Source organism: Pleurodeles waltl, chromosome 5, assembly GCF_031143425.1.
Source record: "Pleurodeles waltl isolate 20211129_DDA chromosome 5, aPleWal1.hap1.20221129, whole genome shotgun sequence".
In the NCBI taxonomy this organism is placed as follows: Eukaryota; Metazoa; Chordata; class Amphibia; order Caudata; family Salamandridae; genus Pleurodeles; species Pleurodeles waltl.
Window position 1 is genome coordinate 1,828,104,641 of NC_090444.1, and position 142,834 is coordinate 1,828,247,474.

Here is a 142,834-nt window from a genome sequence, read left to right on the forward strand (position 1 = left end):
GGGCTCTCACCAGGTTCTGTTACCCAGAATCCTTTGCAAACCTCAAAATGTGGCTAAAAACACTGTTTCCTCACATTTCGGTGACAGAAAGTTCTGGAATCTGAGAGGAGCCACAAATTTCACCTTCCACCCAGCGTTCCCCCAAGTCTCCCGAAAAGAATGATACCTCACTTGTGTGGGTAGGCCTAGTGCCCGCGACAGGAAATGCCCCAAAACACAGCGTGGACACATCACATTTTTCCAAAGAAAACAGAGGTGTTTTTTGCAAAGTGCCTACCTGTGGATTTTAGCCTCTAGCTCAGCCGGCACCTAGGTAAAAACCTACCAAACCTGTGCATTTTTTAAAACTAGACACCTAGGGGAATCCATGATGGGGTGACTTGTGGGGCTCTCACCAGGTTCTGTTACCCAGAATCCTTTGCAAACCTCAAAATTTGGCTAAAAAACACTTTTTCCTCACATTTCGGTGACAGAAAGTTCTGGAATCTGAGAGGAGCCACAAATTTCCTTCCACCCAGTGTTCCCTCAAGTCTCCCAATAGAAATGATACCTCACTTGTGTGGGGAGGCCTATTGCCCGCGTCAGGAAATGCCCCAAAACACAACGTAGACACATCACATTTTTCCAAAGAAAACAGAGGTGTTTTTTGCAAAGTGCCTACCTGTGGATTTTGGCCTCTAGCTCAGCCGGCACCTAGGTAAAAACCTACCAAACCTGTGCATTTTTTAAAACTAGACACCTAGGGGAATCCATGATGGGGTGACTTGTGGGGCTCTCACCAGGTTCTGTTACCCAGAATCCTTTGCAAACCTCAAAATGTGGCTAAAAACACTGTTTCCTCACATTTCGGTGACAGAAAGTTCTGGAATCTGAGAGGAGCCACAACTTTCACCTTCCACCCAGCGTTCCCCCAAGTCTCCCAAAAAGAATGATACCTCACTTGTGTGGGTAGGCCTAGTGTCCGCGACAGGAAATGCCCCAAAACACAGCGTGGACACATCACATTTTCCCAAAGAAAACAGAGGTGTTTTTTGCAAAGTGCCTACCTGTGGATTTTAGCCTCTAGCTCAGCCGGCACCTACGTAAAAACCTACCAAACCTGTGCATTTTTTAAAACTAGACACCTAGGGGAATCCATGATGGGGTGACTTGTGGAGCTCTCACCAGGTTCTGTTACCCAGAATCCTTTGCAAACCTCAAAATTTGGCTAAAAAACCCTTTTTTCTCACATTTCGGTGACAGAAAGTTCTGGAATCTGAGAGGAGCCACAAATTTCCTTCCACCCAGCGTTCCCCCAAGTCTCCCGATAAAAATGATACCTCACTTGTGTGGGTAGACCTAGTGCCGCGACAGGAAATGCCCCAAAACACAACGTGGACACATCACATTTTTCCAAAGAAAACAGAGGTGTTTTTTGCAAAGTGCCTACCTGTGGATTTTGGCCTCTAGCTCAGCCGGCACCTAGGGAAACCAACCAAACCTGTGCATTTTTGAAAACTAGAGACCTAGGGGAATCACAGATGGGGTGACTTGTGGGGCTCTCACCAGGTTCTGTTACCCAGAATCCTTTGCAAACCTCAAAATGTGGCTAAAAAAACACTTTTTCCTCACATTTCGGTGACAGAAACTTCTGGAATCTGAGAGGAGCCACAAATTTCACCTTCCACCCAGCGTTCCCCCAAGTCTCCCGAAAAGAATGATACCTCACTTGTGTGGGTAGGCCTAGTGCCCGCGACAGGAAATGTCCCAAAACACAACGTGGACACATCACATTTTTCCAAAGAAAACAGGGGTGTTTTTTGCAAAGTGCTTACCTGTGGATTTTGGCCTCTAGCTCAACCGGCACCTAGGTAAAAACCTACCAAACCTGTGCATTTTTTAAAACTAGACACCTAGGGGAATCCATGATGGGGTGACTTGTGGGGCTCTCACCAGGTTCTGTTACCCAGAATCTTTTGCAAACCTCAAAATGTGGCTAAAAACACTGTTTCCTCACATTTCGGTGACAGAAAGTTCTGGAATCTGAGAGGAGCCACAAATTTCACCTTCCACCCAGCGTTCCCCCAAGTCTCCCGAAAAGAATGATACCTCACTTGTGTGGGTAGGCCTAGTGCCCGCGACAGGAAATGCCCCAAAACACAGCGTGGACACATCACATTTTTCCAAAGAAAACAGAGGTGTTTTTTGCAAAGTGCCTACCTGTGGATTTTAGCCTCGAGCTCAGCCGGCACCTAGGTAGAAACCTACCAAACCTGTGCATTTTTTAAAACTAGACACCTAGGGGAATCCATGCTGGGGTGACTTGTGGGGCTCTCACCAGGTTCTGTTACCCAGAATCCTTTGCAAACCTCAAAATTTGGCTAAAAAACACTTTTTCCTCACATTTCGGTGACAGAAAGTTCTGGAATCTGAGAGGAGCCACAAATTTCCTTCCACCCAGTGTTCCCTCAAGTCTCCCAATAGAAATGATACCTCACTTGTGTGGGGAGGCCTAGTGCCCGCGACAGGAAATGCCCCAAAACACAACGTGGACACATCACATTTTTCCAAAGAAAACAGAGGTGTTTTTTGCAAAGTGCCTACCTGTGGATTTTGGCCTCTAGCTCAGCTGGCACCTAGGTAAAAACCTACCAAACCTGTGCATTTTTTAAAACTAGACACCTAGGGGAATCCATGATGGGGTGACTTGTGGGGCTCTCACCAAGTTCTGTTACCCAGAATCCTTTGCAAACCTCAAAATGTGGCTAAAAACACTGTTTCCTCACATTTCGGTGACAGAAAGTTCTGGAATCTGAGAGGAGCCACAAATTTCCTTCCACCCAGTGTTCCCTCAAGTCTCCCAATAGAAATGATGCCTCACTTGTGTGGGGAGGCCTAGTGCCCGCGACAGGAAATGCCCCAAAACACAACGTGGACACATCACATTTTTCCAAAGAAAACAGAGGTGTTTTTTGCAAAGTGCCTACCTGTGGATTTTGGCCTCTAGCTCAGCCGGCACCTAGGTAAAAACCTACCAAACCTATGCATTTTTTAAAACTAGACACCTAGGGGAATCCATGATGGGGTGACTTGTGGGGCTCTCACCAAGTTCTGTTACCCAGAATCCTTTGCAAACCTCAAAATGTGGCTAAAAACACTGTTTCCTCACATTTCAGTGACAGAAAGTTCTGGAATCTGAGAGGAGCCACAAATTTCACCTTCCACCCAGCGTTCCCCCAAGTCTCCCGATAAAAATGATACCTCACTTGTGTGGGTAGACCTAGTGCCGCGACAGGAAATGCCCCAAAACACAACGTGGACACATCACATTTTTCCAAAGAAAACAGAGGTGTTTTTTGCAAAGTGCCTACCTGTGGATTTTGGCCTCTAGCTCAGCCGGCACCTAGGGAAACCAACCAAACCTGTGCATTTTTTAAAACTAGAGACCTAGGGGAATCACAGATGGGGTGACTTGTGGGGCTCTCACCAGGTTCTGTTACCCAGAATCCTTTGCAAACCTCAAAATGTGGCTAAAAAAACACTTTTTCCTCACATTTCGGTGACAGAAAGTTCTGGAATCTGAGAGGAGCCACAAATTTCACCTTCCACCCAGCGTTCCCCCAAGTCTCCCGAAAAGAATGATACCTCACTTGTGTGGGTAGGCCTAGTGCCCGCGACAGGAAATGCCCCAAAACACAACGTGGATACATCACATTTTTCCAAAGAAAACAGAGGTGTTTTTTGCAAAGTGCCTACCTGTGGATTTTAGCCTCTAGCTCAGCCGGCACCTAGGTAAAAACCTACCAAACCTGTGCATTTTTTAAAACTAGAGACCTAGGGAAATCACAGATGGGGTGACTTGTGGGGCTCTCACCAGGTTCTGTTACCCAGAATCCTTTGCAAACCTCAAAATGTGGCTAAAAAACACTTTTTCCTCACATTTCGGTGACAGAAAGTTCTGGAATCTGAGAGGAGCCACAAATTTCACCTTCCACCCAGCGTTCCCCCAAGTCTCCCGAAAAGAATGATACCTCACTTGTGTGGGTAGGCCTAGTGCCGGCGACAGGAAATGCCCCAAAACACAACGTGGACACATCACATTTTTCCAAAGAAAACAGGGGTGTTTTTTGCAAAGTGCCTACCTGTGGATTTTGGCCTCTAGCTCAGCCGGCACCTAGGTAAAAACCTACCAAACCTGTGCATTTTTTAAAACTAGACACCTAGGGGAATCCATGATGGGGTGACTTGTGGGGCTCTCACCAGGTTCTGTTACCCAGAATCCTTTGCAAACCTCAAAATGTGGCTAAAAACACTGTTTCCTCACATTTCGGTGACAGAAAGTTCTGGAATCTGAGAGGAGCCACAAATTTTACCTTCCACCCAGCGTTCCCCCAAGTCTCCCGAAAAGAATGATACCTCACTTGTGTGGGTAGGCCTAGTGCCCGCGACAGGAAATGCCCCAAAACACAGCGTGGACACATCACATTTTTCCAAAGAAAACAGAGGTGTTTTTTGCAAAGTGCCTACCTGTGGATTTTAGCCTCTAGCTCAGCCGGCACCTAGGTAAAAACCTACCAAACCTGTGCATTTTTTAAAACTAGACACCTAGGGGAATCCATGATGGGGTGACTTGTGGGGCTCTCACCAGGTTCTGTTACCCAGAATCCTTTGCAAACCTCAAAATTTGGCTAAAAAACACTTTTTCCTCACATTTCGGTGACAGAAAGTTCTGGAATCTGAGAGGAGCCACAAATTTCCTTCCACCCAGTGTTCCCTCAAGTCTCCCAATAGAAATGATACCTCACTTGTGTGGGGAGGCCTAGTGCCCGCGACAGGAAATGCCCCAAAACACAACGTGGACACATCACATTTTTCCAAAGAAAACAGAGGTGTTTTTTGCAAAGTGCCTACCTGTGGATTTTGGCCTCTAGCTCAGCCGGCACCAAGGTAAAAACCTACCAAACCTGTGCATTTTTTAAAACTAGACACCTAGGGGAATCCATGATGGGGTGACTTGTGGGGCTCTCACCAAGTTCTGTTACCCAGAATCCTTTGCAAACCTCAAAATGTGGCTAAAAACACTGTTTCCTCACATTTCGGTGACAGAAAGTTCTGGAATCTGAGAGGAGCCACAAATTTCACCTTCCACCCAGCGTTCCCCCAAGTCTCCCGAAAAGAATGATACCTCACTTGTGTGGGTAGGCCTAGTGCCCGCGACAGGAAATGCCCCAAAACACAGCGTGGACACATCACATTTTTCCAAAGAAAACAGAGGTGTTTTTTGCAAAGTGCCTACCTGTGGATTTTAGCCTCTAGCTCAGCCGGCACCTAGGTAAAAACCTACCAAACCTGTGCATTTTTTTAAACTAGACACCTAGGGGAATCCATGATGGGGTGACTTGTGGGGCTCTCACCAGGTTCTGTTACCCAGAATCCTTTGCAAACCTCAAAATTTGGCTAAAAAACACTTTTTCCTCACATTTCGGTGACAGAAAGTTCTGGAATCTGAGAGGAGCCACAAATTTCTTTCCACCCAGTGTTCCCTCAAGTCTCCCAATAGAAATGATACCTCACTTGTGTGGGGAGGCCTAGTGCCCGCGACAGGAAATGCCCCAAAACACAACGTGGACACATCACATTTTTCCAAAGAAAACAGAGGTGTTTTTTGCAAAGTGCCTACCTGTGGATTTTGGCCTCTAGCTCAGCCGGCACCTAGGTAAAAACCTACCAAACCTGTGCATTTTTTAAAACTAGACACCTAGGGGAATCCATGATGGGGTGACATGTGGGGCTCTCACCAGGTTCTGTTACCCAGAATCCTTTGCAAACCTCAAAATTTGGCTAAAAAACACTTTTTTCTCACATTTCGGTGACAGAAAGTTCTGGAATCTGAGAGGGGCCACAAATTTTCTTCCACCCAGTGTTCCCTCACGTCTCCCAATAGAAATGATACCTCACTTGTGTGGGAGGCCTAGTGCCCGTGACAGGAAATGCCCCAAAACACAGCGTGGACACATCACATTTTTCCAAAGAAAACAGAGGTGTTTTTTGCAAAGTGCCTACCTGTGGATTTTGGCCTCTAGCTCATCCGGCACCTAGGGAAACCTACCAAACCTGTGCATTTGGCTAAAAAAAACACTTTTTCCTCACACTTCGGTGACAGAAAGTTCTGGAATCTGAGAGGAGCCACAAATTTCCTCCCACCCAGCATTCCCCCAAGTCTCACGATAAAAATGATACCTCACTTGTGTGTGTGGGCCAGGTGCCTGCAACAGAAAAAGGCCAAAAACCTGTAGAGATTGAGGGGATAGCACAGAGAGTTGATAAGCACATATTTTTCTTTTATACATCTTTAGGCTGACTCTGCTTTGGGGACCCACACAAGTGAAGTGTTATTTTACTTGGGAAACTGAGGGGAACGCTGGGGAGTAGGAATTTGTTCCGGAGGGGTGATCCTACAAAGAAACGTCAGGAAAATATGCTTTTTTAAGCAAATTTTGAGGTTTGCAGAGGAGTCTGGGTAAGAAAATGTTGGGGATCCATGCAAGCCACACCTCCCTGGACTCCTTGGGGTGTCTAGTTTTAAAAAATGTCTGAGTTTGGTAGGTTTCCCTAGATGAAGGCCGCACCCAGGACCAAAAACGTAGGTGCCCCTTCCCCCCCAAACACAGGTAGTTTCGTAATATATAATTTTGATGTGTCCACGTATGTCTGTGATGTGCCAAACACTAACATTTTAAAAAGAAACGCACTTAGGTTATGTGAAAAAGACCCACCCAAGTTGGTGGCATGCTTCATCATTGGGGTCCCACCTGAGACACCTAGCGTGTCAAAAGTGTACTGCGACGCCTGATTACAGCCGAGCAGGTTTTGTCATTTTTACCACACATACTGGTTGGATTTGGCATGAGGGTGAGTGATGGTTCAGTAGATCAAAGTTTATTAAAAAGAGATTTCACAAAAGTGAAATGCACTGTTAATAACTGAAAGGCCAAAAAACTGAACCAATGACTCACAGCTCGTGAGCAGTAAAGCCGTGTCAAGGCACCAACCGTTTTACAGTCCATTCACACACCTTTCATACATGACATGCACAAGACCATTCACGCTGCCAGCCACGGGCCCACGGGCAACGGGCCCAGCACATTACAACACTCGCATCGACAGACAGCGCCACTCAAGGGCCCATCACTTACATACGCCCACATGCCTGATACAGCAATCACACTAGCTGATGGGAGTGTTTGGACTGACGTTTGATTGGCACCGCCAACCAAGCGCCACTCCACACACACCGCCAGCCAAGCGCCACCCCATGCACACAGCCAGCCAAGCGCCACCCCACGCACACCGCCAGCCAAGCGCCACCCCAAGCACACCGCCAGCCAAGTGCCACCCCACGCACACCGGCAGCCAAGCGCCACCCCACGCACACCGCCAGCCAAGCACCACCCAACGCACACCGCCATCACTTTTTTTGTTTATAAACAACAAAGAAACCACTAACTAATTATAAAATAAGTACAAAACTACAGACTCAAAAGCTCTAACTAAGTACATGACAGTTATGCCAACCGTGAAACTGAACATATGAAAATAAAAAATAGGCAGTTTACACTCACGGTATTTCCCCCAAAAATGTTTTGGTGTGGTAACTCCTGAAACAGCCGGCCACCACAGCCCAGGCTTTGAAGAGCAATCGGGGCAGTACATCCGGCTCTCCCTTCGGATATCTCTTCAGGCACATACTCTACATTTCTTAGTGAGCAAGTCTTTTTTGGGAGTGGGAAAAATGTGATCTGGAAAGTGGCGATCTTTCAATCTCGCCACATCCTCCACCACTGCTACTCTAGGAACTCTTGCCTGTTACACCACAATAATGCTCTCTATAACTGACTCCTGAAATTTAACAAATTTCATCCTTGACTCAGGTGAACATTCCTTGAACACAATAAAAGCATCAAAAGTTGCGAAATGAAATAAATGTAGGGCCAACTTTTTATACCACACGTAAGACTTATGAAGAGCAGTGTAAGGTTCCAGCCTCTGATCTACTCTATCAACACCACCCATGTGCCTATTGTAGTCCAAAATGCACGCAGGTTTGCGCACTTTGGCAACCTGACCCCAAACAGCCACAGGGGAAGTACTCTCATCATGGATGGTTGATAGCATGTACTCATCCCTCCTGTCTGAAAATTTCAGAGCCAGCAGCTCATTATTCCGCAAGGCACTGCTCTGTCCCCTCTCAAGTTTTTACAGACAAGCTCCCTTGTATAGCCTTTCCGGTTAGAACGGATTGTGCCACAAGCAACAGTGTCCACTCTAAACAACTCCTTGAACATCTGCACTCCAGTGTAGAAATTATCTACGTACAATTGGTGACCTTTGTTAAACAGTTGTCTACCAAGTTCCCACACAATTTTCTCGCTAACTCCAAAAGTGGGCGGACAACCAGGAGGGTCAATATTGGAATCCCTACCAGTGTAGACCTGGAAATTATACACGTATCCTGTACTACTTTCTGACAGCATATACAATTTAATTCCATACCATGCCCTCTTACTAGGAATGTACTGCTTAAAAACTAAACGCCCCTTGAAAAGAACCAAAGACACGTCCACACTTATCTTTTTGCCTGGAACATAGACCTCTGAAAACCGATCTACAAAGTGATCAAGGACAGGCCTAATCTTAAAAAGACGGTCACAATCAGGGTGATCTTGTGGTAAGGATAAAGCATTGTCTACAAAATGCATCATACAAAGAAGCAAATAGCGATTACGAGTCATAGTTGCAGGAAATATAGCCGTTGCCATCACGGGACTAGTAGACCAATAAGAAGCCAGTGACAGCTTCCTTATCAACCCCATCAAAAAAGTCAAACCTAAAAACGTTTTCATCTCTTCCAGATATATGGGAACTCACTGAGTAGCTCTAGACTGAGGCCTAAGTCTGGCAGCGTTGTCCCTCAAATATTGCTCTGCATGCAAATTAGTCTGCTCCACAATCTCTTCCAAAAATACATCGTCCATAAACAAGTGAAAGAAATTGACAGGCAAAAAGTTTTCCGTATTAACTCTACACCCTAGGAGACCAGTAAATGCAGGTAACTGTGGCTGCTCCATGTTTGGGGCAATCCAGGTGTCAGGTCTTCTAATGGGAAAACCTTTAGCCCCAGGCTGCTGCACTCTTGGCATATCAATGTCCTCCTCTAAAACAGGCCCTTCATCTGCACTGAGAGTGACTTCCTCATCAGAAGAATCCTCTCGGACAGAAAACTCACTGCCAGAATCTCTCACTTCCTCCTCTGCCTCAGATGCAGAGTCAGTCTCATAATCATGGTCAGAAGACGACTCAAAAAGCATGCCAACAACCTGCTGAGTGGTCACTCTGCGGCTAGCCATGATCCCTTCTAACAACAAATGGATTGCCAACAACCAGCACTAAAATAAGCGTAGCTTTATCACAAAGAGTTATGTACTAAAAAACTATACCACTCACTTGCCTGAAAAAGCTACTCACCAGCAACTACTCTGCATAGACACAGCAATTACCAATGATATCCCACTAAAAATAAAAAATAAAAAGCAAATTAGACATATGACAACACAAATATCATTGTGATCAAATCTAAGGACAATTTCACACACAATCCTGCATTTAGTACACCACCTAAAAACATGTCATTCATGCATGTCAACAATACTCCTTTGGAGTAAATTGCTTTTACTTACCTAAAACATGCAACTATGCAAACTGCAGGACAACTACTGCCAACACCGCAAGGATCCACAGCAAAGGAAGCAAAAGCTTTGAACTAAAACAAAAAGAAGAAATAAACTGTTATAATCACAAATACAAATACTTCACCAGTTGACAAACACCCCGCCACCAAGAACTTAGAAATTGTCCCTGGTGCTTAAGTGGCTTCTGCCCCCCTTGGGGGCAGATGGTCCTGAAACAAATAGGCAGATCTGCCCCCAATGGGAGCAGAAATGGCCATCAGTAATGTGCCCCCCTTTGGGGGGGCGACACTTGCCAAAGGGACCGCCCCCCCCACACCAAACACACACAAGATCCTTGGTGCCTAACTGGATTCTGCCTCCCTTGGGGCAGTTGGGCCTAAAAAAAAATAGGCCGATCTGCCCCCAACGGGCCAGAAATGTCCAACAGCTCTGTACCCTGTTTGGGAGGGCGAACTTGCCAAAGGGGGCGAAAGGGGGCACCCCCAGCACAAAACAAAAAAAGGGGGGAAAAAAAAAACTCCCTGGCGTATTGGTGGCTTACTAAAAGAAATAGGCCCAAATAATTTCCGCCCGTTGGGGGGGTGACTCTTGCCCAAGGGGTGCCCCCAAACACACAAAACACACACACACTACACAATCCCTGGGGCCTAGTGGGTTTCGACCCCCCCGGGGATGAGATCGGCCAAAAACGTGGCCGATCTAGCCCCAGTGGGTGCCGAAACATATAAAAAAATATTGCCCCTGGGGCAGCGATCCTTCCCTAAGGGGTCGCTGCCCAAATACTTCAATAATAAAAATCCCTGGTTGTCTAGTGGGTTTCGACGCCCCCTGGGGGCAGATCGGCCGAAAAAAACGGGCAATCTGCCCCCGGGGGGGCCGAAACAGGATTTATGATTGCCCCCCAGGGGAACAACCTTCGCCCAAGGGGTCGCTCCCCTAAATAAAATTCAAAGGAACTCCCTGGTGCCTAGTGGGGATTTCTGCACCACGATTGCAGGCCCCGTCCGCGATCGTGGAGCAGGAATCCATTGGAAACAGGCACAGGGGGAAAGGAAAAACTCATTTCTTTCCCCCTGTGTCTGTTTTCCCCCCCAAAACCTCCAAAAAGAGAGAGAGGGACTTACCTGTTGAAGTCCTCTCTTCTCGACACGCTGGAAGCAAATGGCTTCCAGCGCGTCCTCTGCAGCTTCTGATGACATTGGCGCGCTGTGAGCGCACTGACCTCATCAGATTACCTAGGAGAGCGTCGGGGGTGGAAGGGGAAGCGATTCCCCTTCCATCCCCTACTGGGGTGTGTGGGAGGGAGGCCCACGCAGGGAGCGCTTGCGCTCCCCCCATGGGCCGGGTGCAGGACGAGCTGGTCTCGTCCCAGGCACACGGCAACCGTGTGCCTGGACGAGACCAGCTCGTCCCAGGCATGGGAGGGGTTAAGGGACCTAATCTCATGAGTTGTATTACATGTGGTAGGGCGTCATTGAACCAATTTTGATGTTCTTGATGGGAAAGCGGTATTTCTAAATACCTGTAAGCTTGGTACTGGCTGTGGTACGTTCACTATTTTATATGTGTTCGGTCATCTTCCTCTAGAAAGGTGACCCAGGAAAAAAATGTTTCTGTTTGGTAAGCATCATCAGCTTCAACGATAAATGTGACATCCCCACCCTCATTTGTTAAGCCATGGTTTTCTAAGTGTTGTTTAAATGCTTGTCTGACATTTTCTGAAATGTCTATGGCGTTAGCCATGTTGAATAATGGGTACAGAGAAGGAACACTAAATTGGAAGAAGTCCTTTTAAGAGTTCAAGCTTGAATAACCTACAGCCTAGTTAGGTTCCCTATTCAGCTGAGGAGGATTGTCCCTAAGACCACGGACGTTTCTGTATAATGATACTTAGGGTGCCTGCGGTGTGTGAGACAGAGATACTCAGGATATCTGTAAATTAGTGCCAAAACACCATTGTTGGTGGCACCCTGTCGTAGTTAGACTCTCGCTCCTAGGTGAGACTGTTGGTTTAGGGATGAAAGCACTTTTGTTTGCAGGTGACTAAGCCACTCCTCCAACAAGTCGCAACTGTTGGCTCAACCCTCTTGACTCACAAGCAGTCCCTCAACAAAAACCCAAATAATAAAAGCTGATTTCTGGACTCTAGAGTGCAACATCTCACGGGAGTTGTGGTGGAACGGAAGTTACCCTTTTCTCACGTTAGTAATAAGTCTCAGCCACACACAGGCAATAAAGGAAATGCAGGAGAGTTTTCAATAGGTTTATTGAAAAGACTGCAATCTACGGTAAAATGCATGCGCTGCAATGATTAGAATAACGAACAATAACAGAAGCATAATTGTGAAGATGAGAGTTGTGAATACAAAGACCCCCACCAACTTGCAATAAACATGAGATATAAAATCCCTAGAATAGAGAACCTAATCCCTGACCTAATGAGAGCTAGGTATGATAAACCTAATCTGCCAGTACCATGTCCATGAAAGGTGCCCCCCAACCCTCATTACCTTGGAATGAGGTCTCGAGGTCAGACTCCGTGGTGACACGAAGGCTGAGGTATGCAGCGAGGTGACGTGCAGCATAGATGCCGTAGGAGGCATCTGGAAGGAATCCCTCCAATGACCTTGGCCATGTTAGATGTATTTATACAGATCATGTAGCACCCCTGATGCAGGTTTGTTCCCAAACAATTGCTAAGGAAGCAGACGTGTGGCAGCAATTAAGTAAACAATCCCCAACAAGTGTAAATAATGTTCCTGTCACACTTACATGAAAAAGGGGCGTGATGTGAATACCTACGTACATCACTTGATCATGACTCTGATACTGACGCCTTCACAAAGTGGCACTGATAACGCAAATCAAAACATTTCCATAACTATGAACAATGGCAGCCATCTTAAACAAAATAATAAAATAAAAGGACTAAAACAGAGCACGCTAAGTAGGTTAAAAGTCAGTAGTTGACAGGGGCACAGGCCTGCAATTCAAAGGGCTAAGCTGATCCCCCGAGTCCCAATAAAAACGAATATGGATTCACCACAGTATGTGGGCTTGAACATATTCCGCCACCTCAGTCGGGGGGGGGGCAGGGAACTGAAACCACACTAGAACACCTAACCTTTATGGTGGAAGTCTGGCACCTTAACCACTAGGCTACTGCTAACTCCACAATGCATCTCCACAGGGAAAGGAGACGCAGCACGCTAGAATACAGACGAGATCGTAAATAGTTATGTGATCAAAGTGGCATCACAAAGCAAGCGTGTACACATTAAGCATTACAATAAATCATGAATGGACAAATGTCACTTACCTGCCTGCGGAGCAGCAAAGAAAGAGGAGGCGTTATTCTGCTCACATGTGATGTAGGGCTGCGCTCTATGCTTGGTCATGTGATATTAACATGTTCATGTTCTACCTTTTGTACTGATCGGCATGATGTGAATCATAAAGCATGGAAAGAGAAGCACAATCTGAGCCTCCGGTCCTGACATAGAATAGTACGCATAGGGGCGGGCCCTGTAATACTTTGGCTAACCGCCACTCAGCATACTACTTGCGCCTCCAGCAGTGTACTGTGAAGAGATTGGCTGATGTACTTCAGACGACACTCTTAAAAATGACCACCTACCTACTTGCATGTGCAGTGATGGCAACACCCATGACACATGCGCAAATAGGTACAACAGGGCTGCATAGCAGTCGCAATGATGAAAGTGACCGTGGAGGAGAACGCGCCAGTGACTTAACATTAGCCCCCACAGCCCCAAGCACCAGGGGCCCCCCTCAACACATTACCCTCATGGGGTCTGGCCCATGGGTACGGGGGGAGCTCTTTGTACTTTGCAGGGGGGGCCCTCAAGTTTCGTTACACCACTGGATAGGAAAAGCTGCATATTTAATTAATTAATCAGAAATGCCGCCCGCAATAGCCTGCAATGATGTCATGACCCAAAATATATGTCCTGTCCCCAGTACCAATGGGGCCCACTGGCAATGGCACCCACAGGCACAAATAAAAAATGGGCTGAAGCTTGGGAAAGTGCACCAATGAGTCCCTCTTTTTAGGAGGTGTGTTTGAGGACGGGTGCAGTTCAAGAACAAGTATATTTTAACAGATCGCAACAGAACAGTTCAAATAAATATAAATTTCCCCCTGGGTTGCACATTGCTTTGCCCACCCCTTCCAGCCCTACTTTTTTATAAAACAAATGCAACCCTCACCGACACCCCAAAACCCTTCCGTTGTTCCGTTGCTCCCTTGAACCCCAACTCCTTTGTCGGGGTCCCCTCTCTGAGCTCACTCTTCTATTCCCACTGAATCTCTCCTCATCACGCTCTTTTTTAACTTTTTGGTTTTGAATGCCTGGACCATGCAATTTGTCACCAGGCTGCTCCTTTCTGAAATGCACATTCACACATTATTTTTTTATTTACCACTCCAAGTTCAGCGTCCCCCATCTTGAAATGGTAAATGAAAAAAAAGGTGGCAACTCAATGCCTTCTGTGTATGCATGCATGGTGATGCACGCATGCATATGTCATCACGCTTGTTCACCATATCATCATGATACACATGTATGCACGCATGATGATGCACATGTGTATACACATCAGCACAGTTTTTTACTTTTTGCCAGAGCTGGTCAGCATTCGCATGCAAGCATTTTTTTAAATTTTTTAAATGCGGAATACCATTTTCAAAAAGCACTTGCAAAGCCAAATGATATGGATTGGCAAAGCCAAAAAGGTGAGACCAACTGACTTTTTCAATGTGTTATTGGTTTCAGGAGATCAAACCGTATGTTCAAGGAATATATTACTATGGAAATAGTGTACCAATGCAGAGGAGTGGGCAAAGGTATACATCAGAAAAGGACAGTCACAAACAGGGCAAAAAGACAGGAACAGGATAGTGAAGGAAATGCAACCCTAATGAGTACAAACAGGGAAACACGCTGGGTTACTACTACTAGGGTTCTACAAAGGTAAGACTCATAACACTTCCCCAGCAATAGGGAAAGTCAACGTCTCTGTGCAGTTTGTTCTTACAAATAGTCTCCTTGCATACCCCATAAAACGGAGGCAGCAGAGCTGATTTTGTTTTCGGACCCTAGGCACAATAAAGGATTGTACTTACATACATAAGTGCCTACTGGTCCATCTGGAGAGACAGTGAAGATACCTAAGAAAACAGAAATGTCACACTGTCACAGTTAAGGCACTAAGGCCTTCATTATGACATTGGCGGTAAGTACCGCTTACCGCCAGGCTGACTGCCACCAACATACCGCCGCTGCAGCGGATTACCGCCACCCATATTATGACCCACACATAGCAATCCATCACTATACAGCCACACACACAAGACCGCCAGCCCAAAGTTCAGTGCTAAACTGGCGGTAGCAAAACCCACACTGTTACGCCAACAGAACTACGCCCACGGCATTATGACCCACGAATTACTGCAGCGGACATTCAATGGTGCTAAAACCATTGGCGGTACATACCGACACACTCAAAATACAGACACACTAACAAAACAACACCACATTGGACAATTCAAACTACACACACCTGACACACATACACACACCACACCCACACCACTATAAAACACACACCCACATTACCCACAACCCTTTACCAATACAAACAAGTGCCACAAGAGAGATAGCAAGACCACAGACAAGACCACAGACACACACCACCATCACCTGTACACCATCCACGCACCCTACACTACACACCCCAACACAGTACCCCACATACCCTCACCCACACCACTCACAATACACCCATGGCACTGCAACAACACCCCAGGTTCTCTGAAGAGGAGCTAAGGGTCATGGTGGAGGAAATCATCTGGGTAGAGCCACAGGTATTCGTATCACAGGTGCAGAAGACGTCCATTGCTAGGAAGATGGAGCTATGATGGAGAATCGTGGACAGGGTCAATGTCGTGGGACAGCACCCCAGAACAAGGGATGACATCAGGAAGAGGTGGAACGACCTACGGGTGAAGGTGCGTTCCACAGCAGCAAGACACCAAATAGCTGTACCAAGGACTGGCGATGGACCCCCACCCCCTCCCCCACAACTAACAACATGGGAGGAGCAAGTCTTGGCAATCATGCATCCTGAGGGTCTGGCAGGAGTAGGAGGAGGAGTGGACTCTGGTAAGTCAACTCTTTACTACTATCACCCCCCTACCTGCATGTCATCACATACCCCCACCCTTACCCTCACTCCCATCACTTCACCACCTCTTACATACCCCACCATCACAACCCACCCCTCCCAATACCAAGCCCTGCATGTAACACAAATGCATGGACACCCCTCACAGACCTGCATGGACACCCATCACTAAAGCATGCACATTAGAGAGAATCACCTAGCCCACAAAGTCACTACTCACACACGGCAAAGCTACCAGGGCAATAACAACCATACAGGGCAACACACCCATGCACAAGATGACACACACAGAAACAATAACACTGCATTTTCATCCCCACAGGTCCCTCACCCAACGTCACCGGAGAGGAGGTGCCAGCAACTTCCAGTCCACCCCCAGAAGAGGCCCACAGTGATGACAGCAGCTCTGGATGCCTGGATCTGGATGACCAACCTGGCCCATCAGGGATCTCCAGACAGTCGGTAACCCAGGCACAATCCCATACCACCACAGAGCCTCCCTCCTCAGGAACCAGCACAGTACCCACCCAGCGGGCCCATACTCTGTCCCCAGGACACGTCAATCAGCAGTGTGTCCACCACTACAGGGACCCCAGGCCACCCCACAAACACAGGAGGATAAGAGACCTGGGACCAGTGGCAGTGGGCACACGGTTCAGGGGACAGAGGCACAGGACAACAGGGAAGCTGGGAGGACTGCTGTGCGACAGGGGGAGGACAGGCCCAGGGAACCGACTCTCCAGGAGGCACTCACCAACATCCTGGGAGCACACCACCATTCCCAGGAGACGATAGGCCAGATACTGGACAAGTTGCAGGAGACCCAGCGGCTGCAGGAGGGACAGTACCTGGGGATCAGGGAGGACTTGAAGAACATCAACACCACCCTGGTCTCCATGCACGGGTGCTGGCAGACATGGCCAACACCATGAGGGAGGCAGTGGCACACCAGCGGGCCCCTGACTCTAGCCAAACAAATGAACAGCCTTCCACCTCCGCTGCCGCTAGTGGACAGGAGGCCCCACCACAGGAACAACAGGCCACCAGCACCCCACCCCCTGCAGAAGGAGAACCACCCCGCAAACGGTCCCTGCGATCCAGGCAGAAGCCAGAGAACATTACCAAGACCCCCGCCAGCAAATAAGACTCTCCTGAATGTCACCCTTGTGTCCCACTCTGTCACCCTGTCCACTTTGAACTGCCATTGCTCCCCTTCCTGTGCCCCATTGGACAATGCACCTGTGATATAAATAGACTGGACTCTATCCTGGACATTCCTCCATTATCACCCCAACCCATTGCACATCCCCCTCTAATCATTAGCACTCCCGAGCAACACTGACAGGGTTCCTGCACCAGGTGCATCAAGGAAGGGCAAGGAGGCACCACCAGCTGCAGGTGTGAAGGGCAAGGGGCAATCCTCGGCAGCTGACAGGAAGGGCAAGGGGCCTGCACCAGCAGGTAGGAAGAACAGGAGGCCTGGTGCTGGGACTCATTCTGAGCCCCCACCACCAACCATGGTGGTTCAGCCGTCCGAGGCTGCAGGGGATGGGCTGGAGCCTCCTCCCACCACTGGCAGCACTGCCACCAGCACCGCCACCAGCACCACTGCCAGCAGCAGCAGCAGCCCCAGTAGGCAGCCTCCGAGGCTGCAGGGGATGTGCTGGAGCCTCCCCCCAACACTGGCAGCACCACCACCAGCACCGCCACTGCCACCACTGAGCAGCCGTCACCGCCGGCGGACAGTGTGTAGTCCTGCCTCCATGGGCTGTTGTGTGTCCTGGCCCCTGCAAATCCTGTGGGTCTGACACCCAGGTGAGAGACTGTGTCCTTTCTCTCCCCAAAATCTGCATCACTGGGCACATTGCCCTCTCCAGAACCAGTGGAAGAAGTCATCCACTCACCCCATCCCTCCCAGGATGAAGGCCACTGGGCACAAGGCCCCCTCCAGAACCAGTGGAAGAAGCCATCCACTCACCCCATCGTTCCCAGGATGAAGCACACTGGTCACCAGGCCCCCCTCCAGAACCAGTGGAAGAAGCCATCTACTCACCCCATCTTTCCCAGGAGGAAGCACACTGGGCACATTGCCTATGTGTTGTGCCTGTGTGGCCCACAGACATTGAGGACTGGGCAGTGTCCCTCCATTTGTAAATATGTATATATATGTTTGTAATTTAATGCACTTCTTCATGTTCTTTAATCGTATCACACTCACTTTCTTCCAATCATTTTGTCCTTGCAATATGCCTGAGGGGTACGTGGTGGATATGTAATGTTACTGCATCTGGTTGTGTGTATGGTGTTAGGGGTGGGGGTGTTGCGTGTGTGTCACTCTCTTTTTCCTCCACCTCCCTTGTGTGCTAGGTGGCAGTACTCACCGTGGTCGTCTTCGCCGGCGTTGGTGTTCGTAATGCAGGAAAAGGTAGACGAGCATGGGAAATATGTGCAACTCGGACTCCAGGACATTGTGGTTGTTCTCTGAGTCTCCAGCAGTGAGTCCTTTGACTTCTGTGTTCTGTTTCCACCATGATTTTGATGTTGTTGGTACCGTCTCGGAAAAGCTGGCGGATAGGCTGGTCATAATGCAGTGGGCGGTACATTGTCTTCCCCCTGGCTGTTGGCGGTTACCGCTCTGGTGCTTGTTGCTACTGCTGTGGCGGTCGGTGTTTTAAAGTGGCTGGCTGTCTGAGCAGTTTCCCCTGTGGTCATAATTCAATTTTTGTTACCGCCGGCCTGTTGGCGGTATTACCACCGCTTTATCACCGACCGCCAGGGTTGTAATGAGGGCCTAAGAGTATGTGTAACACACAACAAAGGATGGGGCAGGAATTGCCACGTGGAAACCAGGAACCAACCCCTGTACAAAGAAATACACTTGTACACAGGTGAGGGAAAAAAGTACTCTTACTAGACACTGAGAACACAGCAAAGTAAAATTCAACCATCAGAGAGAAAATGGCAAAACTTTGATGCTACGAATCAAGGAAAACTGAAGACAGGACAAGCACACGAATTCTAGGAACCTTAGCAAGCAAGACACCGGAACTGCAAGGGAACTAGAGACTGGAAGAGAAACAGAGAAATGGCACATAAACTGAAAGCAAACTCTAGGAGACTGTAGAGAAAATACAAGAGCTATGACAAACAAAAGGAATAAAGAAAAGGAAATAATAGCTGAAACTAAACACAAACTAGGAATAATTTAAAAGGGAACAGCCCAAGGGGCTGTACTTTGTGGACAAAAGGTAGAAAAGGGATTAAGCAAAATGCAAGCGAAGTTAGGAGAAAATCTATAGCTGCATAGTAACAGGAAACATTGTCTGGCTGAAGCAGGCAGGACGTGGCTGGGAAAACATGCAAGAAGAGTACTGGTACATAAAGGTTCAACCTCCAATGCATAAACAAGGAGTTTCATGCAGCAGCAGTTTATAAGCAGCTCCTGGCAGCAGTAAACTCACGGCGGAGTCGTATGACTTAGCTTCACAAGAGTAGTCATTGGTGTGTGCAATTCCCAGCTCCTACAAGTGCCAGAGGAAAGAATCCAGTGCGGAGGAACAGCAGGACTACTTTAATGGAAGGCATAGCACAGTGGATGCCGGTCTCTGTGAATACTTGACAGTGCGCTCTTGGGATCTGTAGTCCATGGAAGCAAACATAGGTTTTTCAATCTGTCAAAGACTGGGATGCAGGCGGAAGCCTTTAGATGAGTATTAGTGGTGACTCTGAGGCTGCAGTTGGCCTATGTACAGCACCTCCCGGAGGCAGAACAAAGGACATTTAACACAATGCTTGTTTTATTTGTGCCATGTTTGTACATTTTAAGTGATTCCAGCTTGCATCTCAGAAACATAGCAAAATACTGACCTTGGATCAAAGTGTTTATTTGATATTTCTCCCACTCCAATGGCTTTTGAGGTAATGCTCTCTGCTGGGCTCTCAGCTGGGTCTGGCTAAGAGCAACACTCTTTATAAACAAATGTATAATAAATTAGATTTCATGCAGCCTAATTCAATAACCAGGATTTCTACAAAAGCCCACAGAATTAATCTCTTTGACAGTGAAAGCTTGCTTGAAGTGCTAAGAAGCCCCAGAGGCATCATTCAGAGGGATTCAAAATGAGCTGAACTAACTTTTGGTGACTGCAGGAATCTGGCCCGAACAGTCCCACAGATTGACACAATCAATAAAAGTGCACGTGAAAGTACTGCAACCTTCCACACAAACCTGTTGTACGTTGGAATGTTAGACAGCTCTGGTTGACACCACAGCCCTCACATCTTTAAAAGTGTGCTGCACTCAGTAGTGTTGGAACAATTTTCAGGATGGGGGTGCTACAATTAATGTTACATCACTGAAGTCATATGGATTTTGAAAAATCCAAGCATCACACAAAGAACAAGTGTAGCAAATGAGCCACACCCATTCAGCAGGAGAGTGGTAAGACTGTAGTACGTGGCTGGTAATGCATTGTCTTGCACACTGCCACAAATGTATTACTAAAGCATGGCGTGGTAGTGCACGGTCATCTACAGAGAGCCAATTTTCCATTTAATTGGCCACAACATTTGCATTGATGTGCAATTTTACTGATAAAACTATATAGCACACAAATGATAATATGTGGAAATTGAGTTCTAGCAAATATTTATCTTTTGCACATCACAAAGTAAATGGTCTTGGTCTGTTTTGATCCTAAAAAAATATTTTTTTCCATCACACTTCAGAATTACAAAACAACATACTTAATTTGTGCTTTTGTACTTTCCCAAATGTGGATTTTGTAATAGGGTTCTTCTGATTAAAGTAGGACTGTGTATTTGGTCAATATAAACATCAGGGTATTGGGTCTCAGTCTCCTTAAACCTTTGAAAAATGTTGACACAATTCCTAGCTAGCTCTCAGTGCCCAGTCTGAACCACTAAACACACCAGGGTACCAGATGGGTTCCACAACTTTGAACATGACTACTAAAAATCCCCAAGGAAATTGTGGAAACAGATCTGCCCTTTTGTTGTCACTTAGAATACCCAAGATTAGACACGAACGAATATGAAACTGTTGTTTAGAACATTTTTTGCAACAAACTTATTCTTGCATAAAAAGGCCTGAGCTGCAATTATTAGGTAAACAAGACAGAGCATGGCAACCAGCATTACAAAGATGGTGAAAAAGAAAAACTTTGTAACCATGGTTTTGTGATTGTGTTGGTACATTCCTATCTGTAACTACATACACTGTTGAAAGCATACTGAGTGCACTCTCTGCCAAATCTATTGGGAACACCCGATCCCCCCCCCATACCTGGGTAAAATGTACCAGGACACCAAGAAGCTGGTATGGTGTAGTGCAGGCTATTGGTCTGCTCGGTCAGTGGGCAGAAACCTGAGTTAAGGGTTAAGGCTGGATTCAGAATTAGCATCAGAGTCAGCCAAGACGCATCTCAGGCACTGTGCGCCATGTTCCAGGATAAGTCCAGCAGAAGTGCTCCTCTACAGCATATGGCACAGAGTCAGTTTTTGTAATATAAGCACCATCCGTGTCACACTTGGCATGGGCAGTGCAGGGGCCCCCTGGCCAGCACCATCGCAGTGTTCACTGTCTGCTTTGCTGGTGCACCCTGAAGGCTGCAGCATTGCCATCGGCTCGATTACAAGCTAGAGACAATGCTGTAGCCTGTTTCCTGCTAGTCCAGCGGACAGAAACTCAGATTTTCGCCCGCTGACCTAGCAGGAAACTCCTAATGGGGCCGGCGGGGAGGTAGCCTGTGTGGCGGCAACCTCCCCGTCAGAAGTTCTGTAGACGGTAAAGACCGTCTGCCGAACTCATAATGACCCCCTGTATGAGGATAACTGTTTTTTTTTTTTCACCCCAACCCGGATGGCACGATTAAGCAGTCACTAGCCTAACCTAGGGTTAATCTCAGAGCTATTCAGAGCTATTGCAAACTCTGCAGCATTTCAAAATCATTGGCAAGCTTGAAGAGTTGAATTGTTTGGGCTCTCTAGCATTTAAGGGTGTCAGTCTCAGGTGGTAGAGAAGACGGGAATTCCAACATATGGATCTCTGTACATGGTGGTGCAGCCCTGGATCTCTTGTAGCATATAGAGGGAAGGTTCAAGATCGGTACCCATAGGGGACTGGATGGCTGGTTTCTATGAAACACCTTTAAGAGTTAGAATGGTGAGCAGCAATGCAGCAATTGTGTGGCAGAGGCAGAGAGTCTTGAAGCTGGATCAAATTTAAAACTCACGTAAGGCCTTTGCTGCTCTGCTGAGTTATGGCATCTAAATATTGCCTCAAAAATATTGCCTGACAATTATTATCAGGGTCATAATATCACGTGGACAGAAACACTTAATCTAAATATATCTATTTTACTGTTTTGCAATAAAAATACATTTTTAAATATTGTGCAACATCTTGTTTTATTAATCTGTTTTATTGCATGGTGATATGTTTTTATGTCACTACATAAGTTTGTGAAATTTGTTTGTAGTTATTTTTACAATTATTATAGTAATGTATATTGTTTTTTGGATTGGCTATATTGGGGTTTTGGGAGAGTAATGAATTTTAATATTGTATATGAATTAAGTTTACATGACTGAGTTAATTATTTAGTCTTTTTTAATTGTTATTTATTTTCCTGTTTAATATTTTTCCTTAATATATTTATGGGTTTTGATGGGGAAATGGATGGGTAGTGTATGATAACAAATATCAATAAATTGCTAATAATTGATGCATTCATTTTGCATTTTCTCAATTAGAAACAATTGTTATGTGTTTAATTAATATTAAAATGTAGAACTGCATATTTCTAGTACAATATATGCTTTTTACTGGGTGTGGGGTGTGCTGCAATTTAGGTGGGTGGTGTTATTATCAAAGTGTGTATTAATTACTGCTAATTGTTTACTATTTTAATTTTGTAATGTTTAATATTGTTATTTTTGTTTGCATGCTATAATTTTACAATTATTTATTTTAGTTTTTGGGGATTTCAGTTTTATTGCTGATTGTGTGGGTAATCTTTAAATAGCAATATTTATTAATGTATAATATTTAATGTAGCTTTAAATTGTTTTTTTCAGTGAAACATTTTTATTTAACTTAACTTTAACTTAATGAAGTATTTGACTGCATGACAAACTTCAATCATATTACTTAGTGTATTTTCATTATAGGTTGTAAGGTATATTGGGGGAATGGGTGGGTTGAGATTTTTAAAAGAGATTATTACATTAGAATTATTTAAAAGTTAAATATATAGAAATTTAATATTGTAAACTCATTTTTGATTTTTACATTTATTTCTTATTATCATGGGACTTTTTGGGGTTTGTATTTCTATGTGAGAGTTTTAGGAATATTGCTTATTGTAACAATTCTGATACTTCTGTGAAGTTTTAAATGTTATTTTAACATTTTTAAATGATATATTATTTTGATTTGAAATTCTGATTTGTTTAACCTTTCTAATTTTTTAAAGTGTGCATATGTTATTTGAAAGATTTGATTCTGACCCTTCCGATGTATGCGATTTCCCCAATCTTTACTGGATTTCAGTTAGAATAGTCATTCTGAACCCCCCATCCCCAAATATATGGATTTTCCCCAGTGTTTGTTAGACTAGATTTAAAATAGTAAATCTGACCCTCCTCCCCCCATGTATGCACTTACTTCAGTATGTGTTAGACTAGAATTAGAATAGTAAGTCTTCCCCCTCCTCTAATGTATACACTTCCTCCACGGTTTGTTAGTCTAGAGATAGAATATTAAATATCAATCCTCCCACACCCGCCCCCAATGTATGCTCTTTCCCCAGATAGAATAATGTATTTGAATGTATTTGTCTAGTTCATTTTTTAAAGGTTAAAGGAGTTAGGTTAATTACTGGAATTTTCTTGAAACTATTTAGAGGAGCTTATTAAATCTAAAAGTATAATTTATTTTATTTATTTTTACATGTTTTTAAAATAATAGTTTATAAATTTAGTTTTGTCTTAGCATGTTAAAAAATTACATTGTGTTACCTATTTAGAAAATATTTATATAGAGTTAATGATATTACAATATATTTATATTTTTTAATTTATAATAATTATAATTTATAGTGTGATTTACTATTTAATGTATAGTAATAGTAATATTTTATGAATACAATCTATTTTATTTGTACATCTACTCTACTGTATAATTGAATACTAATTTATATTAATTTATAAAATTATTTCAAAGTTGTATGTAATTTAAAGAATTTTGATGTCTATTATTCAATGCATAAAGCTTTAAAAAAAAAATATAGCCTTTATTGTACATAGCAATAATGTTTATTACAAATAAATACATTACCATAAGGATGGCAATACTTTGGACCACAATATTTTGGTAGTCAATATTTTTGTACTTTCTATTATATGTTTGTAAAGTCAATAATTGGGTTGTCAATATTTTGGCAATGATATTTCTTGCCACAACAGTTTTGTAGTAGATATTGTATCATACAACTAGGCGGTGATCTTGCTGTCTAATGCCAAGTAAGACTCAGAGGGCATAATTGGAATTTTAATATTTTTTTCTTGCAGGATGGAGAAAAAAGCACCATGTGAGCACAAACAAGGAAAAAGACAAGAGAGACAACGAGGATTTACCTAGGTCCTACAGGGGGTCTCTCTCTCCTCTTTTCCTCCTCAGCGGGCTGATGCTCTGCCTCCCTCTGCCCCCTGCTTCCAGGCCCAGCCTGGGCAGCGGAGGAAGCCCTGGTGAATCGGAGCTGATGCCGGCAGCAGCTCCATGCTGCTGTGCCAACGTCAGTCGGACCAAGAGTGCACACTGCAGCCCAGTTATGGACTGCACAGCGCAAGCACAAACTGTCTGCGCCCGCGCTGTGTAGCCCATAACTGGGCTGCAGTGCGCAGTGGGTGAGCTCTGCCCCGCTGGTGGGGCTAGCGGAGATTTTGGACGAACTCTGCGCTCCAAGCGGAGCTCGGAGTGCCAAAAACTCCGTTAGCTCCGCCAGCGGAGCAGAGCTCCCCGCCCACCCCTAGTTTTGACACAGTCCCAGATTTACAAAGGTCTGTAAAACTAGGAATGCACCAAAATGGTGCACCTCCCAATGCAGGCACGCTTGCACCATGGCGCAAGGGTACCTACGTTGGTGCTAGGCAGCCATAAGTGGGCAAGTACTAGGAGACAGAAGAAATGTATCATATCTTAGTAGATATGACACATTTCTGCTTTCTCCCTTTAATGCAATGCAGATCAGCAAGTTTTCTTCCTGTACTGTGCTGCACTGTATTGTGTTGATTAAAATAATGTTAAATCTGCTCTTCACTGTGTGTTGAAGAGATGGGTGAGTGCAGCTCTGTTTGAGATATAGGGCAGGCTAGTGATTAGCCTACTATTTGCTAAGTTTTCAGCAGCATGGTATCTTTGTGAGAGCTGAATGATGATATGTTTTCAGAGATGGGAAAAGGCTTATAGAGGGTTGTTATGAGAATGGCCTGAAAAGAGTGGGGCTGGTGTGTTTGTTTTAGCTCTTCAGTAATAACTGGCATGGTTGCTTGTACTTGAATCAAGTGCCTTTCTCCATTCCCACGTTTACCTTCATAACATAAGATCATGCTTTCTTCACCTTGGAAGACTTGAGGGTTGGTTTAGGGAGACTGGCCAAACACATTTGTGGCTGTGAGCGGTATACTCTTATTCTCCATTTTAGATCCAAAGGTGCTGAATGTATGGACAACCTGCTTTCCCAGTTTTTCTTGTGCATGCGATGCAATCTCTCTGTTAGATGAGGTGTGCTCTTGTATGATTCTGGTTAAAGCTAGGTCGTCTAAGCCTTCACTTGTATATGCATATTTGCCTTTGTTGTTCCTATTTATGTTTTTGGACTACTGAGTACTTTACCTCAGAGAGTAAAGTGTTGAGTCTGTCACTGCGCCAAGGGCTGGGCGTGAATATCTTCATGATAGCTTGCATCTTGCGTCTCCAAGGTCTGGGAAAATCCTCCCAGTAGACACCTTTATCCCACTCTACTGGAAATGAAGTCACCAGATGCTCCCAGAAAGGATGCACTGTCTTCTGGAGAAAAAGCTTGAAGCTGAAAAACCTGGACTGATGCTGCCTGAAGGACTTGCTCAAGATGACAAGGATCAGGGATCAAAGGAAGGACCAATATTCAAGTGAAAATATGGAGCTGGAGCAGCAAAGTATAGGCAAAAAAACTCCTATTGCAAAGACGATCATTGATCAGCTCCTGAAATACCTATCAAAGTGGCCCACAGTAACAGGAAAACTTTGAGACCCTGATGCTTTGGGAAACAGACAGAGAGAACAGATGAATAACAGCCATCGGATTGTGGAAAATCACAGGAATTTATACTAAGATGCAGCTTCTGTCACGTTTCTAGAATGTTCTTAGATCTGCCATTAAAACGGTTATCGGTTTTCTGGCAAAGTTCTTCAGTTCAAATTTTGCAGAGACACCCTGCTGAGGAAGAGTTCTACAGCCTCAGTGGCAAAAAGACCTGCATATTCAGAATAGCCATGCTCTGCAGCCCCTGCTGCCTCATCACAGGGCGGAATGTGCATCCTGATTGGCTAGAGAAAGAGAGCCTAGGGCGAGGAATGCACAGGGCTCAGTTCAAACCTCAACACAATGCTGTCACAGGACCTCAGGTATGCCCTGGTGAAGGTGTAACAGTAGACCCCCACCTCGATGAGCCAGGTTTGTCCGGATGTGCAAGCTCGAAACTCCGAGTCAAAACTGGATTATGCACAGAATGAACTGGAGCCCATGCTCTTTCACTGATAGGGAAACATTCCAATGAACCTGTGTGCTGAAGCTGGTTTCTCCAAAAACGTGAATCACAGATGTCAATGATCTCAATTTCTGGATTTCCATCTACCTAGGCGGTGAGGCAGTGGCACAGTAAAAACGATCCAGAACAGGAGGTTTAAATATGATACATGAAATGTTGGGTCTATCATTCAAGAAGATAGATCCCACAACCTTTTACTTTAGGGTACTATCTCTTTGAAGATAATGAAGAATCTGAGAAATCTTGGTCCAAAACGCTTTGACGATTGACAGATTGGAAGATAGCCAGACCTTGTTTCCGATGCTGAACTTTGGGGTTGGGTTGTGATGGTGATTTATCTTTCTGTAATTGTCTTGAATTATTGAATGTTTTTGAAAATTATTTGTCTTTGTTGTCCTAGACCATAAGATCTACCTAGAAGCAGAAGTGGAGGTGTCTGAAACAGAGGTAGCAATTCGTGACTTGTAGACCAGAAAAAGCCATAGTAACCAACGGGCTCCTAGTGGAGCTATAGAGAGCCATGGCCTCAAAATAGTCCCACATCTGCTGGGTATTGAAAGCAAAGCGGTTCCCTCCCACTGGATCGACTAACCACTATTGTGGTGATACGGAAAGAAGGGAGATCCCCTGATGACTGTGCCTCTCACAGGCCTATCTTTTTACTGAATATAGAGATTAAGATACTCGCAAAGATATGAGCAACACGTTTGGAAAGAGTGATCTGTTCCCAGTACACTCAGACCAATCAGGCTTTATGCCTAACCACAGTACTGGACTTAGGGTCTGATTTAGAGTTTGGTGGAGGGGTTACTCCATCACAAAAGTGATGGATATCCCATCCGCCGTATTACGATTCCATTGGATATAATGGTATTGTAATACGGTGGATGGGATATTCATCATGTTTGTGATGGAGTAACCCCATCCACCAAACTCTAAATCAGGCCCTTCATCTTAGGTGCTTATTTGTTGTACTGAGAGAAGTGGAAACCTTATGTGAATATGCTGTGGTTCTGTCCCTTATTGCTAATGGGTCCGACTCCTCTATGTAAGAACGCTTCTGAGGGTCTAGGTCAATGGGGACTACTCCCCTGCATTGGAGCTCCAGGTCTTCTCCCTGGGATTAGAGCCACTGGCTGCCTGGATCAGTCAAGATCTGTTGGTCAGTGGACTAGAATGGGGCATTGCGTAGGAGGACCTGTTATCCTGATAACTCTATATGCGGCCAACCCTGAAATGTCAATATACAGACTCCTGAAATGATTACATAGTTTGGTAAATACCCTGGCTGTGTCATTAACTGGCACAAGTCCCTACTATACCCCTTAAGAGGTGAGGTGCTGAGGCTGGCACGTGACTGCCAAATACAGGTCACGGATACCTTAGTATTTATGTAACTACAGATGCAAAACTATTTTACACACATAATGGAACCCTCTTCTAGAAAGCTTAAGAGGTGACAACATTGGATTTTCTGGTTATCTCCACACTTGTAGGCATATGGAATGGGGGATGTAGTGCCCCTGACAGACCTTGGTAAGGAATACGACCTGGTAATTACAGAGACATCCAAGAGGTATGACACTAGAGGAATCCACTTCTGTGGAGAACAGACTACTGGAAGACCTCATGTTCAAGAATACTACATTCTGACATATAAAGATTTAAGGGAGCCGAGGCCAATATCATAGCACTGTTCCTGCTGCGCAGCCCGGTGGGAACGCATATTACAATGCTCCCGCTGGTCATCCCAGTGAGAGCATTGTAATATGCTGGGGGGGTGATGGTGGCGTCCTACCCATGGCTTTGGCGGTCCCGTGGTGGGACTGCCAAAGTCGTAATCAGGAACTAAATGGGAAGAGGACATAGGGAACCTTGATGACGGATGGGCAGAGGCACTTAAAGGCCCAAAGAAAGCAGCAATAAAATCTGGTTTCGGACTAGTGCAGCTCCGAATACTACACCGCAGCTACAATACTATAACAACTCTAAGAAAAATGTGTAGGGCCTCATCCAGCCAAGAGGGTACATTCTTTTATATACTATGAGCCTGCCCAATAATCCAGGTGTTCTGGGCGGAACTTAGGGACCAGATGAAACAAGTGGGAGAGACATGCTTGACTAATGAAGTGAAACAGTACACCTTGGATACGTGGGGAGACTCGGAGTCCCCATAATACCAGAAACTATGGACAGTTCTTGGCCTGAGCGTAGCAAAAAGGAATATTGCTGGATTGTGGGGGTGGCAAAAATCTATAAACTTGTGTATGCTAGCTGCAAAAGTGGTATAAGTAGTCTTCTGATCTGGTTGTTAGGGACCACCTAACGGCAGCACACTCTGCTCCTAATCATTGTAGTTCCTTATCTTGTTGCTGAATTAAAGTTGCCATGTTAGTGTTCTGAACGCATTGCTGGATATTTAGTGGCAAATCTATAGTACAGAATGCCCAAAAACATGAGAGAAAATCGGGTGCTGATGGGATGCCCTTTAAAATATTGCCATGTATATTGGGGATCCACTATACCGAGCTGGAGCTGTTGTCAATGCCCCAGAGGTGGAAAGAAAAGAAGGTCAGGGGTGAAGGGAGGAGGGTCAAGATCAGTGGGTTTACCGCCAAAGGGACAACAAAGTTTATGGCAGAATGATTATGATGAAGATGAGGCGTGAGTAACCTAATTTATATATAAATTATGGCCCTGATTTAGATCCCGGCAGACAGGTTACACCATCACAATGATGGCGGATCTCCCTTCCGCCAAAATCTAAATTCCATTATTTCCTAGGGGATTTCGATTTCGGCAGACAGCATAGCTGTCACCATTGCGATGGAGTAACTTGTTCGCCGAGTTCTGAATCAGGCCCTATGGTGGTCATTCTGACCTCGGCGGTAAAAGGCGCCTACCGCCGGTCAGAAATCCTCCATAATCCCGCCGCGGTCGCGGAAACCCGCCACGGTCATTCTGACCTGCAGAAGGCAAACCTCCGAAAATCCGACCGCCACAACAGACCGCCAGACCAGCGGTCGGCGGAAAGGTGGAGGTGACAAAACCTCCACCGTCACGCCAACAGAAATACGCCCATGCCATTACGACCCACGAATCCACGCGGCGGTCATTCAAACGCGGTATTCCATTGGCGGGACACACCGCCGCGGTCAGAATACACACAAACGAACAAAACTCAGCCACATTGGACGATTTGAATCCCACACACCTGATACACATACACACACCACTCCCACACACACAATACAATATAAAACACCCACCCACATTACCCACAAACCCCTACGCTAAAAAATTCGTAAAGAAGGCAAGAGCGAGACACCAGCATCCAAAAAATAACAGCCACAGCCACTCAACACCATCACCCACACACTATCCACACACAAAACAACACACACCACCACACTCAACTCACTTAAATACACATACTCCACCCCACACATCATACACACCACCCCATGGCACCCCAAAGACAACCCCGCTTCACAGACGAAGAACTCAGGGTCATGGTGGAGGAAATCGTTCGGGTAGAGCCCCAGCTGTTCGGCACACAGATACAATACACCAGCATTGCCCGGAGGACGGAGCTATGGCAGAGGATTGTCGACAGGGTCAACGCAGTGGGACAGCACCCCAGAAATCGGGAAGACATCAGGAAGCGATGGAACGACCTACGGGGGAAGGTGCGTTCCATGGTATCCAGGCACAACATCGCCGTGCAGAAGACTGGCGGAGGACCCCCACCTCAACCCCCACAATTCACATCATGGGAGGAGGAAGTCTTGAACATCCTGCATCCTGACGGCCTCGCAGGAGTCGGCGGAGGAATGGATACTGGTAAGTTGAAGCTTCAATACTGCTTCCCCCCCACCTGCATGCCAAATCAGACCCCAACCCTCACCCCCATCCTCGAACACCACCCTCACCCCCACCCCCATCCTCAACCCCACCCTCACCCCCACCACCATCCTCACCCCCACCACCATCCTCACCCCCACCACCATCCTCACCCCCACCCCCAGCACACCTATTCCCGCCAATGTCTCACCATCACAACCCACACATCCCAAAACCTAGGCCTGCATGCGTCCACTAAGCATGGACACCCATCACCAAAGCATGCCCAATGCATATACACATCCCCCCCACAAGCCACCCTCACCAAAGCCCCCACACACGAATGCCAGCACTTGGGGACACGAGAACCCACAGATACACCCATATGCCACACATTGAAACTATAACCATACCTCTATACCCCTGCAGGACCCAACCGTCAACACACCGCGGCGGAGGGGCCAGAATTCTCCACACCCCCCACCCAAGAGGCCGTCAGCGATGACAGCAGCTCTGTCGACCTGGACACCGATGACCAGCCCGGACCATCGGGGACCTCTGGACAGTCGGTTCCCCTCACACAGGCCCAGGCCACTACAGACCCAAACCCCTCTGGGAACACCAGCACAGCTCCCACCCAGCGGGCCCATGCCTCTGTCTCCAGGGCGCGTCAATCTGCGGTGTGTCTACCACTACAGGGCACCCAGGATAACCCACCACCCCAACAACAACAGGGACCTGGGGGCAGTGGTAGTGGGCACACCGGCCAGGGGGCAGAGGCCCAGGGAAACAGGGGAACTCGGAGGGCAGCTGTGCGACAGGGGGGGGAGGAGAGGCCCAGGGAACCCACTCTCCACGAGGTCCTCACCACCATCATGGGAGCATACAACCGCTCCCAGGAGACGATGGCGACGGTACTGGCCCGGTTCCAGGAGATCCAGGTGCTGCAGGAGGAACACTATCGGGGGTACAGGGAGGACATCAGAGCCATCAACACCACCCTGGTTACCATGGTAGGGCTGCTGCAGGACCTCGTCAACAACAGGGCGGACACTGAACAACACCCAAGGGCCCCTGCCACTAGCCTGGACCAAGAACAGCCAACCACCTCCGCCGGCGCTAGTGGACAGGAGGCCCCCGCACAGCAGCAGCCCACCAGACCCCTACCTCCTGCAGGAGAAGAACCACCCCGCAAGAGGGCCCTGAGATCTCGCAAGAAGACAGAGTAGGATGTCAAGACCCCCGCCAGCAATGGATACCACCTGATGTCATCCCACTGTCCCACATTGTCACCCTGTCCATCCTTGAACTGCCCATGCTCCATCTCTCCACAGGCCTCTGGACAATGCACCTGTGTGACTGTTACTCTGGACTCTGCCATGGACATTCCTTCACCATAGCCCCCACCCACTTGAAACCACCCATCCCATTTTGAGCACTTAAATAAACACCTATTTTGCACCAAAATATCTGGAGTCTGGCTGTGATTTCAATAGATTGTAATTGACATGACAGTGCAAATATGTCCTTGTACATGGTGAAGTCAACAAACAGCTGCCACAAAGCTGTAGTCCATGGGGAAACGAAGCACAGGACTCGTAGTGGGGACCCCAGATCTGAAATAGGGAGGGAAAAGCCAAAACTCAGTCATCATACACTGGGGCAAATAGACAGGCAGCAGAGATGCTGGAGAGTAGTTAACTTTTACTAAATTATCTTTGAAATGTTACCTGTGTCCTATTGGAAGTACTGTTCAATGATTCTGTCCCTGTTGTCTGTTTCAGCCCCGTCGTCTTCCTCCTCGTCACTCTCCTCAGGTTCCACCGCTGCCACAACACCACCGTCTCGACCATCCTCCTGCAGGAAAGGCACCTGGCGGCGCAAAGCCAGGTTGTGAAGCATGCAGCAGGCCACGATGATGTGACACACCTTCTTAGGTGAGTACATTAGGGATCCACCTGTCATATGCAGGCACCTAAACCTGGCCTTTAGGAGGCCAAAGGTGCGTTCGATCACCCTCCTAGTACGCCCATGGGCCTCATTGTACCGTTCCTCTGCCCTGGTCCGGGGATTCCTTACTGGGGTCAGTAGCCACGACAGGTTGGGGTACCCAGAGTCCCCCACTAGCCATACACGGTGTCTCTGTAGCTGTTCCATCACGTAAGGGATGCTGCTATTCCTGAGGATGTAGGCGTCATGCACTGACCCTGGGAATTTGGCATTTACATGCGAGATGTACTGGTCAGCCAAACACACCACCTGGATGTTCATTGAATGGTAATTTTTTCTGTTCCTGTACACCTGCTCCCTGTCTCTTGGGGGAACCAAAGCCACATGGGTCCCATCAATGGCACCAATTACGTTGGGAATATGTCCAAGGGCGTAGAAATCACCCTTCACTGTAGCCAATTCGCCCACCTCAGGGAAAATGATGTAGTTCCTCACGGATTTCATCAGGGCAGACAACACTCTGGATAACACCTTCGAAAACATGGGCTGAGACATCCCAGAAGCAATTCCCACGGTTGTCTGAAATGACCAACTTGCCAAGAAATGTAGTACTGACATGACCTGCACCAGAGGGGGAATCCCTGTGGGTTGGCGGATGGGGGACATCAGGTCGGGCTCCAGCTGGGCACACAGTTCATGGATAGTGGCACGGTTAAGACGGTAGGTCAGGATAATGTGGCGTTCTTCCATTGTCGACAGGTCCACCAGCGGTCGGTACACGGGAGGATTCATCCGTCTCCTCGCCCAACTCAGCGGACGGTGCCTAGGAAGGACAACATGGAGCACACAGTCAAGCAACCCACAGGTACGTACTCACAGCTAGCACAGTATACGATTCTCTATGCAGTGAATGGCGTGTCTGAGTGGCTATGCAAGGCCTAGGCCTGTGTGACGCAGTTGAAATTGAGCCATGTGGGCCCTGGAAATGGCGGCTGCCTGACCTGTGAAGTGTGACAATGGGATGTGAGGTCAATGCGCTGGCGTGGCACACCGCGGCGGGCGGCGGGCGAAGACCGCGGCGCGAAGCCGCATTGGTTAACATTGAAGCCTATGGGTTTCAGGAGCCAATGGCGAAGGGCGCCGGCGGTGGCGGGACGCACCGCCGCGGTACGCACCGCCGCGGACGTGACCGCCATTTTCTATCTACTTATCCACTTGCGACTTGAACTTTCACAGGAGAGGACCTATACTGCAAGTGTTGCTGTGACCTCGGTCTGGAAGGGACAATGGCTGCTGCACCTGGGGAAAGGGCCCCTGCCTTCACTGGAGAGGAGTTGGAGAAACTTGTGGATGGGGTCCTCCCCCAGTATGCGCTACTCTACGGTCCTCCAGACCAACAAGTGAGTTTAATTCTATCTGGATTTGGGGCCACTGGCTGGCTTGGGGGCATGGCGGGGGGCCTGGCGGGGATGGGGGGCATGTTGGGCCTGGCGGGGGGCATGGCGGGGGGCCTGGCGGGGGGCCTGGTGGGGATGGGGGGCATGTTGGGCCTGGCGGGGGGCATGGCGGGGGGCCTGGCGGGGATGGGGGGCATGTTGGGCCTGGCGGGGGGCATGGCGGGGGGCCTGGCGGGGATGGGGGGCATGTTGGGACTGGCGGGGGGCATGGCGGGGGGCCTGGCGGGGATGGGGGGCATGTTGGGCCTGGCGGGGGGCATGGCGGGGGGCCTGGCGGGGATGGGGGGCATGTTGGGCCTGGCAGGGGGCATGGCGGGGGGCCTGGCGGGGATGGGGGGCATGTTGGGCCTGGCGGGGGGCCTGGCGGGGATGGGGGGCATGTTGGGCCACTGGCAAGGAAAATGCTGACAAACTTGAACGTGGTATTTCTCCCTCCCTGTACGTGTCACATAGGTCCGCGCCCATGAGAAGATCGGGATTTGGCGTGCCATCGCCAAGGAAGTCCGGACCCTGGGGGTCCACCATCGACGGGGCACCCACTGCCGCAAGAGGTGGGAGGACATCCGCCGCGGGACCAAGAAGACCGCCGAGTCTCTGCTGGGGATGGCCTCCCAACGTAGGCGGGGTGCCTGCCGTCAACTGAGCCCCCTGATGTTCCGGATCCTGGCGGTGGCCTACCCTGATTTGGATGGGCGCGTGAGGGCAGCACAGCAGACACAAGGGGGTGAGTACAAGCATTATCTACTCTGTTGTCGCGCAGTGGAGGTGTCTGGTTGGGGGAGGAGGGCTGGGGGTCCCCCTAGGCCAGGGCGATATCTGTAGGCTGGGCACCCCCGTAAGCCCCTGTGTCCCCAGCCACCACCCTCAGTAGTTTGTCAGTACAGCCATCCCTGGGCCGTGTCATCCATGGGTGCAGTTGTCAACTCTAGGCGTGTAGGGCATGTTCCACGGAATGCGTAGCGGACCCCAAGTGCGCAACTTAGTGCAGGGGGCATCTGTGTCTGTCATGTCCGCTAACTGTACCGGAGATCCATGTAATCAATATCCCTTTATTTCTCTCTCCCCCCCCCTTTTTGTTTGTCTTTCTGTGCTTGTGTGCATCAGCATCATCAGGCGGAGGAGAAGTGGCATCGGGGCAGGAGGGAGCTGCATCTCACATGGCCCAGGAGGGCCATGCCACAGAGTCAGACTGGACCAGTGAGACGGAGGGCGAGGGGAGCTCCACGACGGGGACGACTGGACCCTGCAGCGACACGGACACGTCCTCGGAAGGGGGCTCCCTTGCGGGGGTGGCACCATCCGTGCCCCCCGCCATTACAGGTACAGCCGCCACCCAGCGCACCATCACCGCCCTCCCAGCAGCCCCTCAGCGTTCGCCCCGTGCCCGCTCTGCCAGGAAGCCGGGCATCTCCTTCGCCCCAGGCACCTCAGGCCCTGCCCCTATTACCCCCGCTGCCCTCAGTGAGGAGGTCATTGACCTCCTCCGAACGCTCATTGTTGGGCAGACTACCCTTTTGAATGCCATCCAGGGGGTGGAGAGGGAGGTTCATCGCAGCAATGCGTACCTGGAGGGCATTCATTCGGGTCAGGCTGCCCATCAGCGATCGTTCCAGGCTCTGGCCTCAGCACTGACGGCAGCCATTGTCCCTGTCTCCTGCCTGCCTCTACTAACTCCCTCCTCCCAGTCTCCTGTTCCTCTGCCTGTCCCACCCACACCATCAGACCAGCCTGCACACATCTCAACACCCAAGAGAAGCTCATCCAAACATAAGCACCACAGATCACGCAGACATTCACACACGCAACATTCCGATGCAGACATGCCAACAGTCACTACCACCTCTGTGACCCCCACCTCCTCGTCTCCCTCCTCCCTCCCTGTGACGTCTACACTCACACCTCCATTCACCTCACCATCAGCCAGTGTTTCCATCACCAGCACACCCTCCACTCCAGTCCGCACACGTGCAGTCACCACCCCCACTGCCATTTACACGTCCCCTGTGTCCTCTCCCACTGTGTCTGTCACCCCCTCTTCCACACCACACAAACGCAGCCACCCACCCACCCAACAGCCATCCACCTCACGACAGCCTATCCCTCCTGCACCTGCACCCAAAGACAGCAAACGTGACTCACCTACAACCACATCCTCTCCCTCCACTCCCATTCCCACTGTACCTACCACTCTCCATTGTCCCAAGAAGCTCTTCCTCGCCACTACCAACTTCTTTCCTGACCCTGAGCCCCCCCCTCCTTCTCGTCGGGGTAAGAAGAGCACCTCAGCCACCACCAGCCCTGCAGCCCCCTTGACAAGGGTGCAGGGGTATTGGAGCCCGCCAGCCCGCATGTCTGGATCTTCGCCCAGCAGCAAGGGGACAGCCAGCCCACCCCCTGGGAAGAGGAGCAGAAGGCGGAAGGGGCGCCGCAGGAGCCCGCCTTCTACATCCCCCCCGGACACCACCCAGAGACAGTCACCAGCCACAGCTCCAAAGGGAGGCAAGGGCCACAGGCCCACGACTAAGGAGGGCAAGGGCAGCAAGTCGGAGAGGTCAGGCAGCAGGCCTGCTGCCCAGGAGGAGCCCACAACCCCCATAGCCGCTGCCCCGGGAGGAACCGGCACAGCTGCCCCGGGAGAGCCCACCACCCCCATAGCCGCTGCCCAGGGAGGACCCAGCCCAGCTGGCCAGGAGGGCCCCACCACCCACAGCCCAGGTGGGCAGTGAAGGAGCACCATCCCCGCTGCCCAGGAGGGCACCACCAGGCAATTAGCAGTTGGCCATAGACCGTCCGCCGTCTCAAGAACCGCTGAACTGGGCCCCGCCGTCTCAAGCACCGCTCCGCTGGGCCCCGCCGTCTCAAGCACCGCTGAACTGGGCCCTTCAAGGCAAGGAGCGCTGAACTGGGCCCGCCGTCTCAAGAACCGCTGAACTGGGCCCCGCCGTCTCAAGCACCGCTGAACTGGGCCCTTCAAGGCAAGGAGCGCTGAACTGGGCCCCGCCGTCTCAAGCACCGCTGAACTGGGCCCTTCAAGGCAAGGAGCGCTGAACTGGGCCCCGCCGTCTCAAGAACCGCTGAACTGGGCCCCGCCGTCTCAAGCACCGCTGAACTGGGCCCTTCAAGGCAAGGAGCGCTGAACTGGGCCCCGCCGTCTCAAGAACCGCTGAACTGGGCCCCGCCGTCTCAAGCACCGCTCCGCTGGGCCCCGCCGTCTCAAGCACCGCTGAACTGGGCCCTTCAAGGCAAGGAGCGCTGAACTGGGCCCCGCCGTCTCAAGAACCGCTGAACTGGGCCCCGCCGTCTCAAGCACCGCTGAACTGGGCCCTTCAAGGCAAGGAGCGCTGAACTGGGCCCCGCCGTCTCAAGAACCGCTGAACTGGGCCCCGCCGTCTCAAGCACCGCTCCGCTGGGCCCCGCCGTCTCAAGAACCGCTGAACTGGGCCCCGCCGTCTCAAGCACCGCTCCGCTGGGCCCCGCCGTCTCAAGCACCGCTGAACTGGGCCCTTCAAGGCAAGGAGCGCTGAACTGGGCCCCGCCGTCTCAAGAACTGCTGAACTGGGCCCCGCCGTCTCAAGCACCGCTGAACTGGGCCCTTCAAGGCAAGGAGCGCTGAACTGGGCCCCGCCGTCTCAAGAACCGCTGAACTGGGCCCCGCCGTCTCAAGCACCGCTCCGCTGGGCCCCGCCGTCTCAAGAACCGCTGAACTGGGCCCTTCAGGGCAAGGACCGCTGAACTGGGCCCCGCCGTCTCAGGAACCGCTGAACTGGGCCCTTCAAGGCAAGAACCGCTGGCCCTTTGGCAGACGTGGCAGGGCAGGATCTATCTCGGGCAGGGCTGCAGGATGTCCTCTGGCCAACTTGCCTCCTCCAGTGGCAGTGGGGTCTGTTATGGACTGTTTGGACTGTGGCTTTGCTCTCCCCAGGATGGCCCAGTGGGCAGGCCACCCACTGTATGGACTGTATGGACTGTGGCTTTGCTCTCCCCAGGATGGCCCAGTGGGCAGGCCACCCACTGTATGGACTGTATGGACTGTGGCTTTGCTCTCCCCAGGATGGCCCAGTGGGCAGGCCACCCACTGTATGGACTGTTTGGACTGTGGCTTTGCTCTCCCCAGGATGGGCCAGTGGGCAGGCCACCCACTGTATGGACTGTTTGGACTGTGGCTTTGCTCTCCCCAGGATGGGCCAGTGGTCATGGAGTCCCCTCGTGGATCTGGCGTCGTGTACTCAAGTGGCTGAGGTGCCCCCCCTTCCCTTCCCCCTGAGGTGCCTGTCCTATTTTCTTTCTGATGCCCCTGCAGTGTTCTCTCCGTGGAGTTCTTGTCGTGGGACTGGGCCTTGCCCCTTTGCACAGGACCCCTGTGATCCACGGACAGTGGTTGGACTACATTTAGTAGCTGTATATATTTTGTACATAGTTTATTTATTTATTGGGATTACTGGTGTCCATATTTCAATATATCTGGCCGTTTATGATCTCTTCTTTTGGTCTTTGCATTATTTCGGAGGGGGGTGGTTTGTGGGTTGTGACAGTGATCTGTGGGAATGCATTGATGTGTGTGTTGTAGTGGGTGTGGGTGGGTGGGTGTGTGCCGGTAATCTTTTCCCTCCCCTGTGTCGTAGGTGCAGTACTCACCGATGTCTTCCGCGCCGCCGGGCGTGCTCCTGGTATATGAGCAGGAATAGGAGTGCGGGGATGACCTGCAACTCTGGTTCCATACTGCCGGAATCTCGCGTGGAGTGCGTAGAGGTGAGCGTTTTCCCGTTCGTAGTCTGTTTCCGCCGTGTTCTTATCGGCGGTGCTCCCGCCCCGGAAAAGGTGGCAGATTGGTGGGTCGTAATAGGGTGGGCGGTACATTGTCTGCCGCCTGGCTGTTGGCGGGAACCGCCGCGCTGTTTGTTTGTACCGCTGTGGCGGTCGGAGTGTTAAGTTGGCGGGTTGTGTTGGCGGTTCCCGCCAGGGTCAGAATTGCATATTTTAGACCGCCGGCCTGTTGGCGGCTTGGCCGCCGCTTTATCACCGACCGCCAGGGTCAGAATGAGGGCCTATGTCTTTCCAACCGAGGAATTCTCAAAACAAAACCATAATTTGGAGACACAATCAAATCAAAAGATGCAGTTTCTTTATGGGATCAGAAGGCAACCAAAAGAGATATTGGTATTTCTCTCACTGGTCTGGAAGAATTTGGAGAACCACCAACCAAATCTGTTTAAGATATTTTTTTGGTTGTGGCCGAATTTGATTCTACTTGGCCCGCCCCACTCCCTATCCCTATGTAAAGCATACTAAGGCAGAAACATCAATAGTTATTTCTGATTTAGTAGTTAAGAATATTGCAATCAAGAGATCTTAGGAATTTCTGAGTTTTCTAGATAAGAGTTGCTTAATACCCATCCTTCTCTCCCTCACATAGAGGACAGGCTTAAGCACTTCCCAAAACTCCAGGTGGGATCATAGAACTGCCTTGGCCCACTGACCCGGAGCAGCATAATAAAGACACAATCAGGACTTGTGTCTTCTCTCTTCTGATTCAGACAATGGATCTTGAACACATAGATTCTACAGAAGAAGGAGATGAGGATGAATGGATGAACTGACTTCAGGCCTACAAGAACAAGAAACATAAGTCATTTGCGTGCATCCAGAAATCTGAATCTTTCGTCCTTGCCTGCCTTTAGGGGATGTTCAGTTCTATTAATTTTGTCAATGATTCTGGATGTTGAGATCTCATCAATTCAACTTTTGTTTCTTCCCTTTGTCCCAGGTGGGACAGGGTCATCTGAGCTCATTTCCACCCAGACTGTCTCAGTTGCCAATTGACAAAATCGAACTATGTATGACAGAACATTTAAATGTTTACCGCCGGATATTGCAGAGGGCCTCTTTTTCCAGGGAACATCTTTTTGAATGTCTCAAAAATCCCTGAGTAGCAATTCAGACAAATATCTTTACCAAGTGCCATAGGTTTCTTCCAGACCAAGGAAGCACCGGAAAACGATACATTCACATAACTCACCTTGGCTCTATCAGTGGAAAACTGACCTGGCCTGAGGGGAGTTGTGTAATGAGGGCATCAGGGATTCCTTACGTTTAGACATATTGCCAAAGGAACAGAGGGATCCTTAAGGAATCAGTAATTCTTCCCATCTGGGTGCTAGGGACCACGTAAGGGCAGCGCACTCTGCTCCTATTCATTGTAGTTCCTTTTTTTTTTTTTATAAAGAACTTTATTGATTTTGAAGACAGGTGAAGGAAAATAACACACATAAAAAGATAAACAATAAGAGGCATTAAATTGAAGCATTAGAGACGAATATTCTTCCAGATTCAAACAAGCTCTGCGGGCAATAGTAACAATTTACAGTTAAAGTTCCACTTGCAGCTTTGTAAAACATTGTAGACAAAAATTTGTATAAGAGTTATATAAGTTTATATATTCATATACTAGGCTCCTAGTAAGCGGCACCCCCGGAGTACGGGACACCCTCAGATCTGGTAGATTCGACAGGGTGCTCACTTCTCAAGAATATCCTGCGGCCTCCCACTTCCCCCATATCTTATAATATTTCTTTGGGCAACCTCTGGCTTCGTATACAAGGTTTTCACGTCGGGCACACCAGTCCATTCCTTGTCGCCATTTGGCCAGTGCTGGTGCCTCAGCTGCCTTCCAGTGTGTCATTATGTCTCTCTTAGCCACTAGGCATGCCAGGCCCAGGAAGATTCGGTCTGCCCTCCTGAGCCCCACATCTTCCAATGCCCCCAGTAGGAGTGTTATCGGAGCCAGTTCGATATCACTACCCAGGATCTTCAAAACCTCTCCCACCACAGCCCTCCAATAAGATGCTACAGATGGACAGGACCACACCATGTGGAAGAAGTCTGCTGCCGGGCCAAAGCAGTGAGGACAATCGGCCTGAGGCCGGAGGCCCGCTTTGTGTAGCCTGAGTGGTGTGAGGTAGGCTGTGTGGAGAAAATAGGACTGCAGCAGTCTGAAACGGGATCTCATTGTAAGGTTCCGCGGGGCTATGAGTGCCTCCCTCCATTCCTCCTCCCCCACTGGACCCACCCAACCCTCCCACCTGCGGTGGGGGCCCTCCAGGGGCAACGCAGTATTTGTCATCAAGGAGCGGTATATCTGCGAAACCCCCCCCTTCCCCAGGCTTCCCATCAGCACCTTCGCCTCCATAGGACTATGTTCCGGTATGGTTTCACCGCCCTGGATATGCACTGACAGCGCATGGCGGAGTTGTAAGTATCTGTGAAACTGAGTTCTATTTAAAGAGAAGAGTCGTTGGAGCTCCTCGAAGGAGCGTATCCGTGACCCCTCCCAAACATCTCCGAGTAGGGAGATACCGATGGTGTCCCAACTGTGAAATCCCTCCAGCGCCGACGTTTCTGTCAACATTTTGCCTCGCCAGAGTGGGGTTTGCTGAGTGAGACGGTTCCACCAACCAGATTTCTTTTGGGCCTCCCGCCATCCCAGTAGGACCACCCTAGTTATCTCAGGCATCGCCTGGGGAATTGGACACCCATATAGCATATCAAGGATCTGATTGTAGCCCAATGTTTGGAGTTCCAGTCGGTAGGCTGGATCCGACCAGCCCCCACCCATCCAGTCATTGATCACTAGTAGGTGCATGGCGAGATAGTAGTAATACACATTTGACATTCCCAGACCTCCTTCATAAACGTCCCTTTGGCAGGTGGTGAGAGCCAGCCTTGGGCGGGCACTGCCCCAAAGGAAGAGGCGCGCCATCGTGTCGATCTCTCCGAACCATTTCCGAGGGATAGGGTATGGGTAGTTTTGCAGAAGATAGAGGAGCCTGGGGAGAACCATCATCTTATAGAGTGCTATTCAACCGAGTAGGTTAAGGGGTAAGGTCTGCCATCGCTGGAGGTCCTCTTTAATTCTTTGGGACATCGGAGCAACATTTCGCGCCCATGCCATCTCAGGCAGCAAGGACACCTGCACTCCCAGGTATTTAAAGCTATTGTGCTTGATTGGGATCTGCTGCTGCCACTCGATGCATTCCCGTGAGGGATGCAGAGGAACCAGCAAGGATTTACTGGGGTTCAGTGTCAGACCAGAGGCTTCAGAAAATAGGTTCAAGAGTTGCAGGATTCGAGGGCCACACCTGGCGGGGTTTGATAGGTATATGAGCACGTCATCCGCGTATAAGGCCACACGATCCTCAGGTCCCGCAGGCCATGCCCACCCCTCAACCAGGGGGTCCTCTCTCAGCAGTTTTGCCAAGGGTTCTATTGCGAGTGCGAAGAGCACGGGGGACAGCGGGCATCCCTGACGGGTACCCCGGCGAATGGGAAATTGGTCTGATATCACACCATTTACCAAGACACGAGCCGTCGGATTGGATTACAGGAGCCTCACGAGGCCGCGGAACTTGGGCCCGAACCCATTGCCCAGCAGGACTCATTCCAAATAGGACCAGTCCACGGTGTCAAAGGCCTTCTCAAAATCTAGTAAGAGAAGGGCCAGGGGTGACTGTGTCAGGTCCCTCCGGTGGGCTAATGCTACGTGCAGACGCCTTATGCAGTGTCTTGTGCTGCGGGTGGGCATAAACCCACATTGGTCAGGGTGTATCAGTGAAAGAAGCACTTGTTTCAGTCTGGTGGCGAGAATCGTGGAAAGCACCTTGATCTCAGTGTTTAGAAGTGAGATGAGGCGATACGCCGAGCAGTGCCGCGACGGAGGCTGTGTCTTCGGGATCACGACAATTGTATTTGGTCAATCGCCGGGGGAAGCTATTAGTTATTTGGGTTTCTTCATACATGCTCAGCAGGTGTGGGCCTAGAATGTCTCCACACCTGCTGTACAGCTCCACCGGGAACCCGTCTGGGCCAGGTGTTTTTCCTGACGCTAGTTTGGTTATAGCATTTTTAAACTCCTCGAGAGTTAAAGCGGCGTCTAGATTTCCTCTGGTTGTACGTGAGATTTTAGGGAGAGTAATGTCTTCTAAGTGGGGGGACTCTTGTTCAGCTTTAGGTCGGGGCGGTCTGTGTAGAGACGGGCATAATAGACAGCAAAGCACTTCGCAATCTCGCCTGGTGACGTGACCAGAGTTCCAGAGTCATCCATTATTTCAGCAATAACTCTGTTGGCCAGCGGCCGAGAGGCCAGCCAGTGCATGAGTTTTCCGTTTTTATCCCCCCAACCATAGACCCGGGCCGCGGAGGCTCACCAGAGATGTTTCGCCGTCTCCAGCAATAAGTCTTCAATCTCCTCTCTAAGTGCAGTGAGTTTTCTTTGAGCAGTGGGTGAAGGAGAGGCCGTGTGCCGGCGCTCAAGTCGCAGCGCTTGTGCTTCGAGTTCTGTTACTCGCGCATTGCGTGCCCGTTCGCGTATACGGAGGAGATGCCTAGCGTGTCCCCGCAGCGTAGCCTTGCACGCAGCCCACACCACGCCTGGGGAGTTTACAGACCCAACATTTTATTCAAAATATTGGGTGAGATGGTCCTGCACATCCTGGGTTTAGTCATTGTCCTGAAGGTGCCATGCGTTTAGACGCCATATCGGGCGTTGTGTTGGATCTGCACCTCCCAGGCAAATCTGTAGTGGTGCGTGGTCAGAGTCTCCACGAGGCAATATTTCTGCCCCGGTGACCAGTGTTACCTCCAACGCTGGCATGAACATCAGGTCTATCCTGGCATGTGTTTGATGTGCCGCTGAGGTGTGTGTGTACTGTCTCAGTCTGGGGTGCCAGATTCTCCAGACTTCGCAAAGGCCGAGGCTCTCTGCCAATCCATTTAGATTTGTCGCGCGGGAAGAGCGCCTGGTGGATACAGAACCTGACACGTCTATTGTAGGGTCAAGAACCGAATTGAAGTCTCCACCTATTAGGGTTGTCCCTTGGGGGAGTCCTGATAGTACTCCCCGAAGTGAGTGTAAGAAGTTTTCAAATACAGCTGGGGGGGTGTATACACTTACGAGGTTAACTGTTGTTCCTTGCAGGGAGCCAGTCACAGCCACGAACCGTCCCTGTGGATCTGAGTGGGTGGCGGTGACCACCATGGGAAGGGTATGATGTAGCAAGATAGCAGATCCCCTAAAGCCCCATGAGAACCCCGAGTGGTAAACCCTGTCCTACCCTCCCTGCACTAGCATAGGGCACCTGGTGCTGAGTAGGTGAGTCTCTTGTAGGAAAGCCACTGAGGGGGCGTACCTGCGGAGCGTGGCGAACACCGCTGATCTTTTAATTTTGTCTAGGAGTCCATTTACATTCCATGATGGACTTTTATCAGTCTGGGGGCTGCATGGAGAGTGGTAATGTGGAAGAGTGCCGAGGGCCTGCAATTTGGCCTAGTGTCAGCCGCCTCAAGTAAATGAACAATATAAAGGAACCAAACGGAGACCAAATGTAACTAGAGTCATTTGACCCTGTAGTGAACTTCCCCCCCCAACAACCCCCACCCCATACTTCAAACCCCAAAGCATCTGTCGCCCAATATCCCAAATACGGTAACACAGCCAGGTGGGCTGCTGATGGTGTGGAGTGGTGGACCCCTCCTTTGATACGGATCAATTGCAATTAGTAGTTAGTAGAGCATGGCTAGTGCCCTTTAGGTGATAATGTACCTCAGTTCGAGAGTCGGAAGTGACGAGCGCGGGTCCCCGATCCGGGGCCCCACACGGATGGTTTCACTGGTTACCCCACTCTACTAATGTGGTCACGAGGGGGCTGCATTTCACTTTCACCCAATTGTGGGGGTTTGGCACAAGCGGTCGTTCTCTTCTGCACGGGTCGAGTCTCTGGTCCCAGCGTTTTCTGCAAGTTCTTGGGCTTCGTGCTGGTCGGGATTCTGTGTTTCAGGTCCGTTACGTGGGCCGCTGGAGTCCCCCCGCCTACCCTGTCGAGACCTGGTGCGTCTTCGCCCTCTTCGGGTGTCCTTCCAGGGCAAAGGGCCCCGTCCCGGGGAACCCCCCGTGAGGCCAGGGGGTCCCCTCCGGGACCCGACCCCCCCCCCCCTCCATCAGCCAATCCCAGGCCTCCTCCGGCGTTTCAAAAAAATATGCTTTCTCGCCCATCAGGACCTTCAGGCGCGCCGGGAAGAGGAGCATGTATGAGAGCTGCATCGCTTTGAGTTTTTGCTTTACGTGTTCGTACGAACGGTGTCGGGTCTGAACCTCTCTGGTGTAATCTGGGAATATCATGATTTTTTGGTTGTTCCAGTGGAGGTCAGCACAGCGCCTGGCTTTCCTGAGGATGCTATCGCGATCTTTAAAGTTCAAGAAGCGGGCGATCATCGGCCTCCTGGGTCCGCCCGGAGGGGGCCGTGGGGTCAGAGCTCTGTGTGCTCGCTCGATGGCGAACCAGGGTGAGAGGGAGGGTTCTGGTATCCACGATTTGATCCATTGTTCTAGGAATTCGGAGGGTTTGCCTTCTTCTGCTCCCTCCGGGAACCCGACCAAACTCAGATTGTTACGTCTAGAGCGGTTCTCCGCGTCCTCAGCATGGCGGTGTAGTTCGCCCGTTCGAGTTTGCAGCTGGGCCACCTTGTTCTTTAGTTCCGTTAGGTCGTCTTCCATTTGGGACACCCGGGTCTCCACCTCCGTGATTCGGCCCACTGCATTTTGTAGATCTTGACTTATTAGTCCCAAGTCCTCGCGCACTTCTCCGATCTTAGTCTATATGACCAGCTGGAGGTTTGGATGGCTTGAAGGATTGCAAGTACCCCAACCGGGGGGGGGGGGAGTCCCGGGGTCTGTGTCTCCTCCAGTCCGGGAGACTGTTGGTGCGGTGAACTGGTCAATCCTCTGCTGGGAGGCCGGTGGTTGCTTGGTGGATCTGTCTTTCATTGTAGTTCCTTATCTTGTTGCTCAATTATAGTTGTCATGTTAGTATTCTGAACGGATCACTAGATATTTACTGGCAAACCCATTCCTTCTACCAAAAGTGATTGTGATTTTGAAATTGTTTGTGTTGCAACCCTTTGAGAGACTAGATGTGACATCTTCCTGATAATTTGGAACTTGCACTTTGTGATACAGGCCATGCCCTTCTGTAGCCAACTCTAATTCCACTGCACTACATGTGGAAGGAGCAAAGCTCTCAGAGAGGATATGCTAGGGTCTGGAGGAAAAGGCAGAAAAAGCTCCACTGGTAATTACTGGGCTGAGGCTGGCAGAAGAATTTGCTGAAGATGACCAGGAACGTGGACCAAAGGCAGGATCAGTATTTTAGCAAAGCTCTGGAGCAGGGGCATTGAAGTAAAAGCAAAGAAATTCTACTACCATTACAATGCAAAGTTGGCGATTGTGCAGCTTCTTAAATATCTATAAACAAGAAATGACCCACAGGAATGGGGAAACTAAGACAGACTTGATGGATTCGGAAGGAGATGGCCAAAGGTAAGGAAGCATGCGGTAATGACTAAGAGGGAGAAGTAAAGCACAACAATCAAAAAGAAAAGCCTTGCTAGCCATTGTATACATGCAAATTAGTCCTTATGATGAGCTACAGATTATGAACAAAGAATATAATATGTGGATACACTTCATCATCTACAAAAACTTCATCTCACCATACTTTTCCATGAAAATTATACATTTATTATAAAAACAAAGACCATGAAACCTTTTCAACCAAAATTGATTTAAATGTAATTGTTACAACTGCCCGATACAACCAATAGGTTTAAGGGAGTCTACAGTCTCCTTTAGCCAGCTATATTACTATGTGGTCAAAACGTCACTAACTCCTCTAAAATCCATCAACATATATTTGGGTGTTTGTGACTCTATTTCCACCACCTTCATCGGGAATATATGGTCATCAAGCACAAAATTACACATGTGGAGAAGTCAGGGGAAAATCTACAAAAACAAATATATATACATATACATTGCTATTTTTAAACCGCTTTAAAGTCATTGCAATATTTTCCTGTGCTCATAGGACCCATAGGCCAAGATTTCTGAGGTCATTATGTAAAGGATTAATTTACACAACTGATTATTTGAATAAGATTTTTTTCAATAACCCACTTCAAAAACCCAAACTTAGGCTTTTTGTGTGTGATGTAAGGCTGCAAACACCACAATTACCACTAGGATAGTGGCCCACTGTCTTTGGGAGTCCCCAACGATTAACAGCCTCATTACGAGGCCGGCGGTCTGACCGCCACATTACGAGTTAGGCAGGAGGACCTGCCTAAAGACCACCGTCCCTGGCAGGATCACAGACCCCAACATGGTGACGGCGGTCTTGGTTGTAATCAGCCAGGGCGGCACTGAACTCAGCACCACCCTGCTGATTGCAACCTTGTTCTTCGCCAGACTTTTCATGGCGGTTCCCCCACCATGAAAAGACCGTTGGACAACAAGTGCAGGCGGCTACAGGGGGGCCCCTGCACTACCCATGCCCATAGCATGGGCAGTGCAGGCCCCCTCCCCACCCGGCACCCTCGGAATGCGCACTGCCTGCATTCCAGACAGTGAGCTTTCCAAGGGTGCTGGTCGGCCCCCTTTGTGTTACAAGATAGCACTCGGCTCCTTTATGGAAGCCGAGCGCTGTCTCATAGCACTGTTCCCGCCGGTCTGACTAGCAGGAATGCTCTAATTCAAGGTTTCAACTGGTCAGCCAGGTCAGGCTGGTGGAAATCTTGTAATAGGGTGGGGGGGATGCCACCACCATGGTGGTGGCGCCCTCCCCACGGGTTTGGCGGCCCCGCGTTGGGACCGCAAAACTCGTATTGAGCCCCTAAGTGTTGTTTCTTTTGGTTGACAAGATCTTATGTGAACAAGGGTGTCTTTTAGAGGGTGCAGTATAAAAGACACCCTTGTTCACATAAGACCTTGTCAACCAAAAGAAATGGGTTTGGGTTTAGATACTCTGTGGCAGATAAAGAAGCATACAAAATGCAATTCAGAAAGAGTGATTTACATAATTATATGTCCCTGCCATTTAAGATATATTGGAATGAAATACAGAAAGGTAAAAACTTGTATACGTGAACTCAGAAGCAACCTGAAATGTAAAGAAAATACCACACCAAAACATCCAATCATTATATCACATACGGCTATTCAACATCATATCTGAGATGGGATATAATTAAACAAATGGAGAATCTGGGTTCTAATACTGAACGCATCCTGTTTGAGAGGGAATAGCATTGGGTCTACAGATTGGCCACATACATGAAAGGTTTAAATGATGATATCCCTTAGAACCCTGTCCTTAGAAAATAATAAACAAATCACATGTCCGATGTCTCTTTAATAACATTTCCTCTTGTCTGCAATTGTGAAAGTTCTTTTCATCATAAGCATGTCGAAGTACTGCAAACTATGTGCACTTCACCTTTGCACTCAACACATACACACGACTTAAAAATGATAAATTGTTTTGATGTCTTTAAAACCAGTGAAGAAACGCTTTGATCCCCTCTTGACGGGGAAGTAGTTGTTGTTAGTTCTCTTGAATGTAACGTGGTTGAGCATTCTAGCCTTTATTTCCCTACCCAATGTTGAGCGCGTCATGACGTTACTCGCAACGTTGTGGACACACAGTCACGTGATACGTCGACATGGAGACTACTAAAATGAGTAGGCTGCAGGCACAAGTAATATCTGGAGCTTTGGGTGACCATTTTAGGTAGTGTGAAGGCGAAATCCCTTGATGGAGGAAGTCTTTTGTGCATTTTGGACTGAGTGAGCTGACTTACTATACTGTTAAATGTTGACAGACAACAATTCTTGTTTTTCTATCTGCAGTGTGTGATAACAGGGTTCACCCAGCTCTAAGATTCAATGCTGCCTAATTTAAGAAACCACACAAGTAGGTTGTAAGACTGGAATGGTTTTTAAAAAGGGCATGTTGGAGTGAATTACTATTAACACAATGATATAGACACAATCTTTGACTTTCATTTTTAGCTGAATGGTTGTGTCTACCGTATATTTTACATATCACATTTGTGTGTATTGAATACACCTCTGTGCAGGGTTCACTGAATGTTCACAAAGTTTGGGTTGTGTACTGTGTTAGGAAGCAACATGAGTCAACAAGTATGATGTTTAATGATTGTTTATCTGTCAATCCACAGATTTATATATATGAAGAACTGCCTCATATGGGTTTGCATGAAGTGTATGCCCTCTTTCTAACTGTTTAATGCAAGCAGGAATTTGCCTAGTAATAAGAGGGCAGCAACATTTTTGCACACAAGAGTCTTTCCTTGCTCATCAGAGCTTAGGGTCATTTGTCCTGATGAAAGCCATCTGGCTCTGTGAGAGCACTAGAATATAGCAGAAAAATGTAGACGTCTTTAGATGCTGTGGTTTTACTAACTATTCCACAAGCATTCTCTGTTTTGTTTTTAATCTTGCCACAGGATATCATAACAATGAGTTTTTGGCTAATGCTTGTAGGCAATTTTACCTTATTACGTTACCCTACCCTCTCCATAACAAAAGAGATCCTTGCGGTTCAAGGTTGAGCCCACCCAGAGACGGTAATACTCAAGGAAGCATAGCACTGGAATTTCCAGTGGGTGAGAGTCCTGTTTTTTAAATTAAAAAAACCCTAAAGGTACATTGTGAATGAGGGTGTATCATAGCCACAATAGTTTGTTCTCTCTTTTAAGGTTTAGGGTATATTGTGACAGTCTTCCGAATATTAGTAAAAAATGTCTATGTTGCTGCAGCACCTTCAGCAGCAAATCTTTTAAGGCCTATCGGCCCTAGTTCAAGTCTTTCATGCTCCTGCAGCACAGAAGCATTCAGCTTTACAGCAGATGCCCTCAATGTGGGTACCTGTGACATCAGATCCTGCTTGGAGAATCCAGGTAGTTTGCGGGACACGTGGTAGGGTCTGGTAGACACAGGCTCACTCTCCAGAGTGGTGTGGCTGGCTCTCCTTAGCGATCAGAGCAACTTCCCACTTGGTTGATATATGGTAAGTCAAGTTCCTCCTAAGGGGTAAATTCAATCCTCAGTCTCCCAACTGGAGTCCCTCAAGACCACGTCATCCTTCTCACATCCTCCTGGTCCTTGGCGGTCATTCAGGGAAGATGTCTTGGTGTCGCTAGACCCACTGGTCGCAGCCTCACTCCAGTCCTAGGGGAAGGCTCAAAGTCTTTGAAGATTTGGTCCTGGCAGCCCCTCCTGACACACAGGATTGCCATGGCACCTTCTGGACACATTGTAGACTCCTCAGGTGCAGTCACCCAGACCACTGCTGTCCCTCCTGGCGTACAGGGTTGCCCCGCAACATTTACCAGTCCTGCCACGCTGGTCACACAACTACTTCAACAGTGGCCCACTCTGGCACATAAGGTCATCGCAACAACGTTGTGAGGTCTTGGCACCTTCTGCACAGCACTCAATACATGGCTTTGTCTAGGTGGCCTTCTCCTGGCAAACAAGGGTCACCAAAAACAGTCCTTCACATGGACTACTGCTCGATTGTGGCTCAGCTGAATCCTCATGCCTCATACAGACATTCCTCATGAAAGGGCTCTGTACTCAACCTTGTTCTCTTCAACACTCTCCTCTTCCCCCGCAGGGCACACTGGTCCTGGCAAGTAGGCAGGTGCTGGTGCTCCAGCCTCCAGGGCAGGTGGTCTTGGTTTCCCTGGGTGATAGTCCCTAGCCCAGCAGGGACCCATTCCTGCTCAGAGGCAGAAGCTTCCCCTTCTTTTTTTTGGTGACTCAATCTCCCCTTCTTATAGTCCTTTTCCAGATACCAAAGGTGATTTAGAGTCTGATTCTTTGACGTTTTCTGTTAGTGGTCTGCTTCTTTTGAAGTGGACACTTCTCCCTTCCTTTTTTCCCCATGAAAGATGTCTGTCATAGCAGGCAAGACTCTGAAACATTTTGTCCCACAACAGCGCTCATGGGAAAGACCAGAGTTCACACCTAGATGTCAGCCACAGCAATATGTGCATTAAAAGATTAATCCAGACCACTAGCTCTACTCCTTATGATTCCCTTATCAGCCCCATCTCTCTTCTTAAGATGTGTCAAGGCTCCATCCTTGTGATCTATCACAAATCATAAAACAGTATTTTGAAGTGTGAAGGGAGTCTCTTCCTTTTCCCTCTAGTGTGTGTTCCTCTCAGCTCACAGGAATGCAGCAATACACAAATCTGTCCGAGGGGATTCCTGTCCTCATGTCTTCACCAGACTGGCCTGGGCTTCTCCAAATGAAACCCAGGATCCTCTATCTAATGTATCATTGAAGGCACACTTACTTAGTGTATTTTTACAGCACACTTAAAGCCTCATTTGCGAGGCGCTAGCGGCACACTGTGCCCCTGGAGCGTTATTCTTAGGTTGAGCTTGGCAGCGTGCAAGCGCTTCTTTGCTGCCATGTTGTTATGTATCTGGGCTTTTAACCACGCCCACCTCACGCCCATCACTACCACTCATTCGTGGGCTTGCCCTTTAAAAACCCTTTGATGACATTGGTAAAAGCTTCACGTTTGTCTGTCCTTGGCTAATTGCACTTTTGCTGATACGTTTGACTGCAAGCAAACTTTTTTTTTCTCGGCTCGCTTATGTGAAACTGTTTTACTTTTCATTTTCAATTTAAGTGGCAAGACAAATCTGGTTAGGATTTGATAACACTAATAGCTCTAACTCGAACAAATGCGAGACCTATTGCATTGCAAATGCTTGTTTTATACTCTGGTGGCTTATGTTTTATATGTTATGCTGTCATCATTTCTTATTGATATGTTGTGTTCTGATGTATGTTTATTGATCCATTTTGATTCATTTTTTATAAAATGAAATGAACATAATTAGAATTATATAGGTCTGTGTTCCCCTTGTTCTGTTTATATTGATATTAATTGAGTATGCCATATTATATGTGTGTAACATGAACTATTCAGGCCACACTTAAAAAAAATATTCTTAGCCTGCACCTATCCTGTCACACTTTCCCAGGGTAGGTCAGATGCCCACCAGACCTCATAGAAACAAGCTGACACAGAGGTACCGGAATCTCTGGTCCAGCGAAGCATCACCACACAAGGTTTTTTCCTCCAAGGCTTATTACACATGAATATTGCCAGGACTTCCACACCAGTGTATTTAGACTCATCATACTTTCACATATGTTTCCTACAGGAATCAAGACTGATGTAGTGGGAGGTACCAGTTATTAGCTTTTGCTCTAAACCTGTTGACTTTCACTAAGTAAGTTCTACACATGCCTTTGGTTGTAAATATGCGTCTGGTAGTGGATAAATAAGAAGGGGGCACCATTGATGACGCTTTTTAATCTCACAAAACTGTCCAGCACATTGACAACCATGGAAGTCACAGATACTTCAGGTTGAGATGTACCCGAAGGACCACACAACGAGCAACAAAACCAAGTACAGAGGGGTCTTTAGGGGTGGGTGGTAACTGTAGACAGTTACAATAATGGTAGTGATGACAAGCAAACACCATGCACTTGATTCACCACCTCCTGTTATTGATCAAAAGGAACACACCAATGACGAGAAGCCTGGAACACTCTAAAGGACACATTAGTGTCCCCACTGGTAGCTCCTGTGAAGTATTTCCTTTCATTTTCTAAGAGTGCCAACATAGGCACAACAGGTCCCAGCAAAGTAGCAGAGACAACACCACATATATCTCCAGAGTGGAAGCACAAACAACAAAGATGTATTTTCTCTGCAGAAAATTTACTAGGTATGGTCAAAGGACACAATTGGACAAAAAAAGGTATGCTAAAGTAGGGTGTAAGAGTTTAACATGTTGGGTGGGGAGTACCTCATTAATTATCTCTCTTTACTCCCACTAAATAGAAGATGTAACCGCGCAGAACTAAGAACTTTGAACACACACAACCCCAAAGAAGAGATAATGTATCCCGCAGCCTACAGTAGGCAATGCTTACGTGTATACAATAAATGTGGATGGCATATTATACTACAACAGATATATATCAGTAAAAGCATGCAAACAGATATGGCCAATCACTGACCCCAAATGCAATTGGAACTAAGTAACCGGAGTCAAGGAGGCCCAGGGCAGCATGGTAGCCTTTTTCCTCACTTGCTCTTCGAGAGATGGGCAATTGAGATGCAGGGCACATCACCACCAATGTGCTATCCTACTGACAAGAGTCTGATAGCATTGCATGAGTGGTAGAGCAATGGAACACATTTCTTGCCCTCTTTGTGTGCAAAATGAATATTCACCTTTGTTTTAATTGGTTGTAGAGGGGCTTTTCTGACCACTGTATGACATATTATCTAATACAAAAATATTGACCCGCTCAAATTATGACCAAGGTAAGCATGGACAGGGGAGAGTACATTTACTTTTCTAAGTGCACAACTACCTACTTTAATGATGCTGTGCATGTCTGTATCCTACAGCTGATACTGTTGCAAATGGATATTTCAGAGTTGATATTACGGTACAGCACCTTTTTAGGTCGAGTGTAAGCTTTCGACCTTGAGTATACTTTCAGTATACTTCTTATGGCTTAAACTGATTTCATTTGTTGGTTGCAGTGTCCTTTAAAAATGTGTGCTCGCAACTTCATTTGTCGTCGGCGCTTGAAAGAAACAGCGGTTTGCAGTTATTTCCCTGTCTAAACTGAACTTTTTCTACATTACCTGCTTGCTTCCACTCCTGCCTTCGTCGCACTGAATACTGCCCTTTTCTCCGCCACTAGGCGGAGCCAAGTTGGTCTTTCCTCCGGTTGAGGAAACTTTAACCCCTTATTGCCCGTTTTCCTCATAATTCCAGTTTTATTTATATATAATGGAAATGGAGGGCTCCCCATTGAGAAAGAATGTCTCTGAAGAGGATGAGCAAATGAATGAATAACTGAGTGATTTTATTCAATGTTCTGTAGAGCAGGCTGTTTCAGCCTCTATCAATAAATTAACAAAAAAAAAAAGAAAATTCTATTCTTAGGTTGGTTTCCAAGACGATTTTGGCCCAGTCTGAGGAGGAAAGCAAAAAATGCCTTATCTCAAAAAAAATTCCTAAAACGGCGTTAGTTAGTGAGGTTTCCTTACAAAAGGCAGAGGACATGGCTCCTCACAAGGCTCCTTTAAAGGAGGGTTCTTCAAATATAAAATCTAAATCGTCTCTCAAATGCTCTAGAAAATCCAAGCATATTACTGCGCCTATTGTGGTTTCCAGTATCCTGGATACTGATGATGATGGTCCGGATTCTGTCTCTGATGCAGACAAATCTGATGATGCAGACTCTGAGTTTCCTCCTCCTCCAAAGAAAGTGAAGTTTACGGCGCAAGAGGCTGGTCAACCTCTGGTAATATCTGATGCGGAAGGGTTTCCTATGTTTAACCCAAATGATATTCACCACCCTAACTCTACAGAATGGTTTCCTGCGGATCACATGGGGGATTATGTGGCATCCAGACTACGCATGTCTTTGGACAAGCAATCCAGGGCTAAACTCCGTTCTGAATGCCCTCGACCTTTACCTTCCAACGTTACACCTACCCCAGCCATTGACCCTTCACTTATTACTTTCTTTACCAAGTTTGGCAAAGACCCACGTAAGGGCGTGGACAAAGCCTGGTCAACATGTCAGGACAAGCTTTTGGATGTAGTGGGTCCTCTCACCCACATATTCGACTTGGCCGAAGCTGCTCGTCTAGACAATTGTCCCATTGATCCAGTAGACTTGTCGTTATGGGTTCAGATATCCTTTTGTTTGCTAGGCAATGCCAATGCTGCAATCACCCATGAACGAAGGAAAGGCCTTCTTCTTAAACTGGATCCTAAACTAGTCAATCTGGCAGTATCAGACCCAGGCATCAAGGCAGAGGGGCTCCTTTTTAGGGATTCCTTCATCAAGGAGTTAAGTGAATATGTGTCAACCTTTGCCTCATTGGACAAGGCCCAACAGTCCCTCAAAAAGATGTTTAACAGTCGGTTTTTGCCAGGGCCAGCAGAGGCCGTTCCTATAACAACCAGGGTTCCCGTGGTGCCTTCAATGTCTCCTATCAGGAATACAGACCGCAATTTTATCCACAAAGGGGACGCGGTTTCCGCAACAAAGGCAACCGAGCTTCCAGACTTGCATCCCAAACCGGTAAGTCCTTTTTCTGGCCTTCCTATCATAGGGGGCTTTTTTTTCCAAAATGGCAGTCGATAAAATCAGATCCATGGGTTAAAGACCGTTCAAGGTTACACTATCGAGCTCTACTCAGAGCCTATTCAGCTTAATTTTCCTCAGCCTCCCAAATTCTCTCAAGGGAAAATCCAGGCTCTACTTCAGAAACACGCCATTGCTCCTTGCCAGTTAAACCCCACAGGTTTAATCAGTTCAGTTTTTCTGGTTCAAAAGAAAAACAAAAAGATGCGCCCAGTCATCAGCTTGAAACATTTCAACCAATTTGTCGTTTATCGTCACTTCCAAATGGAGGCTATTTTCCATCTCAGAGATTCTCTTCTTTAGGGCGATTGGATGGTTCGTTTGGTAGGCGTCCTGCCTATCTGTCAGTTCCTATGCATCCAGATTCCAGGAAATTCCTGCAGTTCGAATGGGCAAACCAATCTTTTTCCCTTTCTACCTTTCGGTCTCTTTTCAGCTCCCTGGTGTGTCACAAAACTCATGAGGCCGGTCATAGCTTTCCTCAGAGCACAAGGTGTCAGACTAATCATTTATCTAGACGATATCCTTATCATGAATCAGAACCGTTCTTTACTTCAGTCTCATCTCCTCTTGACTTGCACTCTTCTCACCGATCTAGGCTTCCTCATAAACAACAAAAAGTCTTCTCTAGTTCCAGTCCAACACATAGAGTTTTTTTAGGTTTTCTCATGGATTCTGTCTCAGGTACACTTCATCTTCCTCCCGCAAAAGTAAAATCCATAAAGTCTGATATTCTTCAAACCTTACGCAAGTCCCTTATATCCCTTAGATCTTTAGCAAGGATTGTAGGCCCTCTTTCCTCTTCCATTCAGGCCATTTTTCCAGGTCCTCTTCATTACAGAGCCCTTCAAAGACTCAAAATACATCATCTTCAAAAGGGTCTGGCTTATACAGACAACGTCGTCTTAGATCACGATTCTCACGCAGAACTCCAATGGTGGATAGAAAATTTAGACGCCTGGAATGGCAGGACTATATTTGCATCAGCCCCAGATCTAGTATTAGAATCCGATGCAAGCCTCTCCAGTTGGAGAGCCCGGTGTGGTACAATCTCGACTGGAGGCACATGGTCTCTTCAGGAGTCACAGTTGCACATCAATTGTTTAGAGATGCTTGCCGACTCCTTTGCGGTCAAAAGCCTGGCAAGAGACCGGGTTTGTTGTTCAGTTCTTCTCAGGATGGACAACATATCAGCGGTCAGATATATCAACCGTCTGGGAGGCACAAGATCCAAACCTTAAGGGGAATTAGCGAAAGGGTTTTGGGAGTTTTGTCTTCAAAGAAGGATTTCGGTCCAGGCAGAATACATCCCAGGCAATCTCAATACGGTAGCCAACTGGCATTCTCGTTAGCTTCAAGATTCCAGCGACTGGAAACTTCATCCCGCAATTTTCCAGGCTACTTCTCGCAAATGGGGTCCATTCCAGGTAGACCTTTTTGCGTCACGTCTCAATACTCAGGTACCCAGGTATCCAAATTCTTCAGCTGGCATCCAGATCCGTTAACTCTAGCCTTCGATGCTTTCTCTCAGAATTGGTCAGCATCTCTGAACTATGCCTTTCCTCCTTTCATCATGATGAAGAGGCTCTTAACGCACATAAGACGTCAGCGAGCAGTAGTAGTCCTCATAACTCCCTTTTGGCAATCCCAAGTGTGGTTCCCTTCTCTTCTAGAGTTGGCAATAGATTCCCCTTTTCTCCTTCCCTCCTGTCCAGACCTTCTCACCAATCCCCTCAGTCTCCTCACAATTTGATTCTAGACAACCTTCTCTCCCTTTCAGCATGGAAATTGTCGAGGATTCCCAAACAGTTCCTGCTCTTTCAGCAGAAGCTTCAAACTTCATCGAACATTCCTGGGCAACAGGCACAAAAAAAGTCCTATAGCTCGGCATAGCTGGTGCGTGGGAAAAAGTATCAATCCCCTTTCAGCAGATGTAACTTTTATAGTTAATTTCCTTGCAGCTGAAGCTAGTAAAGGTAAGTCATATCATACTATTAATCTTTACAGGTCGGCAATTTCTTCTTATCACCCTTACATTAACGGTAAGCCTGTTGGGGAACATCCTCTGGTTTGTCGTCTGTTGAAGGGAGTAAAGTTTTTCAATCTTCCTTTACCTAAATACAGTTCGTTGTGGAATGTCAATGTTGTTTTTAATCTATTTTTATCTTGGCCTGATAACGTCATGCTTTCATTGAAAAAATGTCCACGAAGTTAGCTATGTTACTATGCCTAGTCTCATTTAAACGTCTTTCTGATTTTAGAGCTCTCGATATCACTGCCCGTCATGTTACCCCTTCCGGGGTTTTATTTAATATCCATAGACGTACCGAAACTAATTTGACAACAGTGTTTTACCCCTACTTTCCTGACCACCCTAAACTTTGTGTAGGTCAATGTTTAAAGATATATGAACAACAAACAGCCGATTTGAGATCTTACTCAGCATCCCAACTCCTCATTTCCTTCAAAAAAACTTTCAAACCTGTTTCCTCCCGAACTCTAGCCTGTTGGGTTAAATGGGTTACGTCCTTAGCGGGTCTCAACACTTCCTCTTTTGGTGCCCATTCTGCTAGAGGTGCCATGGCTTCCAAAGCTTTTTGGGCTGGCTCTCATTTGGAGGACATTCTCAAATCGGCTGACTGGTCCAATGATAATGTGTTTAAAGTGTTTTATTGCAAACCAGTACAACATGCTGCTCCAGACGTTATTAATTCGCTTTAAACTAGCATAATATGAGCCTCCGGTCTTGCCATAAAATGTAGATTTTCCTAGTAATTTAAGAAGGAAAGTCTTAATTTTATTAAAGACACGGAGGCGAGTATTATCCCGCCTCAACAAATAATTGTATGATTGTTTCCCTCCCTTTCAGTATCATCTACTCCTTCACAGGCTTCGTCATGAACATCATCCTTCAGCGGATCATCACTGCTCATCTCCGTTTGCTTCGCTTCTTCAGCATCACCGTCTCCATCCAGATGTCCTTCTTTCCTCTTCCAAGATCCGGTTATTGAACTTTTGTCAAGACTTATTGGTTTTTGTTATGGCCTTTTGCATCATTTGTTCTATTTTACCTTTATTTCATACTGTTTGACCCTCGCACAAGAAAAGAGGGCTGTTCACAGTCAAGATAGGTATTTAGAGGTTTAATGCCCTGTGATTGGTGATACTACTGACTACTGTTTGTCTCCCATTGGCCTGTTTGTGTTTGGCCTTCTGGGAGTTGTTGTTTTTCTTGACTGCTGCTATTTAATAAACAAGAAAAGAAAATGCATAATACACGCCTCTGTGTCTTTAATAAAATTAAGACTTTCCTTCATAAATTACTAGGAAAATCTACATTACCTTCTGTAGGCTAAGGTCAACAACAAACTCACTAGCATCAAATCACATTCTTGCTCACACTTAAATCCACTCACTCACACTTATTCCCTCATTCACAGTCACTCTCACTCACTCATTGTCACTCACACTCTGTTACATCCCCTTACACCCCCTTACCCACATTCTTATTTATTTTCACTCACTCACTAACAAACACTCTTAATCTCACTCCTTCTCACTCAGACATACTGACACTCGGGCGCAGGTTTAATAATGCTTTGCACCAGATGTGCGTTGGTTTTGTGCCGCAAACCTGCACAAAGTGTTAGGGTGGTATTTAATATATAACACAAATCAGGATTGGAATAGTATCCCAAAGTAACACATCTGCTATGCACAGCTTTGAGTTATTTTGGATCGGCGGGGGGTTCCATGGATGGTGCATGGGTGTTCCCAAACAACCACCCCTGGGTTTTGAAGCAAATCCTTATCTACAAACATTGGTAGACAGGAATTTGTGCCACAATCTTACACCTTCTCGAGGCTGGCGTAACAAGGAGACATTTTTTTCTTTCTTCTTGTTTTCCGGACTTGGCATGTGTCCTCTCCTGCATTGTAGACCCACATGCTAAGTTAGAAGAGCCTTAGGGACACCTACCATAACAAAAACTATGAGTCAGAGAATGCTTACTCTCTTGCACTATGGCACAAGGGTGTGTGTGTTAGCGCATGGCTGCCAGAAGTGCACCGGCACACAGGGAGAGCAAAAATGCACTGTATCCTAGGAGATATGGCACATTTTTTGTTCTCTCCTTTTGATACAAGGCAGCGCAGTAACTTTGGTGAGCGTTGCCTGGCATAAAAAAAAAGTAAATCTAGACCTCAATGCCACACAGTCTCACTCGTTCCCTGTCACTAACTCTCCCTCACTACCATACACACACACATGCTTACACATACAGACACACTTGCTCTCACAAATACATGCTCTCTCTCTCACTTAAATACACTCTCACAGTCAAGATAGGTATTTAGGAGTTTAATGCCTTGTGATTGGTGGATTTAAACCATTTGTTCGTGCCACAGATGCCACCAATGCTCCCACTCTAGCTAAGGGCCTGAGTTTGGTGGATCGGGTTACTCCGTCACAAACATGACGAATATCCCGTCTGATGTATTACGATCCCATCATATCCTATGGGGATCGTAAGACGGTGGACAGGATATCCATCACGTTTGTGACGGAGTAACCCATCTATCAAACTCTGAATCCGGCCCTAAGTTTGCTGTATTTTTTATTACATCCATAGTGAATAGTAATTTAATATTATTCATTAAAAGTAAAATGAAAAACGGGCAGAAAATAAGGAATGCAGATCCGTTCTTGTATTTCTGGTGGAAATCAATAATCTCAAAGTCCGAACTAGAATCAGTTAGAGTCTCCTTGTTACCCACAGTACCAGGTGTCAACTGAGATGTTTCCATGTTACTGTCACCTACAAGAGCTGAAAAAGAAGAGTATTGAGATTTATCCATATAAACATTCCTAATATCCCCTGAACACAAATCCATAGAAGAACTTGCATCATGTTTTTCAGTATTTGTTGTGATTTTAGCAACTCTGCTTAAACTGCACCATGAACCATTATTCAACTCGACTGAGGTTTTTCCTTTACATACAACTTTGAATGCTTTGGAAAACTTTGACTCACCCTTTCTTACATGGTAAGGAAGTTTGATCTTGACATAGGGGGTCATTCTGACCCTGGCGGTCATGGACCGCCAGGGCCAACGACCGCGGGAGCACCGCCAACAGGCTGGCGGTGCTCCCATGGGCATTCTGACCGCGGCGGTACAGCCGCGGTCAGAAACGGAAAACCGGCGGTGTCCCGCCGGTTTCCCGCTGCCCTGGGGAATCCTCCATGGCGGCGCTGCAGGCAGCGCCGCCATGGGGATTCCGACCCCCTTACCGCCAGCCTGGCTCTGGTGGTTTTGACTGCCAGAACCTGGCTGGCGGTAATGGGTGTCGCGGGGCCCCCTAACAGGGCCCCACCAAGATTTTCAGTGTCTGCCAAGCAGACACTGAAAATCGCGACGGGTGCAACTGCACCCATCGCACTCCTTCCACTCCGCCGGCTCCATTCGGAGCCGGCATCCTCATGGAAGGGGGTTTCCCGCTGGGCTGGCGGGCGGCCTTCTGGCGGTCGCCCGCCAGCCCAGCAGGAAACTCAGAATAACCGCGGCGGTCTTTTGACCGCGCAGCGGTATTCTGGCGGTTCCCGCTTGGCGGGCGGCTCCCGCCGCCCGTCAAGCTCAGAATGACCCCCATAATCTCCAATTTTCACCTCAGTTTTATCAATGTTATTTTTGTATAGTTCTCCCTTATTTTTTTCCTTGTCAACTTTTGTTTTGGCCTCAGCATGCATTCTTTAAGGTCAATAATGGATCATTCTTTCCTCCACCATGCAGGGGATAATGTGGTGCGTGGAACACGCCCTTTGAGAATGGAAAATGGTGAAAACCCAGTTGTTAAATTGGGGGATGAATGATATGCCGAAATTTTCTCTTCAACAAATTCTTTCACATCAGTCTTATTGGTTACTGCTGACTGTACCGCCCCCACAATAACCCTGTTAAATCTCTCAATAAGGCCATTCATGTTTGGAGCATAAAGCAGAGTTTTTAAGTGCAAAATATTATTAACTTTCATGAATTTCAGAAATTTAAAGGATGTGAACTGTTTACCATTGTCTGTGACTATGCTACATGTTAACCCTTCCTTTAAAAAACTTTACAACACTGTCAGCGGTGGGTTGTGCAACCATTTGACTTCTGCTCATTTAGAAAAGTAATCAATAAGTACAAATACATGCATCTTGCACCTAGCTAGATTTTCATACGGTCCCAAAATGTCCAATGCTACTTTGTTCCATGGTCTTGTGGGAAGCTCATATTTACCTAGTACAACTTTACTGGTGACAAGAGACTTGTCATAATTAGAGCAAGTGACACAATGTTTGACAAATCCAGATCTGTGGGTATCCATATAGGGCCACCAAAACATTTCTTTGATTTTATTTTTAGTTAAAGTTTCCCCTAAGTGTCCTGCATGGGCCAAGTTAATAATATTGGGGGGAATCACTTTCGGGGGAATCACGCAATCATCATTTATGATTAAATCCCCTGATACAGAAATTGAATTTCTGACCTTCCAAAATACCTCCATAGATGGTGACAATAACTTTTCACAAGGACATTCTTTGTGACAAAACTTTTGAATGTTTTGTAATTCTTCGTCCTCACTACAACTCTTTCTCCAGGCATCCGTGGAAAACTCATCTTTACATAAGGGAGGTATATGATCTATAGCAGCAACCACACATTCTTCTAATGCCTTAGGAATAATCTTAACAGAATTGTCAGGTAGTCTAGACAGACAGTCAGCCACACAATTGAGAACTCCTTGAATATGTACTGCTTTAAAATTATACTCATAACTTTTTCACAAAATCCAGACTAGACAAAAAGATGCTCTACCTGTCCCATTACTGTTTAGTAAAGGTAATAGAGGTTTGTGATCCATTTTAATGGTAAATTCTCTGCCGCATAAATATGTTTTGAAATATTCCACTGCCCATGTGCATGGTAATGCCTCTCTCTCAATAGTTGAATATTTAGACTCAGAATTTGGAGAGGTCTTGATGCAAAAGCCACAGTATTTTCTGTGACGTGATTTTTCTGAGTAAGTATTGCCCCTGACCCCTCAGAGCTGGCATCCACATATACACAGCAGCGTAAAATTTGATTGAGCTGAGACAACAGTGAGGCCTCAATAATGCTTTTTTTTAAGCTTATCATACGCCTCCTGATGTTCACTCAACCATGTAAACCTTACTCCTTTTTTAAGTAAATTTCTTAAAGGCAACGCTATTTGGGAAATTGATATACAAACCTGGAGTGAAATTGACACAAACCCAGGTAAGATCTTAACTGATTCTCAGAAAAGTCCCCAGCAAGGGAGAAGCTGGCTGACAGCTACAAACAGAACAAATCAACTGTCACACTTATTCAAATAATACATTCTAAATAGAATACAAGAGCTTGCTCCCACGCGCAGATGCACGCACGAGAGGCTGTAAACACTCGTGCACAAGTAAATAAAAGTACTTTTTGCTGCTGTAATCATGAACTGCTATAAAATACCTACGCTGTTAACTACTACACACATGTACCAAACTATTTACTACAGAATACATTTTTAAGGGGGGTGTAACACCCAAACCCCTCCCTGCGCCCCGTCCACCTGCAGCTACGCCCCCGGAAACTCCCGCTGAATTGCTCATCACAAGGCCCACTCTACGCATCCCCAGTGAAACAAACCAAGTTTATAAAGATGTTTTAAAAAAACATTCTTTGTTACCTCTAAGTGGGTCAAGCTGAGCAATCAACAAGAACCGACTTGACCCCGGGGTCAAGGACTCCTTTTTCTTCCTGTAATTTCCTGTAAGTTCTTTCTTTGTGCAGTATCAGTGGCGGGGGAGAAATACTTTAATCTTTGTGTGGGGGACGAGGAGACATGATTGCAGCTTTTTTGCACAGAGCAGCATCATTAGGTGCCGGGAGAAGCTTTGATCTTTTATTTTAACAAAAGGTGTCGGAAAGATGCTCGGAATCAGGGATGCCAGAGCGGCCATGATGCAGGTATTGATAATAATTGCAGCACTTATTTTTAATAGGGCCCATCCCTATAGCCTTGGTTGTACAGCTGACAGGCTTTTCACACACTGAGGATGCAGTCGGAGCCCTTATTAAAACAAAACTCATACAACAGCACCCCATAAATCCTGGTGTGTGGTAATACATAACTGTAGAAACCAAGATCTGGTAACTACACAAGAGAACACAGTTCAACGTATGAGATCAGCCATGCCACTTTGAAATATTGCATGAATGCATCCTAAAGGCCCAAAAAGACATACAGGTGCCCATACATGTGAATGCACCTATGTACACAAACATACAGCCATTCATGCACACTGACCAATAGATAAACATCCTGCTGTGGACCTATGCACAAAGACACCACACATACATACACACATATAGCATGACATGAGTGGGTGATGGAGTGGCCCTGTTGCAGGATGAATGAGAGAATGAATGCTTGGTGATAGGGGTTGAGAGCGCCTGTTGGTACCCTGTTGTGAATCTCCCAGTTTGGGGTTGGGGGCACCTGGTTAGATCTCCTAAGCATCAGTGGCTGGAAAAGGACAATAGCTACTTGTCCCCCCGCCCACCCCGTGTTAATTTCCATAGGAAAGTTTGCTCTCCAAATCAGAATAAAATGGATGAACAGAACAAAACTAAATATGGCTGAAAGTTAAATCTTTACAGAGAAAACATGCTTTTTGAGAGTTGGTGTGCATTTGTCCAATTGTTTTAAGGAAATTTGCATTTAAGGAGGTGCTCAGCCTGGGCTTGGCCTGGTTAAAAGGTTAGGTACATCTGTTCCAGCTGGAATATCGCGACACCGAAAAATTAAAAAATAGGGTCCCTCTGATTGGATGAGGGAGCTCGTTCTCCCATCATCCATTTTGGTACCATGGGACTGGTACAAGTTCTGCGGTACCAAGCAATCTGATTGATTGGCTGCAACTCAAAAGAAAATGTTGCAGTGCCCGTTATAGGTCCCTAAAATATATTTTGAAACATGGTATAAGAGAGCAGGGTAAGGATCCCCTGACCCCCAGTACTTGTGTGGGAGACCAAGAGGGACTCCCCCCAAACCTAAATAAAAAAAAAACATTTTGTACCATGGGTACTGTGGTACTCTGCAGGACCAAGTATAGTCCTCTCATACAGTGCCGCAAAACTCCCAGGGGAGCTGCCGCTCTTGTTTTACTTCCATTGTACCAGAGTACTATGCAGACTTCCCCTGAAGAACTTTGCATGCTTTGTAGTACCATGGAGGTGAAGCTTGCCTGATAGGCACCACAGGACTACCACAGTGCCGGACAAAATGTAGCTAAATATTTAAAAAAAAAAAAAAAATTGACTATGTGGGTTGGGCACCCTGTGGAATTTGACCCAAGCGTTGCATAGTGGGGGCTTGCCCAGTCATAGTGGGTTTGGATGTACACTGGTGGTTGGGTGCTGTTATGGTCCCCTGGGAATACTGTGGAGCCCAATATTTCAACAGTAACAAATAGAGAAAAGAACAGATATGGGTTGGGGTCCTCCAGAGATTGGCAGGCCTTGGACCGGAGTGGGTGCAGTACCTGCAGGGAACCCGCATGGTGCACTGCTAAAGGCCGTGCACAGCTTGGGGTTGCATGCCCATTTGCGGTTGGGTGTGGTCGGCCAAGCCCCAGCTGCTCATGGTGAAAGGGGGTTGGGCAGCTGTGGCATGAATACGCATGGGGCTTGGCCAGAGTCCAGGCCTTGCAGCCAACCTCTCACTGTGCACGGGTAAAGGCTGTGTGCAGCAGGGTATTGGCTGGCCATGGTGGGAGTTTTCCAGCCAATCTGTTAAGTGCACTGCCAAGGCTCGTGCATAGTAGGGAGTTGGGCAACTGCAGGCAGTTGTGCGGAGGCCTGGCAAGCAGCCAGGTCCTGCAGCTGACCCCCAGCTGTGAATGGCCAAAGGCTGTGTGCAGCACAGGATGGGACAGGTGTGACGGAATTGAGCACACAGTCCGGACAGAGGCCAGGCCCTACAGCCAAACCCCTGCTGCGCACGGCCAAAGGCCATGTGCACCAGAGACATTGGCTGAATAGGATTAAGAAACTTCAGAAATCTATTGAGAAAACAATATGTTAAAGTGATGTTATAGTTAGGCATGATAATAAGATCTTGCCTTACGATAAAAAAACAAATTAAAAAAACAAAAGTGAAAGTGGCGTTATAGTTAGGTTTTGAAATTGTATAAAAACTGTTTAAAAAAAACTAAAATATTAAAGTCACAAGTTCTAGTTTATTGAGCTAACTATAAAATACCTCCTCTGCCATGCACTGCTAATGACTGCACATGTTACATTATTCATGATATGATAAACGACATCCTTAATTACATCACCAATGAAATCACTGATAGCACCAGAGCCATACGTAGCATAGAGTTACTGTGTTGTGCATAACTTGGAAATGGTGTAAGCTCAGAGACATCTATTGTGGTGCATGTAGAAAGTAGGCCCAGGCAAAATTTGCATTACACTGGTGTAATTTGTGGAATTTCAGTAATATTGAGTCACTCTTGTTACGCACAGTGTATGGAATGACACTCCTATGGATGGCACATCATGTAGTTATGCGCAATTAGCTTCAAAAAATTACTGTAAATGTGCCAGTCACTGTAAACATTTACCACAAATGAACAATGCAAACAACAGAGTGGAAGGGGTTTTTGCTCACCGTGATTTTGTTTTTTGCACTATTATTTTACTGCAAAATGCTTCATAGGGGGTCATTCTGACTTTGGCGGGCGGCGGAGGCCGCCCGCCAAAGTCCCGCCGTCAGAATACCGCTGCGCGGTCAAAAGACCGCCGCAGTAATTCTGAGTTTCCCGCTGGGCTGGCGGGCGACCGCCAGAAAGCCGCCCGCCAGCCCAGCGGGAAACCCCCTTCCATGAGGATGCCGGCTCCGAATGGAGCCGGCGGACTGGAAGGGGTGCGACGGGTGCAGTTGCACCCGTCGTGATTTTCAGTGTCTGCTTGGCAGACACTGAAAATCTTGGTGGGGCCCCCAGGGGCCCCACGACACCCGTTACCACCAGCCAGGTTCTGGCGGTCAAAACCCCGGTAAGGGGGTCGGAATCCCCATGGCGGCGCTGCCTGCAGCGCCACCATGGAGGATTCCCTAGGGCGGCGGGAAACCGGCGGGACACCGCCGGTTTCCCGTTTCTGACCGCGGCTGTACCGCCGCGGTCAGAATGCCCAAGGATGCACCGCCAGCCTGTTGGCTGTGCATCCGTGGTCCCTGGCCCTGGCGGTTTTTACCGCCAGGGTCGGAATGACCCCCATAGTGTCTAAAGTAGATCCAAGGATGCATCTTGCCCTAAAATACAACACTGAATGCTAGTTTTGCATTATTCATAGGTACACATCTGTTTCAAAGTAGGTTGTGGCTTATGGCCATAGCCAGTTTCAAACAAATCTGTGAATAAGGCTAAAGCTTCTGTTGACAACAGATTATCAAACTGTGAATATCTGGGGACGTGCCTGTATTAAAGAATTGTAATACAGTGTTATAGACAAATTCTATGTACAAGGATATATATGAGGTGTAATACATACATAAATCCAGTATTTGTAAAGCAAGACAAATCACCCATGAGGGTCTTAAGGCGCTGTATTGTAGGCACAGGGAGATTAAGTGATTTGCAAGAATCACAGGATGTTGAGCAGACACCGAGACTCGAATCTGGATCCCCCAGCTCCGAAGTCAGCAGCTCAGGCTATTACGCCACATCCTCTCCCTTTGTGAATGTTTATTTCCAGAGCTTTGGTGAAGATTTTGAGGCTTTGCTGATTGTTGAATTAAGTAAAATATAGGAATGTCCCACTTAGAGGTGGTTTATCTCAGACTGATGTTGTAAGCATGGCTCTAAGGTTGCAAGCCATTGTGCCCATTTTAAGAACTATGAAGAGTTGTCCAAATGGGCCTTGGCAAAGGTCTCTTGGAAGCAGCAAATGCATAACTGTCAAGCTATTGGCTTAAAATTGCAAGTCGTGTGAAGCTTTTAAAAGGGAAATCCCGTGAAAGTGAATAGAGTATCAACTCCTTTTTTGAAGTGTATCTAAGGTATAAAAAGGGGGTAACCCCATTAAAATCTAAAGAGGTATTTTGTTTGTTAAGTGGGTTAATACCAGTAAACTGAGGGTATCATCCACCAAAGATGGGTCACTTTACAGATATGCTGTGTGTCCAGCATGTGGTCAAAGATTATATCCATTATCACATGACTGGTGATGGGAAATTGGCCACAAGTGTATCATGTTGAATTACTTCAGGTTCACAACTCCTAAAGGACTCTTGGCAGGGGTGTGTGTGTGTGTGTGTGTGTTGTGCAGTGTTTTCAGCACGATTGGTGATAGAAAATTGGCCACAGGTGTATCTGTTAGAAATTGGGTCTCTAGTTGGCAGAGGTATGCACCCAGTCCAAGTAGGGACCTCAGTCCTAGTCAGGGTAAGTCACAACGCAATCTAAATTATCCTGTGCTCACCCTCCAGTAGCTTGGCACAGATCAGGCAGTCTTAACTTAGAAGGCAATGTGTAAAGTATTTGTGCAATAACTCATACAGTAACACAGTGAAAACACCACAAAACGTACTCCACACCAGTTTAGAAAAATAGATTATATATATATATATATATATATATATATATTTATATTTGAATAAAATAAGACCAAAACGACAAAAATCCAATAAGCACAAGTCAAGATATCACTTTTTTAAGGTTTAGATGATTCTCAATCCTTAAGAATCAGTGGTTGTATCCTTTAAATGCACAGTACTAGGGTTGTGTCAAAAATAACACTGAGGGCTGCAGAGAAGGAGATGCATCGGAAAGTAATTTCTTTCCAAGCAGCAAGGTGATGCAGCGATTTCCAGGAGCGCAGCCTTGGTTCCTCACTGCGATGTGGGGATATTTTGACACCCAGGGACAATGCGTGGAAAATCTAAAACACATTGTGAAGAAGCAATAGGTGCTGCATGGATCTGGCAGGCAATGTGGCAATATTTCAGCCGAGAGACAGATGCTGCGTCGATACTGCAGGCGTTGTATCAAATTTTGCAGGCGTTGCTTTGGTTTTTCTGGTGCTATGAATTTTCTCCTTCAGATGAAGTCTTTCATGGTCCTGAGACTTCAGAACACGGGCAAGCCCAGTCCAAGGCCTTGGAAAGCAACTGTGGGGGAGGCAGAATTCTCCCAGCAGAGTAAGGGACCAGGCAGGCAGCAGGGCAACAGGCAGGAGAGAATGCCTTCCAGAAAAGCAGACCAGATGAGTCCTTTGGGCAGCACAGTAGTCCCTCTGACAGAGTTCAGTCGTAGGTCCAGATATTACTGATTTTAGGGAGTCACAGACCCAGTATATATACCCAAATGCGCCTTTGAAGTGGAGGAAAACTTCAAAAAGTGGGTTTGAAGTGCACCAGTTCCCCTTTCAACCCTGTCGTGTCTGCCAGGAGACCTGTGTTTGTGGGGGGAGGGGGGTTATCAGTCCTTTTTGTGAGGTCAGGCCACTAACCTTTGCCTTGAAGTGTAACGGAGAGCCCCTCCACCCTTCCTGCCCGGGAATACCCATCAGTATGCAGATGAATACAGATGCAGCTGAGTGTCCTGTGTTTGTGGCTTTCTGGGTGGAATGCAGAAGGGGAGCAGTCAACTGACCAGATGTGGATTGAAGACAGGCTGTAAGTGCAGCGAAATGCCTACTTTCTAAAAATGGCATTTCTAAATAGGGATGTTAAATCCAGCTTCAGCACCAGTAGGCAGGATTTCTCATTACCATTCCAACCATACAAAACATGACAATGCCACTCCTTTCAGATCAGAAATTACCACTTAAACCCATATAAGGGAATCTCTAATGTTGTCCTATGAGAGGAGCAGGCTTCACAGTAGTTAAAAACGTCTTTGGAAGTTTTTCAATACCAGGACAGGTAAAGCTTACAAGTACATGTCCTGCCTTTTACTTACATAGCACCCTGCCCTGTGGGCCACGCAGGGCCTCCCTTAGGGATGACATAAGTAATAAAAAGGGAGTTCAAGGCTTGGCAAGTAGTTGTAAATGGCAAGTTGAAGTAGCAGAGAACTGTACACACTGGCCTTTCAAAGGCAGGACTGGGACATTGTTAAGGGGCTATTTATGTGGGGGGCCCAATCAATGCTGCAGGCCTACTAGTAGCGTTTGATTTACAGGCCCTGGGCACATATAGTGCACATTAATAGGGACTTATAAGTAAGCCAAATATGCCAATTGGGTATGAGCCAATGTTACCATGTTTAGGGGAGAGAGCACAAGCACTTTAGCACTGGTCAGCAGTGGTAAGGGGCACAGAGTCCTGAATCCAGCAAAAATGAGTTCAGAAAAATGGAGTGAGGCAGATTAAAAGTTGGGGGAAGACCACCCAAAGGCTGTTAGGTTTGACTGTATGTTGAATTACTTCAAGTCCACAACTCCTATAGGATGCTTAGTGTGTGTGTGTGTGTGTTCTGTGTGTTGTGTTTTCAGCCCCATGGTTATTGTGTTGGCTAGCTATTAGTAATCTATGGAGATGGGAGGAGCTCGTGTGGAGCCGTTCATATCTGCATATCGAAACATGATGCATCTGTTTGAGTTGGTAATTTGCATTTGTAGTTGCCTTATTGGTATGGTTGATTAAATTCAACCTGCTGCCATAGTGAAACAAAACAAATTGGCATTCTTAACAAGGAAGGGAGAGGAGTCAAGAATGTTTGTGGAACATAACCACTTTTGAACTAGTGTAGATTATGCCAGTGGCGAGATGAGATGAACCTCTGTATTTTAGAATTAATTTTGAGATGGTGTATCATCAGCCAGGTGTTGGAGGCTGGCCTGCTGTACGGTGGACACCTGTGCTATTGGCACCTGATATCAGGTCCAGGCAACCCTTATTAGCAAGTGTTACAGTGTCTAGGAAGCCAGGGCTCTCTAGTGATAGCTGGGGAGAGCAGCCAAGACATATCTAGTAGGAGTGTAAAGCACTTGCAGTACCACAGTAGTCACACAGTAACTTGTCACACATGAAAGGAACCACACAGTGTTGCAAAAATAAAGGTACTTTATTATAGTAACACTGAACCAGAATACTATAGGCGATCCCTCCTCGCGGAGGTAAATACACACAAATTATACTCAGCTAAGTATTAGGACTTAGCATAAAACATTAAAAATAAGCAAGAAATAGCAAGGGCCCTATAGGGGAGCCAAACCATATACTAAAATAGTGGAATGCAAGAATGGGCCCCCCACCAGAGGTTATGGAGTTGTTAGCCAAGGGCTAGGAGAGTATGGAACCCCAAGAGGTGAGTAGCTAGAAGACCCCCAGCGACCAGGAGAGCAGAGGTAAGTTACCTGGTCATCCCTTAGGCTAATATGGGGACTTAGAATTGGAACAGTGCAAGAACAGGACCAGACCAGTGGAACCCAATGGTGGATTCCAGATGAAGAGGACTTGTGGAAGTAGGGGACAAAGTTCAATCCATGCAGAAGTGTCCAGGCGAGGCAATGCCCACCCTTCTGTGGGTGAAGATCTGGGACAGCGTGATGAGTGAAGGCCAGTTGCGGAGTCCAGGAGCTGACTGAGTCCCTGAAGTCATCTGAAGTCATCTAGGAGCTGTACCTCGACGGTCGCTGGATGCAGATGGGTCAGTGTCAGGAGGACCACCAACATGCACAAGCAAATGGAGCTGAAGAAGATTTGCAGGGCTCGAGGGGACCAGCAAGGTCCTGGGGACTCGACCCTTCGAGGGGAGTCCGGGCTGACCCTAGGAAGACAGAAGAGCCAGCAGAAGCCGTCGGAGCCCCCACGAGCAACCCACTGGCAGCAGGCACAGTAAGTTGCAGTAAGGACCAAGCAGCACACCTGAAGAGGAGTCTCATGTCACTGGATCAGCAGAGAGGAGACTGTCCTTGCAGAGGTAGAGTGCTGGAGGCCAGGGCTACTCGGAGTCTGAAGATCCCTCGGAGCAGGAGTCAACAAGCCCTGGTTGCTGCACCAGTCATGGTGCACAGGGATTCTATACTGGAGGAAGAGGCAAGGTCTCATCATCTCCCAAGTTGGACAGAAGGCAAAGAGGATCCACAGGACCCCTCAGAACTACCACCTGTGTTGGACAATCCTCGCAGATCCAGAGGACAGAAGATCTCAGCAGCCGGACGTCATTGCCTTAGCTGCCTGCGGATGCAAGGGAGTGACTCCTTCACTCCAATGGAGATTCCTTCTTGGTTCTTTGGTGCAGCTGAATTCTCGCCAACCCGAGAGGATGCACAACCATGGAAATGTTGCAAATACTGGAAGGAGCCGAAGAAACAATGTTGCAAGTTGAGGTCGCCTCGGGAGTTCCAACCTTGTTTGGTTCCTGTGAAGTCCAGCAGTGGTTCTGGTGGCCAGGAGCAGAAGAGGTCAATGCAGAGGAGTCCTGGTAGAGTCTTCCATGCTGAATCTGGGGACCCCCTCACAAGGGAATCCCTAAATAGCCCAAAAAGGGGCTTGGTCATTTTGCAAGGTGACCACCAATCAGAGGGGTTCACTGATGTCACCTGCCTAACCTGAACACTCATATGCTCCCAGGGGCCTCTGCCCATCTTGGTTTCAAGATGGCAGAATCAAGTGGCCACCTGGAGGAGCTATGGGCACCACTCCTGCTGTGGTGATGGACAGGGGAGTGATCACTCCCCTTTCCTTTGTGTAGTTTCGTGCCAGAGCAGGACTGGTGCAAACCAGATTATACAAGGAGTGCACCAACTGTGCCCTTCAAAGAAAGCCGGTGGCGTGGGGAGGCTACCCCTCCCCAGCCTTGTAATGCCTATGTGTAAGAGGCTGGCCCTCTATGTAGTGTGCAAAACTAGACGCACTATGCAGGTGGTCCAGGCAACCACTTGTTGGTTTCCAGAAGTAAAAATTAGACCACCTAATGCTCCAGTTTTTATGGTAGCTGGTCGAGCAGTTAGGCTAATCCAGGAGATGTGCAAAGCATTTACTCTACTCACAAATCCAGTCGTGCACCACACACACTCAATGAATAACTGAGACCAGAATTTATAAAACATACTTCAGACTTTTAGATAAAGATCAAGATCTTTAAGATATGTTAAGTACTTTTTGAGATATGACTTTTTTAAAGTTTTGGTAAAGTTAGTCTTTCTGTGCGTAATTACGCACCACTGGAATCAATGTCACCATTAAAAATGCATTAAAATCGTACAGTAGGGTTACCAGTCTCTTCTTTTGTAGGATGGTCACAGCAGTCGGTGGGCACCTTGTGCCAGCTGGGCAGCCTCAGGCGGCTCTCGGTTCCGGTGGGAGCAGCATTGGAAAGCTTCTTGTTACAGGCACAGGGCCACCTGGAGGGGCCACTTGGAAAAGGAGCTGGTTTGCAGATTTAAAGATGGTGCCTTGGGGGCCCCTTGGACTGTCCAGGTTGCACGGGGGTTGGGGATCCGTGAAGCAAGGCTGGTTCCTCGTTGCAGAGCAGCCGGATGCAGGGCGGTTTGGAGATCCAGCAGCAGTGCGCAACACAGTCCATTGGAGCTGGAGGTGAGTCTGTTTGAGGGCTCCTCACAGGACAACGGGGGCACTCTGGTCGGAACAAACACAAACCCCTTGGGGAAGAGCCCAGGCTCTCTGGTTTGGGAACAATGCCCTTCCTGGGTGGAGGAGCTAACACCCCCTCCCTCAGGAATGTGAAACACCCTGGCGGTGAGCTTCAAAGGGCTGCTGCCATGGAAACTCGAGCCCCCAGGCCTGCTGCTAGCAGCAGATGGCTTCCCCCTTTGCTAATCTGACTTTTGGCAGGAGCAAAGGTGGGATACCAGACAAAGGGTAGGAGGAGTGGCCTCACTGAGCATGCACCACCCCTGCGAAGTGGACCCTCCATTTTATTTTCCTCCATCTTGGAATGGAGAAAAACAGCCAATGAGGTTTAGGAAAGTGACCCTTCCCACAGGAAGTGGTCACTGTAGTGGCTGGAGCCACCCAAGGGTAAGTGTCTCATTGGACACTACCAGGTTCCCCCTAAAACGGCCACTAAATTCAGTATTTAGTGGGCTTGCCTAGACCAAGAAATCAGATTGGAAAAGACAAAGAAGACCAGCACCAAAGAAGATCCAAAGCAAGAGAACTGTGGACCTGCTGCAGAAGAAAAGGCACCAGACCCTGCCTGCTGCACACAGGACCCGAAAATCGCCGCTGCGGAGGAGCTGGACAGTGGACCAACCCCAAGAAACCCAGGGGACCTCCAGGCTTCAAGAATCACCCCAGATCTCCCTTCTGAGTGGAGGCACCACTCAACAACCAAGCAAGAACCAGCAAAACAGTGAGGGTCACTTCAACTGGCCGGCCGATATCTCCGCAACCGGACATTGCAGCCGGACCCAATGACACATTGACAACTACCCTGAGTGACCTACGAGTGGCACTGCACCCTCTAGTGGCAGAGTGACGCCAATACCCTGGGTACTTGTCAGCTGACATCGGACAAGCAGAAAACCAGCTCCCCCAGAGCTGAAAAAGGATCAGGAGGAAGTCCCAGTCGAGGGACTTCAGGAACACCCCGGACCTCCGACCAGAGTACCCCTGTTGTCCTGTAAGCGGCCCTCTAAGAAGCTTACTTCCAGCTCCAGTGGACTTTGTTGCGCACAGCATACAAGACCTCCAAAACGCCCTGCACCTGGCCACCCTGGGCCTTGCATTGCGGGATCTGCTGTGTACCCCAGGTCCCCAACCCCCTGTGACCTTGACAGCCAAAGGGGACCCTCCAGGCACCACTTTGAATTTGTAAACCAGCTCCTTTTCCAAGTGGCCCATCCAGGTGGCCCTGTGCCTGTGCCAAGAACTTTTGCAACGCTGCTCCTGCCGGAACCGGGAGCTGCCCGAGGCTCTCCAGCTGGCACGAGGTGCCCACCGACCACTACGACCACCATGCAAAGGAAGAGACTGGTAACTCAACTGTGCAATTTTGAATGCCTTTTTAAAAGTGACTGCCTATTGATTCCAATGGTGCGTAATTACGCACAGAAAGACTAACTTTATTACAACTCATATGACCCCGCCTACCACCATGGTTTTCGTGGCAACAGTACCACCACGAAAACCATGGCGGTAGGCACTATCAGTGACAGGGAATTCCTTCCCTCTCACTGATAGGTGTCTTCCCCGCCCCCCTCCTCCGGTGTCCCCCCCACCTTCCCCTCCCACTCCAGACCCCCCAACATACACGCACCTTCACGCACCGAACACACGCATATACACTCATACCCACATTCATCCATGCACGCATACATCCATTCACATACACATCCACACATACTGACAGACATACATGCACACATGCATTCACACAACACAACATACACGCACTCACACATCCATACATGCACACTCGCATCCACGCACGCACAAACATACACACACACCCCCCACACACACACAACACCCCGTACCTCTGTCAGAGCATCCAACATACCTGATTTCAGGGGGCCCTCTGGCAGGAGACAGGACAGGGCGCTGCTGCCAGCAGCAGCGTACGCCAGCAGAACACCGCCAGACCGTATCATGTGTCGTGATACGGTCTGTGGCGGTCTACTGGCGTGGCGGAATTCCGGCTACAGTCAAAATTTGGCGGACAGGTGGTAGCTGCGATGACGGTATTTTGGCGGCCGTCGCAGCGGCGGTAGGCGGTTTGTACCGCCAATGTTATAATGAGAGCCTTTGTGTTTGCTGATACCACTTTTACAATTGTGTTAACACATGAATAACTCTCCAAATTGTCTTTTAGATAATTGTTTTTGTTTTTTTCAATTGACTAACATTTTTTACAGATTTTTAAAACTTTAGAAAAAGTTTAAAAGTCTTTGCTTTAGTTGGTTTTCCAAAAAGGGAAGTTCTAAATTCCAAAAAGGTCCCAACTTTAGTAAGATGAAAATGTCTGATTCCGAGTCCAGAAACTAGGAGCTCAACCTGGACCCTTATGAGGCATATCACTATGACCAATTAAGGAAACTCTGCAGACTATACAAACTTCAAATTGGAAAAGGCCCAAAACAGAGAAACTAAGGTTTCTGGTGGCTCAGTATGAAAAAGATCATCCCCCAGCTGATGATGATGACTCTGAGGTGGATGAAGATCCTGTGGTAAATGGAGATGAGGGTAGCTCCTCTTCTCACACAAGCTCTATAGCACCCACAGATATAGACCTGGAAATTGTCAGGCTGGCCAAAAGACTGGCATTAGAAAGTCAGCTTTTGGAGATAGAACAGAAGAGAAAAGAGTTGGGTTTGGCACCCATCTCCGGTGGCAGCATACAAGGGTTGAAAGAAAAGGCTTTCAACATTAAGTTGTCCCTCCCTTCACTGAAGGGGATGATATAGTTGTTAGACTTTTCATCCTTGGCGTGGTCTCCCTTAACTTTTTGCCTCTGTTGCCCAGGTTGTTGATGGGTGCTGGACTCTGATTTTACAATTTTTGTTACTCTGGGCACTTTACCACTGCTAACCAGTGCTAAAGTGCAAGTGCTCCTGTTTAAAATGTGTACGTAATTGGTTCTCCATGATTGGCATATTTGTTTTACTGTTAAGTCCCTAGTAAAGTGCACTAGAGGTGCCCAGGGCCTGTAAATCAAATGTTACTAGTGGGCCTGCAGCACTGGTTGTGCCACCCACACAAGTAACCCTGTAATCATGTCTCAGACCTGCCACTGCAGTGTCTGTGTGTATATTTTTACACTGTAAATTCGACTTGGCAAGTGTACCCACTTGCCAGGCCTAAACCTTCCCTTTTCTTACATGTAAGGCACCCCTAAGGTAGGCCCTAGGTAGCCCCAAGGGCAGGGTGCAGTGTATGGATAAGGTAGGACATATAGTAATGTGGTTTATATGTCCTGACAGTGAAATACTGCCAACTTCGTTTTTCACTGTTGCAAGGCCTGTCTCTCTCATAGGATAATATGGGGGCTACCTTTAAATATGATTAAAGCGTAGATTCCCCTAGAGAGTAGATGGACATGTGGAGTTTGGGGTCCCTGAACTCACAATTTAAAAATACATATTTTAGTAAAGTTGATTTTGAGATTGTGCGTTTGAAAATGCCACTTTTGGAAAGTGAGCATTTTCTTGCTTAAACCATTCTGTGACTCTGCCTTGTTTGTGGATTCCCTGTCTGGGTCAGTTTGACAGTTGGGTTGTTTTTCATCTCACACTAGACAGTGACACAAAGGGAGCTGGGGTGTAACCTGCATTTCCTGATTAGCCATCTCTGCTAGGAGGAGTGGTCACTCTCCTCTGAAAGGACTATGCCTGCCTCTGACAATGCAGACTCCAACCCCCTGGTGTGTGTCTGAGGCCTTGCCTGGGCAAGGCAGAATTTCACAAGTAGGTGTGAGTCCCCTTTGAAGAAAGGTGACTTCAAAGACTAAAATGGGTATAAGAAGGGCACCCAAATCTACAGACTTTAGAAACACTTCTGGAACCAAGAGGAACCTCTGCCTGGAGAAGAGCTGAAAGCTGAGGAAGAAGTGCTGCCCTGCCTGTGACTGTGCTTTGTGGAGCTTTCCTGCAGTGCTGCTTCTGCCAGAGTAAGAGGGCAAAGACTGGACTTTGTGTGCCTTCCATCTTGTGAAGAAATCTCCAAGGCCTTGAGTTAGAGCTTGCCTCCTGTTGTTTGAAGTCTCAGAGACAGCAAAGACTTCTCTCTGCCAGCACCTGGAGTCTCTGGAGAGACTCCTGCTCTGACAAGTGGTGCCCTATCCAGTCCCTGGGCCCTTGAAAGGAAAGCTGGTGGAAATCCAAGGAAATCGACTTCGGACGACTCTGGACCGACGCCGCTGCTGAATCCGGTAACACCGCCTGCACCCGACGCCGTGACCCTCCCTGGAACGCGACGCTCTTCGCAGGCCCGACGCCGCTGCAGTCCCGCTGAAGTCCGCGACTCTGTGGAAGTCGCCGCACCACGTCGTGACCGACGCCGCTCGAAGTGCACGGATTCAACGTTTCGCACAGATGCCGCGATCCCCGACTTCGCGCATCAGCTTGTTTTCACTCTTCACCAAAGGTACTGTACTTGGGGGTCTACACGACTCTGTGTCCGGCGCCGCTGGTGTCGGCTTGTTGGGAACGACTCTGTCACGATGCCGTGTTAACATCTCATCGAAGCATTTTTGTTTCTAAGCGCTATTTTTGAGTTTAATCTTTAAAAATTCATAACTTGACTTGTGTATGTTGGATTTTTGTCGTTTTGGTCTTGTTTTGTTTAGATAAATATTTCCTATTTTTCTAAACTGGTGTTGTGTCATTTTGTAGTGTTTTTCATTAAGTTACTGTGTGTGTTGGTACAAATACTTTACACCTAGCACTCTGAAGTTAAGCCTACTGCTCTGCCAAGCTACCAAGGAGGTAAGCAGGGGTTAGATGAGGGTGATTCTCTTTTACCCTGACTAGAGTGAGAGTCCTTGCTTGAACAGGGGGTAACCTGACTGTCAACCAAAGACCCCATTTCTAACAATAGTGAACTGGTTTTCTGCCTTTGAAACAGCCTGTATTGGGTGGGAAATTGAAAAGAAACACTGGGGCACACTGATGTGGGAGTTATTCTCAGGAAAGAGCAGGGATAGCCTCCTGACACTGAATGAGGCAGATTCTACATCTTATGACCTCATGAAGGGTACCCTAATTGAGGCCTTTGGATTTACTACTGAAGAGTACAGGATAAAGTTCAGGGAGGCTTGAAAATCCCAGCGCCAAACCTGGGTTGACTTTGTGGACTATTCAATAAAAATGCTGGGTGGTTGGTTAGCTGGGAACAAGGTACAAGATTATGATGGGCAGTATAATTCATTTATGAAAGAGCATCTGTTGAGTAATTGTTGCAATGATAGACTACATCAACATCTGGTAGACCTGGGTCCACTCTCCCCTCAAGAGTTGGGGAGGAAGGCAGGCTAATGGGTCAAAACAACGGTTACCAAAACTACCCCTGGTGGGGGAGACCAAAAGAAAGAGGCCAAACCCCCCCCCCCGAAGGGAAAGATGGGAGCCAGGGTAAAAACAACAAAGAGTCTTCCCAAGGCCCCCAAAAATCTTCATAGGAGGGTGGGCCCAGAGACTACTCACAGACTGGAGGAGGGTACAAAGGGAAACACTTTGACCCCAGCAAGGCTTGGTGCCAAGACTGTAAGAAAAAAGGGCACCAAACTGGAGACACTGGCTGTAGAAACAAAAAGAATGCCTCTAGTCAACCTGCATTAAATGCGGTTGCCAATATCCAGATGGAGTCAGAGGGGTGGCCTGACCATGTCAGTGTCCCCACAGAGGCAACCTTAGTCACTGAGGGTGGGGTAGATTTATCCTGTGCTGCCTGGCCAAGTAATATGACCAAATACAGACAGCACCCTGTGATTAATGGAGAGAAAATAGAAGCGTTGAGGGATACAGGGGCTAGCATCACTATGGTGTCTCAGCACCTGGTCCCCACAACTCAGTTCCTAGTAGGGAGGTCTTATCCTATCATCAGTGCTGACAATGAGACCAAGTTCCACCCCGTGGCTATGGTAAACTTTGAATGGGGAGGAGTAGCAGGGCAGAAAAAAGTAGTTGTGTCCGCCTCCATACCTGTAGATTGCCTACTTAGTAATGATGTGGAGCATTCCCTCTGGGCTGAGGTAGAGCTAAAGACCCATGCAGCAACACTTGGAATCCCTGAGTAGGCTTGTGTCAAGACTAGGACACAGAGCAAACTTCAGAGAGAAAAAGGAGAGCTGGATCCTGAAATAGTGGACCAGCCTCCAAAGAGAAAAGGCAGTAAGACTGGGGGCCCAGCTTCACAACAGAACACAGGACAGGACCCCTCTCCTCAGGAGGAGGAGGAGTCACCCACCTTAGAGGGAACTGAGCCTTAAGAGATTGGGCCTTACCACCCAGAGCTCTTGGGCCCAAGGGGACCCTCTAGGGAAGATTTGTGCCAGGGACAAAGAGAGTGTCCCACTCTTGAAGGCCTGAGACAGCAAGCTGCTCAGGAGGAGCTAGGAAATGTCAGTGGTACCCACAGGGTCTACTGGGAGGAGGGGCTCCTGTACACTGAGGCCAGAGACCTCAAGCCTGGTGCAACCAGGAGGGTGGTAGTGCCCCACAGGTTCAGAGACTTCCTTCTCACTTTAGCCCATGACATCCCCCTAGCAGGGCATCTGGGTCAGAACAAGACATGGAGTAGGTTGGCTAACCACTTCTACTGGCCAGGTATGTCCCAAAAAGTGAAGGACTTTTGCCAGTCCTGTCCCTCCTGCCAAGCCAGTGGCAAAGCAGGTGGGCACTTAAAGGTCCCTTTCGTTCCACTGCCTGTGGTTAGGGTTCCCTTTGAGGGGGTAGGGGTTGATATTGTTGGCCCCCTTGACCCTCCAACAGCATCAGGACATAGATACATCCTAGTGGTAGTGGATCATGCCACTAGGTATTCTGAGGCTATTCCCCTTAGGACCATCACTGCACCACAAGTGGCCAAAGCCCTCTTGGATGTCTTTACCAGGGTGGGGTTCCCTAAGGAGGTAGTATCAGCCAGGGGGTCAAACTTCTGCATACTTAAACCATATGTGGTAGGAATGTGGAGTGACTTATAAATTCACTACCCCATACCATCCACAGACCAATGGGCTGGTAGAAAGGTTCAACCAGACCCTAAAATGCATGATTGGAGGACTCCCTGAAAAACTCAGAAGGAGATGGGATGTCCTACTTCCTTGCCTGCTGTTTGCCTACAGAGAAGTGCCACAAAAGGGAGTAGGTTTTTCACCCTGTGAACTTTTGTTTGGGTATCCTGTTAGGGGACCACTGAGTCTTGTAAGGGAAGGCTGGGAGAGACCTCTCAAAGAGCCCAAACAGGACATTGTGGACTATGTGCTTGGCCTACATTCCCGAACGGCTGAGTACATGGAGAAAGCCAGTAAAAATCTTCAGGCCAGCCAAGAGCATCAAAAGCTTTGGTATGACCAAAAAGCTGCTATGGTGGAGTTCCAACCAGGGCAGAAGGTTTGGATGTTGGAGCCTGTTGCTCCAGGGGCCCTCCAGGACAAATGGTCTAGGGTCTATCCCATTCTTGAAAGAAAAGGGGAGGTCACTTATCTAGTGGACCTGGGCAGTTGCAAAAACCCCAAAAGGATCATTCATGTCAACCGCCTACAACCCTTCTTTGACAGAGCTGATGTGACCATGCTCATGGTCACAGATGAGGGACAGGAAGATGAGAGTGAGCCTCTCCCTGATCTCCTCTCCAGCAATCCCCAAGATGGTTCTGTGGATGGAGTGATCTTGTCAGACACCCTCTCAGGACAACAGCAGACTGATTGCAGGAAAGTGCTCAACCAGTATGCTGGGCTTTTTTCTCTGACCCCTGGGACGACAAACTGGTGTACCCATGATGTGGACACTGGTAACATCCTGCCTGTCAAGAACAAAATTTACAGACAGTCTGACCATGTCAGAGAAATCATAGAAGCTGAAGTCAAAAAAATGATGGATTTGAGTGTCATTGAAACCTCAGAGAGCCCCTGGGCCATCCCAGTAGTGTTATTCCCCAAACTTGACTCCAAGGGTGACAAGAAGGAGGTGAGGTTTTGTGTGGACTACAGGGGCCTCACCTCAGTAACCAGAACTGATACACACCCAATTCCAAGAGCTGATGAGCTCATAGACAGACTAGGGGCAGCCAAATATCTGAGTACTGTAGGCTTAACATCAGGGTACTGGCAGATTGGCCTGACCCCAGGAGCAAAAGAGAGGTCAGCATTTTCTACTCCTAGTGGGCATTATCAGTTCACTGTTATGCCCTTTGGACCCAAAAATGCACCTGCCACCTTCCAGAGGTTGGTGAACCAAGTCCTTGCTGGGCTGGAAACCTTTAGTGCAGCTTACTTCGATGATATAGCTAGCTGCCTATAGTTCCACTTGGCAGGATCACCTGATCCACCTGGGAAAGGTCCTTGAGGCCCTGCAAAAGGCAGGCCTCACTATCAAGGCCAGTAAGTGCCAGATAGGGCAGGGAAAGTTGTGTACCTGGGCCACCTGGTTGGTGGAGGCCAAGTACAACCTCTACAACCCATGATTCAGACTATTCTGGCTTGGAAAGCTCCTACAACCCAGACCCAAGTCAGGGCATTCCTTGGCTTGACTGGATATTACAGGAGGTTTGTGAAGGATTATGGCACAATATTTGCCCCCCTCACAGAACTTACCTCCAAGAAGATGCCCAGAAAGATCAACTGGACAGTGAGTTGTCAAGAGGCCTTTGACACTCTGACGAAAGCCATGTGCTGTGCTCCAGTACTTCAAGCACCAGACTCCTCAAGGGAATTCATAGTCCAGACAGATGCTTCAGAGTTGGGGATAGGAGCAGTCCTCTCCCAAAGGAATGATGATGGACATGACCAGCCGGTTGCTTTTATTAGCAAAAAACTACTCCCTAGGGAATAAAAATGGAGTGCCATAGAGAGGGAAGCCTTTGCTGTGGTTTGGGCCCTGAAAAGGTTGAGACCATACTTGTCTGGCTCTCACTTCACTGTTCAGACAGACCACAGGTCTCTCAAGTGGCTACAACAAATGAAAGGTGAAAATCCCAAACTGCTTAGGTGGTCCATCTCCCTACAGGGAATGGACTTCAAAGTGGAACACAGACCTGGGTCTGCCCATGCCAATGCAGATGACCTCTCCAGGTTCTTCCACTTAGAGGATGAAGACTCACTAGGGAAAGGGTAGTCTCATCGTTTTTCGTTTGGGGGGAGGGTAGTGTGAGAGGAGGCCTCTTTTTGCATGGTTAGCCCCCACTTTTTGTCTGATGTTGATGTGTTCTAGAAGTTGGTAGTGCACAGGGCCCCTGCTAAACAGGTTCCCGGGGCCAGAGCTCTTTCCTTAAAACCGTTGTGATGCTTGGCACAATTGGTTATACTCTTAAATACCCCTATAAGTGCCTAGTAAATGGGTACCCCAGTACCCAGGGCAAGAGGTGTTAAGAGTAGGGCCCTGGGGGCAGCAGCACTGATTGTGCCACCCCCAAGGGCCCTGCAGCCAGATGCACCCAGCATTACCATTGCAGGCTGAGTGTACTGGGGCAACCCTAAAAGGATAAACTCGACATGGCACACTCTCTGTTGCCCTGTCCACCATACACTGCATATGTTATGAATGAATGTATCTTTATTGCCTGATTAATTAAAATCATTACAACATATTAAAATAATAAAAGTGAAAAATATAAAATAAACAGCAAGAAATACCATTCAGATGCCAAAGCAGATGCCTAATCATAGCACCTTCTATCTATATACAGTAAAATACTATAAAGCCCAGAAAATTGCCCCACCCTGGGGTCCCCAGATGTTAAACACAAGCTGTTACACAAGTAAGTACCGGTAATACAACCTTCTGCGGGCACTAACTAATTGTTCGCCTGTTGACCCAGACCCGTTTCCAACATTCCCCAGGACCAGTGCAACAAAATACGCACTAGCCAGGGAACTGCTTTGCATAAAGAGCCTCTCTCAGCTCATCATCCAGGGCTGTTGGGTGACAGGGAGGGATGGCTTGGGTGGCAGGAGCCATCTCGTCAAAGCTGTTTCTTTAAGGGCCCCCCTCTCTCCATGGGTACCCATGCTAGTTTGACTCCTTGCCTGGCATAAGGCTAAACACAGCTCATGAAAGAATTTTCCTAAACGGGCTAGTTCCATGGGGACCACTGCGGTAAAAATAAGGCTTAGAGCTTCATTACATGTTCTCACCCCATGTTTCAAGAACAGAGGTTTTAACAGGAGGCACCATTCAGACAGCAAGCAAGGGCAACAGCATACAAGATGTTTTATCGATTCAGTATGGTATTTACACAGGGTGCATTCATGAATGTGCCCTTGTGCAATTTTCCACTTCCATCGATATTCCCAGGCAGGTGAGTTTAAAAGGCGCATCTGCAGGATGTTCTGGAACGCTCGCTCTCCTAGAGGTGCTTTTAGAGAGGGCTGGCCTTTAGTGGTTTCATACGATTCATGCAAGCCATCAGCTCCACGGATATCCCTAACTATTAAAATATTTTTGGCTCTAGAAGCTTGCATGCCAAGCTCTTTCAGTTTTTTCTTCAATACCGCTTTCGTGATGGCAGGGTCTGTAGAATAGTAAGGGGCCAGATTGAACTGTTCCTCAGCCTTTGTCAGATTGATGGCCCAATTACTTGTTTTATTTTTGAAAATTAATTTCAAGGCCCCCCTGAGGCTGCATGCCTCTCTCCTCCTGACACTTTGATAAAACGTTATCATATCCATTTCGCACATCAAATCCATGCATTTTATATCTACTTCCAAACGTATCCCTGCACGCCTTGTTGATCTGGGGATCTTGAGAATCCTTTTGTAGGCTCTCATCTGGGCATTCTCTAGAGTGGCTGCTAGTTTGCCCATAAAAGCCAAATGGCCGTAAGTGATTGAGGGTTTGACCACCTAATGCTCCAATTTTTATGGTAGCTGGTCGAGTAGTTAGGATAATCCAGGAGATGTGCTAAGCATTTACTATACTCACAAATCCAATCATGCACCACACACACTCAATGAAAAACTCGAGACCAGAATTTATAAACAATACATCAGACTTTTATATAAATTTTAAGACCAAGATCGTTAAGATATGTTAAGTACTTTTTGAGATATGACTTTTTAAACGTTTTGGTAAAGTTAGTCTTTCTGTGCGTAATTGCGCACCATTGGAATCAATGCACAGTCACCTTTAAAAATGCATTAAAAATCGTACATTAAAGTTACCAGTCTCTTCTTTTGCAGGCTGGTCGCAGCATTTGGTGGGCACCTTGTGCCAGCTGGAGAGCCTCGGGCAGCTCCCGGTTCCGGCGGGAGCAGCGTTGGAAAGCTTCTTGGTACATGCACAGGGCTACCTGGAGGGGCCACTTGAAAAAGGAGCTGGTTTGTAGATTTAAAGATGGTGCCTTGGGGGCTCCTTGGACTGTCTAGGTCGCAAGGGGTTGGGGACCCATGGAGCACAGATGGTTCCTCGTTGCAGGGCGCAGGGCGGATTGGAGATTCAGGAGCAGCGCACAACTGAGTCCTTTGGAGCTGGAGGTGAGCCTCTTTTAGGACTGCTTACAGGACAATGGGGCACCCTGGTTGGAGGATGTTCCTGAAGTCCTTTGACTGGGGTTTCTTCCTGATAATTTTTCAGCTTTGGAGGAGCTGGTTTTCTGCTTGTCCGATGTCACCAGACCAGTCCCCAGGCTATGGGAGTAACTAGGCCACTAGAGGGTGCAGTGCCACCAAACTTGGCACACTCGTAGGGTACGTCCAGGCAGTTGTCAGTATGTCGTCGGGTCGGGCTGGGACATCCGGTTGCAGAGATTCGGCTGGTCAGTGAAGTGACCCTCACTGGTTTGCTGGTTCTTGGTTGATTGTTGAGTGAAGGCACCATTCAGAAGGGAGATCTGGGGTGGTTCTTAAAGCCTGGAGGTCCCCCGAGTTTCTTGGGGTTGGTCCAGTGTCCAGCTCCTCCGCAGCAGCGATTTGGGGATCCTGGGTGTAGCAGGCAGGGTCTGCGCCTTTTTTTGTGCAGCAGGTCCACAGTTCTCTTGCTTTGGATCTTCTTTGGTGCTGGTCTTCTTTGTCTTTTCCAATCTGATTTCTTGGTCTAGGGGAGCCCACTAAATGCTGAATTTAGTGGGCATTTTAGGGGGAACCTGTTAGTGTCCAATGGGACACATATCTTTGGGTGGCTACACTCACTACAGTGACCACTTTCTGTGGGAAGGGTCACTTCCCTAAACCTCATTGGCTATTTTCCTCTATTCCAACATGGAGGAAAATGAAATGCAGGGTCCACTTTGCATGCAAGCCCTTAGGGGTGGTGCATGCTCAGTGAGGCCACTCTTCCTACCCTTTGTCTGGTTTCCCACCTTTGCTCCCACCAAAAGTGGGGGTTTGCAAAGGGGGAAGCCATCTGCTGCTAGCAGCAGGCCTTGGGGCTAGAGTTTCAAGGGCAGTAGCGCTTTGATACTCACCGCCAGGATGTTGCACATTCCTGAGGGACAGGGTGTTAGCTCCTCCACCTAGGAAGGGCATTGTTCTCAGACCAGAGAGCCTGAGCTCTCCCCCAAGGTTTGTGGATTGGGTGTATGGAGGTGGCAGGCTGGATGGAACCAGTCAGCAACCATGCCAGTTAGGTTAGCTTTTGCAGGGGGCACCTCTACTGTGACCCCTGGGTACATTTAGGAATACATCCAATACTGGTAACAGTTTGGATTTATCATTCTGAGTTGTTTGAAACCAAACAACTCAGGGTACAGAGTAGCAATCATGTAACTGGGAAACTCGTGTTTGACCAGTATCCAGTACATGCTTTTAAAATGGCTCCTCAGTTCACTCATTATGTCCTAGGTTTGGCAAGGACACAGTGGGGCATATTGCTCATGCAGCTATGCCCTCACATATAGTATGGTGTACCCTGCTTTAGGGCTGGAAGGCCTGCCAAAGGGGTGACCTATCCATAATATATGCAGTGTAGGGTGGACTGGGCACACAGGGGTGTGCCATGTCGAGTTTGTCTTTTAAGGTTTGCCCCAGTACACTCAGCCTGCAATGACAGTGCTGGGTGCATCTGGGTGCAAGGCCCTTGAGGGTAGGAGAATCAGTGCTGCTGCCCTCAGGGGTCTACTCTTAATATCTCTTGCCCTGGGTACTGGGGTACCCATTTACTAGTGACTTATAGTGATATTTCAGAGTGTATCCAATTGTGCCAAGCATCACAACAGATTTAGGGAAAGAGCTCTGGCCTAGGGAACCTGGTTAGCAGGGGCCCTGGGCTCTGCCAACTTCTAGAACACCTCAACATCAGGCAGAAAGTGGGGCTAACCATGCAGAAAGAGGCATCCTCTCACACTATTTTCAAGGGAGTGTAGGTTGCACCCCTCTCCCACAGAAACTCCTTTGTCCTGCCTTCCCCTGCTTGAGCTGGTTAAGCAGCAGGAGGGCAGAATCCTGTCTGAGGGGCTACAGCAGCGTGGGCTACTCGCAGACCTTGGAAGACTGGTAGGAGCAATAATGGGGGGTCCTCTAAGGAGCCTGAAACCAATACTGGCAACAGTATTGGGGTATGATTCCGACATGTTTGATACCAAACATGCCTGGGTTCGGAGTTACCATTATATAGCTGGACAATAGGTGATGACCTATGGCCAGTACATAGCTAAAATGGCTTGCCCGCACTTACCAAGTCCAGGGAATTGGAACTGGAGTTCATAGAGGTACCTCTGATCATGCAGGGGTACCCACGCACACAGGGACCTTCACACTTTAAGGGGAGTCCGGGCTGACCCTAGGAAGACAGAAGAGCAACCCACTGGCAGCAGGCACAGTAGGTCGCAGTGTGGCCAAAGCAGCATACCTGAAGACGAGTCGCATGTCGCTGGAGCAGCAAAGAGGAGACTGTCCTTGCAGAGGTAGAGTGGTGGGGGTCGGGGCTACTCAGAACCTGAAGATCCCTCGGAACAGGAGTCAACAAGCCTTAGTTGCTGCAACAGTTGCGGTGTACAGGGATTCTGTCCTGGAGGAAGAGGCCAGGTCTCACTGTCTCCCAAGTTAAACAAAAGGCAAAGAGAACCAAGGGGACCTCTCAAACCACCACCTGTGTTGGGAATCTTTGCTGATCCAGAGGACAGAAGATCTCATGAGTTGTTATGAATAGTCAGGGCTTCTTAGAATGGGAGCAGAGCACATGGCCTGTTTCAGGTCATCAAAGGCTTTCTGGCAGCTAGCTGTCCATAATACTTTCTTGGGCAATCTTTTAGATGTGAGGTCATTTAAGGCGGCTACAATGGAGCCATACCCTTTTATGAACCTCCTGAAGTATTCAGTCAGGCCTAAGAAGGCTCTGACTTTGGTTTGAGTGGTAGGGGCTACCCAATCCATGATTGTCTGGATTTTGCCCTGTACTGGCTGAATTTGGCCTCCACCTACCAGGAGACCCAAATAACCCGCTTTTCCCTGCCATATCTGGCATTTAGATGCTTTAATACTGAGGCTTGCCTTTTCTAAGGCCTCTAACACAGTCCCAAGGTGGACCAGGTGATCCTCTCAGGTAGAGCTAAAGACAGTTATATCATCTAGATGAGCTGCACTGAAGCTTTTCAAGCCTTAGAGAACTTTGTTCAACAATCTTTGGAATGTTGCTGGGGCATTCTTCGAATCAAAGGGCATCACTGTGAAGTGATAGCGCCCACTAGGTGTTGAGAATTTTGTTTTGGCTTTTGCATTTTCAGATACCTTGATCTGCCAATAGCCTGTACTCAAGTCAAATGTTCCAAGATACTTGGCTGCAGCCAGACGTTCTATCAGTTCACCTGCACTTGGAGTTGGATGGGCATCAGTCCTAGTGACTGTATTGAGGCCTCTGTAATCAACACAAAACCCAATTTCTCTGTTTCCCTTTTGGGAGTGAGGTTTGGGTACTAAGGGGCATATTTATACTTGTTTTGCGCCAAATTTGTGTCATTTTTTTTTATGCAGACTCAGTGCAAAACTAACTCCATATTTATACTTTGGCGTTTGATCCGTCTAGTGCCAAAGTTATGGAGTTAAAGTCATTTTTTGGACGTGGAACCCTACCTTGCGTCAATGAGATGCAAGGTAGACGTCCCCATGCAAAAAATTACTCTATGGCCTTGGCGCCATATTTATCCCCCACATGCTAAAATCACGCACGGGGGGAGGAAGGGTAAATAATGGTGCAAAGCTTGCTTTGCACCATTATTTAACACCTGGGTCAGGGCAGGCGTTAGGCGACCTATGGGCCTATTTCTATGGTGGAACACCATGGAATAAGCCCACAGGTACCCTCCCCAGGCCGCAGGGACACCCCCACCCACACCAGAGGGACAGCAGAGGATGGGGGACCCCATCCCAGGTACGTATAGGTAAGTACAGATAAGTATTTTTTTTAATTGCCATCGGGGGCCCTGAAATGGGCCCCCCTACATGGCACTTGGTGCAATGGCCATGCCCAGGGGACCCTGGTCCCCTGTGCTGGCCATTGGGGTGGTGGGCATGACTCCTGTCTTTTCTGAGACACGAGTAATGTGGTATGGATGGTTTTGTATCAGAAAATGAGGCTAGGCTAGTTAGAGTCATTTTTTTGCCTCTAACCTGCCTAACATCATTTTTTCAGAGACCAATACTGCCTCAGTGGGCTCCCTGACTATCCCAGAGCCCACTGCAGTTCCCAAGGTGAAACCAGCCACACCCTTGGACTGACCACTACCACCTGTGCTATTGCTAGGGGCACTAGGGGTAGATGTGGTAGTGGTAGCAGCAGACTTAGTGCTGTTTTTATGAGGGGTGCTGTCACCTGCCCTAGAGCCTTTTTGTCTACAGATGTAGCACCAAGGTTTCTTGTAGGCGGAGGAAGAGGATTTAAACCCACACCTAGAAGAGTTGTGTGGGCCTGATGAAGATTCTTTGTTGTCTTTAGATTTGTCCCCACCTTTGTCCTGATTCTTGGTAAAATCCTTCTTCTTCTGGTCCCCCCAGTGTGAGCTTTTCTACCCAACCTGGTTCGAACCCATTTGTCTGCCATCTTACCCAGTTCTTGGGGAGTGGTCAGATATGAGTCCACCAGATGCTGATGCAGTTTGTCAGATATGCAATTGTTAAGAATGTGCTCTCTCATAAGAAGACTGTTCAAGCCCTGATAGTCATGCCATGTACCAGCCTTCCAAGGCCTTGACAGAGCTTTTCTACAAAATCTATCCAATACTGTGAGGACTCCTTCCTAGTTTCCATGAAATTTATCCTATATTATTCTGTGGAACCCAAAACCTTCAGTGAGAACATCCTTAAGTGCCTTAGTTGTCTGCATCTTCCCCTCTGACAGTGAGGGGTTTGTCCCTACCCTTGTCAGTAAAAGAAAGCCACAAGATGGCTGCCTATTGACTTTGACAGACCTTCTGTACTCTACAAGCCCTCTCCAAGAAAGTGATCCACTTGTGGATATCGTCCCCAGCCTTGTAAGGTGGGACAATTTTGCAGAGACTGCTGGAGCCATAGGAGTCCTCCCTGACCCTGGTTTCTCTAAAGATGTTGCTGCCACCAAGGGGTATCAACCCCAAATTCTGTCTTTACCTCTCCACTGCCAAAACCTCCCTATCTAGGGCTAACTGCTATTGCTGCAGCCTTAGTCTGGCCTCTTCTAGCCTTGGTTTGCTGAACTCCCAATCTAGGGACTCTCTCTCTGAGCTAGAGTGGTTAGTCTCATCAGATACTGATGAGACATGGGTGTGGCCAGATGAGGAGGATCTACCCCCCTCCTGGAGACCCTTTGCACCAACCCCCTGGAAGTAAAAGTAGACCTACTGGTGTGTCACCCTTTTTCACTGCCATGAGTGACCCCTACAGGACTTGTGTGTTCCCCACTTTCTTCCTGACCCTCCCCAGTGAGATCTAAGTCTACCCTATCTAATACTGGAAGGTCAGTCTCTACCTCCTGCTCTTCCTGATCTGCAGTGCTCTGGCTATCAGCCTGGAGGAAAAAGCCCAGGAGTAGGGATTTGTTGGGAATTCTCCCTGTCTTCAGTTTCCTAGAAGCACACATCTCCCTCAATTGCTGAAAGATGCAGCCCTCATACTGTGATTCTGAGGTCTGAGTTGTGTCTCCTGCTGTAGACATGTTACCTAGAGTAGTGTGGGTGCACCTACCTACTCTAAGGTGTTAAACTTTCTAGACGTTTAGAAAAAGAGCTATGCTAGGCCCCCAGCTTACCTAAAATTGAAGTCTAAAAATCCTTACTACCAAGTGTAGTGTGTCCTAAAGACTAGCAGTGACATTTCCTGTGGAAAATCACTGGTGACAAAGTGGTAAGGCAATTGCAAGTGTCTTATCCCACCGCTGCACCAACAATGTAGGAGGCTGGCCTGGTGTGTGGTGGACACCTATGGTGTTGGCACCTTATACCAGGTCAAGGCAACCCTTACTTGTAAGTGTTACAGTGTCTAGGGAGCCACGGCTTTCTAGTGGTAGCTGTGGTGAGCAGCCAAGACTTATCTAGGAGGAGTGTAAACCACTTGCAATACCACAGTAGTCACATGGTAACTTGTCACACATGAAAGGAACCACACAGTGTTGCAAAAATAAAGGTACTTTATTATAGTAACACTGTACTAGAATGCTATAGGCAATCCCCCTCTCTGGAGGTAAGTATACACAAAATATACTCAGGTAAGTACTAGGAGTTAGCATAAAACATTAGAAAATCGCAAGAAATAGCAAGGGCCCTATGGGGGGGGCCAAACGATATACTAAAATAGTGGAATGTGAGAATGGGTCCCCCACCAGAGGATATGGAGTAGTTAGCCAAGGGCTGGGAGAGTATGGAACCTCAAGAGGTGAGTAGCTAGAAGACCCCCAGCGACCATGATAGCAGAAGTAAGTTACCCATAGGCTAACATGGGGGCTTAGAATTGGAACAGTGCAAGAACAGGACCAGACGTGTGGAACCCAGTGGTGGATTCCAGATGAAGAGGACCAGTGGAAGTAGGGGACAGAGTCCAGTCCACGCAGGAGTGTCAATGCGGGGCAGGAGGCGAGGCCCACCCTTCTGTGGGTGAAGATCTGGGATGACGGTGAATGGTGAAGGCCAGCTGCAGAGACCAGGAGTTGCAGAGGAGTCCCTGAAGGTGTCTAGGAGCTGTCCCTCGACGGCCCCCGGATTGCAAATGGATCAGTGGTCAGGAGGACCACTAACAAGCACAATCAAAAGCAAGTTGGAGCAGAAGACGATTTGCAGGGCTGGGCAGGATCAGCAAGGTCCTAGGGACTCGACCCTTCGACGGGAGTCTGTGCTCACCATAGGAAGGTAGGAAAGCCAGCAGAAGCAGTCAGAGCCCCCGAGAGCAACCCACTGGCAGCAGGCACAGAAAGTCGCAGTGAAGCCCAAGCAGCATACCTGAAGAGGAGTCCCATGTCGCTGGAGCAGCAGAGAGGAGACTGTCCTTGCAGAGGTAGAGTGCTGTGGGTTTGGGCTACTCGGAGCCTGAAGATCCCTCGGAACAGGAGTCAAAAAGCCTTGGTTGCTGCAACAGGTGCTGTGTACAGGGATTCTGTCCTGGAGGAAGAGGCAAGGTCTCACAGTCTCCCAAGTTGGACAGAAGGCAAAGAGGACCCAGGGGACCTCTCAGAACCACCACCAGTGTTGGAGAATCTTTACAGATCCAGACTACAGAAGATCACAGCAGCAGACGTTGTTGTCTTAGGTGCCTGCGGATGCAGGGGAGTGACTCCTTCACTCCAAGGGAGATTCCTTCTTGCTTCTTCAGTGCAGCTGAAGTCTTGCCGACCCCAGAGGATGCACAGCCGTGGAAATGTTGCAAAGTGCTGACAGGAGCCACGGAAACAATGTTGTAGGACAAGGTCATCTCGGTGTTGCAGTCGTGTTCAGTTCCTGTGAAGTCCAGCAGCGGTTCAGGTGGCCAAGAGCAGAAGAGGTCGTTGCAGAGGATTCCTGATGGAGTCTTGCATGCTGAATCTCCTATAAGGAGCCCCCAATGTGCATGGAATCATGCCACCAATACTGGCATCAGTATTGGGGTATGATTCCAGCGTGTTTGATACCAAACATGCCTAGGTTTGGAGTTACCATTAGGTAGCTCGACCATAGGTGGTGACCTATGGCCAGTACATAGCTAAAATGGATTCCCTGCACGTACAAAGTCCCAGGAATTGGAAATGGAGTTCGTACGGGCACCTCTGCTCATGCAGGGGTGCCCACACCCACAGGGACCTTCACCCTACCCTTAGGGCTGAAAGGGCCTACAATAGGGGTGACTTATAGTGACCTGGTGTAGTGACCAGCAGTGGAAGGGTGCATGCACCTTTTCACGCAGGCTGCAAATGGCAGGCTTACAGACACAGTTTGCATAGGCTCCCATGGGTGACATAATACATGCAGCAGCCCATGGGGGGACCTCTGGTGTACCAATGCCCTGGGTACCTAAATACTGTATACTAGTAACTCACAGGGGTACACTAGTATGCCAATTGTAGGGTGTAAAGGGTACCAAGGCAACCTAATTTAGAGGAGAGAGCACAATTACTGGGGTCCTGGTTAGCAGTATCCCAGTGAAAACAGTCTAAGCACACTGAAAACAGGCAAAAGGTGGGGGTAACCATGCCGAAAAGAGTGACTTTCCTACACCACAGTTGTAATTTGTCCATCACTGAAACCAATCGGAATACATCAGCCAGGGATGATACCCGCAAGTATACCTGAGTATTGTCCACTTCTTTTAGGAGCTGCCCCAGTGGTTTAAGGCGGAGAGTAAACAAGATGGACACTAGCACATATCCTTTGGGACACCTTGAGGGACAGCCACAGGGTGTGAAGGTGCATGATCCACTTTAACCAATTGTGAATGCTTTTTTTTTAAGGTAGGAGTTAAATCGCTCTGGCACTTTCCCTTCGGAACCCTTACGTTCCCTTAGGGTGTGAATCAGGAATTCATGGTTGATATTATCAAAAGCTGCTAAGAGGTCAATGAGTACATGAAGGCACAAGTCTCCTTTTTCCCTAATTCAGAAGCATCAATTGTTGGTTTTAGGATAGCTGTGTTCATGCTCAACAGTTTCTAAACCCAGACTTGAGCTCATCCAATAGATTGTTGTCCTTCACAAACTGATATAGTTTATTGCTTTCACAGGTTTCAAGGATTTTTGGAAGGAAATGGGAGCATCGAGATGGGCGGTACTTATTAAAGTCTTGTGGTATGTCAGGTTTTGTTTTTTAGTAACAAGATACGTGGCCTACCTTTACGCAGTCTGACAATGTGACAATGTAGCCTGACAATAAGGACAACAGGAATTTCTTAGCTGGCAGGAATATCTGTCTGAGTCTTGAAGAATAAGAAAAGTGTGATTGTACTTTTAATGGAATATGTGTATTTGTATATCCAGACATTAAAAATCAAATACAATTAAAGTGGATCAAAATAAAGGAATGTGACAAATAAATGACCTCGGGAATGCACAATTAGAATGCATTTAGTGTTTGAAAGAAAATATAAATGAAATGAAAAGTGAAAAAAATGAGGTGAATTTTACATTTTACTTATTTAGGAAGGGATTTGCTCCCACTGTTTAATTATAAATGTGGATGATACAAATGATATTCAAGTCATACACCGAAATATTCCGCCCTGGTGAAGGCTCACTAAATAATATGTCAGCCGACATGTCATGTTGACTTTGTTTGTGAGATGATAACTAGGCAGCATTAGGAAGTTATGGGTAATTTGTCTTGACAGTAAGTAGAACATCCTATTGGTTTGTAGGCCATGTGTAGAGGTACAATGTTCTTACATTTGAATAGGTTTTCAGGAACTAATTGTAGGGACACCGTGACTTATCTTCTTTTTTGTTATGTCCTTACTGCATAAATGCAAATATGATTTTTTGGATTTAGAGCAGTGGTTCCCAACCTTTTGATTTCTGTGGACCCCCACTTTAACATTAATGGAACCCAGGGACCCCCACTGAATCATCATGGAAATCCGGGGACCCCCGCCTAGGTCATTACTGGAATCTGGGGACCTAATTTAGGAATATTTGTTAATATTTTTTAATTTTCTAGGCTCTCGCGGACCCCCTGAGAAGGCTTTGCGGACCCCCAGGGGTCCCCAGACCACAGGTTGGGAACCACTGATTTAGAGAGTCTTTCTAACATAATTGTATGTTATGACACTATTATATGTTTGGGAGCATTAGTTGTTTTTCTTTACATGGTGAGAGGAATTATGTAAAGAGGGCATTAGCTACCCTAATCCATCTCTCCCGGGGAGTTGCTGGTCAGGGGTGCAGGAGCAGAGATTGGCATTGAGCCAGGGGTTGTGAGGAGCTTGAAAAGGAAGGAATTAGCCCTGACCCAGCATACCCACAAAGTAACATCTGGTAGGTAATGTGATCTGATCCACAGTTCGTAGCACGTCCTTAATGAAATCAGGTGCCTTCTCACCCAATGTATTATACCCTGTGCGTCTGCAGGCATTACAAGGTGTCATGATGTCTGCATCAGAGTTGTAGACAAAATACTGCACTGAGCGTCACACTATTACATGCAGCAAACCAGATCAGTCTCACAGTATGCAATAACATGCTAATAGCACCTACCTGCATATTACCGCCACCCAGGCCCTGTGTACCCGCCTCTTGAGCGGCCTCTAGCATGGTCTGGCCTGCACTTACATTCAAGCGTTGAAGGTTTATTTAATTCACGTTCGATTAATCACGTGCAAAGCATAGTACGACCGTAAATAATTAGTTCAGCCGACAGACTTTAATAAAACAGTAAAACAAAGACTACAGCTGAGCAGCTTTTTTTAAAAGCTAATGAATCTTAAAAACTAAGGAAGAAAAAGTTGGCATCCGAGAGGATGCAAATAGCAGTTAGAAAAGCACCAAAACAACAAAGCGCCGTGTGTGGCCCTTAAGATTAAGAGAACAAGAGGCTGCTCCTGGGACCCCCAGTAACCAGATTACAGTTGAGAACAGCCAGTACTAGGAGTGGTTGTCGATAATGTGTGTACATTTCCCTAGTCTAGCAAGAGATCTGGGGGAGAGCCCGTAGAGCGCAGACCCCAGGCCTCCCTACAGTGTCCACCTTTGAGGCGGGACAGAGCAGGCAGCAGAGGTGCTCTGGCCTCCGGGGTCTTGGTACGGCAGCCCAGCAGGTCCATGATTCACCCTGGCACTCACAGAACCTGCCTCTGGCCTCCGGGCTCTTGGTACGGCAGCCCAGCAGGTCCATGATTCACCCTGGCACTCACAGAACCTGCCTCTGGCCTCCTGGCACTCACAGAACCTGCCTCTGGCCTCCGGGGTCTCGGTACGGCAGCCCAGCAGGTCCATGATTCACCCTGGCTCTCACAGAACCTGCCTCTGGCCTCCGGGCTCTTGGTACGGCAGCCCAGCAGGTCCATGATTCACCCTGGCACTCACAGAACCTGCCTCTGGCCGGGTCTCGGTACGGCAGCCCAGCAGGTCCATGATTCACCCTGGCACTCACAGAACCTGCCTCTGGCCTCCGGGCTCTTGGTACGGCAGCCCAGCAGGTCCATGATTCATCCTGGCTCTCGCAGAACCTGCCTCTGGCCTCCGGGCTCTTGGTACGGCAGCCCAGCAGGTCCATGATTCACCCTGGCTCTCGCAGAACCTGCCTCTGGCCTCCGGGCTCTTGGTACGGCAGCCCAGCAGGTCCATGATTCACCCTGGCTCTCGCAGAACCTGCCTCCGGCCTCCGGGGTCTCGGTACGGCAGCCCAGCAGGTCCATGATTCACCCTGGCTCTCGCAGAACCTGCCTCCGGCCTCCGGGGTCTCGGTACGGCAGCCCAGCAGGTCCATGATTCACCCTGGCTCTCGCAGAACCTGCCTCCGGCCTCCGGGGTCCCGGTACGGGGTCTCGGTACGGCAGCCCAGCAGGTCCATGATTCACACTGGCACTCACAGAACCTGCCTCCGGCCTCCGGGGTCTCGGTACCTGCCTCCGGCCTCCGGGGTCTCGGTACGGCAGCCCAGCAGGTCCATGATTCACCCTGGCACTCACAGAACCTGCCTCCGGCCTCCGGGCTCTTGGTACGGCAGCCCAGCAGGTCCATGATTCACCCTGGCACTCACAGAACCTGCCTCTGGCCTCCGGGCTCTCGGTACGGCAGCCCAGCAGGTCCATGATTCACCCTGGCTCTCGCAGAACCTGCCTCCGGCCTCCGGGGTCTCGGTACGGCAGCCCAGCAGGTCCATGATTCACCCTGGCTCTCGCAGAACCTGCCTCCGGCCTCCGGGGTCTCGGTACGGCAGCCCAGCAGGTCCATGATTCACCCTGGCTCTCGCAGAACCTGCCTCCGGCCTCCGGGGTCTCGGTACGGGGTCTCGGTACGGCAGCCCAGCAGGTCCATGATTCACACTGGCACTCACAGAACCTGCCTCCGGCCTCCGGGGTCTCGGTACCTGCCTCCGGCCTCCGGGGTCTCGGTACGGCAGCCCAGCAGGTCCATGATTCACCCTGGCTCTCGCAGAACCTGCCTCCGGCCTCCGGGGTCTCGGTACGGCAGCCCAGCAGGTCCATGATTCACCCTGGCTCTCGCAGAACCTGCCTCTGGCCTCCGGGCTCTTGGTACGGCAGCCCAGCAGGTCCATGATTCACCCTGGCTCTCGCAGAACCTGCCTCCGGCCTCCGGGGTCTCGGTACGGCAGCCCAGCAGGTCCATGATTCACCCTGGCTCTCGCAGAACCTGCCTCCGGCCTCCGGGGTCTCGGTACGGCAGCCCAGCAGGTCCATGATTCACCCTGGCTCTCGCAGAACCTGCCTCCGGCCTCCGGGGTCTCGGTACGGCAGCCCAGCAGGTCCATGATTCACCCTGGCTCTCGCAGAACCTGCCTCCGGCCTCCGGGGTCTCGGTACGGCAGCCCAGCAGGTCCATGATTCACCCTGGCACTCGCAGAACCTGCCTCCGGCCTCCGGGGTCTCGGTACGGCAGCCCAGCAGGTCCATGATTCACCCTGGCTCTCGCAGAACCTGCCTCCGGCCTCCGGGGTCTCGGTACGGCAGCCCAGCAGGTCCATGATTCACCCTGGCTCTCACAGAACCTGCCTCCGGCCTCCGGGGTCTCGGTACGGCAGCCCAGCAGGTCCATGATTCACCCTGGCACTCGCAGAACCTGCCTCTGGCCGGGTCTCGGTACGGCAGCCCAGCAGGTCCATGATTCACCCTGGCTCTCGCAGAACCTGCCTCCGGCCTCCGGGGTCTCGGTACGGCAGCCCAGCAGGTCCATGATTCACCCTGGCTCTCGCAGAACCTGCCTCCGGCCTCCGGGGTCTCGGTACGGCAGCCCAGCAGGTCCATGATTCACCCTGGCACTCGCAGAACCTGCCTCCGGCCTCCGGGGTCTCGGTACGGCAGCCCAGCAGGTCCATGATTCACCCTGGCTCTCGCAGAACCTGCCTCCGGCCTCCGGGGTCTCGGTACGGCAGCCCAGCAGGTCCATGATTCACCCTGGCACTCACAGAACCTGCCTCTGGCCTCCTGGCACTCACAGAACCTGCCTCTGGCCTCCGGGGTCTCGGTACGGCAGCCCAGCAGGTCCATGATTCACCCTGGCTCTCACAGAACCTGCCTCTGGCCTCCGGGCTCTTGGTACGGCAGCCCAGCAGGTCCATGATTCACCCTGGCACTCACAGAACCTGCCTCTGGCCGGGTCTCGGTACGGCAGCCCAGCAGGTCCATGATTCACCCTGGCACTCACAGAACCTGCCTCTGGCCTCCGGGCTCTTGGTACGGCAGCCCAGCAGGTCCATGATTCATCCTGGCTCTCGCAGAACCTGCCTCTGGCCTCCGGGCTCTTGGTACGGCAGCCCAGCAGGTCCATGATTCACCCTGGCTCTCGCAGAACCTGCCTCTGGCCTCCGGGCTCTTGGTACGGCAGCCCAGCAGGTCCATGATTCACCCTGGCTCTCGCAGAACCTGCCTCCGGCCTCCGGGCTCTCGGTACGGCAGCCCAGCAGGTCCATGATTCACCCTGGCTCTCGCAGAACCTGCCTCCGGCCTCCGGGGTCTCGGTACGGCAGCCCAGCAGGTCCATGATTCACCCTGGCTCTCGCAGAACCTGCCTCCGGCCTCCGGGGTCTCGGTACGGGGTCTCGGTACGGCAGCCCAGCAGGTCCATGATTCACACTGGCACTCACAGAACCTGCCTCCGGCCTCCGGGGTCTCGGTACCTGCCTCCGGCCTCCGGGGTCTCGGTACGGCAGCCCAGCAGGTCCATGATTCACCCTGGCTCTCGCAGAACCTGCCTCCGGCCTCCGGGGTCTCGGCACGGCAGCCCAGCAGGTCCATGATTCACCCTGGCTCTCACAGAACCTGCCTCTGGCCTCCGGGCTCTTGGTACGGCAGCCCAGCAGGTCCATGATTCACCCTGGCACTCGCAGAACCTGCCTCTGGCCTCCGGGCTCTTGGTACGGCAGCCCAGCAGGTCCATGATTCACCCTGGCTCTCGCAGAACCTGCCTCCGGCCTCCGGGGTCTCGGTACGGCAGCCCAGCAGGTCCATGATTCACCCTGGCTCTCGCAGAACCTGCCTCCTGCCTCCGGCCTCCGGGGTCTCGGTACGGCAGCCCAGCAGGTCCATGATTCACCCTGGCTCTCGCAGAACCTGCCTCCGGCCTCCGGGGTCTCGGTACGGCAGCCCAGCAGGTCCATGATTCACCCTGGCTCTCGCAGAACCTGCCTCCGGCCTCCGGGGTCTCGGTACGGGGTCTCGGTACGGCAGCCCAGCAGGTCCATGATTCACACTGGCACTCACAGAACCTGCCTCCGGCCTCCGGGGTCTCGGTACCTGCCTCCGGCCTCCGGGGTCTCGGTACGGCAGCCCAGCAGGTCCATGATTCACCCTGGCTCTCGCAGAACCTGCCTCTGGCCTCCGGGCTCTCGGTACGGCAGCCCAGCAGGTCCATGATTCACCCTGGCTCTCGCAGAACCTGCCTCCGGCCTCCGGGGTCTCGGTACGGCAGCCCAGCAGGTCCATGATTCACCCTGGCACTCGCAGAACCTGCCTCCGGCCTCCGGGGTCTCGGTACGGCAGCCCAGCAGGTCCATGATTCACCCTGGCACTCGCAGAACCTGCCTCCGGCCTCCGGGGTCTCGGTACGGCAGCCCAGCAGGTCCATGATTCACCCTGGCACTCGCAGAACCTGCCTCCGGCCTCCGGGGTCTCGGTACGGCAGCCCAGCAGGTCCATGATTCACCCTGGCTCTCGCAGAACCTGCCTCCGGCCTCCGGGGTCTCGGTACGGCAGCCCAGCAGGTCCATGATTCACCCTGGCTCTCGCAGAACCTGCCTCCGGCCTCCGGGGTCTCGGTACGGCAGCCCAGCAGGTCCATGATTCACCCTGGCTCTCGCAGAACCTGCCTCCGGCCTCCGGGGTCTCGGTACGGCAGCCCAGCAGGTCCATGATTCACCCTGGCTCTCGCAGAACCTGCCTCCGGCCTCCGGGGTCTCGGTACGGCAGCCCAGCAGGTCCATGATTCACCCTGGCTCTCGCAGAACCTGCCTCCGGCCTCCGGGGTCTCGGTACGGCAGCCCAGCAGGTCCATGATTCACCCTGGCTCTCGCAGAACCTGCCTCCGGCCTCCGGGGTCTCGGTACGGCAGCCCAGCAGGTCCATGATTCACCCTGGCACTCGCAGAACCTGCCTCCGGCCTCCGGGGTCTCGGTACGGCAGCCCAGCAGGTCCATGATTCACCCTGGCTCTCGCAGAACCTGCCTCCGGCCTCCGGGGTCTCGGTACGGCAGCCCAGCAGGTCCATGATTCACCCTGGCACTCACAGAACCTGCCTCCGGGGTCTCGGTACGGCAGCCCAGCAGGTCCATGATTCACCCTGGCTCTCGCAGAACCTGCCTCCGGCCTCCGGGGTCTCGGTACGGCAGCCCAGCAGGTCCATGATTCACCCTGGCACTCGCAGAACCTGCCTCCGGCCTCCGGGGTCTCGGTACGGCAGCCCAGCAGGTCCATGATTCACCCTGGCACTCGCAGAACCTGCCTCCGGCCTCCGGGGTCTCGGTACGGCAGCCCAGCAGGTCCATGATTCACCCTGGCTCTCGCAGAACCTGCCTCCGGCCTCCGGGGTCTCGGTACGGCAGCCCAGCAGGTCCATGATTCACCCTGGCTCTCACAGAACCTGCCTCCGGCCTCCGGGGTCTCGGTACGGCAGCCCAGCAGGTCCATGATTCACCCTGGCACTCACAGAACCTGCCTCCGGGGTCTCGGTACGGCAGCCCAGCAGGTCCATGATTCATCCTGGCACTCACAGAACCTGCGTGCATGGTCTTCCCACCGCAGGCCCAGCTCGGAGTAAAGCCACAATTGGTGAGTAGCCTCAGATAAAGAATGTTGCTGCGGGTCTGGGCTGAAGGAGCTTGACGGAGGTAAGACGGTGCTTTCCCTACAGAGTAAGGTGCGTCCAGGGCCCTAGTCAGGGAGCTGGGCGGAGGCTTTCAACCTCCTTCACCAAGGCGATGATTTCTGCCAGTTATTTGTACGTTTCCAGAATGAGCGGGTGATTTCACGGTGATTTCACAGCCTCCATCCTCAGACAGCTACAAGCTTTTGCCAAACAAACTTGTCATGGGAGCCCTGCTCCTCAAAAACTGCTTTAAGGTGATATTTAAGTGAAGTCTCGGGGCGCGCCGAACCCTCAGATAGTACTTGACAATGTCCCCCAGACGTGTGAAAGCGGGAGTCCCCAAGCCCAGGTGCAGCCTCAGCCTAGCTCTGCTGGCGAGCCGAGGAACAAGCAGAACTTTCTTGTGCGCCCTGCACTGAGCACCAGTTAAAAGCTTGTGAAAAGTCCCCGGAAAGGTCGGATGGCCACAGCTGAGAGTCCGAATCACTCTTGCTCTCAACACAGTTAACAAGGGTTCAGCAGTAGGGCTGGGTAAGTGAACACTTAGGGCCTATAAATAATATAAAAAAATACTTACCTCTACCTACCTGGGAGGTGGTCCCCCATCCTCTGGTGTCCCTCTGGTGTGGGTGGGGGTGTCCCCGGGGAGGGCACCTGTGGGCTTATTCCATGGTGTACCACCATAGAAATGTGCCCACAGGTCCCCTAACGCCTGCCCCGATCAAGGTGTTAAATAATGGCGCTAAGCAGGCTTAGCGCCATTATTAAGGCCTGCCTCCCTCCCGTGCACCATTTTTGCATGCGTGGATAAATAAGGCGCTAGGGCCTTAGAGTCATTTTTTGGACGGGAACGCCTACCATGCATAACATTGGCGCAAGGTGGGTTCACGCATCCAAAAAGTGACTAACTCCAATATTTTGACGTTAGACTAGTCTAGCATCAAAATATAAATATGGAGTTAAGTTTGCGCTGAATTAGCATTAAAAAAAATTACACTAATTCAGCGCAAAGCAAGTATAAATCTGGGCCTTAGTTTTAAGGTGATTTAAGTGGGCGGCCGGCGTAGCCCTTTCAGAATTTCAGACTATTTTGTTAACGCACGTTTTTTTTAAGTAGTAGCATTTTGACATACCTTTCCTGACCTGTGCTGCTGAGCATCATATAACATCATGTAACTTGGTAATGTGTTCTATACACTGACAACTGAGAGATTTGTAAAGCCATATATGCTAGGATATTCTTATAAAATTATTTTAGAAAATTAGGACTGAAAATGATGCATGATTAAAGATTTGCTACACATTTCCATACTAATCAGTCGTTTATAAACCAACAGTAGGTGTTTTATATATATTAGTATATTTGTAATAACCCATGGCTTTGAGGAGCATGCACAGATGGTAACAGCACACTGACTTCCTCCTCCGCCAGAAGGTGTGAAAGGGCCGAGTCACACTCCTGCATAAGATTTATTATAACAAGTGACACAGTCAAGGAGTGCTTGGTGAAGTGGCGACGCAGTGTACAGGAATAGTACATTCTGACTCAATAAAAAGCCTCGCAGCGCAGGCTTTTCCGCATCATGGCGCTATATGATAAAAATGGCTGTAATTATTCAACTACCTAAGCAAATACTAGCCAAACTCGGATGATTAAAAGGCTGACATAGTTCCAAGAGCTCTAAAGCACGCATCGCTGCAAAAGTTACCTTAACCCACTGCGCTATCTCACCGGCCTATCATCGTTTGTGTAACGAGACGGGCGATAGTGCCTGTGGTGCTGAAAACAAACAGGGGAGAGGCGCACAGGCTCAGGACATGGACAGGTAGAAAGACCACCCTTGGCATCACACCTCTGCACACACAGTGGGTCACACCTTACATCCAACTCATTACACCGCCATTATCTACAGAGTGATGTAGAGCTGACCCAGACCTACACACGCAGCAACATAGCCACAGGAACACTGTGCTGAGGTGTAATGGCATCTGTGCAGCCCCTGCCGGACCCTGCGCAGGGCCCGGGATGCTTGGGCCCCTTTTGCCTCAGAAGTGCAGTTTATAGAGCAGACCGTAGCCCTGGCGAGGCCCGGGCGCGCTCCAGGTTTCTATCGACTTCCGGAGGGAGGAGCAGAACCGCACGTGCAGCTACTTCCCAAATATGTGTTGATGTTCTCACATGTGGGGTGGCTCGAAGGTACCCGAAGAGCCGACACATGATACACTTCGTCATGTTGGCAGAGGGTTGAGGCTCACAGCTGAGGGCAGTAGAGGTGCAGAGGTAGGTGTGGGATGAGTGTAGGCTGAGAGCTGAGGGCAGTAGAGATGCAGAGGTAGGTGTGGGTTGGGTGCAGGAAGGAAGTTGAGGGCAGTAGAGGTGCAGAGGTAGGTGTGGGTTGGGTGCAGGCTGAGTTGAGGGCAGTAGAGATGCAGAGGTAGGTGTGGGATGGGTATAGGAAGGCAGTTGAGGGCAGTAGAGATGCAGAGGTAGGTGCGGGATGGGTGTAGGAAGGCAGTTGAGGGCAGTAGAGGTGCAGAGGTAGGTGTGGTATGGGTGTAGGCTGAGAGTTGAGGACAGTAGAGATGCAGAGGTAGGTATGGGATGGCTGTAGGCTGAGCGTTGAGGGCAGTAGAGGTGCAGAGGTAGGTGTGGGATGGGTGTAGGCTGAGAGTTGAGGGCAGTAGAGATGCAGAGGTAGGTGTGGGATGGGTGTAGGCTGAGAGGGGAGGGCAGTAGAGGTGCAGAGGTAAGTTCGGGGTGAGTGTTTGCTGACGGCTGAGGGCACTAGAGATGCGAGGTAGGTGCGGGATGGGTGTAGGAAGGCAGTTGAGGGCAGTAGAGGTAGGTGTGGGTTGGGTGTAGGCTGAAAGTTTTGGGCAGTAGAGATGCAGAGGTAGGTGTGGGTTGGGTAGAGGCTGAGAGTTAAGGGCAGTAGAGGTGCACAGGTAGGTGTGGGATGTGTGTAGGCTTACAACTAAGGGCAGTAGAGGTGCAGAGGTAGGTTTGGGTTGGGTGTAGGCTGAGAGTTGAGGGCAGTAGAGATCCAAAGGTAGGTGTGGGTTGGATGTAGGCTGAGTTGAGGGCAGTAGAGGTGCAGAGGTAGGTGCGGGATGAGTGTAGGCTGAGAGTTGAGGGCTGTAGAGATGCAGAGGTAGGTGTGAGTTGGGTGTAGGCTGAGAGTTGAGGGCAGTAGAGATGCAGAGGTAGGTGCGGGATGAGGGTAGCCTGAGAGTTGAGGGCAGGAGAGATGCAGAGGTAGGTGCGGGATGAGTGTAGGCTGAGAGTTGAGGGCAGTAGAGATGCAGAGGTAGGTGCGGGATGAGTGTAGGCTGAGAGTTGAGGGCAGTAGAGGTGCAGAGGTAGGTGTGGGATGGGTGTAGGCTGAGAGTTGAGGGCAGTAGAGATGCAAAAGTAGGTGCGGGATGGGTGTAGGCTGAGAGTTAAGGGCAGTAGAGAGGTAGGTGTGGGATGAGTGTAGGCTGAGAGTTGAGGGCAGTAGAGATGCAGAGGTAGGAGCGAGATGAGTGTAGGCTTAGAGTTGAGGGCAGTAGAGGTAGGTTCGGGGTGAGTGCTAGCTGATGGCTGAGGGCAGTAGAAGTGCCGAGGAAGGTGTAGGATGGGTGTAGGAAGGCAGTTGAGGGCAGTAGCGATGCAGAGGTAGGTGTGGGATGGGTGTAGGCTGAGAGTTGAGGGCAGTAGAGATGCAGAGGTAGGTGTGGGTTGGGTGTAGGCTGAGTTGAGGGTAGTAGAGATGCAGAGGTAGGTGTGGGTTGAGTGTAGGCTGTGAGTTGAGGGCAGTGGAGATGCAGAGGTAGGTGCGGGTTGGATTTAGGAAGGCAGTTGAGGACAGTAGAGATGCAGAGGTAGGTGTGGGATGGGTGTAGGAAGGCAGTTCAGGGCAGTAGAGATGCAGAGGTAGCCGTGGGATGGGTGTAGGCTTGGAGCTGAGGGCAGTAGAGGTGCAGAGGTAGGTGTGGGATGTGTGTAGGCTGAGAGTTGAGGGCAGTAGAGATGCAGAGGTAGGTGTGGGTTGGGTGTAGGCTCACAGTTGAAGGCAGTAGAGGTGCATGGGTAGGTGCCAGATGAGTGTTAGCTGATGGCTGAGGGAAGTAGAGATGCAGAGGTACGTGTGGGATGGGTGTTTGCTGAGAATTGAGGGCAATAGAGGTGCAGAAGTGGGTGTGGCATGGGTGTAGGCTGAGAGTTGAGGGCAGTAGAGGTGCAGAGGTAGGTGTGGGTTGGCTGTAGGCTGACATTAAGGGCAGTGGAGATGCAGAGGTAGGTGTAGGTTGGGTGTAGGCTGACAGTTGAGGTCAGTAGAGATGCAAAGGTAGGTGTGGGATGAGTGTAGGCTGAGAGTTGAGGGCAGTAGAGGTGCAGAGGTAGGTTCAGGTTGAGTGATAGCTGATGGCTGAGGGCAGTAGAGGTGCAGAGGTAGGTGTGGGTTGGGTGTAGGCTGAGAGTTGAGGGCAGTAGAGGTGCAAAGGTAGGTGTGGGTTGGGTGTAGGCTGAGAGTTGAGGGCAGTAGAGGTGCAAAGGTAGGTGTGGGATCGGTGTAGGCTAAGAGTTGAGGGCATTAGAGATGCAGAGGTAGGTGTGGGTTGGGTGTAGGCTGAGTTGAGGGCAGTAGAGGTGCAGAGGTATGTGTGGGTTGGGGCTGGACTGAGTTGAGGGCAGTAGAGGTGCCGAGGTAGGTGTGGGTTGGGTGTAGGCTGAGAGTTGAGGGCAGTAGAGGTGCAAAGGTAGGTGTGGGATCGGTGTAGGCTGAGAGTTGAGGGCATTAGAGATGCAGAGGTAGGTGTGGGTTGGGTGTAGGCTGAGTTGAGGGCAGTAGAGGTAGGTGTGGGTTGGGGCTGGACTGAGTTGAGGGCAGTAGAGGTGCCGAGGTATGTGTGGGGTGGGTGTAGGCTGAGAGTTGAGGGCAGTAGAGATGCAGAGGTAGGTGCGGGATGGGTGTAGCCTGAGAGTTGAGGGCACTAGAGATGCAAAGGTAGGTGCAGGATGGGTGTAGGCTGAGAGTTGAGGGCATAAGAGGTGCAGAGGGTGTGGGATGAGTGTAGGCTTAGTTGAGGGCAGTAGAGGTGCAGACGTAGGTGTTGGATCGATACAGGCTGAGAGTTGAGGGCAGTAGAGATGCAGAGGTAAGTGCAGGATGAGTGTAGGCTGAGAGTTGAGGGCAGTAGAGGTGCAGAGGTAAGTTCAGGGTGAGTGCTAGCTGACGGCTGAGGGCAGTAGAAGTGCAGAGGAAGGTGTAGGATGGGTGTAGGAAGGCAATTGAGGTCAGTAGCGATGCAGAGGTAGGTGTGGGATGAGTGTAGGCTGAGTTGAGGGTAGTAGAGATGCAGAGGTAGGTGTGGGTTGGGTGTAGGCTGAGAGTTGAGTGCAGTAGAGATGCAGAGGTAGGTGTGGGTTGGGTGTAGGAAGGCAGTTGAGGGCAGTAGAGATGTAGAGGTAGGTGTGGGATGGGTGTAGGAAGCCAGTTGAGGGCAGTAGAGATGCAGAGGTAGTCGTGGGATGGGTGTAGGCTTAGAGCTGAGGGCAGTAGAGGTGCAGAGGTAGCTGTGGGATGTGTGTAGGCTGAGAGTTGAGGCCAGTACAGATGTAGATGTAGGTGTGGGTTGGGTGTAGGCTGAGTTGAGGGTAGTAGAGATGCAGAGGTAGGTGTGGGTTGGGTGTAGGAAGGCAGTTGAGGGCAGTAGAGATGCAGAGGTATTGTGGGATGGGTGTGGGAAGGCAGTTGAGGGCAGTAGAGATGCAGAGGTAGGTGTGGGATGGGTGTGGGAAGGCAGTTGAGGGCAGTAGAGATGCAGAGGTTGGTGCGGGTTGGGTGTAGGCTGAGATTTGAGGGCAGTAGAGATGCAGAGGTAGGTGTGGGATGGGAGTAGGCTGAACTTTGAGGGCAGTAGAGGTGCAGAGGTAGGTGTTGGATGAGTGTAGGCTGAGAGTTGAGGGCAGTAGAGGTGCAGAGGTAGGTGTGGGATAGGTGTAGGCTGAGAGTTGAGGGCAGTAGAGATGCAGAGGTAGGTGTGGGATGGGTGTAGGATGAGAGTTGAGAGCAGTAGATGTGCAGAGGTAAGTTCAGGGTGAGTGTTAGCTGACGGCTGAGGGCACTAGAGAAGCACAGGTAGGTTTGGGATGGGTGTAGGAAGGCAGCTGAGGGACGTAGAGGTGCAGAGGTAGGTGTGGTTTGGGTGTAGGCTGAGAGTTGAAGGCAGTAGAGGTGCATGAGTAGGTGCGGGATGAGTGTTAGCCGATGGCTGAGGGCAGTACAGATGCAGAGGTACGTCTGGGATGGGTGTAGGCTGAGAGTTGAGGGCAGCAGAGGTGCAGAGGTGGGTGTGGGATGGATGTAGGCTGGGAGTTGAGGGCAGTAGAGGTGCAGAGGTAGGTGTTGGTTGGGTGTAGGCTGAGTTGGGGCAGTAGAGGTGCAGAGATAGGTGTGGGTTAGCTGTAGGCTGACATTGAGGGCAGTAGAGATGCAGAGGTAGGTGCGGGATGAGTGTACGCTGAGAGTTGAGGGCAGTAGAGGTGCAGAGGTAGGTTCAGGGTGAGTGATAGCTGATGGCTGAGGGCAGTAGAGGTGCAGAGGTAGGTGTGGGTTGGGTGTAGGCTGAGAGTTGAGGGCAGTAGAGGTGCAAAGGTAGGTGTGGGTTGGGTGTAGGCTGAGAGTTGAGGGCAGTAGAGGTGCAGAGGTAGGTGTGGGTTGGGTGTAGGCTGAGTTGAGGGCAGTAGAGGTGCAGAGGTAGGTGTGGGTTGGGGCTGGACTGAGTTGAGGGCAGTAGAGGTGCCGAGGTAGGTGTGGGTTGGGTGTAGGCTGAGAGTTGAGGGCAGTAGAGGTGCAAAGATAGGTGTGGGATCGGTGTAGGCTGAGAGTTGAGGGCATTAGAGATGCAGAGGTAGGTGTGGGTTGGGTGTAGGCTGAGTTGAGGGCAGTAGAGGTGCAGAGGTAGGTGTGGGTTGGGGCTGGACTGAGTTGAGGGCAGTAGAGGTGCCGAGGTAGGTGTGGGGTGGGTGTAGGCTGAGAGTTGAGGGCAGTAGAGATGCAGAGGTAGGTGCGGGATGGGTGTAGGCTGACAGTTGAGGGCAGTAGAAGTGCAGAGGTAGGTGTGGGATGGGTGTAGAAAGGCAGATGAGGGCAGTAGAGATGCAGGCGGAGGTGTGGAATGGGTGTAGGGAGGCAGTTGAGGGTATTAGAATTGCAGAGGTAGGTGTGGGATGGGTGTAGGCTGAGAGCTGAGGGCAGTAGAGGTGCAGAGGTAGGTGTGGATTGGGTGTAGGCTGAGAGTTGAAGGCAGTAGAGGTGCATGAGTAGGTGCGGGATGAGTGTTAGCCGATGGCTGAGGGCAGTACAGATGCAGAGGTACGTCTGGGATGGGTGTAGGCTGAGAGTTGAGGGCAGCAGAGGTGCAGAGGTGGGTGTGGGATGGATGTAGGCTGGGAGTTGAGGGCAGTAGAGGTGCAGAGGTAGGTGTTGGTTGGGTGTAGGCTGAGTTGGGGCAGTAGAGGTGCAGAGATAGGTGTGGGTTAGCTGTAGGCTGACATTGAGGGCAGTAGAGATGCAGAGGTAGATGCGGGATGAGTGTAGGCTGAGAGTTGAGGGCAGTAGAGGTGCAGAGGTAGGTTCAGGGTGAGTGATAGCTGATGGCTGAGGGCAGTAGAGGTGCAGAGGTAGGTGTGGGTTGGGTGTAGGCTGAGAGTTGAGGGCAGTAGAGGTGCAAAGGTAGGTGTGGGTTGGGTGTAGGCTGAGAGTTGAGGGCAGTAGAGGTGCAAAGGTAGGTGTGGGATCGGTGTAGGCTAAGAGTTGAGGGCATTAGAGATGCAGAGGTAGGTGTGGGTTGGGTGTAGGCTGAGTTGAGGGCAGTAGAGGTGCAGAGGTAGGTGTGGGTTGGGGCTGGACTGAGTTGAGGGCAGTAGAGGTGCCGAGGTAGGTGTGGGTTGGGTGTAGGCTGAGAGTTGAGGGCAGTAGAGGTGCAAAGGTAGGTGTGGGATCGGTGTAGGCTGAGAGTTGAGGGCATTAGAGATGCAGAGGTAGGTGTGGGTTGGGTGTAGGCTGAGTTGAGGGCAGTAGAGGTGCAGAGGTAGGTGTGGGTTGGGGCTGGACTGAGTTGAAGGCAGTAGAGGTGCCGAGGTAGGTGTGGGGTGGGTGTAGGCTGAGAGTTGAGGGCAGTAGAGATGCAGAGGTAGGTGCGGGATGGGTGTAGGCTGAGAGTTGAGGGCACTAGAGATGCAAAGGTAGGTGCAGGATGGGTGTAGGCTGAGAGTTGAGGGCATAAGAGGTGCAGAGGGTGTGGGATGAGTGTAGGCTTAGTTGAGGGCAGTAGAGGTGCAGACGTAGGTGTTGGATCGATACAGGCTGAGAGTTGAGGGCAGTAGAGATGCAGAGGTAGGTGCGGGATGAGTGTAGGCTGAGAGTTGAGGGCAGTAGACGTGCAGAGGTAAGTTCAGGGTGAGTGCTAGCTGACGGCTGAGGGCAGTAGAAGTGCAGAGGAAGGTGTAGGATGGGTGTAGGAAGGCAGTTGAGGTCAGTAGCGATGCAGAGGTAGGTGTGGGATGAGTGTAGGCTGAGTTGAGGGTAGTAGAGATGCAGAGGTAGGTGTGGGTTCGGTGTAGGCTGAGAGTTGAGGGCAGTAGAGATGCAGAGGTAGGTGTGGGTGCGTATGGGAAGGCAGTTGAGGGCAGTAGAGATGTAGAGGTAGGTGTGGGATGGGTGTAGGAAGGCAGTTGAGGGCAGTAGTTCAGAGGTAGTCGTGGGATGGGTGTAGGCTTAGAGCTGAGGGCAGTAGAGGTGCAGAGGTAGCTGTGGGATGTGTGTAGGCTGAGAGTTGAGGGCAGTACAGATGTAGATGTAGGTGTGGGTTGGGTGTAGGCTGAGTTGAGGGTAGTAGAGATGCAGAGGTAGGTGTGGGTTGGGTGTAGGAAGGCAGTTGAGGGCAGTAGAGATGCAGAGGTATTGTGGGATGGGTGTGGGAAGGCATTTGAGGGCAGTAGAGATGCAGAGGTAGGTATGGGATGGGTGTGGGAAGGCAGTTGAGGGCAGTAGAGATGCAGAGGTTGGTGCGGGTTGGGTGTAGGCTGAGATTTGAGGGCAGTAGAGCTGCAGAGGTAGGTGTGGGATGGGTGTAGGCTGTACTTTGAGGGCAGTAGAGGTGCAGAGGTAGGTGTTGGATGGGTGTAGGCTGAGAGTTGAGGGAAGTAGAGGTGCAGAGGTAGGTGTGGGATAGGTGTAGGCTGAGAGTTGAGGGCAGTAGAGATGCAGAGGTAGGTGTGGGATGGGTGTAGGCTGAGTGTTGAGAGCAGTAGATGTGCAGAGGTAAGTTCAGGGTGAGTGTTAGCTGAGGGCACTAGAGATACACAGGTAGGTTTGGGATGGGTGTAGGAAGGCAGCTGAGGGACGTAGAGGTGCAGAGGTAGGTGTGGTTTGGGTGTAGGCTGAGAGTTGAGGGCAGTAGAGATGCAGAGGTATGTGTGGGTTGGGTGTAGGCTGAGAGTTGAGGGCAGTAGAGGTGCAAAGGTAGGTGCGGGATCGGTGTAGGCTGAGAGTTGAGGGCAGTAGAGATGCGGAGGTAGGTGCGGGATGAGTGTAGGCTGAGAGTTGAGGGCAGTAGAGGTGCAGAGGTAGGTTCGGGGTGAGTGATAGCTGATGGCTGAGGGCAGTAGAGGTGCAGAGGTAGATGCGGGATGGGTGTAGGAAGGCAGTTGAGGGCAGTAGACATGCAGAGGTAGGTGTGGGTTGGGTGTAGGCTGACGGTTGAGGGTAGTAGAGGTGCAGAGGTAGGTGCGGGATGTGTGTAGGCTGGCGGCTAAGGGCAGTACAGGTGCAGAGGTAGGTTTGGGATGTATGTAGGCTGAGAGTTGAGGGCAGTAGAGGTGCAAAGGTAGGTGCGGGATCGGTGTAGGCTGAGAGTTGAGGGCAGTAGAGGTGCAGAGGTAGGTGTGGGATGGGTGTAGGCTGAGAGTTGAGGGCAGTAGAGATGCAGAGGTAGGTGCGGGAGAAGTGTAGGCTGAGAGTTGAGGGCAGTAGAGGTGCAGAGGTAGGTTCGGGGTGAGTGATAGCTGATGGCTGAGGGCAGTAGAGGTGCAGAGGTAGATGCGGGATGGGTGTAGGAAGGCAGTAGAGGGCAGTAGAAGTGCAGAGGTAGGTGTGGGTTGGGTGTAGGCTGACAGTTGAGGGCAGTAGAAGTGCAGAGGTAGGTGTGGGATGGGTGTAGAAAGGCAGATGAGAGCAGTAGAGATGCAGGGGGAGGTGTGGAATGGGTGTAGGAAGGCAGTTGAGGGCATGCATTAGAATTGCAGAGGTAGGTGTGGGATGGGTGTAGGCTGAGAGCTGAGGGCAGTAGAGGTGCAGAGGTAGGTGTGGATTGGGTGTAGGCTGACATCTGAAGGCAGTTGAGGTGCATGAGTAGGTGCGGGATGAGTGTTAGCCGATAGCTGAGTGCAGTAGAGATGCAGAGGTACATCTGGGATGGGTGTAGGCTGAGAGTTGAGGGCAGCAGAGGTGCAGAGGTGGGAGTGGGATGGATGTAGGCTGGGAGTTGAGGGCAGTAGAGGTGCAGAGGTAGGTGTGGGTTGGTTGTAGGCTGACATTGAGGGCAGTAGAGATGCAGAGGTAGGTGTAGCTTGGGTGTAGGCTGACTGTTGAGGGCAGTAGAGATGCAGAGGTAGGTCTAGGTTGGGTGTAGGCTGACGGTTGAGGGCAGTATAGGTGCAGAGGTAGGTGCGGGATGAGTGTAGGCTGACAGTTGAGGGCAGTAGATGTGCAGAGGTAGGTGTGGGATGGGTGTAGGCTGAGATTTGGAGGCAGTAGAGATGCAGAGGTAGGTGTGGGATGAGTGTAGGCTGAGAGTTGAAGGAGGTAGAGGTGCAGAGGTAGGTTCAGGGTGAAAGTTAGCTGACGGCTGAGGGCAGTAGAGGTGCAGATGTAGGTGTGGGATGGATGTAGGAAGGTAGTTGAGGGCAGTAGAGATGCAGAGGTAGGTGTTGGTTGGGTGTAGGCTGAGTTGGGGCAGTAGAGGTGCAGAGATAGGTGTGGGTTAGCTGTAGGCTGACATTGAGGGCAGTAGAGATGAAGAGGTAGGTGCGGGATGAGTGTAGGCTGAGAGTTGAGGGCAGTAGAGGTGCAGAGGTAGGTTCAAGTTGAGTGATAGCTGATGGCTGAGGGCAGTAGAGGTGCAGAGGTAAGTTCAGGGTGAGTGCTAGCTGAGGGCAGTAGAAGTGCAGAGGAAGGTGTAGGATGGGTGTAGGAAGGCAGTTGAGGTCAGTAGCGATGCAGAGGTAGGTGTGGGATGAGTGTAGGCTGAGTTGAGGGTAGTAGAGATGCAGAAGTAGGTGTGGATTGGGTGTAGGCTGACAGCTGAAGGCAGTTGAGGTGCATGAGTAGGTGCGGGATGAGTGTTAGCCGATAGCTGAGGGCAGTAGAGATGCAGAGGTACATCTGGGATGGGTGTAGGCTGAGAGTTGAGGGCAGCAGAGGTGGGAGTGGGATGGATGTAGGCTGGGAGTTGAGGGCAGTAGAGGTGCAGAGGTAGGTGTGGGTTGGTTGTAGGCTGACATTGAGGGCAGTAGAGATGCAGAGGTAGGTGTAGCTTGGGTGTAGGCTGACAGTTGAGGGCAGTAGAGATGCAGAGGTAGGTCTGGGTTGGGTGTAGGCTGACGGTTGAGGGCAGTAGAGGTGTAGAGGTAGGTGCGGGATGAGTGTAGGCTGACAGTTGAGGGCAGTAGATGTGCAGAGGTAGGTGTGGGATGGGTGTAGGCTGAGAGTTGAGGGCAGTAGAGGTGCAGAGGTAGGTTCAGGGTGAAAGTTAGCTGACGGCTGAGGGCAGTAGAGGTGCAGATGTAGGTGTGGGATGGATGTAGGAAGGTAGTTGAGGGCAGTAGAGATGCAGAGGTAGGTGGTGGTTGGGTGTAGGCTGAGTTGGGGCAGTAGAGGTGCAGAGATAGGTGTGGGTTAGCTGTAGGCTGACATTGAGGGCAGTAGAGATGAAGAGGTAGGTGCGGGATGAGTGTAGGCTGAGAGTTGAGGGCAGTAGAGGTAGGTTCAAGTTGAGTGATAGCTGATGGCTGAGGGCAGTAGAGGTGCAGAGGTAGATGCGGGATGGGTGTAGGAAGGCAATTGAGGGCAGTAGAGATGCAGAGGCAGGTGTGGGTTGGGTGTAGGCTGAGAGTTGAGGGCAGTAGAGTTGCAAAGGTAGGTGCGGGATCGGTGTAGGCTGAGAGTTGAGGGCATTAGAGATGCAGAGGTAGGTGTGGGTTGGGTGTAGGTTGAGTTGAGGGCAGTAGAGATGCAGAGGTAGGCGTGGGATGGGTGTAGGCTTAGAACTGAGGGCAGTAGAGGTGCAGAGGTAGCTGTGGGATGTGTGTAGGCTGAGAGTTGAGGGCAGTACAGGTGTAGATGTAGGTGTGAGTTGGGTGTAGGAAGCAAGTTGAGGGCAGTAGAGATGCAGAGGTATTGTGGGATCGGTGTGGGAAGGCAGTTGAGGGCAGTAGAGATGCAGAGGTAGGTGCGGGATGGGTGTGGGAAGGCAGTTGAGGGCAGTAGAGATGCAGAGGTTGGTGCGGGTTGGGTGTAGGCTGAGATTTGAGGGCAGTAGAGATGCAGAGGTAGGTGTGGGATGGGTGTAGGCTGAACTTTGAGGGCAGTAGAGGTGCAGAGGTAGGTGTTGGATGGGTGTAGGCTGAGAGTTGAGGGCAGTAGAGGTGCAGAGGTAGGTGTGGGATAGGTGTAGGCTGAGAGTTGAGGGCAGTAGAGATGCAGAGGGAGGTGTGGGATGGGTGTAGGCTGAGAGTTGAGGGCAGTAGAGGTGCAGAGGTAGGTTCGGGGTGAGTGATAGCTGATGGCTGAGGGCAGTAGAGGTGCAGAGGTAGATGCGGGATGGGTGTAGGAAGGCAGTTGAGGGCAGTAGACATGCAGAGGTAGGTGTGGGTTGGGTGTAGGCTGACAGTTGAGGGCAGTAGAAATGCAGAGGTAGGTGTGAAATGGGTGTAGAAAGGCAGATGAGGGCAGTAGAGATGCACGGGGAGGTGTGGAATGGGTGTAGGAAGGCAGTTGAGGGCATTAGAATTGCAGAGGTAGGTGTGGGATGGGTGTAGGCTGAGAGCCGAGGGCAGTAGAGGTGCAGAGGTAGGTGTGGATTGAGTGTAGGCTGACAGTTGAAGGCAGTAGAGGTGCATGAGTAGGCGCGGGATGAGTGTTAGCCGATGGCTGAGGGCAGTAGAGATGCAGAGGTACGTCTGGGATGGGTGTAGGCTGAGAGTTGAGGGCAGCAGAGGTGGGTGTGGGATGGATGTAGGCTGGGAGTTGAGGGCAGTAGAGGTGCAGAGGTATGTGTGGGTTGGTTGTAGGCTGACATTGAGGGCAGTAGAGATGCAGAGGTAGGTGTAGGTTGGGTGTAGACTGACAGTTGAGGGCAGTAGAGATGCAGAGGTAGGTTTGGGTTGGGTGTGGGCTGACGCTTGAGGGCAGTAGAGGTGCAGAGGTAGGTGCGGGATGAGTGTAGGCTGACAGTTGAGGGCAGTAGATGTGCAGAGGTAGGTGTGGGATGGGTGTAGGCTGAGATTTGAGGGCAGTAGAGATGCAGAGGTAGGTGTGGGATGAGTGCAGGCTGAGAGTTTGAGGGCAGTAGAGGTGCAGAGGTAGGTTCAGGGTGAGAGTTAGCTGACGGCTGAGGGCAGTAGAGGTCCAGATGTAGGTGCGGGATGGATGTAGGAAGGTAGTTGAGGGCAGTAGAGATGCAGAGGTAGGTGTTGGTTGGGTGTAGGCTGACTTGGGGCAGTAGAAGTGCAGAGGTAGGTGTGGGTTGGCTGTAGGCTGACATTGAGGGCAGTAGAGATGCAGAGGTAGGTGCAGGATGAGTGTAGGGTGAGAGTTGAGGGCAGTAGAGGTGCAGAGGTAGGTTCGGGGTGAGTGATAGCTGATGGCTGAGGGCAGTAGAGGTGCAGAGGTAGATGTGGGATGGGTGTAGGAAGGCAGTTGAGGGCAGTAGAGATGCAGAGGTGGGTGTGGGTTGGGTGTAGGCTGAGAGTTGAGGGCAGTAGAGGTGCAAAGGTAGGTGCGGGATCGGTGTAGGCTGAGAGTTGAGGGCAGTAGAGGTGCAGAGGTAGGTGTGGGATGGGTGTAGGCTGAGAGTTGAGGGCAGTAGAGATGCAGAGGTAGGTGCGGGAGAAGTGTAGGCTGAGAGTTGAGGGCAGTAGAGGTGCAGAGGTAGATGCGGGATGGGTGTAGGAAGGCAGTAGAGGGCAGTAGAAGTGCAGAGGTAGGTGTGGGTTGGGTGTAGGCTGACAGTTGAGGACAGTAGAAGTGCAGAGGTAGGTGTGGGATGGGTGTAGAAAGGCAGATGAGAGCAGTAGAGATGCAGGGGGAGGTGTGGAATGGGTGTAGGAAGGCAGTTGAGGGCATGCATTAGAATTGCAGAGGTAGGTGTGGGATGGGTGTAGGCTGAGAGCTGAGGGCAGTAGAGGTGCAGAGGTAGGTGTGTATTGGGTGTAGGCTGACAGCTGAAGGCAGTTGAGGTGCATGAGTAGGTGCGGGATGAGTGTTAGCCGATAGCTGAGGGCAGTAGAGATGCAGAGGTACGTCTGGGATGGGTGTAGGCTGAGAGTTGAGGGCAGCAGAGGTGCAGAGGTGGGTGTGGGATGGATGTAGGCTGGGAGTTGAGGGCAGTAGAGGTGCAGAGGTAGGTGTGGGTTGGTTGTAGGCTGACGGTTGAGGGCAGTAGAGGTGCAGAGGTAGGTGCGGGATGAGTGTAGGCTGACAGTTGAGGGCAGTAGATGTGCAGAGGTAGGTGTGGGATGGGTGTAGGCTGAGATTTGGAGGCAGTAGAGATGCAGAGGTAGGTGTGGGATGAGTGTAGGCTGAGAGTTGAGGGCAGTAGAGGTGCAGAGGTAGGTTCAGGGTGAAAGTTAGCTGACGACTGAGGGCAGTAGAGGTGCAGATGTAGGTGTGGGATGGATGTAGGAAGGTAGTTGAGGGCAGTAGGGATGCAGAGGTAGGTGTTGGTTGGGTGTAGGCTGAGTTGGGGCAGTAGACGTGCAGAGATAGGTGTGGGTTAGCTGTAGGCTGACATTGAGGGTAGTAGAGATGAAGAGGTAGGTGCGGGATGAGTGTAGGCTGAGAGTTGAGGGCAGTAGAGGTGCAGAGGTAGGTTCAAGTTGAGTGATAGCTGATGGCTGAGGGCAGTAGAGGTGCAGAGGTAGATGCGGGATGGGTGTAGGAAGGCAATTGAGGGCAGTAGAGATGCAGAGGCAGGTGTGGGTTGGGTGTAGGCTGAGAGTTGAGGGCAGTAGAGTTGCTAAGGTAGGTGCGGGATCGGTGTAGGCTGAGAATTGAGGGCATTAGAGATGCAGAGGTAGGTGTGGGTTGGGTGTAGGCTGAGTTGAGGGCAGTAGAGATGCAGAGGTAGGCGTGGGATGGGTGTAGGCTTAGAGCTGAGGGCAGTAGAGGTGCAGAGGTAGCTGTGGGATGTGTGTAGGCTGAGAGTTGAGGGCAGTACAGATGTAGATGTAGGTGTGGGTTGGGTGTAGGCTGAGTTGAGGGTAGTAGAGATGCAGAGGTAGGTGTGGGTTGGGTGTAGGAAGGCAGTTGAGGGCAGTAGAGATGCAGAGGTAGGTGTGGGATGGGTGTGGGAAGGCAGTTGAGGGCAGTAGAGATGCAGAGGTTGGTGCGGGTTGGGTGTAGGCTGAGATTTGAGGGCAGTAGAGATGCAGAGGTAGGTGTGGGATGGGTGTAGGCTGTACTTTGAGGGCAGTAGAGGTGCAGAGGTAGGTGTTGGGTGTAGGCTGAGAGTTGAGGGCAGTAGAGGTGCAGAGGTAGGTGTGGGATAGGTGTAGGCTGAGAGTTGAGGGCAGTAGAGATGCAGAGGTAGGTGTGGGATGGGTGTAGGCTGAGTGTTGAGAGCAGTAGAGATGCAGAGGTATGTGTGAGTTGGGTGTAGGCTGAGAGTTGAGGGCAGTAGAGGTGCAAAGGTAGGTGCGGGATCGGTGTAGGCTGAGAGTTGAGGGCAGTAGAGATGCGGAGGTAGGTGCGGGATGAGTGTAGGCTGAGAGTTGAGGGCAGTAGAGGTGCAGAGGTAGGTTCGGGGTGAGTGATAGCTGATGGCTGAGGGCAGTAGAGGTGCAGAGGTAGATGCGGTATGGGTGTAGGAAGGCAGTTGAGAGCAGTAGACATGCAGAGGTAGGTGTGGGTTGGGTGTAGGCTGACGGTTGAGGGTAGTAGAGGTGCAGAGGTAGGTGCAGGATGTGTGTAGGCTGGCGGCTAAGGGCAGTACAGGTGCAGAGGTAGGTTTTGGATGTATGTAGGCTGAGAGTTGAGGGCAGTAGAGGTGCAAAGGTAGGTGCGGGATCGGTGTAGGCTGAGAGTTGAGGGCAGTAGAGGTGCAGAGGTAGGTGTGGGATGGGTGTAGGCTGAGAGTTGAGGGCAGTAGAGATGCAGAGGTATGTGTGGGTTGGGTGTAGGCTGAGAGTTGAGGGCAGTAGAGGTGCAAAGGTAGGTGCGGGATCGGTGTAGGCTGAGAGTTGAGGGCAGGAGAGATGCGGAGGTAGGTGCGGGATGAGTGTAGGCTGAGAGTTGAGGGCAGTAGAGGTGCAGAGGTAGGTTAGGGGTGAGTGATAGCTGATGGCTGAGGGCAGTAGATGTGCAGAGGTAGATGCGGGATGGGTGTAGGAAGGCAGTTGAGGGCAGTAGACATGCAGAGGTAGGTGTGGGTTGGGTGTAGGCTGACGGGTGAGGGTAGTAGAGGTGCAGAGGTAGGTGCGGGATGTGTGTAGGCTGGCGGCTAAGGGCAGTACAGGTGCAGAGGTAGGTTTGGGATGTATGTAGGCTGAGAGTTGAGGGCAGTAGAGGTGCAAAGGTAGGTGCGGGATCGGTGTAGGCTGAGAGTTGAGGGCAGTAGAGGTGCAGAGGTAGGTGTGGGATGGGTGTAGGCTGAGAGTTGAGGGCAGTAGAGATGCAGAGGTAGGTGCGGGAGAAGTGTAGGCTGAGAGTTGAGGGCAGTAGAGGTGCAGAGGTAGGTTCGGGGTGAGTGATAGCTGATGGCTGAGGGCAGTAGAGGTGCAGAGGTAGATGCGGGATGGGTGTAGGAAGGCAGTAGAGGGCAGTAGAAGTGCAGAGGTAGGTGTGGGTTGGGTGTAGGCTGACAGTTGAGGGCAGTAGAAGTGCAGAGGTAGGTGTGGGATGGGTGTAGAAAGGCAGATGAGAGCAGTAGAGATGCAGGGGGAGGTGTGGAATGGGTGTAGGAAGGCAGTTGAGGGCATGCATTAGAATTGCAGAGGTAGGTGTGGGATGGGTGTAGGCTGAGAGCTGAGGGCAGTAGAGGTGCAGAGGTAGGTGTGGATTGGGTGTAGGCTGACATCTGAAGGCAGTTGAGGTGCATGAGTAGGTGCGGGATGAGTGTTAACCGATAGCTGAGGGCAGTAGAGATGCAGAGGTACATCTGGGATGGGTGTAGGCTGAGAGTTGAGGGCAGCAGAGGTGCAGAGGTGGGAGTGGGATGGATGTAGGCTGGGAGTTGAGGGCAGTAGAGGTGCAGAGGTAGGTGTGGGTTGGTTGTAGGCTGACATTGAGGGCAGTAGAGATGCAGAGGTAGGTGTAGCTTGGGTGTAGGCTGACAGTTGAGGGCAGTAGAGATGCAGAGGTAGGTCTAGGTTGGGTGTAGGCTGACGGTTGAGGGCAGTATAGGTGCAGAGGTAGGTGCGGGATGAGTGTAGGCTGACAGTTGAGGGCAGTAGATGTGCAGAGGTAGGTGTGGGATGGGTGTAGGCTGAGATTTGGAGGCAGTAGAGATGCAGAGGTAGGTGTGGGATGAGTGTAGGCTGAGAGTTGAAGGCAGTAGAGGTGCAGAGGTAGGTTCAGGGTGAAAGTTAGCTGACGGCTGAGGGCAGTAGAGGTGCAGATGTAGGTGTGGGATGGATGTAGGAAGGTAGTTGAGGGCAGTAGAGATGCAGAGGTAGGTGTTGGTTGGGTGTAGGCTGACATTGAGGGCAGTAGAGATGAAGAGGTAGGTGCGGGGTGAGTGTAGGCTGAGAGTTGAGGGCAGTAGAGGTGCAGAGGTAGGTTCAAGTTGAGTGATAGCTGATGGCTGAGGGCAGTAGAGGTGCAGAGGTAAGTTCAGGGTGAGTGCTAGCTGAGGGCAGTAGAAGTGCAGAGGAAGGTGTAGGATGGGTGTAGGAAGGCAGTTGAGGTCAGTAGCGATGCAGAGGTAGGTGTGGGATGAGTGTAGGCTGAGTTGAGGGTAGTAGAGATGCAGAAGTAGGTGTGGATTGGGTGTAGGCTGACAGCTGAAGGCAGTTGAGGTGCATGAGTAGGTGCGGGATGAGTGTTAGCCGATAGCTGAGGGCAGTAGAGATGCAGAGGTACATCTGGGATGGGTGTAGGCTGAGAGTTGAGGGCTGCAGAGGTGGGAGTGGGATGGATGTAGGCTGGGAGTTGAGGGCAGTAGAGGTGCAGAGGTAGGTGTGGGTTGGTTGTAGGCTGACATTGAGGGCAGTAGAGATGCAGAGGTAGGTGTAGCTTGGGTGTAGGCTGACAGTTGAGGGCAGTAGAGATGCAGAGATAGGTCTGGGTTGGGTGTAGGCTGACGGTTGAGGGCAGTAGCGGTGTAGAGGTAGGTGCGGGATGAGTGTAGGCTGACAGTTGAGGGCAGTAGATGTGCAGAGGTAGGTGTGGGATGGGTGTAGGCTGAGAGTTGAGGGCAGTAGAGGTGCAGAGGTAGGTTCAGGGTGAAAGTTAGCTGACGGCTGAGGGCAGTAGAGATGCAGATGTAGGTGTGGGATGGATGTAGGAAGGTAGTTGAGGGCAGTAGAGATGCAGAGGTAGGTGGTGGTTGGGTGTAGGCTGAGTTGGGGCAGTAGAGGTGCAGAGATAGGTGTGGGTTAGCTGTAGGCTGACATTGAGGGCAGTAGAGATGAAGAGGCAGGTGTGGGTTGGGTGTAGGCTGAGAGTTGAGGGCAGTAGAGTTGCAAAGGTAGGTGCGGGATCGGTGTAGGCTGAGAGTTGAGGGCATTAGAGATGCAGAGGTAGGTGTGGGTTGGGTGTAGGTTGAGTTGAGGGCAGTAGAGATGCAGAGGTAGGCGTGGGATGGGTGTAGGCTTAGAGCTGAGGGCAGTAGAGGTGCAGAGGTAGCTGTGGGATGTGTGTAGGCTGAGAGTTGAGGGCAGTACAGGTGTAGATGTAGGTGTGAGTTGGGTGTAGGAAGGCAGTTGAGGGCAGTAGAGATGCAGAGGTATTGTGGGATCGGTGTGGGAAGGCAGTTGAGGGCAGTAGAGATGCAGAGGTAGGTGCGGGATGGGTGTGGGAAGGCAGTTGAGGGCAGTAGAGATGCAGAGGTTGGTGCGGGTTGGGTGTAGGCTGAGATTTGAGGGCAGTAGAGATGCAGAAGTAGGTGTGGGATGGGTGTAGGCTGAACTTTGAGGGCAGTGGAGGTGCAGAGGTAGGTGTTGGATGGGTGTAGGCTGAGAGTTGAGGGCAGTAGAGGTGCAGAGGTAGGTGTGGGATGGGTGTAGGCTGAGAGTTGAGGGCAGTAGAGATGCAGAGGTAGGTGTGGGATGGGTGTAGGCTGAGAGTTGAGGGCAGTAGAGGTGCAGAGGTAGTTTCGGGGTGAGTGATAGCTGATGGCTGAGGGCAGTAGAGGTGCAGAGGTAGATGCGGGATGGGTGTAGGAAGGAAGTTGAGGGCAGTAGACATGCAGAGGTAGGTGTGGGTTGGGTGTAGGCTGACAGTTGAGGGCAGTAGAAATGCAGAGGTAGGTGTGGAATGGGTGTAGAAAGGCAGATGAGGGCAGTAGAGATGCACGGGGAGGTGTGGAATGGGTGTAGGAAGGCAGTTGAGGGCATTAGAATTGCAGAGGTAGGTGTGGGATGGGTGTAGGCTGAGAGCTGATGGCTGTAGAGGTGCAGAGGTAGGTGTGGATTGAGTGTAGGCTGACAGTTGAAGGCAGTAGAGGTGCATGAGTAGGCGCGGGATGAGTGTTAGCCGATGGCTGAGGGCAGTAGAGATGCAGAGGTACGTCTGGGATGGGTGTAGGCTGAGAGTTGAGGGCAGCAGAGGTGGGTGTGGGATGGATGTAGGCTGGGAGTTGAGGGCAGTAGAGGTGCAGAGGTATGTGTGGGTTGGTTGTAGGCTGACATTGAGGGCAGTAGAGATGCAGAGGTAGGTGTAGGTTGGGTGTAGACTGACAGTTGAGGGCAGTAGAGATGCAGAGGTTGGGTTGGGTGTGGGCTGACGCTTGAGGGCAGTAGAGGTGCAGAGGTAGGTGCGGGATGAGTGTAGACTGACAGTTGAGGGCAGTAGATGTGCAGAGGTAGGTGTGGGATGGGTGTAGGCTGAGATTTGAGGGCAGTAGAGATGCAGAGGTAGGTGTGGGATGAGTGTAGGCTGAGAGTTTGAGGGCAGTAGAGGTGCAGAGGTAGGTTCAGGGTGAGAGTTAGCTGACGGCTGAGGGCAGTAGAGGTCCAGATGTAGGTGCGGGATGGATGTAGGAAGGTAGTTGAGGGCAGTAGAGATGCAGAGGTAGGTGTTGGTTGGGTGTAGGCTTACTTGGGGCAGTAGAAGTGCAGAGGTAGGTGTGGGTTGGCTGTAGGCTGACATTGAGGGCAGTAGAGATGCAGAGGTAGGTGCAGGATGAGTGTAGGGTGAGAGTTGAGGGCAGTAGAGGTGCAGAGGTAGGTTCGGGGTGAGTGATAGCTGATGGCTGAGGGCAGTAGAGGTGCAGAGGTAGATGTGGGATGGGTGTAGGAAGGCAGTTGAGGGCAGTAGAGATGCAGAGGTGGGTGTGGGTTGGGTGTAGGCTGAGAGTTGAGGGCAGTAGAGGTGCAAAGGTAGGTGCGGGATCGGTGTAGGCTGAGAGTTGAGGGCAGTAGAGGTGCAGAGGTAGGTGTAGGATGGGTGTAGGCTGAGAGTTGAGGGCAGTAGAGATGCAGAGGTAGGTGCGGGAGAAGTGTAGGCTGAGAGTTGAGGGCAGTAGAGGTGCAGAGGTAGATGCGGGATGGGTGTAGGAAGGCAGTAGAGGGCAGTAGAAGTGCAGAGGTAGGTGTGGGTTGGGTGTAGGCTGACAGGTGAGGACAGTAGAAGTGCAGAGGTAGGTGTGGGATGGGTGTAGAAAGGCAGATGAGAGCAGTAGAGATGCAGGGGGAGGTGTGGAATGGGTGTAGGAAGGCAGTTGAGGGCATGCATTAGAATTGCAGAGGTAGGTGTGGGATGGGTGTAGGCTGAGAGCTGAGGGTAGTAGAGGTGCAGAGGTAGGTGTGTATTGGGTGTAGGCTGACAGCTGAAGGCAGTTGAGGTGCATGAGTAGGTGCGGGATGAGTGTTAGCCGATAGCTGAGGGCAGTAGAGATGCAGAGGTACGTCTGGGATGGGTGTAGGCTGAGAGTTGAGGGCAGCAGAGCTGCAGAGGTGGGTGTGGGATGGATGTAGGCTGGGAGTTGAGGGCAGTAGAGGTGCAGAGGTAGGTGTGGGTTGGTTGTAGGCTGACGGTTGAGGGCAGTAGAGGTGCAGAGGTAGGTGCGGGATGAGTGTAGGCTGACAGTTGAGGGCAGTAGATGTGCAGAGGTAGGTGTGGGATGGGTGTAGGCTGAGATTTGGAGGCAGTAGAGATGCAGAGGTAGGTGTGGGATGAGTGTAGGCTGAGAGTTGAGGGCAGTAGAGGTGCAGAGGTAGGTTCAGGGTGAAAGTTAGCTGACGGCTGAGGGCAGTAGAGGTGCAGATGTAGGTGTGGGATGGATGTAGGAAGGTAGTTGAGGGCAGTAGAGATGCAGAGGTAGGTGTTGGTTGGGTGTAGGCTGAGTTGGGGCAGTAGACGTGCAGAGATAGGTGTGGGTTAGCTGTAGGCTGACATTGAGGGCAGTAGAGATGAAGAGGTAGGTGCGGGATGAGTGTAGGCTGAGAGTTGAGGGCAGTAGAGGTGCAGAGGTAGGTTCAAGTTGAGTGATAGCTGATGGCTGAGGGCAGTAGAGGTGCAGAGGTAGATGCGGGATGGGTGTAGGAAGGCAATTGAGGGCAGTAGAGATGCAGAGGCAGGTGTGGGTTGGGTGTAGGCTGAGAGTTGAGGGCAGTAGAGTTGCTAAGGTAGGTGCGGGATCGGTGTAGGCTGAGAGTTGAGGGCATTAGAGATGCAGAGGTAGGTGTGGGTTGGGTGTAGGCTGAGTTGAGGGCAGTAGAGATGCAGAGGTAGGCGTGGGATGGGTGTAGGCTTAGAGCTGAGGGCAGTAGAGGTGCAGAGGTAGCTGTGGGATGTGTGTAGGCTGAGAGTTGAGGGCAGTACAGATGTAGATGTAGGTGTGGGTTGGGTGTAGGCTGAGTTGAGGGTAGTAGAGATGCAGAGGTAGGTGTGGGATGGGTGTGGGAAGGTAGTTGAGGGCAGTAGAGATGCAGAGGTTGGTGCGGGTTGGGTGTAGGCTGAGATTTGAGTGCAGTAGAGACGCAGAGGTAGGTGTGGGATGGATGTAGGGTGAACTTTGAGGGCAGTAGAGGTGCAGAGGTAGGTGTTGGATGGGTGTAGGCTGAGAGTTGAGGGCAGTAGAGGTGCAGAGGTAGGTGTGGGATAGGTGTAGGCTGAGAGTTGAGGGCAGTAGAGATGCAGAGGTAGGTGTGGGATGGGTGTAGGCTGAGAGTTGAGAGCAGTAGAGGTGCAGAGGTAAGTTCAGGGTGAGTGTTAGCTGACGGCTGAGGGCACTAGAGATGCACAGGTAGGTTTGGGATGGGTGTAGGAAGGCAGCTGAGGGACAAAGGGGTGCAGAGGTAGGTGTTGTTTGGGTGTAGGCTGAGAGTTGAGGGCAGCAGAGATGCAGAGGTAGGTGTGGGTTGGGTGTAGGCTGAGAGTTGAGGGCAGTAGAGGTCCAAAGGTAGGTGCGGGATCAGTGTAGGCTGAGAGTTGAGGGCAGTAGAGATGCGGAGGTAGGTGCGGGATGAGTGTAGGCTGAGAGTTGAGGGCAGTAGAGGTGCAGAGGTAGGTTCGGGGTGAGTGATAGCTGATGGTTGAGGGCAGTAGAGGTGCAGAGGTAGATGCAGGATGGGTGTAGGAAGACAGTTGAGGGCAGTAGACATGCAGATGTAGGTGTGGGTTGGTTGTAGGCTGACAGTTGAGGGCAGTAGAAGTGCAGAGGTAGGTTTGGGATGGGTGTAGAAAGGCAGATGAGGGCAGTAGAGATGTAGGGGGAGGTTCAGGGTGAGTGATAGCTGATGGCTGAGGGCAGTAGAGGTGCAGAGGTAGGTGTGGGTTGGGTGTAGGCTGAAAGTTGAGGGCAGTAGAGGTGCAAAGGTAGGTGTGGGTTGGGTGTAGGCTGAGAGTTGAGGGCAGTAGAGGTGCAAAGGTAGGTGTGGGATCGGTGTAGGCTAAGAGTTGAGGGCATTAGAGATGCAGAGGTAGGTGTGGGTTGGGTGTAGGCTGAGTTGAGGGCAGTAGAGGTGCAGAGGTAGGTGTGGGTTGGGGCTGGACTGATTTGAGGGCAGTAGAGGTGCCGAGGTAGGTGTGGCTTGGGTGTAGGCTGAGAGTTGAGGGCAGTAGAGGTGCAAAGGTAGGTGTGGGATCGGTGTAGGCTGAGAGTTGAGGGCATTAGAGATGCAGAGGTAGGTGTGGGTTGGGTGTAGGCTGAGTTGAGGGCAGTAGAGGTGCAGAGGTAGGTGTGGGTTGGGGCTGGACTGAGTTGAGGGCAGTAGAGGTGCCGAGGTAGGTGTGGGGTGGGTGTAGGCTGAGAGTTGAGGGCAGTAGAGATGCAGAGGTAGGTGCGGGATGGGTGTAGGCTGAGAGTTGAGGGCACTAGAGATGCAAAGGCAGGTGCAGGATGGGTGTAGGCTGAGAGTTGAGGGCATAAGAGGTGCAGAGGGTGTGGGATGAGTGTAGGCTTACTTGAGGGCAGTAGAGGTGCAGACGTAGGTGTTGGATCGATACAGGCTGAGAGTTGAGGGCAGTAGAGATGCAGAGGTAGGTGCGGGATGAGTGTAGGCTGAGAGTTGAGGGCAGTAGGGGTGCAGAGGTAAGTTCAGGGTGAGTGCTAGCTGACGGCTGAGGGCAGTAGAAGTGCAGAGGAAGGTGTAGGATGGGTGTAGGAAGGCAGTTGAGGTCAGTAGCGATGCAGAGGTAGGTGTGGGATGAGTGTAGGCTGAGAGTTGAGGGCAGTAGAGATGCAGAGGTAGGTGTGGGTTGGGTGTAGGAAGGCAGTTGAGGGCAGTAGAGATGTAGAGGTAGGTGTGGGATGGGTGTAGGAAGGCAGTTGAGGGCAGTAGAGATGCAGAGGTAGTCGTGGGATGGGTGTAGGCTTAGAGCTGAGGGCAGTAGAGGTGCAGAGGTAGCTGTGGGATGTGTGTAGGCTGAGAGTTGAGGGCAGTACAGATGTAGATGTAGGTGTGGGTTGGGTGTAGGCTGAGTTGAGGGTAGTAGAGATGCAGAGGTAGGTGTGGGTTGGGTGTAGGAAGGCAGTTGAGGGCAGTAGAGATGCAGAAGTATTGTGGGATGGGTGTGGGAAGGCAGTTGAGGGAAGTAGAGATGCAGAGGTAGGTGTGGGATGGGTGTGGGAAGGCAGTTGAGGGCAGTAGAGATGCAGAGGTTGGTGCGGGTTGGGTGTAGGCTGAGATTTGAGGGCAGTAGAGATGCAGAGGTAGGTGTGGGATGGGTGTAGGCTGAGAGTTGAGGGCAGTAGAGGTGCAGAGGTAGGTGTGGGATAGGTGTAGGCTGAGAGTTGAGGGCAGTAGAGGTGCAGAGGTAGGTGTGGGATAGGTGTAGGCTGAGAGTTGAGGGCAGTAGAGATGCAGAGGTAGGTGTGGGATGGGTGTAGGCTGAGAGTTGAGAGCAGTAGATGTGCAGAGGTAAGTTCAGGGTGAGTGTTAGTTGACGGCTGAGGGCACTAGAGATGCACAGGTAGGTTTGGGATGGGTGTAGGAAGGCAGCTGAGGACGTAGAGGTGCAGAGGTAGGTGTGGTTTGGGTGTAGGCTGAGAGTTGAGGTCAGTAGAGATGCAGAGGTAGGTGTGGGTTGGGTGTAGGCTGAGAGTTGAGGGCAGTAGAGGTGCAAAGGTAGGTGCGGGATCGGTGTAGGCTGAGAGTTGAGGGCAGTAGAGATGCGGAGGTAGGTGCGGGATGAGTGTAGGCTGAGAGTTGAGGGCAGTAGAGGTAGGTTCGGGGTGAGTGATAGCTCATGGCTGAGGGCTGTAGAGGTGCAGTGGTAGATGCGGGATGGGTGTAGGAAGGCAGTTGAGGGCAGTAGAGATGCAGAGGTAGGTGCGGGATGGGTGTGGGAAGGCAGTTGAGGGCAGTAGAGATGCAGAGGTTGGTGCGGGTTGGGTGTAGGCTGAGATTTGAGTGCAGTAGAGACGCAGAGGTAGGTGTGGGATGGATGTAGGGTGAACTTTGAGGGCAGTAGAGGTGCAGAGGTAGGTGTTGGATGGGTGTAGGCTGAGAGTTGAGGGCAGTAGAGGTGCAGAGGTAGGTGTGGGATAGGTGTAGGCTGAGAGTTGAGGGCAGTAGAGATGCAGAGGTAGGTGTGGGATGGGTGTAGGCTGAGAGTTGAGAGCAGTAGAGGTGCAGAGGTAAGTTCAGGGTGAGTGTTAGCGGACGGCTGAGGGCACTAGAGATGCACAGGTAGGTTTGGGATGGGTGTAGGAAGGCAGCTGAGGGACGAAGGGGTGCAGAGGTAGGTGTTGTTTGGGTGTAGGCTGAGAGTTGAGGGCAGCAGAGATGCAGAGGTAGGTGTGGGTTGGGTGTAGGCTGAGAGTTGAGGGCAGTAGAGGTCCAAAGGTAGGTGCGGGATCAGTGTAGGCTGAGAATTGAGGGCAGTAGAGATGCGGAGGTAGGTGCGGGATGAGTGTAGGCTGAGAGTTGAGGGCAGTAGAGGTGCAGAGGTAGGTTCGGGGTGAGTGATAGCTGATGGTTGAGGGCAGTAGAGGTGCAGAGGTAGATGCAGGATGGGTGTAGGAAGGCAGTTGAGGGCAGTAGACATGCAGAGGTAGGTGTGGGTTGGGTGTAGGCTGACAGTTGAGGGCAGTTGAAGTGCAGAGGTAGGTGTGGGATGGGTGTAGAAAGCAGATGAGGGCAGTAGAGATGCAGGGGGAGGTGTGGAATGGGTGTAGGGAGGCAGTTGAGGGCATTAGAATTGCAGAGGTAGGTGTGAGATGGGTGTAGGCTGAGAGCTGAGGGCATTAGAGGTGCAGAGGTAGGTGTGGATTGGGTGTAGGCTGAGAGTTGAAGGCAGTAGAGGTGCATGAGTAGGTGCGGGATGAGTGTTTGCCGATGGCTGAGGGCAGTAGAGATGCAGAGGTACGTCTGGGATGGGTGTAGGCTGAGAGTTGAGGGCAGTAGAGGTGCAGAGGTGGGTGTGGGATGGATGTAGGCTGGGAGTTGAGGGCAGTAGAGGTGCAGAGGTAGGTGTTGGTTGGGTGTAGGCTGAGTTGGGGCAGTAGAGGTGCAGAGATAGGTGTGGGTTAGGTGTAGGCTGACATTGAGGGCAGTAGAGATGCAGAGGTAGGTGCGGGATGAGTGTAGGCTGAGAGTTGAGGGCAGTAGAGGTGCAGGGGTAGGTTCAGGGTGAGTGATAGCTGATGGCTGAGGGCAGTAGAGGTGCAGAGGTAGGTGTGGGTTGGGTGTAGGCTGAGAGTTGAGGGCACTAGAGGTGCAAAGGTAGGTGTGGGTTGGGTGTAGGCTGAGAGTTGAGGGCAGTAGAGGTGCAAAGGTAGGTGTGGGATCAGTGTAGGCTAAGAGTTGAGGGCATTAGAGATGCAGAGGTAGGTGTGGGTTGGGTGTAGGCTGAGTTGAGGGCAGTAGAGGTGCAGAGGTAGGTGTGGGTTGGGGCTGGACTGAGTTGAGGGCAGTAGAGGTGCCGAGGTAGGTGTGGGTTGGGTGTAGGCTGAGAGTTGAGGGCAGTAGAGGTGCAAAGGTAGGTGTGGGATCGGTGTAGGCTGAGAGTTGAGGGCATTAAAGATGCAGAGGTAGGTGTGGGTTCGGTGTAGGCTGAGTTGAGGGCAGTAGAGGTGCAGAGGTAGGTGTGGGTTGGGGCTCGACTGAGTTGAGGGCAGTAGAGGTGCCGAGGTAGGTGTGGGGTGGGTGTAGGCTGAGAGTTGAGGGCAGTAGAGATGCAGAGGTAGGTGCTGGATGGGTGTAGGCTGAGAGTTGAGGGCAGTAGAGATGCAAAGGTAGGTGCAGGATGGGTGTAGGCTGAGAGTTGAGGGCATAAGAGGTGCAGAGGGTGTGGGATGAGTGTAGGCTTAGTTGAGGGCAGTAGAGGTGCAGACGTAGGTGTTGGATCGATACAGGCTGAGAGTTGAGGGCAGTAGAGATGCAGAGGTAGGTGCGGGATGAGTGTAGGCTGAGAGTTGAGGGCAGTAGTGGTGCAGAGGTAAGTTCAGGGTGAGTGCTAGCTGACGGCTGAGGGCAGTAGAAGTGCAGAGGAAGGTGTAGGATGGGTGTAGGAAGGCAGTTGAGGTCAGTAGCGATGCAGAGGTAGGTGTGGGATGAGTGTAGGCTGAGTTGAGGGTAGTAGAGATGCAGAGGTAGGTGTGGGTTGGGTGTAGGCTGAGAGTGGAGGGCAGTAGAGATGCAGAGGTAGGTGTAGGTTGGGTGTAGGAAGGCAGTTGAGGCAGTAGAGATGTGGAGGTAGGTGTGGGATGGGTGTAGGAAGGCAGTTGAGGGCAGTAGAGATGCAGAGGTAGTCGTGGGATGGGTGTAGGCTTAGAGCTGAGGGCAGTAGAGGTGCAGAGGTAGCTGTGGGATGTGTGTAGGCTGAGAGTTGAGGGCAGTACAGATGTAGATGTAGGTGTGGGTTGGGTGTAGGCTGAGTTGAGGGTAGTAGAGATGTAGAGGTAGGTGTGGGTTGAGTGTAGGAAGGCAGTTGAGGGCAGTAGAGATGCAGAGGTATTGTGGGATGGGTGTGGGAAGGCAGTTGAGGGCAGTAGAGATACAGAGGTAGGTGCGGGATGGGTGTGGGAAGGCAGTTGAGGGCAGTAGAGACGCAGAGGTTGGTGCGGGTTGGGTGTAGGCTGAGATTTGAGGGCAGTAGAGATGCAGAGGTAGGTGTGGGATGGGTGTAGGCTGAACTTTGAGGGCAGTAGAGGTGCAGAGGTAGGTGTTGGATGGGTGTAGGCTGAGAGTTGAGAGCAGTAGAGGTGCAGAGGTAAGTTCAGGGTGAGTGTTAGCTGACGGCTGAGGGCACTAGAGATGCACAGGTAGGTTTGGGATGGGTGTAGGAAGGCAGCTGAGGGACGAAGGGGTGCAGAGGTAGGTGTGGGATAGGTGTAGGCTGAGAGTTGAGGGCAGTAGAGATGCAGAGGTAGGTGTGGGATGGGTGTAGGCTGAGAGTTGAGAGAAGTAGATGTGCAGAGGTAAGTTCAGGGTCAGTGTTAGCTGACGGCTGAGGGCACTAGAGATGCACAGGTAGGTTTGGGATTGGTGTAGGAAGGCAGCTGAGGGACGTAGAGGTGCAGAGGTAGGTGTGGTTTGGGTGTAGGCTGAGGGTTGAGGGCAGTAGAGATGCAGAGGTAGGTGTGGGTTGGGTGTAGGCTGAGAGTTGAGGGCAGTAGAGGTGCAAAGGTAGGTGCGGGATCGGTGTAGGCAGAGAGTTGAGGGCAGTAGAGATGCGGAGGTAGGTGCGGGATGAGTGTAGGCTGAGAGTTTAGGGCAGTAGAGGTGCAGAGGTAAGTTCGGGGTGAGTGATAGCTAATGGCTGAGGGCAGTAGAGGTGCAGAGGTAGATACGGGATGGGTGTAGGAAGGCAGTTGAGGGCAGTAGACATGCAGAGGTAGGTGTGGGTTGGGTGTAGGCTGACAGTTGAGGGCAGTAGAAGTGCAGAGGTAGGTGTGGGATGGGTGTAGAAAGGCAGATGAGGGCAGTAGAGATGCAGGGGGAGGTGTGGAATGGGTGTAGGAAGGCAGTTGAGGGCATTAGAATTGCAGAGGTAGGTGTGGGATGGGTGTAGGCTGAAAGCTGAGGGCAGTAGAGGTGCAGAGGTGGGTGTGGATTGGGTGTAGGCTGAGAGTTGAAGGCAGTAGAGGTGCATGAGTATGTGCGGGATGAGTGTTAGCTGATGGCTGAGGGCAGTAGAGATGCAGAGGTACGTCTTCGATGGGTGTAGGCTGAGAGTTGAGGGCAGCAGAGGTGCAGAGGTGGGTGTGGGATGGATGTAGGCTGGGAGTTGAGGGCAGTAGAGGTGCAGAGGTAGGTGTGGGTTGGTTGTAGGCTGACATTGAGGGCAGTAGAGATGCAGAGGTAGGTGTAGGCTGACAGTTGAGGGCAGTAGAGATGCAGAGGTAGGTCTGGGTTGGGTGTAGGCTGACGGTTGAGGGCAGTAGAGGTGCAGTGGGAGGTGCGGGATGAGTGTAGGCTGACAGTTGAGGGCAGTAGATGTGCAGAGGTAGGTGTGGGATGGGTGTAGGCTGAGATTTGAGGGCAGTAGAGATGCAGAGGTAGGTGCGGGATGAGTGTAGGCTGAGAGTTGAGGGCAGTAGAGGTGCAGAGGTAGGTTCAGGGTGAGTGCTAGCTGACCGCTGAGGGCAGTAGAAGTGCAGAGGAAGGTGTAGGATGGGTGTAATAAGGCAGTTGAGGCCAGTAGCGATGCAGAGGTAGGTATGGGATGAGTGTAGCCTGAGTTGAGGGTAGTAGAGATGCAGAGGGAGGTGTGGGTTGGGTGTAAGCTGAGAGTTGGCAGTAGAGATGAAGAGGTAGGTGTGGGTTGGGTGTAGGAAGGCAGTTGAGGGCAGTAGAGGTGTAGAGGTAGGTGTGGGATGGGTGTAGGAAGGCAGTTGATGGCAGTAGAGATGCAGAGGTAGGCGTGGGATGGGTGTAGGCTTAGAGCTGAGGGCAGTAGAGGTGCAGAGGTAGCTGTGGGATGTGTGTAGGCTGAGAGTTGAGGGCAGTACAGATGTAGAGGTGGGTGTGGGTTGGGTGTAGGCTGAGTTGAGGGTAGTAGAGATGCAGAGGTAGGTGTGGGTTGGGTGTAGGAAGGCAGTTGAGGGCAGTAGAGATGCAGAGGTAGTGTGGGATGGGTGTGGGAAGGCAGTTGAGGGCAGTAGAGATGCAGAGGTAGGTGCGGGATGGGTGTGGGAAGGCAGTTGAGGGCAGTAGAGATGCAGAGGTAGGTGCGGGTTGGGTGTAGGCTGAGATTTGAGGGCAGTAGAGATGCAGAGGTAGGTGTGGGTTGGGTGTAGGCTGAGTTGAGGGCAGTAGTGGTGTAGAGGTAGGTGTGGGTTTGGGCTGGACTGAGTTGAGGGTAGTAGAGGTGCTGAGGAAGGTGTGGGTTGGGTGTAGGCTGAGAGTTGAGGGCAATAGAGATGCAGAGGTAGGTGCGGGATGAGTGTAGGCTGGGAGTTGAGGGCAGTAGAGGTGCAGAGGTAGGTTCAGGGTGAGTGCTAGCTGACGGCTGAGGGCAGTAGAAGTGCAGAGAAAGGTGTAGGATGGGTGTAGGAAGGCAGTTGAGGTCTGTAGCGATGCAGAGGTAGGTGTGGGATGAGTGTAGGCTGAGTTGAGGGTAGTAGAGTTGCAGAGGTAGGTGTGGGTTGGGTGTAGGCTGAGAGTTGAGGGCAGTAGAGATGCAGAGGTAGGTGTGGTCTGGGTGTAGGAAGGCAGTTGAGGACAATAGAGATGTAGAGGTAGGTGTGGGATGGGTGTAGGAAGGCAGTTGAGGGCAGTAGAGATGCAGAGGTAGGCGTGGGATGGGTGTAGGCTTAGAGCTGAGGGCAGTAGAGGTGCAGAGGTAGCTGTGGGATGTGTGTAGGCTGAGAGTTGAGGGCAGTACAGATGTAGAGGTAGGTGTGGGTTGGGTGTAGGCTGAGTTGAGGGTAGTAGAGATGCAGAGGTAGGTGTGGGTTGGGTGTAGGAAGGCAGTTGAGGGCAGTAGAGATACAGAGGTAGTGTGGGATGGGTGTGGGAAGGCAGTTGAGGGCAGTAGAGATGCAGAGGTAGGGGCAGGATGGATGTGGGAAAGAAGTTGAGGGCAGTAGAGATGCAGAGGTAGGTGCGGGTTGGGTGTAGGCTGAGATTTGAGGGCAGTAGAGATGCAGAGGTAGGTGTGGGATGAGGGTAGGCTGAACTTTGAGGGCAGTAGAGGTGCAGAGGTAGGTGTGTGATGGGTGTAGGCTGAGAGTTGAGGGCAGTAGAAATGCAGAGGTAGGTGTGGGATAGGTGTAGGCTGAGAGTTGAGGGCAGTAGAGATGCAGAGGTAGGTGTGGGATGGGTGTAGGCTGAGAGTTGAGGGCAGTAGAGGTTCAGAGGTAGGTGTGAGATGGGTGTAGGCTGAGAGTTGAGGGCAGTAGAGGTGCAGAGGTAAGTTCGGGGTGAGTGTTAGCTGATGGCTGAGGGCACTAGAGATGCAAAGGTAGGTGTGGGATGGGTGTAGGAAGGCAGCTGAGGGCAGTAGAGGTGCAGAGGTAGGTGTGGGTTGGGTGTCGGCTGAGAGTTGAGGGCAGTAGAGATGCAGAGGTAGGTGTGGGTGGGTGTAGGCTGAGAGTTCAGGGCAGTAGAGGTGCAGTGGGAGGTGCGGGATGAGTGTAGGCTGACAGTTGAGGGCAGTAGATGTGCAGAGGTAGGTGTGGGATGGGTGTAGGCTGAGATTTGAGGGCAGTAGAGATGCAGAGGTAGGTGCGGGATGAGTGTAGGCTGAGAGTTGAGGGCAGTAGAGGTGCAGAGGTAGGTTCAGGGTGAGTGCTAGCTGACCGCTGAGGGCAGTAGAAGTGCAGAGGAAGGTGTAGGATGGGTGTAGGAAGGCAGTTGAGGTCAGTAGCGATGCAGAGGTAGGTGTGGGATGAGTGTAGGCTGAATTGAGGGTAGTAGAGATGCAGAGGGAGGTGTGGGTTGGGTGTAAGCTGAGAGTTGGCAGTAGAGATGAAGAGATAGGTGTGGGTTGGGTGTAGGAAGGCAGTTGAGGGCAGTAGAGATGTAGAGGTAGGTGTGGGATGGGTGTAGGAAGGCAGTTGAGGGCAGTAGAGATGCAGAGGTAGGCGTGGGATGGGTGTAGGCTTAGAGCTGAGGGCAGTAGAGGTGCAGAGGTAGCTGTGGGATGTGTGTAGGCTGAGAGTTGCGGGCAGTACAGATGTAGAGGTAGGTGTGGGTTGGGTGTAGGCTGAGTTGAGGGTAGTAGAGATGCAGAGGTAGGTGTGGGTTGGGTGTAGGAAGGCAGTTGAGGGCAGTAGAGATGCAGAGGTAGTGTGGGATGGGTGTGGGAAGGCAGTTGAGGGCAGTAGAGATGCAGAGGTAGGTGCGGGATGGGTGTGGGAAGGCAGTTGAGGGCAGTAGAGATGCAGAGGTAGGTGCGGGTTGGGTGTAGGCTGAGATTTGAGGGCAGTAGAGATGCAGAGGTAGGTGTGGGTTGGGTGTAGGCTGAGTTGAGGGCAGTAGTGGTGTAGAGGTAGGTGTGGGTTTGGGCTGGACTGAGTTGAGGGCAGTAGAGATGCAGAGGTAGGTGTGGGTTGGGTGTAGGCTGAGAGTTGAGGGCAGTAGAGATGCAGAGGTAGGTGCGGGATGGGTGTAGGCTGAGAGTTGAGGGCATTAGAGGTGCAGAGGGTGTGGGATGAGTGTAGGCTTAGCTGAGGGCAGTAGAGGTGCAGAGGGTGTGCGATGAGTGTAGGCTTAGTTGAGGGCAGTAGAGGTGCAGACGTAGGTGTTGGATCGATGTAGGCTGAGAGCTGAGGGCAGTAGAGGTGCAGAGGTAGGTGTGGGTTGGGTGTAGGCTGAGAGTTGAGGGCAGTAGAGATGCAGAGGTAGGTGCGGGATGGGTGTAGGCTGAGAGTTGAGGGCATTAGAGGTGCAGAGGGTGTGGGATGAGTGTAGGCTTAGCTGAGGGCAGTAGAGGTGCAGAGGGTGTGCGATGAGTGTAGGCTTAGTTGAGGGCAGTAGAGGTGCAGACGTAGGTGTTGGATCTGTGTAGGCTGAGAGCTGAGGGCAGTAGAGGTGCAGAGGTAGGTGCGGGATGAGTGTAGGCTGAGAGTTGAGGGCAGTAGAGGTGCAGAGGTAGGTTCAGGGTGAGTGCTAGCTGACCGCTGAGGGCAGTAGAAGTGCAGAGGAAGGTGTAGGATGGGTGTAGGAAGGCAGTTGAGGTCAGTAGCGATGCAGAGGTAGGTGTGGGTTGAGTGTAGGCTGAGTTGAGGGTAGTAGAGATGCAGAGGGAGGTGTGGGTTGGGTGTAAGCTGAGAGTTGGCAGTAGAGATGAAGAGGTAGGTGTGGGTTGGGTGTAGGAAGGCAGTTGAGGGCAGTAGAGATGTAGAGGTAGGTGTGGGATGGGTGTAGGAAGGCAGTTGAGGGCAGTAGAGATGCAGAGGTAGGCGTGGGATGGGTGTAGGCTTAGAGCTGAGGGCAGTAGAGGTGCAGAGGTAGTGTGGGATGGGTGTGGGAAGGCAGTTGAGGGCAGTAGAGATGCAGAGGTAGGTGCGGGATGGGTGTGGGAAGGCAGTTGAGGGCAGTAGAGATGCAGAGGTAGCTGTGGGATGTGTGTAGGCTGAGAGTTGAGGGCAGTACAGATGTAGAGGTAGGTGTGGGTTGGGTGTAGGCTGAGTTGAGGGTAGTAGAGATGCAGAGGTTGGTGTGGGTTGGGTGTAGGAAGGCAGTTGAGGGCAGTAGAGATGCAGAGGTAGTGTGGGATGGGTGTGGGAAGGCAGTTGAGGGCAGTAGAGATGCAGAGGTAGGTGCGGGATGGGTGTGGGAAGGCAGTTGAGGGCAGTAGAGATGCAGAGGTAGGTGCGGGTTGGGTGTAGGCTGAGATTTGAGGGCAGTAGAGATGCAGAGGTAGGTGTGGGTTGGGTGTAGGCTGAGAGTTGAGGGCAGTAGAGATGCAGAGGTAGGTGCGGGATGGGTGTAGGCTGAGAGTTGAGGGCATTAGAGGTGCAGAGGGTGTGGGATGAGTGTAGGCTTAGCTGAGGGCAGTAGAGGTGCAGAGGGTGTGCGATGAGTGTAGGCTTAGTTGAGGGCAGTAGAGGTGCAGACGTAGGTGTTGGATCGATGTAGGCTGAGAGCTGAGGGCAGTAGAGATGCAGAGGTAGGTGCGGGATGAGTGTAGGCTGGGAGTTGAGGGCAGTAGAGGTGCAGAGGTAGGTTCAGGGTGAGTGCTAGCTGACGACTGAGGGCAGTAGAAGTGCAGAGGAAGGTGTAGGATGGGTGTAGGAAGGCAGTTGAGGTCTGGAGCGATGCAGAGGTAGGTGTGGGATGAGTGTAGGCTGAGTTGAGGGTAGTAGAGTTGCAGAGGTAGGTGTGGGTTGGGTGTAGGCTGAGAGTTGAGGGCAGTAGAGATGCAGAGGTATGTGTGGGCTGGGTGTAGGAAGGCAGTTGAGGACAATAGAGATGTAGAGGTAGGTGTGGGATGGGTGTAGGAAGGCAGTTGAGGGCAGTAGAGATGCAGAGGTAGGCGTGGGATGGTTGTAGGCTTAGAGCTGAGGGCAGTAGAGGTGCAGAGGTAGCTGTGGGATGTGTGTAGGCTGAGAGTTGAGGGCAGTACATATGTAGAGGTAGGTGTGGGTTGGGTGTAGGCTGAGTTGAGGGTAGTAGAGATGCAGAGGTAGGTGTGGGTTGGGTGTAGGAAGGCAGTTGAGAGCAGTAGAGATACAGAGGTAGTGTGGGATGGGTGTGGGAAGGCAGTTGAGGGCAGCAGAGATGCAGAGGTAGGTGCGGGATGGGTGTGGGAAGGATGTTGAGGGCAGTAGGGATGCAGAGGTAGGTGCGGGTTGGGTGTAGGCTGAGATTTGAGGGCAGTAGAGATGCAGAGGTAGGTGTGGGATGGGTGTAGGCTGAACTTTGAGGGCAGTAGAGGTGCAGAGGTAGGTGTGTGATGGGTGTAGGCTGAGAGTTGAGGGCAGTAGAGGTGCAGAGGTAGGTGTGGGATAGGTGTAGGCTGAGAGTTGAGGGCAGTAGAGATGCAGAGGTAGGTGTGGGATGGGTGTAGGCTGAGAGTTGAGGGCAGTAGAGATGCAGAGGTAGGTGTGGGTTGGGTGTAGGCTGAGAGTTGAGGGCAGTAGAGATGCAGAGGTAGGTGCGGGATGGGTGTAGGCTGAGAGTTGAGGGCATTAGAGGTGCAGAGGGTGTGGGATGAGTGTAGGCTTAGCTGAGGGCAGTAGAGGTGCAGAGGGTGTGCGATGAGTGTAGGCTTAGTTGAGGGCAGTAGAGGTGCAGACGTAGGTGTTGGATCGATGTAGGCTGAGAGCTGAGGGCAGTAGAGGTGCAGAGGTAGGTGTGGGTTGGGTGTAGGCTGAGAGTTGAGGGCAGTAGAGATGCAGAGGTAGGTGCGGGATGGGTGTAGGCTGAGAGTTGAGGGCATTAGAGGTGCAGAGGGTGTGGGATGAGTGTAGGCTTAGCTGAGGGCAGTAGAGGTGCAGAGGGTGTGCGATGAGTGTAGGCTTAGTTGAGGGCAGTAGAGGTGCAGACGTAGGTGTTGGATCGATGTAGGCTGAGAGCTGAGGGCAGTAGAGGTGCAGAGGTAGGTGCGGGATGAGTGTAGGCTGAGAGTTGAGGGCAGTAGAGGTGCAGAGGTAGGTTCAGGGTGAGTGCTAGCTGACCGCTGAGGGCAGTAGAAGTGCAGAGGAAGGTGTAGGATGGGTGTAGGAAGGCAGTTGAGGTCAGTAGCGATGCAGAGGTAGGTGTGGGATGAGTGTAGGCTGAGTTGAGGGTAGTAGAGATGCAGAGGGAGGTGTGGGTTGGGTGTAAGCTGAGAGTTGGCAGTAGAGATGAAGAGGTAGGTGTGGGTTGGGTGTAGGAAGACAGTTGAGGGCAGTAGAGATGTAGAGGTAGGTGTGGGATGGGTGTAGGAAGGCAGTTGAGGGCAGTAGAGATGCATAGGTAGGCGTGGGATGGGTGTAGGCTTAGAGCTGAGGGCAGTAGAGGTGCAGAGGTAGCTGTGGGATGTGTGTAGGCTGAGAGTTGAGGGCAGTACAGATGTAGAGGTAGGTGTGGGTTGGGTGTAGGCTGAGTTGAGGGTAGTAGAGATGCAGAGGTAGGTGTGGGTTGGGTGTAGGAAGGCAGTTGAGGGCAGTAGAGATGCAGAGGTAGTGTGGGATGGGTGTGGGAAGGCAGTTGAGGGCAGTAGAGATGCAGAGGTAGGTGCGGGATGGGTGTGGGAAGGCAGTTGAGGGCAGTAGAGATGCAGAGGTAGGTGCGGGTTGGGTGTAGGCTGAGATTTGAGGGCAGTAGAGATGCAGAGGTAGGTGTGGGTTGGGTGTAGGCTGAGTTGAGGGCAGTAGTGGTGTAGAGGTAGGTGTGGGTTTGGGCTGGACTGAGTTGAGGGCAGTAGAGGTGCTGAGGAAGGTGTGGGTTGGGTGTAGGCTGAGAGTTGAGGGCAGTAGAGATGCAGAGGTAGGTGCGGGATGGGTGTAGGCTGAGAGTTGAGGGCATTAGAGGTGCAGAGGGTGTGGGATGAGTGTAGGCTTAGCTGAGGGCAGTAGAGGTGCAGAGGGTGTGCGATGAGTGTAGGCTTAGTTGAGGGCAGTAGAGGTGCAGACGTAGGTGTTGGATCGATGTAGGCTGAGAGCTGAGGGCAGTAGAGATGCAGAGGTAGGTGCGGGATGAGTGTAGGCTGGGAGTTGAGGGCAGTAGAGGTGCAGAGGTAGGTTCAGGGTGAGTGGTAGCTGACGGCTGAGGTCAGTAGAAGTGCAGAGGAAGGTGTGTGATGGGTGTAGGCTGAGAGTTGAGGGCAGTAGAGGTGCAGAGGTAGGTGTGGGATAGGTGTAGGCTGAGAGTTGAGGGCAGTAGAGATGCAGAGGTAGGTGTGGGATGGGTGTAGGCTGAGAGTTGAGGGCAGTAGAGGTTCAGCTGTAGGTGTAAGATGGGTGTAGGCTGAGAGTTGAGGGCAGTAGAGGTGCAGAGGTAAGTTCGGGGTGAGTGTTAGCTGACGGCTGAGGGCACTAGAGATGCAAAGGTAGGTGTGGGATGGGTGTAGGAAGGCAGCTGAGGGCAGTAGAGGTGCAGAGGTAGGTGTGGGTTGGGTGTAGGCTGAGAGTTGAGGGCAGTAGAGATGCAGAGGTAGGTGTGGGTGGGTGTAGGCTGAGAGTTGAGGGCAGTAGAGTTGCAGAGGTGGGTGCGGGATGTGTGTAGGCTGACGGCTAAGTGCAGTAGAGGTGCGGAGGTAGCTTTCGGTTGGGTGTAGGCTGAGATTTGAGGGCAGTAGAGATGCAGAGGTAGGTGTGGGATGAGTGTAGGCTGAGTTGAGGGTAGTAGAGTTTCAGAGGTAGGTGTGGGTTGGGTGTAGGCTGAGAGTTGAGGGCAGTAGAGATGCAGAGGTAGGTGTGGGCTGGGTGTAGGAAGGCAGTTGAGGACAATAGAGATGTAGAGGTAGGTGTGGGATGGGTGTAGGAAGGCAGTTGAGGGCAGTAGAGATGCAGAGGTAGGCGTGGGATGGGTGTAGGCTTAGAGCTGAGGGCAGTAGAGGTGCAGAGGTAGCTGTGGGATGTGTGTAGGCTGAGAGTTGAGGGCAGTACAGATGTAGAGGTAGGTGTGGGTTAGGTGTAGGCTGAGTTGAGGGTAGTAGAGATGCAGAGGTAGGTGTGGTTGGGTGTAGGAAGGCAGTTGAGAGCAGTAGAGATACAGAGGTAGTGTGGGATGGGTGTGGGAAGGCAGTTGAGGGCAGCAGAGATGCAGAGGTAGGTGCGGGATGGGTGTGGGAAGGATGTTGAGGGCAGTAGGGATGCAGAGGTAGGTGCGGGTTGGGTGTAGGCTGAGATTTGAGGGCAGTAGAGATGCAGAGGTAGGTGTGGGATGGGTGTAGGCTGAACTTTGAGGGCAGTAGAGGTGCAGAGGTAGGTGTGTGATGGGTGTAGGCTGAGAGTTGAGGGCAGTAGAGGTGCAGAGGTAGGTGTGGGATAGGTGTAGGCTGAGAGTTGAGGGCAGTAGAGATGCAGAGGTAGGTGTGGGATGGGTGTAGGCTGAGAGTTGAGGGCAGTAGAGATGCAGAGGTAGGTGTGGGTTGGGTGTAGGCTGAGAGTTGAGGGCAGTAGAGATGCAGAGGTAGGTGCGGGATGGGTGTAGGCTGAGAGTTGAGGGCATTAGAGGTGCAGAGGGTGTGGGATGAGTGTAGGCTTAGCTGAGGGCAGTAGAGGTGCAGAGGGTGTGCGATGAGTGTAGGCTTAGTTGAGGGCAGTAGAGGTGCAGACGTAGGTGTTGGATCGATGTAGGCTGAGAGCTGAGGGCAGTAGAGGTGCAGAGGTAGGTGTGGGTTGGGTGTAGGCTGAGAGTTGAGGGCAGTAGAGATGCAGAGGTAGGTGCGGGATGGGTGTAGGCTGAGAGTTGAGGGCATTAGAGGTGCAGAGGGTGTGGGATGAGTGTAGGCTTAGCTGAGGGCAGTAGAGGTGCAGAGGGTGTGCGATGAGTGTAGGCTTAGTTGAGGGCAGTAGAGGTGCAGACGTAGGTGTTGGATCGATGTAGGCTGAGAGCTGAGGGCAGTAGAGGTGCAGAGGTAGGTGCGGGATGAGTGTAGGCTGAGAGTTGAGGGCAGTAGAGGTGCAGAGGTAGGTTCAGGGTGAGTGCTAGCTGACCGCTGAGGGCAGTAGAAGTGCAGAGGAAGGTGTAGGATGGGTGTAGGAAGGCAGTTGAGGTCAGTAGCGATGCAGAGGTAGGTGTAGGTGGGTTGGGTGTAGGAAGGCAGTTGAGGGCAGTAGAGATACAGAGGTAGTGTGGGATGGGTGTGGGAAGGCAGTTGAGGGCAGTAGAGATGCAGAGGTAGGTGCAGGATGGGTGTGGGAAGGATGTTGAGGGCAGTAGAGATGCAGAGGTAGGTGCGGGTTGGGTGTAGGCTGAGATTTGAGGGCAGTAGAGATGCAGAGGTAGGTGTGGGATGGGTGTAGGCTGAACTTTGAGGGCAGTAGAGGTGCAGAGGTAGGTGTGTGATGGGTGTAGGCTGAGAGTTGAGGGCAGTAGAGATGCAGAGGTAGGTGTGGGATGGGTGTAGGCTGAGAGTTGAGGGCAGTAGAGGTTCAGAGGTAGGTGTGAGATGGGTGTAGGCTGAGAGTTGAGAGCAGTAGAGGTGCAGAGGGAAGTTCGGGGTGAGTGTTAGCTGACGGCTGAGGGCACTAGAGATGCAAAGGTAGGTGTGGGATGGGTGTAGGAAGGCAGCTGAGGGCAGTAGAGGTGCAGAGGTAGGTGTGGGTTGGTTGTAGGCTGAGAGTTGAGGGCAGTAGAGATGCAGAGGTAGGTGTGGGTGGGTGTAGGCTGAGAGTTGAGGGCAGTAGAGTTGCAGAGGTGGGTGCGGGATGTGTGTAGGCTGACGGCTAAGGGCAGTAGAGGTGCGGAGGTAGCTTTCGGTTGGGTGTAGGCTGAGATTTGAGGGCAGTAGAGATGCAGAGGTAGGTGTGGGTTGGATGTAGGCTGAGTTGAGGGCAGTAGAGGTGCAGAGGTAGGTGCGGGATGAGTGTAGGCTGAGAGTTGAGGGCAGTAGAGATGCAGAGGTAGGTGCTGGATGAGTGTAGGCTGAGAGTTGAGGGCAGTAGAGATGCAGAGGTAGGTGCGGGATGAGGGTAGGCTGAGAGTTGAGGGCAGTAGAGGTGTAGAGGTAGCTGTGGGATGGGTGTAGGCTGAGAGTTGAGGGCAGTAGAGATGCAGAAGTAGTGCAGGATCGGTGTAGGCTGAGAGTTGAGGGCAGTAGAGATGCAGAAGTAGGTGCAGGATCGGTGAAGGCTGAGAGTTGAGGGCAGTAGAGGTGCAGAGGTAGGTTTGGGGTGAGTGCTAGCTGACGGCTGAGGGCAGTAGAGGTGCAGAGGAAGGTGTAGGATGGGTGTAGGATGCCAGTTGAGGGCAGTAGCGATGCAGAGGTAGGTGTGGGATGGGTGTAGGCTGAGAGTTGAGGGCAGTAGAGATGGAGAGGTAGGTGTGGGTTGGGTGTAGGCTGAGTTGAGGGTAGTAGAGATGGAGAGGTAGGTGTGGGTTGGGTGTAGGCTGAGAGTTGAGGGCAGTGGAGATGCAGATGTAGGTGCGGGTTGGGTGTAGGAAGGCAGTTGAGGACAGTAGAGATGCAGAGGTAGGTGTGGGATGGGTGTAGGAAGGCAGTTGAGGGCAGTAGAGATGCAGAAGTAGCCGTGGGATGGGTGTAGGCTTGGAGCTGAGGGCAGTAGAGGTGCAGAGGTAGGTGTGGGATGTGTGTAGGCTGAGAGTTGAGGGCAGTAGAGATGCAGAGGTAGGTGTGGGTTGGGTGTAGGCTGAGTTGAGGGTAGTAGAGATGCAGAGGTAGGTGTGGGTTGGGTGCAGGCTGAGAGTTGAGGGCAGTGGAGATGCAGAGGTAGGTGCGGGTTGGGTGTAGGAAGGCAGTTGAGGACAGAGATGCAGAGGTAGGTGTGGGATGGATGTAGGACGGCAGTTGAGGGCAGTAGAGATGCAGAGGTAGACGTGGGATGGGTGTAGGCTTGGAGCTGAGGGCAGTAGAGGTGCAGAGGTAGGTGTGGGATGTGTGTAGGCTTAGAGTTGAGGGCAGTAGAGATGCAGAGGTAGGTGTGGGTTGGGTGTAGGCTGACAGTTGAAGGCAGTAGAGGTGCATGGGTAGGTGCCAGATGAGTGTTAGCTGATGGCTGAGGGCAGTAGAGATACAAAGGTACGTGTGGGATGGGTGTTGGCTGAGAATTGAGGGCATTAGAGGTGCAGAGGTGGGTGTGGCATGGGTGTAGGCTGAGAGTTGAGGGCAGTAGAGGTGCAGAGGTAGGTGTGGGTTGGCTGTAGGCTGACATTGAGGGCAGTGGAGATGCAGAGGTAGGTGTAGGTTGGGTGTAGGCTGACAGTTGAGGGCAGTAGAGATGCAGAGGTAGGTGTGGGTTGGGTGTAGGCTGATGGTTGAGGGCAGTAGAGGTGCAGAGGTAGGTGCGGGATGTGTGTAGGCTGAAGGCTAAGGGCAGTACAGGTGCAGAGGTAGGTGTGGGATGGGTGTAGGCTGAGAGTTGAGGGCAGTAGAGGTGCAAAGGTAGGTGCATGATCGGTGTAGGCTGAGAGTTGAGGGCAGTAGAGGTGCAGATGTGGGTGTGGGATGGGTGTAGGCTGAGAGTTGATGGCAGTAGAGATGCAGAGGTAGGTGCGGGATGAGTGTAGGCTGAGAGTTAAGGGCAGTAGAGATGCAGAGGTAGGTGTGGGTTGGGTATAGGCTGACAGTTGAGGGCAGTAGAAGTGCAGAGGTATGTGTGGGATGGGTGTAGAAAGGCAGATGAGGGCAGTAGAGATGCAGGGGGAGGTGTGGGATGGGTGTAGGAAGGCAGTTGAGGGCATTAGAATTGCAGAGGTAGGTGTGGGATGGGTGTAGGCTGAGAGCTGAGGGCAGTAGAGGTGCAGAGGTAGGTGTGGATTGGGTGTAGGCTGAGAGTTGAAGGCAGTAGAGGTGCAGAGGTAGGTGTGGGTTGGTTGTAGGCTGACATTGAGGGCAGTAGAGATGCAGAGGTAGGTTCGAGGTGAGTGATAGCTGATGGCTGAGGGCAGAAGAGGTGCAGAGGTAGATGCGGGATGGGTGTAGGAAGGCAGTTAAGGGCAGTAGAGATGCAGAGGTAGGTGTGGGTTGGGTATAGGCTGACAGTTGAGGGCAGTAGAAGTGCAGAGGTATGTGTGGGATGGGTGTAGAAAGGCAGATGAGGGCAGTAGAGGTGCATGAGTAGGTGCGGGATGAGTGTTAGCCGATGGCTGAGGGCAGTAGAGATGCAGAGGTACGTCTGGGATCGGTGTATGCTGAGAGTTGAGGGCAGCAGAGGTGGGTGTGGGATGGATGTATGCTGGGAGTTGAGGGCAGTAGAGGTACAGAGGTAGGTGTGGGTTGGTTGTAGGCTGACATTGAGGGCAGTAGAGATGCAGAGGTAGGTGTAGGGTGGGTGTAGGCTGACAGTTGCGGGCAGTAGAGATGCAGAGGTTGGTCTGGGTTGGGTGTAGGCTGAAGGTTGAGGGCAGTAGAGGTGCAGAGGTAGGTGCGGGATGAGTGTAGGCTGACAGTTGAGGGCGGTAGATGTGCAGAGGTAGGTGTGGGATGGGTGTAGGCTGAAATTTGAGGGCAGTAGAGATACAGAGGTAGGTGTGGGAGGAGTGTAGGCTGAGAGTTGAGGGCAGTAGAGGTGCAGAGGTAGGTTCAGGGTGAGAGTTAGCTGATGGCTGAGGGCAGTAGAGGTGCAGATGTAGGTGCGGGATGGATGTAGGAAGGTAGTTGATGGCAGTAGAGATGCAGAGGTAGGTGTTGGTTGGGTGTAGGCTGAGTTGGGGCAGTAGAGGTGCAGAGGTAGGTGTGGGTTGGCTGTAGGCTGACATTGAGGGCAGTAGAGATGTAGCGGTAGGTGTAGGTTGGGTGTAGGCTGACAGTTGAGGGCAGTAGAGATGCAGAGGTAGGTGTGGGTTGGGTGTAGGCTGACGGTTCAGGGCAGAAGAGGTGCAGAGGTAGGTGCGGGATGTGTGTAGGCTGACGGCTAAGGGCAGTAGAGGTGCAGAGGATGTGTGTAGGCTGAGAGTTGAGGGCAGTAGAGGTGCAAAGGTAGGTGCGGGTTGGCTGTAAGCTGACATTGAGGGCAGTAGGCTGAGAGTTGAGGGCAGTAGATGTGCAGAGGTAGGTGTGGGATTGGTGTAGGCTGAGATTTGAGGGCAGTAGAGATGCAGAGGGAGATGCGGGATGAGAGTTGAGGGCAGTAGATGTGCAAAGGTAGGTGCGGGATGAGTGTAGGCTGACAGTTGAGGGCAGTAGAGATGCAGAGGTAGGAGTGGGATGGGTGTAGGAAGGCAGTTGAGGGCATTAGAGATGCAGAGGTAGGTGTGGATTGGGTGTAGACTGAGTTGAGGGCAGTAGAGGTGCAGAGG